This window comes from Plectropomus leopardus, chromosome 5 (assembly GCF_026936395.1).
Source record: "Plectropomus leopardus strain MGB_pleo_1.0 chromosome 5, ASM2693639v1, whole genome shotgun sequence".
Classification (NCBI taxonomy): Eukaryota; Metazoa; Chordata; class Actinopteri; order Perciformes; family Serranidae; genus Plectropomus; species Plectropomus leopardus.
This window is the reverse complement of record NC_142180.1, coordinates 25759656-25874842: the sequence shown is the minus strand read 5'-3', so window position 1 is coordinate 25874842 and position 115187 is coordinate 25759656. Positions and strand designations below refer to the sequence as shown.

The 115187-nt window shown below is 38.8% G+C and overlaps 7 protein-coding genes across 13 annotated transcripts; 4 read left to right on the top strand and 3 right to left on the bottom strand.

Annotated features, from left to right (window-relative positions):
* Positions 1–8206: 8206 nt before the first annotated feature.
* On the top strand, positions 8207–43582 carry rxrgb (retinoid X receptor, gamma b). 3 transcript variants are annotated; one of them, XM_088077820.1, is made up of 10 exons: positions 8207–8366; positions 30124–30353; positions 34781–34925; positions 36755–36946; positions 37225–37385; positions 39044–39173; positions 39991–40123; positions 41162–41253; positions 41511–41616; positions 43033–43582. In XM_088077820.1, exons 1-10 carry the CDS (start codon positions 8336–8338, stop codon positions 43178–43180), a joined length of 1368 nt encoding a protein of 455 aa, XP_087933946.1. In that variant the 5' UTR covers positions 8207–8335; the 3' UTR covers positions 43181–43582. The 3 variants fall into 3 exon arrangements, with proteins under 3 accessions (XP_087933946.1, XP_087933944.1, XP_087933945.1); XM_088077818.1 differs by lacking the exon at positions 8207–8366 and adding an exon at positions 15483–15651; XM_088077819.1 differs by lacking the exon at positions 8207–8366 and adding an exon at positions 15494–15651 and having other exon boundaries at positions 36755–36934.
* A 2798-nt stretch (positions 43583–46380) lies between these two features.
* Positions 46381–58462, top strand: lmx1a (LIM homeobox transcription factor 1, alpha). Of its 2 annotated transcripts, none has more exons than XM_088077821.1 (9): positions 46381–46609; positions 46718–46751; positions 47127–47307; positions 53165–53385; positions 54324–54499; positions 54944–55021; positions 55442–55526; positions 56142–56315; positions 57312–58462. In XM_088077821.1, exons 2-9 carry the CDS (start codon positions 46724–46726, stop codon positions 57452–57454), a joined length of 1086 nt encoding a protein of 361 aa, XP_087933947.1. In that variant the 5' UTR covers positions 46381–46609; positions 46718–46723; the 3' UTR covers positions 57455–58462. The 2 variants fall into 2 exon arrangements, with proteins under 2 accessions (XP_087933947.1, XP_042340023.2); XM_042484089.2 differs by having other exon boundaries at positions 46382–46609; positions 46715–46751.
* Positions 58463–60552: 2090 nt separating this feature from the next.
* selp (selectin P) lies at positions 60553–66367 on the bottom strand. The gene is made up of 15 exons (XM_042513963.2): positions 66270–66367; positions 66111–66186; positions 65618–66004; positions 65420–65527; positions 65137–65322; positions 64852–65043; positions 64167–64352; positions 63888–64073; positions 63588–63770; positions 63300–63485; positions 62943–63128; positions 62261–62449; positions 61974–62162; positions 61340–61459; positions 60553–61229 (listed from the first exon to the last, which is right to left on the bottom strand). The coding sequence occupies exons 1-15, from the start codon at positions 66270–66272 to the stop codon at positions 61159–61161; spliced, it is 2448 nt and encodes an 815-aa protein (XP_042369897.2). The 5' UTR covers positions 66273–66367; the 3' UTR covers positions 60553–61158.
* Positions 66368–66506: 139 nt separating this feature from the next.
* On the bottom strand, positions 66507–71515 carry sell (selectin L). The gene is made up of 8 exons (XM_042481494.2): positions 71294–71515; positions 71149–71207; positions 70628–71026; positions 70437–70541; positions 68542–68721; positions 68221–68310; positions 68103–68124; positions 66507–67724 (listed from the first exon to the last, which is right to left on the bottom strand). The coding sequence occupies exons 2-8, from the start codon at positions 71174–71176 to the stop codon at positions 67679–67681; spliced, it is 870 nt and encodes a 289-aa protein (XP_042337428.2). The 5' UTR covers positions 71177–71207; positions 71294–71515; the 3' UTR covers positions 66507–67678.
* Positions 71516–73918: 2403 nt separating this feature from the next.
* sele (selectin E) lies at positions 73919–78195 on the bottom strand. Its single transcript, XM_088077817.1, has 12 exons — positions 78065–78195; positions 77864–77936; positions 77333–77737; positions 77047–77151; positions 76767–76958; positions 76431–76622; positions 75754–75942; positions 75465–75650; positions 75141–75347; positions 74831–75010; positions 74591–74723; positions 73919–74484 (listed from the first exon to the last, which is right to left on the bottom strand). The coding sequence occupies exons 1-12, from the start codon at positions 78065–78067 to the stop codon at positions 74421–74423; spliced, it is 1929 nt and encodes a 642-aa protein (XP_087933943.1). The 5' UTR covers positions 78068–78195; the 3' UTR covers positions 73919–74420.
* Positions 78196–81311: 3116 nt separating this feature from the next.
* Positions 81312–84722, top strand: LOC121941185 (14 kDa phosphohistidine phosphatase). Of its 3 annotated transcripts, XR_015776642.1 has the most exons (4): positions 81316–81555; positions 81901–82025; positions 82898–83040; positions 83145–83239. XR_015776642.1 is itself a non-coding variant. In XM_088077816.1 (3 exons), exons 1-3 carry the CDS (start codon positions 81342–81344, stop codon positions 84281–84283), a joined length of 390 nt encoding a protein of 129 aa, XP_087933942.1. In that variant the 5' UTR covers positions 81312–81341; the 3' UTR covers positions 84284–84722. The 3 variants fall into 3 exon arrangements, 2 of the variants coding, with proteins under 2 accessions (XP_087933942.1, XP_042339850.1); XM_088077816.1 differs by lacking the exons at positions 82898–83040; positions 83145–83239 and adding an exon at positions 84233–84722 and having other exon boundaries at positions 81312–81555; XM_042483916.2 differs by lacking the exon at positions 83145–83239 and having other exon boundaries at positions 81317–81555; positions 82898–83112.
* A 3814-nt stretch (positions 84723–88536) lies between these two features.
* firrm (fignl1 interacting regulator of recombination and mitosis) lies at positions 88537–103659 on the top strand. 2 transcript variants are annotated; one of them, XM_088077815.1, is made up of 25 exons: positions 88537–88717; positions 89004–89090; positions 89492–89531; positions 89640–89728; positions 90330–90434; positions 90626–90766; positions 91516–91678; positions 91792–91876; positions 92011–92149; positions 92967–93056; positions 93176–93240; positions 93338–93486; positions 93799–93928; positions 94341–94527; positions 96470–96552; positions 96776–96827; positions 97415–97504; positions 98498–98683; positions 100324–100443; positions 100537–100632; positions 100715–100828; positions 101505–101609; positions 101706–101786; positions 101866–102012; positions 103272–103659. In XM_088077815.1, exons 1-25 carry the CDS (start codon positions 88715–88717, stop codon positions 103479–103481), a joined length of 2757 nt encoding a protein of 918 aa, XP_087933941.1. In that variant the 5' UTR covers positions 88537–88714; the 3' UTR covers positions 103482–103659. The 2 variants fall into 2 exon arrangements, with proteins under 2 accessions (XP_087933941.1, XP_087933940.1); XM_088077814.1 differs by having other exon boundaries at positions 88962–89090.
* The last annotated feature ends 11528 nt before the right edge of the window (positions 103660–115187 follow it).

Genomic DNA, 115187 nt, shown 5'->3' with positions numbered 1-115187 from the left:
ACACATTTTTAGTGTAACCTTCTTAATAAACTACATTTTTTCCAAATTAATTTAAAATGCTAGTCAGCCTGGGAAAGATCGTTAAGCAGTCTGCCGTCCTATCAGGACCACACTCACTGCAAGAACAGATGGGTCAGTGTCAACCATAACTGTGGTTGGAGTTGATGTGGATTTGATGGATGGATGCTTCCATGGAGCTTATGCACCGCTGACGTGTCAATTCTGGTGTGAATTGTACTTTAGTGTCACGACAGGGAGTGCAAGCATCTGGCTTTGAACCCCTTTAAGCCCGTAGAGAGCCTGTTTGAGGACAAAGCCTGGTTCAAATGAAATTTAGGTTATCCATCATAACTCTGGTATGAGTAGGTAAGTGGATAAAGTTTATTTATGTAGCACTAATACATTTTTTATTACAAAATTAGGTTTAAAAAAACAGAAAGATAAAAGAGAGATGAGAGCACCACTTTGATATAAATTAGAATTTCTATAATAATTTTTACAGGAAGATAAATATAAAATGCATATAAAATAAACTAGAATAAAAATAAAATAGAATAAAACTTACAAATTAGGCACTAGTTAGAAAGACGTAGTTGTTTATGAAGCAGGAAGGGTCTATTAAAAGACATTTCGTGTGTTTACATGTACTTTAATAACCTGTTTATGATCAGGTTTTTGGAGTAGCCCGTTTATGTGTTTGAGCATGTAAACACCATATTCCATTTATGAGAAACCCGAATGTCCTAGCTGTAGTGCTGTGAAAGAAACCTGGATGTATATGTGGACTATAAATAAACTGATTTCTTTGTGTTCATGTGAACCCTATATCTCAAATGTAATCATAGCCGGGATAAGCTCATAAATTATTATTCATGTCCATGTAATCACACTCAATATGGAGTCGCATTATGTAGGATCCAGTTTTTGATTTTTCTTTTTTCCACATAAAAGTTAGGAAATCTCTACTGCTATTCTGTGTAAATTAGGGGCAATATTGACTACTGGAGTACCGTTCTAATTCAGGCGATTTCATGCGACAGTTGTCAAAACAACCTATAAAAAGAACGTCTGTTTTGTCACATATGGTGTTTGTCCTGATAGGCTGTAGCTGTATCATTTGAATCAGCACATGCAAATGTCAGTGCATCTATAATTTGATCCAGCTCCACGAGTGCCTGCTGTGCCAAATGTTTTTGAACTGCTGTAACTGACTGTCACAGATGTAGGCCCTGCATGTTGTGTATATACTGTCCACATGGAAAACACAGTAATAGTAGGCCTATATCACACACTTGAAGAAAAGAACAAAACTATGCTATGTCAGCATCCTGTTGGATGCATTTCCAAAAGCAGCTTCTTATCTTGCTTTGTCAATCTGTAAACATGTCACAATCTCATCAGAACGACATGTATGTTATCTCTGAGACAGAATAAGCATTCTCTCACATCCTCTACAACTTTGTTTGTGACTTTTAAATGGCATGCGCGCAGCAGTAAGTGACATGGTGTGCTAAAAACCAGTGGCTGGGTTTAATCCTTCATGGGCATTTCAGGTCGGAGTGAGATTAACCTGAGGTGGTCTGGCTGATTCCCTGCTGGATTGCTTCAACGCCATTCTGCAAGAACAAGCCCCCGTCTGTATTAACTTATTACAGCAAGGTAAAGACTAATAAAGAGGTCAGCCATCTGCCTGGAGTCCGCGCTGCACCTATAACATAAACCTAATCAACTAATGTAAGCTATCTTGTTTCATGAATCACAGGGGAGTCCGGTGTAACGTTTATATGCTCTGTGACAGTGTGACTACGCGCTTTGTCCAAATCCAAGGTTGTTTTACACCTCAAAGTCAAAGTGTCAAACATTTCTTACGGTCTTAAAAATATAAGCCGTGTGTGTGGCTTTATCACATGATGGTAATGATAATGCACCCGTGTCAGATTGGAGTGATGTGATAATGGCATGGACGATGTCTTTAGTCTTTGGGCAGGTCTCGGCTCATCATATTGATTGTGTGTAAAGCCCCTCAGACTCAGATGCGGACAGCAGATTAACAGGTTAACCTGATTTGTTGGCAGAACGGTTTAACAGACACATTTTGTAAAATGGAGTGGAGGCTGTGGTCACATTGTTGTCCAAGCTTTTGTCTGAAGTTCATTTTTTTGACATGCATTGGTTGCTTAGTACTACTTCGTTATGTGGGTATCAAAAACAGGTGCTCTTTGGATCCAAAGACATATGAGGCCAAAAATGGAAGGAGAGGTTACACCTGTAATTTGCTTTGTCAGCAAGTCATAGCCAAAAAAATACCAAAGCATACTGCTTTATAGAAGTTAAAAAGACTTTTATAAATAGGCTTAGAGCAGTGAAAAGGTGCCCCCCAAGCATTTTGTAATTCACAATGAAAATAAATTGATTCAAAGTGGGGATTTTTGTACTTTTAATGGGAATACAGTGCCAGAGTGCATTTTCAAAAGCATCAAAATAGAGCTTTTTTCTACAAGAAAGTGCCGGGGAGAAACTTGAATGTACTCAAATTCTAAAGACGTCTCTGCATACACTATAACTATATATATATATATATATATATGTATACTCAGCAGCCTACTTCTCAAACACATGCAATTTTTCAAAAAAACCCCAAACACATTAGTATTAGTATTAAATTGTAAGGTCATAGCAAGAATGCATGTGTTTGGAAAGTACTGACAATACGACTGGATAACTGAAAAGTTGGTAAATGGATGTTTTGGTTGAGTTTTGCTGTTGTTAAACATCGCCTCCAATCAATCAATAAACCAATATCATCACTGTTCTCCATGGAAGCATGCAAAATAATGATTATCTCATGAATTCAAGGTAAGCACGACTCGCTGATTTACAATCATTTAGTATTCCTTTTAGGTGGTATTTACATGAAAATGATAGGGGAACGATGCTACAATGGATTGTACCATTTAAAAGATTTCATTTAAAAACGATTATCATGTTGTGACAAACAAAAACGCAGCCAGCATATAGTTTTATATCATGTTATTAAGATATATTGTGTAGCTCTACATAGGATGTTTCTTCATTGATCAGTTAGAACAAAACAAGATCATCCAATTTGAACCCAACTTAAGCACTCAGAGTTTGGGCGGCTTTTTGTATCTTGTTAGCTGTAGTCACGATGGCTACAGATGATAAAACTTTACCTGCACATAAGAGAGCCAAGATTGTAATGAGATTAAACAGCATACCGAATCCACTTAGCATACACACAAACCTGCCTTTGCCCACAAGTTCTTCCACTACAATTAACAGGTAATGTCTGTGTGGCTGTAAGTTACATTGGGAATTGGTTTGCAGGATATAGAGCAGCAACTGTCAACTAACTTTAATTAAAACAATGTGAATGAGTAACAGTCAGGTCATGGCAGTTTACACTAAACTCATGGATGGATTAACATAAAATGCTCATGCATCATAGTAATCACCATTTTTGTGATTTTGATTTCTGAGAAACTGTATTTTGTTTTGTGTGTCTGTAATTTAGATTCTTGGCCTCTTTGGAAAGAGCAGGTTATTTTCAGTGGTGTAAAGTAACAAAGTAATAATACTTTGTTACAGTACTTACGTTTTTTTTTTTTATCTCTACATGAGTTTTTATATTTTTATATTTTATATTTTATATTTTTTAGTTTTTATATTCCATAAAATTCTGACTGCTAATGTTTTATCAACAAAATTTACTTGTACTTCTTCTTAAATGCACAATGTAAAAATAAACTATTTGTTTTAACTTAAAAAAGTTCGTGTCTAGGCTGCCTTCAATTTTTTAACTTACTGAATTTTATAAGACAAGGTTATTCATTACAAAATCACTTCAACTTGTATTCTTAAATTCAGTCAACTTAAAATTTTAAGGAAGCCCAGACACTAACTTTCTTTAGGTTAAAATATGTATTTTATTTTTACAGTACATTTAATCATAATCATATAATCACAGCTACTTACTTTGAGTCAAGTAATATTCTAATATTTGACTTTAACTTCCACCAAAGTCATTTTCAGGGGAAAAAAAAATATCTATACTTTACTCAAATATAGCTTTCAGGTACTTCATCCACCACTGGTAACTGTACGTAAATAAAAAGAAAACTTCAAACCAAGACACTGCTGGCACAAACAATGACCAAAGACAAAAAGCCCCAAGCTGGTGATCAGACAATGCCAACCTAATTAAGCAAAAAAAAAAAAGGAGGAGAAACAAAAAGTAGTTGGTGTTATTTATGTGACAGAGAGCTTTTAATTAGTGTTTACCACCAAACAAATTCATGTAAGTTTGGCAGAGGCCCGTTTCTGTGTCGAGGGCCTGTTTTCAATCAAGTGCTCCTTATCTACAACATGTTTTTTCCTGCAGAGAAACTGAAACAGAGTTCATCTGTCATTGTCGATGTTGAAATAAGGTCTGGATATTTGTTTTGTGCAATTATGCGCTGGTGTTTTCATGAAATACTTAGCATAGTTGACATGCATCAAGTCCTTTCCTCCCATGTAGCCGCACAAGGCAGAAGACTCTGTTGGTGAACCGCGAGCCCAGCAGTGAAAAAGAGCCAGAGAGGTGGTTCCTCTAAGCAAAGAGAACCCCCTTTGCAAAAGGCTGTTCGAGCTACATTTCATCTTTTGTGTCCCAGATTGATGACCTATGAGATGGATGATGTTCTGTAGTGCTGTGTGGCATTGTCTTATCCCCGCTGACACAAAGAGGGGGAACACTTATCATCTCAGCCTTATGTATGGAGCAGGGGGCAGGGGTTGTCAGAATTGTGAAGAGGGTCCAGGAGGGCGGGGGGTAGCGGGGTCCCCCCCTTCTCGATAAAGCGTGGTGGAGATAGGCTAATGACAGCAGAGGCAGATGGAGAGAGCCGTCTCCCATGACGACGCAGCCAGAACCTCCATCCCGAAGCCAGAGGAGGACGGATACAGAAAGGGAAGGAGGGAAATAGGGGAAGAGGCCAAAAAGCGAGAGAAGGAGTGGAAAAAGATTTGGACTGTGTGTGTTGGATGCCAATCCATGTGATTATGTTCTTTGTGTAAATGCATGTGAAGTGTTGTTCAAAGGTGGCTTTAGTAGAGAGGTGGTTTGTTGCTCAGGTTTATGTTAACCTTTTAGCCACACAGTGACTTACTAGCAGGTGTCCCAGGTTTGTTGTGCTTAGTTTAGGATTAGGCTTCAGAACATTGTTTGGTGGGAATGGTGGTGTGAATACAAAGGGATTAGTGCAAAGGGTTGCTCCATTAACTGTGTGTGTGTGTGTGTGTGTGTGTGTGTGTGTGTGTGTGTGTGTGTGTGTGTGTGTGTGTGTGGGAGGGTGGGTGGAGGGCCCTGAAGTTGATGGATGAATAGCCAGCAAAATAAAACATTTTTGCTCCAATTAGAAGAAAAAAACAATATGATATTGTACTACTACTACTAATAATAGAGCATAAGTAAATGAAAAATAATAAACAGAAACAGCACTTCAAACCAAAAGCTCTGATTCACTGCTCTTCAAAATAAAGTGGGTTTTTTGCAGTTTTGACACACTCACAAGTCACTTGCTGTGCAGTCAGAACCCTAACCCACTTTTGGACCGCAATCCACCAGTTGGGAACCACCTCTTTCCAGGACAAGATGAAATAGTGTACACCATCAAAATAAAACCAACAATAAAAGCAATAAAAACTGATAAAACTCCACTGAAAATAGGGAAAAACCAGAAAAGAACAGTGTAATAAAAAATGAAATAAAATTAATTAAAGAGGGATAGAGACTATAGCCTACAATAGATTATGGAATAAAAATAAGTACAAAATAAAAGGGTCCTTTTCGACAAACACTCCAAACATTGTGAAGTGACTTATAGAAATCTTTTTTTTAAAGACAATAAACTGTTAAAATTTCCATTCAAAAATTTAAAAAAGCTACTATTGATGAAAAGAGAAAAACACACATTTCCTCAGTTCCCACGTTCCTCTCCAAATGCACTGCAGAGGGGGAAAAAAGGCCCTACCAAAATCATCTCAATGCCTTGAACCATGTGCCACCATTAGGGACACACAAAGAGAGATCTGACAAATGACCATTTTAATGTCCCTCTTTGACTTTAATGAATTTATACGTTATCTGGCCCCTAATGGAGGCTGCGGTGGAGGGGCTGGCGCAAGGCCATAACAAATGAAAAGCTCTGATTAGTGTAGAATGAGCAGAGAAAAAATGCCATTCATCTTGGTTAGCATCCTCCTGTGCTCTTTTATGGGTCGCTGTTACAAGGACGCTGGAGCCGGGGGTGCTTGTCCCATTAGCGGGGCAGCCCAAAGGGCCCGCTGAGTGGTCAGCGGCCCGGCGTTGACGGAGCGTCTGCCCGCTCCGCAGTTCAAGACTGTGAATGCCTCAGTGCGGCTTGACTCCTGAATAACCTTCTGAGGTACCGGGAGCTTCACCCCTGCATGACCCCGCACTCTGAACAGGGGCGTGGGGGGACTCCGGGGGGTACCCAGACCAGGACTCACACCAGTATTAGGTAAACAGTGGAGAGATCCCCTCAGAGGAGGACGACAGGAGATTAAAAACAGTGTTTCACATTTGAAATTAGAAGCATGAAGTCATAGATTTAATAAAATTTAGTATTAAAATGCAGACAATAACACAGATTGACAATGATAGTTTAGTATCTGAAAAGCAGATTATTTGATAAAGTGAGGGACTGTTCCTTATTTATGAGAGGGAAGGTGGGGTTGCAAAATAGGGAAAGGACTTTAAATCATATTTTAAGCACTGGGGAGGGAATTATGTCTCCCTACTGAGTTAAAGACATTATTTAAACATCATCTCTAAATTTTAGCTCGGTTACAGGCCAAGATTTATTCACTACATAGAGCCCAATTTTAGACAATATTTTAAAATAATCATTAGATATATTAAAAATACATAAACAAATGTAAATACCCTAATTAACAAAAGTACTGCACACTTCCATGTATACTTTTTTTTTGTTTTTTGTTTTTTTTTTTGTCATATTCACCTTTTTATGTGTTTTTATGTCATATATACAGACTTTGTTTACATTTTCTCTTTAGGCTAAGACTAGACCTCTACTAAACTTTCACTTTTCAACCTTGAATACCGGAAATCTAAATGTTTAAAGACAAATAAAACTCAACGTTTAAGTATAATAGACATTTAGCCCATTACACGTCTTTTCAAAGTGAAATCGTTCAGTGGGTCGATTGGGCGTAGAAGAGGGACATTTAAGTTTAAATTGTTGTATTTTTTTTATTGATTTTGATTATACTTAGAGCCCCCAAACCCACAAGTGGGTTTGAAAGCCATGTTTTCATTAAAAGTATATCCAAAATTACAACATTTATCATAGCAATAAACTGTAAAATATGATTACAAATGGTGAAGGAAAGGTAATTTCCCCTGTGCGCTTAGCAAAGTTTGAGGGAAAATATTTGTAGTTCCAGGGAGGGTCATGATATAAAAAACACAGCTCCATCCCAGCCACCCATCTATGCTGATAAATAACACCCTAAACAAGAAATCACAATAAAATCCCTAAACAAGAAATCACAATAAAATAAAATAAAATAAAATAAAACTGTTTTTCATATCTACTGTGAGGGTTCAAGAACAGAGGGATGTCATATGTTGTAAAGCCCTTCCAGTCTATTTATGATTTGTGATTTTGAACTTTATGATTGGGCTACAATAAACTTCATTAATCTGTAAAAGCACTTTGGGTTGCCTTTTGGGTATAACATGCTATATAAATAAATTTACCTTGCCTTGCCTAGACAATAAATTTTAAATAAATGTAAATAGTGTGGTCTGTTAAAAGGGGGTCATCACAATATGCTTGTTGAAATTATCAAAACTGCTCAAAATACTCACAACAGAACCTTATTTAATCGTAAATCTCTTGGCATATATGTTTACATTTCCTCATTAGACTTGCTGTAGTTGTTTTTAAAGGAGATTTTTCAGATTATGTTGGAGGGGGGGGGGAAGGCTGCATTCAAAAGCACCACCGTCTATTTTGCCCTTGTTGTCGTAATTCTGGGAAGCAACATTTTACTGTGGAAATATTGCAACACGGTGTCACTGCAGGAGAGATGTTTCGTCACGATCGTGTTGGAGCTTGATATCGACCACTCTTGTCATTGGGAGAAGCCCTGTTTGGCCGCCCCCCCCCCCCTCGCTGGGCCCCGTGTAGAGCCGCCTTGCAGAGTTGAGTCGGGCTGGGAGAGGAATGCGTTGGGATGCGGAGCAGCACTGACTGGAGGAAATCGACGCAACAACTCGCACAGTATGGACAGTAATGATCCGTATTTACACCTCAGTAAGTACCCCTCAACGATTTATTATGAGCCCGGTGTGCGTGCTGTGTTTCTCGCAAAGCTGCTGCATTTTGTGAGGACTTGAGAGAGTGCGTTTGTTTCATGGCGTCTTCTCTCACAAACCGTGAGCTGTGCGCGAAAGCGTTCGCGGACTTTAACCACCGACTCTCGTCTGTGGGACCGGTTTTTGTGCTTCTCTCTTTCTGCTAACAATCGTTTCGGGCAACTGTGCCAAATAAAAAACGAAAGCTGCGACCAATTCAAAAGTCAGGTGATCGTGGTTGTGCCGGTCAGGCAAGGTCAGAGGTTGGCACTTTAATTGCGCTTATGTAATTTATGGCGCTTGTCGCGCGTCTCTTGCTAAACTGTTTGAGACAGAAACACAATTTATTGGTCTGGGATGACCGTCAGATCCACAGGAAAAAAATGCACGAAACTGCCGTGAGGAATGGCGGATCTGTGCTGATAAACAAACTTGTACTTTGTGGTAAAAAAAAAACGAGTGCAAGACGCGCCCAGGTCAGAGCTGTGGCTTATATGCAGCTGAATGACAGCATGATGCGATTTTGCCCAGTAAAGCTCATATCTGACTTTGCCCTTGAACCAGCTGATGCCGTTTTTCTTTTCTGTGTTTTTTGTGACAGCCCAAAATTCACAAGGAAATATGACTCCAGTGTGGAGTTTGCAACATGTGGGATACACGCTGTGCATATCCTACTTACAGTGTGCCAAATAACTGTCTGTTTTTGTTCCTTCTTTAGATTATAAAGTCTATCTGGAGTGAGAGTCTGAGGCTATTTGAGCCTCACTGAGTCACACACTATATGCATCATTTATCATGTGATGTTTTTTTTTCTCTCTCCCTGAAAGATACACTCATTGTCAAACCCCACTGCAGCAGACATGTGCCATGTGCTTCTTTTAAACCACTTCTTCTGAATAATAATAGTGTGGCGTTAAAAGGAAACAAATAAAACCCCAGTCTTTGAAGACAGAACTGTGCAACCCCTTTATGTTATCACAGATATCTCGGCACCATTTTGAAGGGGCTGAAAATTGTTTCCATAATGAATGTGGCTCCCAGGGGACTGAGAAAGACATCTGGATGGAAGAGCATGTAGAGGGAAGCCCACAGCGTACAGAGGAGCAGTCCCTCTGGGCTGCAGAGCCTTTCTTGTCTGTCTTTAAAGTCTCTGATCAGACAGTAGTGGCAGCTCAAGATTTATGCACATTAGGGCAGCAGCAGAACAGTGCATTAACTGTGCAGATGTGATACTGATCCTTATTTAAGTAGGCCTAAATATGAATTATTTGTGCTTTGACTGATGTTACTGTCTGGCTACGGTGATATAAAACTGTCTTTTTTTCTGTTATTATTTGGAGCATTTCACTTTCACACCTAATTTGCAATTTTGGTTGTAATTGATACATTTCTGATTTAACTCTTTGAAATCTGAGCACATTGGTCAGATTTCTTCTGAAAACATTGGAAGGAGGCAATGAGCAACAAAAGAGGACCCTTCGACCCCAAAAATGAGCAAGAAATTAGTAAAAAGTACAAGAAAATTATTTGAAAATTTGTGGGGGGAAAAAAGGTTAAAAAGCATGTAAAAAGTGCTTAAAAATCTCATACTTCTATAAAATAATTTTAAATATGTAATTATGATAATTAGCCATAAGTACAGTTTACCTATACATTTTCCCCTAGCTTTTTAAAAATTATTTTCTAAATCTCTACTTTTTTGCTAATTGTGGAATATTTATTATCAAGTTTTTCATTGCCTTTTTCCATGTTTTTTTATTTTTATTTTTTTATAGAAATTGCACCAATTTTTCCCAGGGTTTAAAGTTTAAATACTTGTGAAATGTGTCTGAAAGCAGCACAAGAAAAGTGATGTCACTCCAAGTTTCAAATGAGTAAATTCCCGGTGTATTTCAGTGTTTAGAGAACTGATTCGAAGGTACACAGAGTTAAAAATGTTTCATGTTAAGGAATCTGATCAGTCTTGGTTTCAGTGGAGAGTTTTGTTGTCCCATTATGGTCCTACAGTAATGCAGCTTTCCCAGCCTGCAATGACTCGTAATTTTAGTTAAATGCTGAATATTTGTCATTTTTGAATCAGCAATAAAAGTGCTGGTAGTGAAATAGCATCAGTTGAACCTAATGAGGACACTCCTTATCTTTTAGTGCATTTACATGAAAAAAGTTAAAGCCACCAAGCTGTTTTAAAAGCCACAACCACTGAGAGAGCATTTCCAAGGAGGAACTGTCCTTGTTTTGTCTGTGTGTTTGCACACAACCATGATTTATGATGTATTTTTGCATCAACAGCCCACACACGAAAACATTCATGAAAACAGGGCCATAATCCAGACTCACTCCTTGAATGGGAGGCGATCACTTGAAAATGAATCTGTCATTAAGTCAAAAAACAGTCTGATGATTTTGCTTTTCAGCTCTTCCCAGACATGTTATGTTTCAGCAGGTTTGATGACACAGGCCAGCCCCTGAGCTTAAAGTAGAATCAGCATTTTTTCACTCCCAGCACTTCAGCATTTTTTTTTAAATTTTCCATCAGTGGAAGTGATTCTAAACGCGCTGACGACCCACTCGCTACTTTTGACAGTGAGAACCTATTTAGTTTGCAGATCTGGGAAGTCATGGCAGAGAGAAGAATGGGACGAGAGAGTGAAGGGAGCAAAATAAAGGGGAAGTGCATGTGTGTGTGTGTGTGTGTGTGTGGAGGGGTAGGAGAGAGAGGTCACCCTAGTTGATGTGAACTCTCATCACTTGCCAGGGGTCACCACACTCAGAGGCAGAGAAGGACACACACTACAGGTCACACACTCACGCCTCAACTTCACAGCTGCAAATATACAGCGCTTCTGTATGCATAGCTTATTGCAGCAAAATGTGACCGTGATATCATGTGACATAAAGAATGTGGGTGGTACAATTTGACTGTGAAGTGCCGGCAGTATTAAACCGGCTCTCTAACGGCAGATCCCAGCACAGAGCATTCCCCCACCCACTCCTGCAGAGTTAAATAAACCACACAGGTAGAGAGGCGTGGCTTTCTGCAGGTATTTGCTCAAGAATTCTGTAGCTTGAGACCTCATGTTGCCTCAATGCAGACGCATGCATTAGCACACAATGCACACAATGAGTTTATTCCCAGGCGCTTTTGATTGAGTGTGTGTATTTATGTGTCAGTGTAAAAGAGGCTGCTTGTCTTGACTGTGTGTGTGTGTGTGTGTGTGTGTGTGAGAGTGGGTGCTAATTGTGAGAACAGGATGAGGGAAGAGAAGGGGCGTAAGGAGGCCATTCTCTGGGCTAATTGCCAGTAATTAGTCATTAGTGAAGAAGGTCAAAGCCTTGATTTAATTCCAGCTTTAATCAAGCAGAGAACCTTGAAAGGCCCACGGGCTGCGGCGGACGGTGTTAGGTTATGAGATGTACGAAGCTATTTCTTCGCTAATTATGCAGTAACAACATACATGTCACACATGGACGCACATCAAACTCTAATTTTCCACGCATATCCCTCTGATCTAAAAGCGTCTCCTCGTTTTTTGCCTTTAATTAATTCATCAATCGCAAAGGCATAGCAGCCAAATATATGGCAATGTTTTACATCAAGTGTTGAATAAATTACCGTCTCAGTGTAGAGAAAATGTGACTATTTTCATGTGTACACACATGGAGCAATAGCTGTTGATGTGTGTCTAAAACCAAAATGATTCCCAGTCGTCACCACCAGAGTGTTTTAAAGGGAAACAGTCTTGGTTGCCCATTAACAGATTAAGTGCATAGGCAGTGGTGGAGGAACTATTCAGAACATTAGATTTTAAACACACAATAATTAAAAGTCCTGCATTCAAGCAAAGCAAATGTATTAGCAACAAAACATAAAGTTTAAAAGCAATCATTATGTAGACTCAGCCTAGTCAGCAGAAGAAAATGTGGAAAATATAAGTTTCTGCAAACCACAAATATGTTACAATTGCATGTTTCATATGTATGTCAATGTTTTTAATGTTACAAATTATAAGAAGTCTGCCTAGTTGCAGACAAACTAACAACAAAGCTGGTTGTGATTGAGCAAATCATGCTGTGTTTCCAGCAGTATTTAGACACCAATCACGGATGTTGTTCAGGAGCCCATTGCTGTGTTTTGAGCTGCTTTTTAAGTACAACAAGCAGTTGTAGAGACGTCACTGCTTTCTAGGGTTGTTCCCCGAAACTGGGTATTTTAAGCCAAAACATGGCGGTTTTTCTTACCGTAACTTACGATTCTTTGTTGTGACTAAACTTAACCACATGAACCTCAGCATAGTTGAAATGTAAAATTTCAACATACCTGCTACACACAAATGTAACACGCTCATGGTTAGCAGAAACATCATATAGGAACTCCTTTGCCACATAATAACGTGCAAATGTAACCTATGTGATAGTACCAAATTCAGGGACATGTGGACATGCAGTCTCTGTGAAAGCACTGAAACAAGCCTCCACTGATTTTTTTTTTTTTTTTGCTTTCAGTTTAATAACCAAATTATTCAGCCCATTTTAATGGCAGTGGAAATAAAAGTTGGAAACAAAACCTTTAATCCAGGCTTTTTTGAGGGCCCCCCCCCTCCCACTTTTCCCCCAGCTCGATGTCCCTGTATGTACTGTGATTTTCCACAACATCCTTTGATATAGATAATGCTGAAACGATGAATCACTTAATGAATAGGTCAATCAATAGAATGTTAACACTTATTCTTACTGGGTAATCATTTCATTCATGAAGAATAAACACCAGGCAGTCTCCGATTGGCGTGTAGGCTGCGCAATTAGTCACTTTATCATATGGTAATCAGCAGATCAATCAACGAGGAAAACAATAGTTTATTGATAATGTATACACAAAGTCGGTCCCAAAACAAGTATGATGAAAAAGTCTAAGCACTGCAGCACTCATCAGCATTACAAATAAGAATGGGGCTGATGAGGGGAGATTTATGACTCAGTCGCTTCGACTGACCAGGCAAACAGTTCTTCATGGCGCTCTGTGCCGAGCAACAGGTAACAGCTAAGAACATTATGTCTCATTAAACCTCTCCATTGAGAGACATGAAGAACACCTCGCTTGGCTATTTTGAATGATCTGAGTGCCATTTAATGCCTGCTCCTCATACCCAGACACATCGATACAACACAAAAGCGCACGTAGCTGTTTGGGCGAAAAAAACAACATATTTTTCTGGTATTTTCTGCTATGCGCTCATCTCTTTTTGGACTGCCTTTTCATACAGATGTCCACTCAGCTGAGTTTGCTACATGAAAATGTTTTCAAAAATCCCTCCTGGAAACAAGAGTAGGACATAAAGAGAAAAGTGTCCTCTCGAGACAAGTTTAGAGCTGCAAACTGCTTTTGCTTTTCTGTTTTTTCCGTAGACAAGTATGCAAGACGCTGATGACAAAATATCAATTAGTAAATCCAAGAGTGTACCATGAATTTAAAGTTGTCATTTATCCTTCTCACATCTTCATAGTCTGTGATACACCCATGAATGCTAATTATGGCTCTCAGGGTTAATTTGGCATGTTTTATGTGGGCCACGACACGCTATTCTAACACAGCATGCATTTTAGAAGGACTGTATTATTTTAGCTTCTTCCTGTGGGATTTGTTAAGTCTGGTAAAGAGGCAGAAAGTGTCTCTTGTCTTTCTCCGTCTTGCCCTCATCTGTGTCGGCCTGTTGAGGCTCTTGCCAGGTTACTGTCACTGACGGGATCTGGTTACCGGTGGCTCTCCTTCAAGTACTGTATAGACATTCGATCCAGCCTCGTGCAGGTGCACCGCACAAGAAAACTCTGTTGAGTCATGTAAGTAAAATAGATGCACACATGTTGGCGAGGGCTTCTCAAGTTTTTAGTGCTGTCTTTCAGTGTCTGCTTCCAGAGCTTGAAGGGTAGAATAGGGTGCACACTTGATAGGATGGCAGGATAGATTAAAAGCAGCAGCTGCAGACTAAAATCAGTGCCAATTTCACATTTATTGGCAGGGGCTATTTTCTGGTGATAATGATATGACATACTTCCACGGCCAAGAATGCTTGCTGCCTCTGACAATGTTGAACAAACTGAACTCCTGCTTTTTGCGGGTTGATTTTACAAAAAAAAAAAACCATTTTATTGCTGTTTTTAAAGCTTGGTCTGATACACAGAGTCTTAAAACAGTCAGACTGAAGATTGAATCCATCCCTGCTTGGGTTTTGTTTTAGTTTATTTAGGTTCCCTTCAGGTTTGTCATGTATTGTTCTTCACTGCCTTTAAGGTATATTTTTGGCCTGTGTTTGCATCTGGATTTTCACTTTGCTGCGTGTTTGCTCGGCCATCTGAGAGCACTGAAACAGACAATTCCTGACTTCCTGGAATGCTATAACACTTGTTAAACACACAAACATACTAACAATGCTCAAGTAGCCTACTCCACATGCCGTAACCATGCTGGCACAGTTATTTCTTTGCATTAAGGGCAATTATAGCTGTTTAAGGGGAGACAGAAGCAAGTATTCTTTCACCTCTGGCCACGTGTTGTCACTTCCTTTCTCAACACTCACATCCCATTTATTCCACCTACACATTAGACAGAAAGTCTGTGACTAATACTCAGCAAAAGGGAAGAAGATGAGGGGAAAAAATGTCACTGACACGTAAAAGCCTCTACAGGAACATCAGTGCCGTACTGTCTTCCCATGCTCTCCAGTCTTGCTCCCTTTTAAGAGGGAGTAATCGGAAACTTGTGGTTGTACTGTACTCTGAAGTGTGACCCCCTTCACATTGACCACCCTCCCTCCTCATGCTAGACACGCTGTTCTGCGACTACAACAGGTGTCTCTGTGCAGTTTTAGCAACGCTGAGAGAGAGGCCAGTGAGTGGGCGGTAGAAGAGCTGATTTGTGCAGCAGTCGGTCAGTAAACAGTTCCTGTGGGATTGATCTCTGTGGAAGGATAATCTGGGTAATCCTATAACCGGCGCCGGTGGACTCCTCCTCTTTTGCTCTACACTGACGCCCCGCCCCTTTTCCACATCAACCCGTCTGTCCCCGTTCTGTCCTGAAAAGTGCTTGGTGTCCGGAGCGTTCATATCATTTTTTTTTAGTTGTCACCGAGCCAACACCTGAGTGACTGGCGTCCTGCCAGCGCCACACTTGCACCCGAAAGGCATGTGGCACCCCATGGCATCACCTGCAACTGGAGGCAGCCCTGGAAGGGAGATAGGTTATGGCCACTGTGAGTAGCTGAGTTCTGTTTTGCCTGCCTGTGAGTGTGTGTGTGTGTGTGTGTGTGTGTGTTTGTGGTTGGATCAGATGAGGATGTATGTGGTGGAGGATGCTGACTGTCTGCACCGCTGTTGTGATTTTCTACAGAAGCGGAGCTCAAACACTAAAAGCGAGCGCTGCACAGATGCACTACGGTAAAGCCTCTAATCCCTGTGCACTCTTTGAACAAGTTATTTTGAATTTCTTTCGGCAGTTGAACTTCTTTGTATTTGGGGTTTCCCATATGGATTATATATGATCCTCACTGTGATACAGTTCTCCCACTGTTTTGGACTGTATTCTGTTAGGGAATTGCATCTTTCAGATACAGATTTCACCCTCCAACAGCTCAGTTCCTGCTTTTAAAATCATTGGATCATTTTAACCCATTATGACAGGTACAAGGCTTTGCTGCTGCTTGTGACTCACTTGAGGTCTCAGATGTGGTCAGCGGGGATGCCACTCAACTTCAAATGACGCTTCCAGCTCTCATTGCCTTGTCCTTCACTATCAGTTTATCTTTCAACACTTGTCCCTCCCTATTAGCCCCATCCATTCTGCTTTTCTCTCTCTCTGTCTGTTGTCTGTCACATTGCATCCCTCCATCAACGACCACTCTGATGAGGGTTTTTTTCTCGCTTTTCCTCCTTCCTGTGTTTACAGAAGTGTGGGAGGTGTTGACCTGGGCACACCTCCATAATACTGTAATCAGCCTATTAGCTGCTGCACTGTGTGTATATGTAATGTTTTGATACTACATTTGTTTCTCCAGTGTCCTTGAGAAGAAGCATGTGATGCTCCTGTTTACAGCTGTAGTTCCTCTTCACTGACAGCCTTGAAGATGTTCATTCATGCTCCAGCTCTGGTTTGATGAAAGGGTAGAGAATAGCAGACAAACACTGCAGTTTTCCAGCATCTGATTTTGATCCTGGAGTACAAAAATGCAAATCCACCTGTACTACATGTACACGGTTTCTACATTTTCTGTTCAGCTCTCTCCATTAAGAGCAAGGGAGCTGTAATTATAACCTTAATGCTCATGTGGTCTCGACAATAATTCAGATGTTAAAATAGATTGAAAGGGTACATCTGAGCTTTTTCTGAGTCATAGAAATCATTCATAAAAAACTGATCCATGGTATAACAAGAGTAAAGCACATACTGCTTTACTCTGTGCCCACGCGATCATTACCTATGTTTCTGAGGCCTTCAGCTATGCCAGCGTCATCGGCCTGTGAGACGATTCCACCACTTTGGTCCAGACCGAAATATCTCACCAACTATTGGATGTTATGCTGCTATGACAGTATGTGTAGACATTCACAATCTGCTCAGAATGAATCCTGATAACTTTGACTTTTCCTCCAGTGGCACCATCAGGTCCACTGGTTTATTGATTTATGACCAAAAACCTGCAACTCCAATGACATTCCCACCAGCCTCAGGCTGTACTTTGTGTTATATCTGCCAAGCATCTACATGTTAGCATTGTCTTTATGAGTATATTAGAACAGACTTTAGCATTTAGCTTAAAGTGACACTGTGCCAAAGTGCAGACTCACAGAGCTTCTAGTGTGGCTGCAGAATCAAGGGCTGGGAGATATGGAGAGAACTGAATTTCATGATATTTTTGACCAAATACCTTGATATCCATACTGCAACAATTTGGTAGAATTGACAACTGGTGTTTTTTAAAAAATCGAACACAATATCTAGTCTCATATCACGATATCGATAAATTATCGATATATAGCCAGCTATACTGCAGACTATATAAGCCTTGTAGACACCTTAATCTAAAGCCAGGTTTGCACCCAAATGTAACACAAAGTTAAAATATAAGTTATAACTAATAATTCCTGATTTCATACTGCTTTGCAAATATTAAGAGTAGGTTCAGCGTGATAGACAGCACCAGTCAAACCTTAAACGATGAAAATCAATGCAGAAAACATGATGGACTGTTGCATTTGTGTTTGGTTTATTAATTTATTTGAAGATGGTAACAGTTTCCTCAGCGCTTCTTGCACATTAGCATTTATAAGACCGCACTTTATCATTTTTATCAACACATCTTTTCCACCTCAGCAAAGCATAAAAAACTATTTACCTCTAGTAACCTGGTAGAGTGTGCGCCCCATATATGCTCAGGCCTGTGCAGTGGCCTGGGTCTGATCTGTGGCCCTTTGCTGCATGTCACCCCCCCCCCCTCTCTCCCACTTTTCCCTATCTCTCTACAGATCAATAAAGGCACAAATATGCCCCAAACTTAAAAACAAAAAGCTGTTTGGCTTTATACCTACTCTGATTTTTCTAGGCACACATTGAAAGCATGAAAACAGGTCAATGGAAAAGGACTTGTCAGGTTGTTTTCATGTCATCTCCAGAACTTTTTACTTTTTAAATCGTTGTCTATGCTGAACATATTTTCTTTCCCAGTTCTTCATGTCATTACTCCAGAGTTAACTGTAGCGAGTATGCTGGTTGTGTAGTGTGGCTGTCTGTCTAGGATCATGTCACAAATGCAGAGGTCAGGTTGCCTGGGTCACTCTCACTTGGTCACAGCATGAGCTGAGTGGGTTAGTGTGCATTGTTTGTGTGTATTTGTATGTTGATGACACACACCCCTCTCTCCACAGCCCCCTGAAACAGCTTGAGAATACTTCTAGGAACTCATTTGAGTGTCCTCATCAGACAGATGCTCCAGTTTGCACTGGACCTCTCGGTGCACCTATTTGTTTGTTTTCCAGGACTGTGAGGTCAGCCTGTTCTGTCTGCACAGGCAGACTTGTGTTAGCTCTTGTTATTTAAGTTCCAAACTTTTTTATCGTTAACATAACAGTCTTTATCTTGTTCCTGTCTCAGCCCTGGCCTCCTCATCGATCCTTTGCATCTGTGTCAAAAGTAAGACTGCGTGTGACTGAGTGTGTTAGAGGACACAGCAGCAACAATCTACATATGGAGCAAAAAAAAAACCACTATGATCTGTGCTTTATGTTCATTTGCAGACCTTTTCTTTTATTTGTTTGAAGCTATAATAGAGGGAATCTACAGAGCGATGGAGGATAGCTAAAAGGGAGCTCATTTTTCTTCTTTTCAGGGAAAGTGTGTGTGAGTTCATTAGAGAGTTCACTGCAGGGCAGAATTTAGGGTCAGAGAAGTTCACCAGCTCAAGTGCTTGTGTTGTCACAGCCGTATGCCTTAATGGAAAAAACATTTTTCTATTAAAGTTTGTCACAAGAGAGGCAGCATCTGTTTTTTAAACAAAGTTCAACTTATGTTGCGAGCTATATTTATTTTGGCTGTTAAAGAATAATTTCCTATTATTTTGTAGAGAAGTGACAAATAGGAACAACAGTTCCTGAAATTGGTCCACTATTGAGCAAGAGCGCTGCAGCTGGCAGTCATGAAACAAGCTTCAATGTAACCACTTGGGGCATTTGTGCATCAGCAATTTATGTCCACTCAAGCGCTTGTTTTGTTTCTCTTGTGTGTTTAAGTGTCTCACAACATTATGGGAAGGATCATGACAGAGATAGCTCTTGTGTTAAACAGTAAAATCCTTTCTTTTATAACCCGAAACAGCCCTAAAAACGCCTTTGCCAGAACTACCAGACCCCATTTAAATAAACAGTAGTTTAAGCTTTTAGAGAGCCAGCATATTATCACCTCAAACTGGGTGATGTAAGGTTTTTTTCAACCAATCAGTTGGTGACTATTTTAACAGTGGAAAGACAAACGAAGATGGCTTTAATGAGTTTTATATTGTTTCTGTTGACTTTGAATGAAGTGTGTTTTATGATTATTAAATTACTGTTTATTTAAAAGGAGTTTGGTGAGTTTGACGATAGCCATTTTGGGGCTGTTTTGCTCTATCTCTGTAGGCTCCTTATCATAAGGTTGTCAGACACTTAGACAATCTGAGCTGTCAGGGTAAAAAACAAGTACTTTGAGTGGATGTAAATTGCACAAATCGCCAGAGTGGTTACTGCAGCACATTTCAGGGCTGCCAGCTGCAATGGTCTCTCTAATACTTGACCATTTAAAAAAAATGTTGTTCCCAATAGTCACTTATAAAATGTCAGAAAATAGTATCCAGGTTAAAAAAGATACCCTATAGAAGCAGTCAGAAATTGGATCAGGTGTCTTTTAAGCAGTTTTGGACATTCTGCTGTTGGAGAATATAATAATTTTCTTTCACCAATGTCCATTGCTATTTCCTCAATCACAGCAGAAAAAAATCAGGCGCTTTTCTCAATCGATGATCTAATGTTCTCAGCCAGGCGGAGAGATTAGGTGTGTTTGGTGGTGGGATCATGTGAGCGTTAGGCAGGGATGCTGTTTTGGAGCGGGACGATGCCCTCCCCCAATCGTCCCTACTATCTATCCATCCATCCATCTATTGCTCCCTTCTTTCATATCTGGCTCTATCCCTCTCTCTGTCCCCTCCTCCTCGGCCTCCCACCTTCTTGACAGCTGGCCCGCTGAGCTGCAGATACTTACCCGGGGATAAGAGGATTTACTGACACAATTGATCAGACATCAACCTCATTTAGCACAGAAATGAATGTTTAAAGGGTGGTGATTTTGTGCCAGTGTGCATGGAAGATTTTTTTTTCCTCTTTTAATGTGAAAGATGACGCATGTGTGCATGTGTGTGTGCGTGCGCGGCTGATGCTCATGAGCTGGATTGGCAGTGAAGAGATTTCTTAATTACATGTCCGCTGTATCTAATGAGCTCCGCCGGCTGTCGGTCTGATTACTTTAGGTTGTGTTCTGCTCTCTGTCACTTGGTCACTGTCAGCCTCAAATATGAGAACGAGAGCATGCGCTTGTACTACACACGCACACACCCAAACATGACACGTGCAGACACATAAACAGGCATTAAACAGATCGATGCACACGCTGAGGATCTGTCTTCATGTGGGCTAATCTGATAGATATTGAGGCTTGTTTTGTTGTTCAGGAGTTGATCTGCACACACCCCCCACCCCCATATACACTCTGAGTGCTGGTCTGCTCTCCAGACAGGAGATATTATTAGCTAGTGGGCCATGGGCTTATTGAATTACCACACAGTTGAGTGCGCTGTCCAGCCCCTACCCAGTAATTAACAGTAAGGGATTTAGAGGGTTTGTGGTCTGTGATGTTTCTTTAAACCTGTTGATCATCACATCAGTGTGATATATTTGTGGTTTTGGCTGTCCTTGTCCACAAATGTGTGAATAAAATGCGTTTGACCTACACAAATGATCATCTACAGCATACAGCAGCTGTTTGATGGTGGTGATGATGTCTCATTGATCCTCTATGTGCAGGAAATTTGAAATAGTTTCCACTGGAGCTGTTTCAGATTATTTGCTTTTACTTTGCAAAAAAAATGCATATACCGTTTTGAGCACATTATTAAAATTCTCCTAACAGGAGCTATTTGGTGTATGGATTTGTTTTTAGATATTTCTAGTGATTTGTTTTTTTAGTGTTATATGCAGTTCACCAGAGCTGCTCAATGTATGTGAAAGATTCAAATGATCAGTCGGAGACCCCTCCCCTCAGTTGACTGAGATTCTTCAAGTCAAGCAGGTTTTTTTAATGTCAGTCAGTGAGCAGTTTACTTTCGGTTCCCACATTTTGCTGTAAAGTGAGCGCTCCTGCTGTGGACTTGGAACAAGTGTGAGATTGAGTGAGATGGAGGCAGCTGCCTTTGTGCGGTTAGGCTCCGAGATAACGTTATCTTCCTTTTGTTTAGAAGTGGCGAATTTACAGCTAACAGCAACTTAGCACCATACAGTCTCTGGCTTTTGTTCAGTTGCGCTGGCAAAAAAAAAAGTGCAAACTTTTGATCCGTTTTTCAGATAGTCAGCACGCATTTACTCGGAGGGCTAACTTGGCTTGTAGACTAAACTATACGAGCATCACTGTCACTCTCAATGTCCTGCAGAGCCCCATTCAAACTCTAAATGAAAAAGAACGTAGAAATAGTCAAATATTTGTACTGAATCACCAAATCTGATTCAACTGACAGCACCAGTTGACATAGATTTTTTTATTTCAAAATCAGTTCAATTGTAAATTGTTTTACTCACATTTTTACTGTTTGCTTTCCAATATTTGAGGAAGCAGTATAAAATCTGAATTTCCTAACCCCAATCCAAATTTCTTGCATTGTCTGACCAACAGTCCCCCCCACCACCACCATTAAATTAATTTACAATGATATAAACCAGAAAAAACAGTAAATATTAATACAGGAGAAGCTAGAGACAGAGAATGATTTGCAGTTTTACTTAAGAGTTGACTTACAATCAATACATTTTAGTTCAAGATTATTTTCTGAAATTCAACTTCGACAAGTCAATTAATCTACCATATTTTAGCACTAGCTTGCTGTATATAGTATCTGTATGCAGTATCTTACACTTCCTTTTTGTCCAGCACTGTATGTGGGGGCATTATGTCCTTGTACCATGTGTCAGTGTACCAGTCTGTGAAAGACCATATATATCCAGTATATATCATATATCCAGATATAAATACTACACTAATGTCACCATGACAAATTTCTGTTTCGGTTGCATGCATATATATATATATATATATATATATACATATATATATACAAAGTAGCTAGAATGGTTTCATATTAAGACATCTAATCAAACTAAGTAGCTAGTAGTTTAGTCCAGAGGTCAACACATAAAAGGTATTTTAATATTCTAATGTTTTATAAAAATAGTATTTGTTACTTACAATTTATGATCACAACTGTAATTTTATCTTCCATCCCTAATTCAAATCAAACTTTGACAGTCGGCGGTTTCAGAGTCATCATGTTAGTGGCTTGTGATTCACTTTGTAGGTTGTGCGCCCCCCTCGGTGCAGCCGTTTCTGAGAATGATCAGTGTGACTGTGGGCTTCTGCAGATAGGAACTTTTTTGAACTTGGTTCAGGAGTTTGGCAACAGGCGACCTTTGATTTGCGACGCCAGCGGTCAAAGGTGCCCTTCACTGCTCTGTCTGTTTGTTTGCTCTCAAATAGATGCTTGTGTTGTTGCAGCACTGTATGAGTTTAAACAGAGACGGATGGGAGCTGAATTTGTATGAAATCTGCCATTTTTGTTTGTAATTCTTTAGGCTGCAACCTCCCAGCGTTTGCTAATGTACCTTCCTCTGTTGTGCAGCGTGTGATCGGCCTCCTCCCAGAGGCTTCTTTGTGTAGAGGTGATTTACATAGAATAGGGATGGAACAGCCGGTTGAGGTGGGTCAATCGAGGATAGGCCCCTTTGAGCCGCTCTGGGCCGCTTTATGTTTCCTCCACTGAACATGTTGGCCTCCTTACACACGCACACACACAGTCTCTTTACAAGGCATGCTCTACTCACCGTTCACTCTGTTTTAGGCATCCCACCAGCTGACTGGACATGTGCTTTTGTGCTCTCCTGTGTGCTACAGAGACTCAGGCTTGGACTGTGGATGCACGAAAGTGTTGGCACGTCATCAGTAGCAGATGAAAGCTTAAAAATCGAATGAAATATTGGCATCGATCTGATATGAACATTTCTACAGATGTATCGAGCCGATAAGATAACGCTTTAATTATGCTATGATTTGATTTATCGAAATACAATTAGCACATTTAACGAGCTCTGTCAGCCCAAAGTGGGGAGGGCTGGGAGGTGAGCTTATCATCTTCCTACTGCCAACACTGGGTGAAACTGAGACTAAGAAGTCCCCACTGAGAGGTTAAATGTGTTTTTGGGGTGGACTGATATGTGGAACAAGAGACTGGAACATGCGTAGTCAGCATGCTTGCTTGTCTGTGTGGTCAAAAAACTTGGCATCTGTATTGGGAGATGCCGATCCTTACGGACATGGATGGATGATGACATTTGTGTCCAGCTGACTAAAGTGGACCCTTGCAGAGCCGTGCTCAGGTGTTAACAAGGAATTGGCCATCATGGCTGGGCCGCGCTGCATGCATTAGCAGCATGTAACGGCTACCTCACTGAACTGCTGTGGCTGGCACGCTTGCGGTGTTCACACAGGCAGTGTTGGTGCTGCGGCGCTGCTTAAACTACTTTATTTCCATAAGTAACAGCGGATACGGCACTAATCTAATATATGGAGCCGTGCAGCCGCTGTTTTGTCCGCAACATAGTCATACAAATATTTCACAATAAAAAGCCTTGTGTTAACAACTGAAGGACCTGTTTTGACAGAAATTATGTCAGAGGGCTTTTATTCTGAAAAAGAAACACGGAAGGTTGAGTAAAACAGAAACATTTGTATTTCTTCAGGTCTGTGACAGATAGAGACTTTGAAACTGTAGTGACAGGTGGTATAATGTCAATATCAAAAGTATCAAAAGACCGCTTTCACATTTTTTTTTTGTGTGTTGCTGAAAACTGAGCGTGCAATGCAGACAAAAACAGTGAGACTCAAAAATCTTCAGATGTATTGTAGCTAAGCAGCAGCCGCGCCGTACCTAAACAGTGCTATTCACGCTGGCGGCTGCTCTAATCTGTTAACATGGGTTCTGACATATACAATAAAAAATATCCACGACACACATGTGGCATGTTGCTTACATTGTGTATGCATGTATGTATGCTTACATGTATGCTTACATACACACAGGCAGTTTGGCCCGGGCATTATAGTCTTATTTGAAAATGTTGCATAAAAGTAAATTTGCTGTGTTTTACATGTATCCTAGGTTGAAGTTTCTTTTTTTGCCAAATGAATGTGTACATTTAAATGCAAACAACAAATCCTCACATTTGATAAGTAGGAACCAAAGAATATTGAAAAATTTTAATGGTGTCAATAAATGTTTTTAAAATAACCAATTAATTCGCTTTTCACCTCTGTATTGATTTCAGTCTTTTTGTCTGTTACTAGCTGCATAAAATAAATGTATATTTGTGCACATTTTAGCCCTCTGATCACCTCCAAATCCTGCACCTGGACATTTTGTGCAAATGTGTGCATTATTGATAAGAAACTGTGATTTTTGGGTTGTGGTTTGAACTAGTGCCTTTCTTGTTTGTCCTGATTTCAAGCTTGTGTGAGAGTGAAAAAAAGTCAAGAGGCATTGCAGTACAAAAGGCAAGAACATAGTTTAAGCATTGCTCCAAGTTTTGAGTTGAAAGTGGTACTTGTCTATACCACCAGTCTGTCCTCGTACTGTGTCAGAGCTCTCTATTTAACAACCTTTATCTTGTCATCTGCCTCACGTCTGGCCTGGGCAGTCGGAACACTTGTTGTGGTCTCGATGTCTGCAGGAGCATGTCGGCAAATTGTTGGCTGGAATGACGATAGCCCCGTTACTATATCTCCTACTCAGCACTTCTAGAATAGAATAGATCTTTACGAGTCCCCAAAGGGAATTTGTCATGCACATAAAGAGAGGGGTCAGTGCACAAAATCAGACACAGTACATGCTGTACGGTCCTCATCCATTACATAAGCTTGTTATTTAGATGAATCAGAACTCCAAAAAGCTGAAATACACTATGCCATTGTAAAATTTAAATCCAGGTAGCATTTGCAGCCAGTAGCATACAGTTTAAAGATGTTGGTGCTTTTTAAAATTGTGCTTTACTGCAATGTGTATCCAGTCAGCTGTGGGACAGAGAGAGGCCCCAATACATATTTGCCTGCCCGGGTTCACTCATGGAGGGCTGGAGAAAGTGGGCGAATGAGAGAGGGGGTGGAGGCTATAGTCTCAGTGCTAAACAGGAAGTTGCACAACATCTGTTCCTTGGCATACAGAGAGAGAGTGAATGGCCAGCTGTGTGTTTTACAGTGTGTCCTCATGTTAAAAAAAGAGCGGCATCCAGGCTGACAATGTGACATTCCTCTCTGTTTCCCAATTCCTTGGAATCTGAAAGCAACTGTCTCGCATTACTCAAACTTTCCATTTCTTTAATGTCCAGTGGAGGAGAAACTCATGTTAATGGCCAGAGGTTAAGCATCAGAGCAACATTTCAAAACTATTGCAAAGTATTTAGCAAGTAGTTCTGTTTAACTTTCAAAAAGCCTGCAAACCAAATTCAGCTTTAGCCCACCTGACAGGCAGAAACAATCCAAACACGATATGTGAGCATAAGCAATTATTCCTTAGAATTAGACACATCCTTGTAGACATAGAAGATGTCCATGTGACAGAAACTGCCTGTGGGTGAGTAGATCTTTGAGGTCTTTTTTATGAATTTTATCCCACAGCGTTAACGTTTCCCTCAGGTCATATGAGATCCTTATTTGTATGTTCTATATGAAGAAACAGCTTCAAAGTGATATCAGAAACAGGAATGACAAGATGAGATGTCTGAAATGCAAATACATGATCAAATGCAAACTGTAAAAGAGAGAGTCACAAGAGGTGAAAAGAAATTTGCATCCTATATATACTCATCCTCCAGCCCATGGTACATGTTGCAATACAGGAATAATACATTTAAATTTGTACAGTTTTTTTTCCAAAATTGTCATGGTGACATTTGTTACATTTGTATCACATCAGCATTTCTAAAGTGATGTGGAATATGAGCTTACTTTGTTGGCAGGAGCTGGAGGGGATGATGGATGGCGTGACTTCTGGGCGACATGTCTGCCAGGCTGCAGACCACTGCTCAAGAACAACAAACAACAAAATCAGTCGCTAACAAGTGTGTTTCCAAAGGCTTTTTGGTCATCAGACATGGGTGTTTTTAGCGACCCATTGCTGTTTTTTCAATGGGGATAGCACTACAAAAAGCAGTTGTTTTTTTACGGAGACATCACTGCAGTTTCTGCCAGGATTGCGTCACAAAAAGCAAATGTTTTGCTGCTTCCTGCACAAAAAAAGCACACGTTCCTTACGGAGAAATCCCTGATTTCCTGCCGGGATATGCCACGAATAGAAGTTGCTTTTTACCAAGACATAGGCCGATTGTGTTAAAGCCCAAACACGATCTTTTCCTAACAATAACCAAGTGTTTTTGTGTCTAAGATGAACAACGTGTTCACCATACCATTATTAAAACATAAAGTTTCCATCACGCGTGTTAATCGTAGGAAATCTCATGATAAGAAAGCTACGTTCAGCCCAATAAAAAACACTGTACCTGATGATATGAGTTTTGGCTAAGCAGAAACAGAAAGGAAAGGACTCACTGTTGCAAGGTCGCTGATCATTGTCTTTACCAGTTAAAATTTTGAAACTGTGAAACGTGGCAAAATCAATTGAAGCTACATCTCAAAACCAGGAGAACTAGTTTTGCGGGATAATGCTCATTACATGACTGAATCATCAGGGCTGAGATATGGAGTCTTACAGAGCCTATGCAAAACATGGTAAGTGTAATGATGAGTAGAGCTTGGGTTGAAAATTAGTGAAAAAGACCTTTGATTCAACCCAGTCGTCAAAAAAAATGTTGGCATTGTGCGTTGTTACATTTGCATGTATCATAACAATTCTAAAGTGATTTATTAAACACGCTGAATTTATCATTGTGAGGTGGAGGGGACGGTGGATGGTGTGTCACCTAGGCAAGATGGCTGCTAAACCAACAAACAATGAAACCAGTTGTGTTTGAGCGGTTGAGTCATCGCTGTGTGTTCATCAGCTTTTTAGGCTTCAAATGTGAGTGTTTTGTAGCAACCTGTCTGTGCTTTTACCACTGGAATACTGCCACAAAAGGCACTTTTTCAGCAGGGATTGTACCCCCAAAACTGGGTATTTTGTGCCAAAACATGATCTTTTCCTAACCATAACTGAGTGTTTTTTTTGTGCCTAAACCACATCATTGTTGAAACATTAAGTTCGAATGCGTAGTTTCAACGGATCCGATATATAATAATGTGTAAATGTAATGTATTCATGGTTTGCAGAAATGTACATTGCTAACATTTTATTCTGGTGATTGGGTTTAATTAGTGATCATAACATAAATCAAGCATGTAAAAGTGAGTCTTCAGAGAGAGATTAAAGGTCTTTTTCTAAATCTTGCGTCCATGCAGAGCTGGAACATCGTAAATTCTTCAGAGCAATACAAATAGGGAACCTCTCTATGCATTTGAGGTCAAATGATCGGAGTAGCTCAGAGACAGAAATATTGTCACATTATTTACACATTTATCTTTTTCTCTGATTTGTTGGCTCATTTTTGAGACAAAACAAGTTCCCTTTTTTTTGACCGTGAGTAGCAACAGTGAACCTCCACTAATATAAAATAGATTTTCTCAGGGCAAGGGAGAGCATTTATTGTTGAAAAGAGACTTCCTGACAAATTGAACTGTCATACAGAATCATCTTTGCAAAAGGGTTTATTTTTTTAATGTTATCACCACTACGATGGATTGGGTGTTTCCATAGATTTTTCTACATAAAAATGATCACTGGGTACTGTGTTGAGCATTATGGTAAAAGAACAAAAATCATCTTGTTTGCATCTTTTGAGAAACCAAAACACAGGTGCTGTTCATTGCATGGCATGTTACCATTCCACACACAAACATAAGAAATTTGACATTTAACTAAGACCAGTGGCATTGTGCCCAGTATCTCACTGTGTTTGTGTATGTGTGTGTGTGTGTGTGCGTGTGCGCGCACGTAAAGTTGGGTAGAGTAGTGGTGCAGTAACACACAAGCAGAAGCTTTTGATTTTCTGAGCTTTCAGATTAGTCCAAATGTGCGTATGGTGGCATGTCACTTTTCATTAGGAACATTTTGCTCCGTTTTATTAATTTTTTTGAGTCACGTTAGCCCAGAGAGGTACTGCATACTGCATCTGTCTGTTACAAAACGAGCTGTGACAGGCTGTGGCATTTGTATCCGGGGTACAATGTGTATGCTACATGTTGGTGCTTTCATGTACGTACTGTATGTGTATGTTGGTATTTGTATTATGTGTTGATGATAAAGGAATGTCCTCACAGCTACAACGCACGCATGAACCTACACACCACGCCCTGTTACTCAGTTGATTGACAGCTTTTCTAAGTAGGTCATCTATGTAAATGCCAGCCTGTCAGTTTACATCAATGGATGCACAGCAAAGTCAGCACACTGGTTTCACTCCGTCTATCTGTTTTTATGCAACACTGACTGCATAAGATATATTGCCCAGTTGGTCAACAATATATCCTCAGATTCTCAGGCTTGTTTAATTCAATTATATGGCCTTATTTTAAAGTGTGATTATGTGTTTTTATTCTTGCAGCATCTTAAAGCTGCTATAATCAATATTGTTACATTACATGTGGATTAAATTAAATGAAAACTATGTGTAATCTGGGTTTTGTATAGTGCAACACTGGGTTTGCATGCGCCATGGTTAGCTATGGTGGGGGACATGGGATAGGAATCATGTGAGGCTCGTTAGACGATATGTATAGCTCAGTTATGGAATCTGTTACTTGATATGGATGAAAGTATATTGACAAGGCAAATATTTATCTGGGATAAATAACTTATTGGTTCTTGGTCTATAGATAGATGGTTTTGAAATCTCGGTTTAGTGAGGCTTTTTTAGTAATGCAAAGATCAATCATGGTGTGTTTAGAGAATCTGTGTAACCCAAGGACAAAGGGAAATGGGCTGATGATATATGGACTAAACCAATATATTTTTATGATGATAAAAACTGAAATATGGTACAGGGAATTATGTTGTATACAAGTTGTCTATGTGCTCAGCTGAGATCTGGTATTGTACCTCTATGTGTTCAAACTGGAAGGTATGTTAGTCTAGAAGAAAAGCCGATATGTCCAATAATGTAGATTGGGTTCTTTTTAGTTTTCTACTGTCCTTTTCATTGTGAATGGAACAAAATTTAGTTGCATGTTTTGCACATCCTTTGTACATGCAAGGCCAGAATATGTGAGATGTTGGTATTTTGTATTCCCATGTGGGATTGACCAAGTGAAAATCTTGGCATGATGCAAAAATAAAAAATGAAAGGATGAATGAATGAGTACTAAACTTCAGACTTCTGTAGTAGTAGTACCTCAGTAGTAAGTAATTACATTTGAGCAGCAGGTAAAACAGTCCATGTGTAGAGGCAGAACGCTTTGACTGAAACATAATCTCTGAACTCACCGGCTATAGTTTAATGATTATTTAGATTTGTATTCTTTTTTTAATGTATGTATTTGAATTAAATGCAGATATCTGTTTCTAGAGATTAGCTGAAATGGATGAGGAAATCTTGGCCCGGATATTCAACACATTCTCATATCAAGTCGTCAAATAACGCCACTTTCTCAGTGGACTTTTTACATATTCTTTTTAGGTATCCTCTTGTATCTGTTGGTGATGTTCCAGCTTCAGAAAACGGGATTCATTCTAGTAGATTCCTTCAGTTGTGTTTGAGTAACTAATCAAGTGGTAACTCGGTGTAAATCTTTTTATCTTGTGCCTCCCAAATCTTTTTAACACGTTTTTTCTCTCATTCAGACTCTACAGGGCCAATGACCCACACCCACCCGCCTCCAATGGGTGGCATGGGCGGGCACCCGTCAGTCATCAGCACCTCCAGGCACTTACCGTCCCCCATGTCCACCTTGGGCTCGCCAATGAACGGCCTCGCCTCCCCCTACCCCGTCATCACATCTTCCCTGGGCTCACCTTCTATATCCTTGCCGTCCACGCCCAACATGAACTTTGGACCGCTCGGCAGTCCACAGGTGAGAAAATATGTGGGTGTTTTGATGGTCATCAGATAGCTATGAGCATTATCTTCAAGGCCACTTTTCAGATGGACTTCAGTTTCAACTTGACTTTAAAGAAAAAACCTTTATGTTCAAATAATATTTGCATTCTAGTTGTAAAACAAATGCATGCCTTTTCAAAGCTACCTCCTCAGTCAGTGAAACTTGCACAGTATTCAGACATTTCCAAAACATCAAACAAGGTGGTTTGAAGACTTCATGTGTTTAAACTCCAGAGTCCTCAACACCGACCTTTCACTCATTCCTCCTAAGCCTCTCAGCTTCCACCAAGGTTCATATTCTTTCAAATTACTACATTTGGCAAGCCCCAGCCGCTTTAAACTATCATGTTCTTTGGTCGATCATGTGCTTCTCATTTTTGGAATCTCCAACAGCAGACCGGAGGTTGAAGGTTAGGCATATCCAATGTGTTTGGCTGGCATACCTTGGCTTTCCTCTCGCTCTCCTACCCTTCTACTGACCTTTAAACTTCTCGCCCTAAAGGTCATCCCTGAGTTCTGTGTTTCTGCTGTCATGCGAGGGGACTTAAGACGCAGTCCGTCTATTAGCCCTTTAATGGATTACTGGCAGAAGGGAGAAGGAGAAAAGAGCAGCTCCCATTTTCTTTTGATTTCTTCGCTCCTCTTCAACATTTTTCTTCCCTTGTCACTTTTCTCTGCTGCCTTTTATAGTTCCATCTCTATTATATAACACCTGAGTTGTTCATGATCCTAACACAGCTCCTTTCACTATGAGGTTCATTTTTTAGATTGAATAAATGATACACCCATAAGACTGACCTTTTTACTGTCTGATACAAAGGACTACAAGAGCAAAGGCTAATGGAGCTGCTTTCTTTAAGTGGTCTCTTGAATAAACTACATACCCCACCAGGCTCAGCGCTTTGATGATCGGCCACAGTACAGAAACACTCATAGAGTGCTTCAAAGGCTGCATTCAGGCCAGTGCTGCAGGGCACTGCAGACAGTGAGATACATTGGTTCAATCACAATATGGATCTTTGCCTTTAGGGACAGCTGATGATACAATACGGCGGAACCGTCTTTTCACTGCTTGCCAACAGCCAGTGACCGAGCGTCCATCAGGTCATTGTGTCATGTAACATCTCGCACTATTTTCCCGGGTGACCTGAAGTTCATTAGTGGTGCCGGTCTGACAGAAGCATAAACAAATTCAATAGAGAGGTGAAGCCCTTCCTCTTCCAATAGACCAAAAAAAAAAAAGACGAATTATTTTTATATCCCATTCAAATTGTGCCACGAATCACACATATGATGATTGTCAATTTATAAGATGAATTTGTAAGTTGAGAAAATCATAGTTTGTCCTAAGACATTACACTGACTTTGTATTCAGGGGCTGGCTGGATAAAGTCTGATTTACCTGATTCAGACATTTGCGTTCCCCCATAAAGTTCCTCTGGGTAATATCTACATAATTTTAAGTTTGCAGTGCATGTGTGAAAGGGGCTATTATGTAGTTTGACCCATAGTGAAAATTAGGTGTTTTCTATTTTTCAAGTAATAATATGATTATTTTAATGCTGATTTTCATTGTAAACAAGCCTTTAAAAGAAGCAACAAAAAAAAAGACGATTTAAACTCAGATTTAATATTCAGTTATGTCTTACCATTTTGTATGTGGCAACGTTTTCATTATTGGTTTCATTATTTAATCAGTGTATTCATTGATCATTTGGTCCATAAAATGTCAAAAAAAGTTTTTAAAAAATGCCAATTACAATTTCCCAAAGGCTACGCTGACATATCCATACTGCCTGTTTTATCTGACCAACAATATAAAAAACCAAAGGCATTTAGTTAAATATCATGGAACAGTGGCAACGCTTGTCTGGCACATTAGAAGGCCCAAGTAAACCTTATATGTACGATGCAGTGTGGTCTTCATACCATGTGTTGTATAAAGAATGTATGATGCATCAATAATCCATATACAGCGCTTGTAGCTCTTTTCTGCAGCAGTATGAAAGCGACATGTCTGAACAACTGTTTGAATGCACCACAGGAGTTATTTTTTCAATCCATGCATGTGTAAAATTATTTATTTGTGTGGATTCTGTTGAATGGTGCACTGAAAAGAAATAGCTGCCCACTATTGACTCTTATAAGCAAGTACGCAGGGGGCTCAATGCTCATTCAAGTGTGACTGCCTCCCTTTGGGGCATCTGCAGCAGGAGAAGGTGGCTGTGCTGCAGAGAACTGATGAGCTCAAGGAAAACTGAATGACAGAATAAAAAAACATATCTGCTATAAGGTCACAGGCCTGAGTTCAGTCTGCCATTAGAGGATTTTCAGAAGAGAGTGCACATCGTGAATAAGTGATAGGAAGAGCCTGAGGTGACTGTTGGATGTCCTATATGCATCAAATATATAGGACAGAAAGGCATGTGTAGGTCAGTCTTGTTGTCTCTACTTGGAGTGCAGATGTTTGCAACAACTAAACAAACAAAAATACTCAGCACAGATATGATCCCTCCTGGTGTAGAGAAAAAAAAGGCAGTAGAGGTCAAAGGGCACAAATATGATAAGAGGCAAAGGAGAGATATGAAGAAGAAAGCTGGACTTGCTGCTCAGTCCAGAATAGACCTGTCATGATAATTACGTTATCAACTTATCATACGATATATGGTCATGACCTCGATATTGGCCGTTGTGTTTTCATGCGTGTTTGTTTACATAAGGATGTCGCAAACATTTATCCAACATGATGCAAAAATAAAGAGCAGGGATTTCCTGACCATTAGCTTTGGGAGCAGTAGTTTTTCCCTCCACTCTTGCCTACCTGCACAAGTCTGAAGAAAAATAAAACAACACCACAAAGACGACACAGCGTAGCTTACCGATAGATTGCAGCTGCACTTTTTGAGTGCAAGAGGCCCAGTGTTGATAGTCATTAGCTATCATGTTAGCCCCCGTGTCATGAAATGTGTTCCCTTGTCAAATAGTGTTTCCCTCCTGTTAATGCGTAGTGTTCGCCTCGGTGGTTAGGGTTAGGGATAAGGCTTTGGTTCTGGTTTAAGAAGGAAGAAACACATATCAACGAGGAACGAGCAGGTCTTCTTCCACTGAGAATGCAAGGTTGTTCTACAGAAGCCCGGCATGGACAAATAAAATACTGGTTCTAGATGGGGCCACTGTCTTCACGTCGGCCACTGTGGTTCTCCTACACCCTTCAAGGTTCAGAAGGTGTGTTCAAGCCTACACACCGGACCTTTAATCACACTTGATTATGATATTAGTGGCATAAAATGGTCTACAAATGATAATATCCTTTATTCCCAATTATTTTTGGGATAATGTCTTGTCCAATGAAAGTATTTATTGTGACGGGCCTAGCGCCGAACACGTTTCAATCCACCATTTAAGAGATTTCATGGGAGTCCTTGAGGTCAGATACGTAATGTTTCAATGTCTCATGGCCTCAGAGTTATTTTAATTAAGGTGTGAATTGTTGTGGACCCACGTGGATACTCAGTTCATGGCCAATGGGCCAAATCTGGGCTGTGATAGCGTGCAGAGCGGCCCAAAGACCACTTTCTAATTCACGATGAAAATAAAGTGATTAATACGTGGAAGTTTTTTGTGCTTTGAATGTAAATCAGTGCCAAAAACCATCAGACAGAGGTGATTTCGATTAAAAAAAAAAAAAGTACCAGGAATCCCCAGACTCCACGATAGTCCAGACTGATCCCCAGATGTCTTGAAATCCTAGAAACGCCACTGCATACACCTGAGCTGCACGGCCTCTTAATCATTCTATCTGATAAATATCATTAATGTTTGCTTATTAACTGGCCTCTGGCCTCCCGTAATCTTACAAAATTGCCCCCCAGGCAGAGCAGTTTAAGTATCCCTGCAATGAGTTGAGGATTAATCAAAACAGCATTTTGAAGTGGTAAAAGAAATTGTTTGTGGATCAAAACTTAAAAAGCTTGCAATACATTTCAAAATCGAAGTCATTCTCAGAGGTGAGGAGACCCTACATAAGAGTGCCCTCTGCTGTTTACATGTGAGAACTGCACTTTCTGCACACGTGACTCCGTTCATATGCCTCTCCCTGTCAACAAACACTAGAAAACCTGTATGACGAGCGTCAGACAAAAGCCCCAGCCCCACCCACGAGTCAAACATGTGATCTCACCCTGCACTTTCACAATAAAGTGTGTGGGTGGGGAGAAGAAAAAAATAGTATGGGTGAGCGGAAGACAAGATGAGAAAATAGAGGAAGGGGGAGTGTGTCATGAGACAGCCTTTCAATGTTCACTCTTGCTTCCCCTCTGCTTCCTCCTCTGCTCTGCAAAGTTCTTTTGTGGCCAGCTCAGCTTCATCTCTCTCTGTCTTCTGTCTTCCTGTCATCCTCAGATGAACTCCATGAACAGTGTTAGCAGCTCGGAGGACATCAAGCCTCCACCAGGCCTACAGAACCTGGGAAACATCAACTACCAGTGTACAAGCCCTGGGGGAATGTCAAAGCACATCTGCTCCATTTGCGGGGACCGCTCCTCAGGTAATGTTTGAGGGTGAGGGGGGGGTGGGTGGGGGATGGGCAAACAAACCCAGCACAAACATCGCCTTCCAGATAACTCAAGGAAAGATAACAAAGACAGATTGAAGGTTACTTCTTAGGCATTATGTCAGGTTTATTTGTGCAATGTTGATTTGCTCTTAGATCATTTTAACATGTAAAACTCAGTTGTTGCACCTGAAACCAGAAAGCACCATGGAGATGTTAGAAAGTTTAAAAAGAGAATGCAGGAAAGCAAATGGGAAAAAAGTAATCTTATGATTCTTTACAACATCTTTAAAGAGAGGCCTTGTATTAACAATTCTGAAATAAAATAAAGCTAGCGAGCCTTTTTATCTCACATCAACATGACTGTGCCATGTTTACCACTGCTGAGAGGCTAACTAATCCATCAACACACTTAGCCCCTGACTTCCTGTCACTAAATTAGGGAACAGAGTGGCCATAAATTCCTCCATGTCAATCAGTAGAAGCAAATCGCTGCTACAACTGCGCAGAAACAACTGAGCTAGATTGTCAACGTTCAGTGCTTTCAATACTTTAACTCTGGAGGATTTAGTGAGGCGTCTTAATTCATCCACCTGCTGTTAGGATACACTGCCAACCAGCTTTTTCAGCAGTGTTTTCAGTTGCTTGGAAATGGATGCACCTACAGTTGTCAATGGTTCACTCCTCTCAGGCATTTCTTTCATTTTTTTTAATACAGATTTCTTTTTTTTTGCCACATTCAAGGGGAGACAACCGGCACAGGTTGACAGATTTCAATCTAGCTTCAGACCTCACCACAGCACTGATAAACATTCAAGACATTAATGTGAATTCTGATTCAGGTAGAAGATCAGATCTCAGAGCAGCCTTTGATAAAGTGTGGATGTGATTCTCTGGTACAGTTGAATCAGATCATATCTCAGAGGTGAGGGCTTTGTTATTGCCATGACATGTGGAGTCCCCCTGGGTTCATTTTTGGGCTGCTGATATTTTACTTGAACATGCGCCCTCGGTAAAATCATACATGACAATAATGTTAACTTTCGCAGTTGCACTATAACTCTATTTCTGTTTGATCTCTGTTTGTGTTTTATTTGATTTTATGTATTTAAATCTTAGCAAAATGTGGTCCCTATGCCTGTGGGCAATTGTGCACCATCAATTTACATCCACTAAAAGTGCTTGTTTTTGCAGCTGGAAGGCTCAGGTTATTATTAATATTATTGTGAAGACATGAATTATTATATAATAATAATAAATAAATAAATAAAATAATTATTTTTTTACTGTCTTACAATAGTAATGCCGTAAATGCAGCTTAGTGTTAACTAAAATATTGTCAGTTTCATTGCTGAATATCTAGCTCATTTGGACCATGTGGAAAAGCTGCCAAGGTTTTTGAACAAGACTTCTCCTTAAGTGAGATTTGGTTATGTACAGAAGCAAACAGACTGGCTCAAGTAATGGGTAAAGAAAAACATTGAAATTTTCTGTAGTGTCCTTTCCAAAATGTTTTTAGATGCTTATGATAACAATCTGAGCCCGTCAGTGGCAAAAACAAGGAGTTTTGGTGGACATAAATTGACTCTGCACAATTGCCCCTATTGATTTTACTGCAGCTTGCGTCACTGCTGTCTTTCTCAGTACTGGACCAATTTTATCTATTTTTTTGTCTCCATTACTCACTTAGACACAAAAACTTGGTAAAAATAGGTTCCATGTAAAAAAACACAGAAATTTTCCTTTAATCTTTTAATCACTAAAAGATTGAGGCACGTTGTTGGGTCAAAGCAGTACTGATGTTGTGGATTCTGTTTCCACAGGAAAACACTATGGTGTGTACAGCTGCGAGGGATGCAAAGGCTTCTTCAAGAGGACCGTCCGTAAAGATCTTACCTACACTTGTCGAGACAGCAAGGAGTGCCTGATTGACAAGCGCCAGCGAAACCGCTGTCAATACTGTCGCTACCAGAAGTGCCTGGCCATGGGCATGAAGAGAGAAGGTGTGTGTGCAGGTGTGATATTTTTAAGGACCAGTCTGGATATGAACTGTAGTTTGTGTTCTTGGTTATTTTAATCATTTAAAATGTATGTTGTGGGGATAAGCATAGTTCAGTCTTCTTTATTGTGAGCCTTTGTTGCTCACCTTTGTTCTATGTGATAATAAACTGAAAATCTTCAGGTTTTGGATTGTTCGTTTTGAAAAAGAGCCTTTTTGATACCATCAGTTTGGGCTTTAGGAACATGTGAAAGCATGGGGTGTTTGACCTGAAATATTTGTATGTGTGTGCAGCGGTGCAGGAAGAGCGGCAGCGTGGAAGGGAGCGGGGGGAAAACGAGGTGGAGTCTACCAGCAGTTTCAATGAGGAAATGCCCGTGGACAAGATCCTGGACGCTGAGCTGGCTGTGGAGCCCAAAACAGAGACGTACAGCGACGGCAGCCCCAGCAACTCAGTAAGAATCCCACACACCGAGCAATGTTTTAGCCATACCCATGAATTATGGATTAGTTTTTATCATGAGGTGCTGAGGTAGTCACCTAACGGAGGGAGAAACCACTGGATGGTGAAAAATGTGCTGCTTTATGATGTTGGCCTGATCAGTGTTGGTACCCGGCTAAAGAAAGAAGCTCTCTGTTAATTTTAAGATGAATAAAAGAATATGATCGGCCCAGAGCCAAATTACATCCAGGATAAAACTTCTAAACACTGATGCAGCAGATCCATAAACTGCTAAATTTAATTTTTTTCAGTCTCTGGTGTTCCTCCACCAGTGAATCGAGCTCATGATAGCCACTCGTAAGTCTTTCTTTTATAACTATGCAGTATATATTGCAGTATTTGACTTGGGGAATCGTATAAAAGTCAGAGGTCAGTAAATAATCAGTGAAGTAGACACAGTTACCAAATTATTGGGTAGACCTGTGCTATCTCATGCAATCCATTACATTAGCTCGACAATAAATAACAACACCCAAGCTCATAATATGAAACTTTGGTGCCAGAGTGTCTAAAAAACAATTGCTACATATACCTGCACAAAATATTGTGGTTTTTTGCATTCATTCTGAAAAAGACAGTATTCCTACTAAGCTGTTTCCATGGTGAATAAAAATGAATATTCCACCGATATACCTATTTACATGCAGCTGTGTAATAGTGCCCTAACATATTGTTTATCAATTGTAAATATGGACAAGTGGAAAGGCTGGTGCTGCTTGGGACATTTTGCTTCTGTGCATTAAAATGGGATTTCTTCCAATTTTACCACCGGTAGCAGACTTGTTGGAGTGTGTGAACTATGGGTCGACAGATTATCGGACGGGCCAATTATTGGGGCCAAAATTTGTCATTTTGCCGATTATCTGTATAAGCATTTTAATTTGATGATCGCCGATAAAATTCATTTATTAAAAAGTGCAAAGAAAGTGTCAGCATGGGAGGAACTTTTACTTTATAAAACCATAGGGAACTATTTTTATTTATTAATTTTTTATTTAAATTTTCACCAGACAAAAAGTTGCATTTAAACAAAGTCTAGTGTGTAGTTTATTATATTCCAAATTCCAAGTATTTACAGAAAGAGTTTCATTTTTATTATAAATTCTTATCAGTTCCAAATATCGGTTATCGGTCTCATCAACTACTAATAATCGGTATTGGCCCTGAAAATCGGTCGAACCTTAGTGTGAACATTGCCTCCCTCTTTCATCTCTATAACTGCCCTCTTGAAAAGTTCGGTTTTTGTACATTTGTGCATATCCAAAAATAATGTTGATATCCAGCTTTCCTAATGTTTAAAAGTAGGTGCCATATTCCTAATAGGACCTAATTAGGAATATCCAAACAGAATTTGCTGTTTCCATGACCCGTAAAAACCTGGAAAAATAGTGAAATACTAGCGTGCATGTAAACACTGTGGTCCTTTTTGAGGCTGTAATTGTGTTGTATATAAGCCTCACACGTTTTGAGAGGAAATTGATGGTTTACACTGCACCCAAAAATAGCCACAGCTGCACCTGCTCGCAAACTGCTGTTAGACACGTTTAGATGTCACTGAAGGAGCTCAGTTATTGATTTGTTTTTGCATTCTTCCTCCGTGTTCCTCTCCAGACCAACGACCCTGTCACCAATATCTGCCAGGCAGCAGACAAGCAGCTCTTCACCTTGGTGGAGTGGGCCAAAAGGATCCCGCACTTCTCCGAACTCCCCCTCGACGACCAGGTCATCCTACTACGAGCAGGTAGACACACACGACATGAATGTAGCAGATATATGCACATTTACTACTACTATTTTCAGACTAGTTGTATTGTTTTATTACTATTACCATTATTATACTGTTTTTTATTTTCATTATTTATCATGTTTTATTATGATGGTAATAATAATAATAATATTGTTATTGTTATTATTATTATTATTACTATTTTTCTTTCACTTATTTACTTAATTGTTTACTATTAATTTTTATTATTTGTTTCTGTTGTGATGTAATGTTATGTTGTCTTGGACCCAGGAAGACTAGCTTGTCCCCTAGGTGTCAGCTAATGGGGATCCTTATAATAAACAATCAACAAACACAGCAATATGTGCATGGAGGACATGCAGGGCATTAAAACAAAACAACAAAAAAGACCCACACTCACATACACACTTCCCAACAACAGTAAACGGGCCTTTTTACGAGCTGTTGTCCTCATGGTGGTGTCATTCATCCCCAGACAGGCAGTCTATTTGAGTCTTTTACATTTGCTCAATACATTCTTGCCATCTAGTTTAATGGAGCAGTGAAACCAAATATAACTGGACTATTTGCCAAGTCCCAGCAGTGCGGTTTGCAGCCACACCAGCGCTGACCTCTGCTGGTGAGACATTTCACACACAGACCTGAATGAGGAAGAAGACACACGGCAGACCTGATAATGATCCTTGAATGTTTATCAAAACAGGGGAAGGCTGATAAATTACATAAATTACTTCATATAGCATTTACACAAATCTATGAAGGAGTCAAAGGGAGGGAATGACCGGATAAGTTGTTTGTTTTGTGCATCCAGGCTGGAACGAGCTTCTTATCGCCTCATTCTCGCATCGCTCAGTCACGGTAAAAGACGGCATCTTGTTGGCGACGGGGCTCCACGTCCACAGAAGCAGCGCCCACAGTGCTGGAGTGGGCTCCATCTTTGATAGGTAGGAAGCATTTAAAGATGAGGCAAGAGTTACTGTTCTGTCCTGTTGTTCACCAAGGAGCCTCAGAGAAATATTCAGCGAGAAGGTAATAAATAAAGAAAAATCTAAAATATGAAATAATGTAGTAATGAGATAGTTTTATCATTCGCTTTGTGACTTTAGAACTAGCAGTTACTGCTATCTACTACGACGGAGGTGAAAATGCAAGTGAGTGGTGAGGGGTTGGTATAACTCAACCCAATCAAACCACTGCGGATATATTACAGTTATACTGTGGTCTGAGGTTGGAAAACTTTTACCAAACATCAATAAAGGCTACTTTCATTTCCTTCATACTGCAGTTTGGTTGTGTAACTTAAAGGAATACTTTGTCGGTTTCCAACCAGCTTTGTATCCTAAGAGTTTGTGTAAATGAACTACACTCCTTCCATCTTGCCAGGGCCCAGATCTGCCTGTTATTTAATGGATTTTCGCTGGCTCAGGCAAAGCATTTTTGTGTGGCCGCCACTGCAGACACATAAGAGTATAGAAGCGGATCAAGAGAGGACCATCTCTCTCAAATGATAAAACCAAGCAGTGCTGATCAAATATTGACCAAGATTATGTTACTGTGTCTCCTATTTCTCACATACTTTAGTGCATTTTTTAGCTGTAGATCATTTGTAACTATCCAGCTGTCAAATCTTTTCCCGGGGTCAAAAGGGCAAGCTGGTGTATAGGTTCCGTGTGACGCAGTGCATTCTGGTAGTTGTAGATTTCCTACTTCTTGTGTAAAAGCAAGTGCCAAAGTCCTCTGTTTGCTTTTTTCACGTAGCACCAGTTTCAAAAGTATTCGCATATTATCATTGCATAGACGGCCCAGTTTTATGAAAAGATCATCTTTTCAGCAGTAAAATACTTCTTTAAGTTAAATAACACTTGAAAAATATTAAATAAGAAATGGAGGCATAACATATATACATATATATATACAAATATAGTTTTTGCTTCATTAGCTATCATTGTCAAACCTCTTTAATGTTATTCGATCTCCTGCAGAGTCCTGACAGAGCTGGTATCCAAAATGAAAGATATGCAGATGGATAAGACAGAGCTCGGCTGCCTGCGAGCCATCGTCCTCTTCAACCCAGGTCAGCTCGGCCTCCTGTCACTGTTCACTTACACACAACGTGCTAGAAAGAAACAACACCTTAGATGAGAAGCTTATCTGCATTTTAATTTACTCTCAAATGTGGTTGATTTTTTGTGCATTTCACAGAAAATAATTCTGTACGCGGAGAGACTTCCCATGTATTTTTACCAGCTAAAACACTTTGGCTTTGAGATATTGTGGACTCAGTGTTTTATTAGAGTAACGTGTTGCGTGGCTGTATGTGTTTGTTTTCAGATGCAAAAGGTCTTTCAAACCCACCAGAGGTCGAGGGGCTGAGGGAAAAAGTTTACGCCTCATTGGAATCATACACGAAACAGAAATACCCCGACCAGCCTGGCAGGTAGGAAACGCATTACAGTACAGTATCAGTATCAATCAATATCAAACACTGCTGTTTAATTGCTGCTTTGACTTATACGTAGCAACAAAGATTACTTTACATTACCACACAGCTCTTAAACACTTGCTAAAGCATTAGATTTAAAAGGACGGTATTGGTACTGCTTATAGGAAATGATTGCAATTGATTACTTTAATTTACATTTAATAAGATCAATGGATGATGTGGAAAAAAAGCCCACAATGTCAGTACTTCAGCTGTGGACACTTAGAATTGTAACCGATAACACAAAAAATAAATAAACTAAAAATTACCAAATTTAACTAATTAATTTTCCTAAGCAGGGGCATTGATGACAAATTCTACATTAAAAGAAGAATTTTTGAATTCAAGATTTCACTTAAAATATAAAACATTAGCAATAAAAAAAACCACTTAAACATATCAATTAAAAGTACTACTGTTAAACTACACATCATCAAATGTAAGCAGGATTTTCAAGTGTAGGTGGGGCTAGATCTAACAAAATGCACTATTTGATAATACACTAAAGAGAAGCTTATGATATATTATGTGTTTTTGAGTGGTTTGACAAAGTGACGGCTGGTGTCACATAAATGTGGTTGTGTGATATTTCCAGTTGAAATAAAGTGCAATCACAAAACTGAGTGTGAAATCTGATAAAATTACAATAAAATACCTTCATACCTTCCCGACATTTCACAGGGCATATGGCGGTATGTATTTAAGAAGAAAATTTGTAAAAGTCATGCTACTGGTTATAGAATTCACTGTAGCGTGTGTCATTGTCCAGACTACAGTGTTGTTTTAATCTGCAATTAGACTACTTAGATAAGTCTTGCTGGGTATAAATAGTTATCGTCCATAGATTAATGAACTGGAATTAAATGCCCTGTTTTGCTAGATGAGACTTGTTGCTGCAGCAGAAACGACACATCAGCTGAACGGAGATGATTTGTTCAATAAAATGTCGTTGATGATAAACTTTGTAGTTGGAAGAAGTCATCCCAAGATAAAGTTATATTTGGCAATGCTCCCCAATTGGTGCATTTAAAAAAAAAATAATTCTTGGCCGGTAATGTTATCCCCACCTTTCTCAGCTCAGCTGTCTTGTTCACCAGTATAGACTTATCTCTGGTGGTGCCTGCTGTGCGCTATTCCACCTCAATACAGCATCTCCTTATCATTTTAATAAAAAGAGGACCATCTGTATTTTTGACGGTAATATAAATCATATCTGCAGGATTTCCTAATACCCTGATGTACCGTAATACCTTGATACCGCCCAAGTCTAGTTAACAAAACTGTGATTTACTACATAATAGAAAATGATGATCGCATCAGTTTGTGTGTCAGTAATCGGCTCTTTCTTCTTCTTTCCATCCCTTTCTACAGGTTTGCTAAGCTGCTGCTCCGCCTGCCTGCCCTGCGCTCCATCGGCCTCAAGTGTCTGGAGCATCTGTTCTTCTTCAAGCTGATCGGGGACACGCCTATTGACACCTTCCTGATGGAGATGCTGGAGGCGCCGCATCAGATCACATGACACCAGTCCCCCCCATCCCCCTGTATATACTCCCACATTGTCAGCGATATGAAGACGGAATTTAAAAAGACTTGATTCAAATTGTAAAACAGCTTATTTTGTACCAAGCAAAACATTGTAATTAAAAATTTAAAAAAACGTATTTTGAGGTCATGGGGAGGGTGGAGTCTTGGGACGGAGGACGGAGTACATTGTCAAAATGAATTCTAATAGAATTGTTAACAGATTTATTTTGTAAATAGATAATTTCAGGTGTCCATTTTAAAAGCAACCCAATGCAATTTGAAAAAGAATCATATTTTATTCAAAGAGGAATTGTATAAAAACAGAAACCATCCATGCATTTCTAAAACACATTTGAGAATTCTTACAGAATAAAGTTATTTAAAATTTTATCGGAAATGTGTTGTTTCTGTGGTCTCTTTTTTTCAGTATGTCTTACAGACGATTATAAAACTGCATCACAGTTAGAGTCAAATGGATTTTGGTTTTTGAAGCCAGTGCAAATCCAATTTATTTTTTATTTGATTATTTGACTAGAGAAACAACGCTGAAGGCTGTTGCTAAGAATATGCAAAGAATACCATCCTGTGAAAAAATTCTGTTACAAGCAAAAGTAAGCAAGTATAATAAGGAAATGTACCTAAAGTATTGAAATTAAATAATCAACTACTGAAACCGCATACAATGCAGAAAATCTTTAAAAAGTAAAAAACAAAAAAAATCAAATTTATTTTTAAAAAATAAAAAAAACACCCCCAAAACTCAACATTATTTTTTTTTAAAAAAAATAGAAGCACTCAACAAACTCTTGATTAATTAAAAAACATCCCCAAACAAACAAAAATTATTGAAAAGGAAATTACACACCCAAGACTCAAAGGTATAGAAAATGCCAAACATATATATATATATATATATTTTAAATGTAGGCCGTGAAAGTCTTTTATTTGAAAAGTAACTAAAGCTGTCAGATGAATGTGTAATTTAGTATGTAGTTGAGTAGTGTAAAGTGGCATGAAAATAAAATACAAACGTAAACTACAAGTACCTCAAATTTGTACCTCAGTACAATACTTGAGTAAATGTACTTAGTTACATCCCACCATTGCTTCCGGTAGTTGTAATGGCGCGTGGGGGGCGTGGTTTCCCGTGGTTTACCTGTGCATTCACCGGCGTGGCAACGCTAACACAAAAGGGTGAGTTTGGCTCCGATATTTTCTTTTGACCGTCACGTTGAGCACGGAAATATGACTAGTTTCACCTCGTTTTGAGTTAGTTTTTCCAGTTTCCAGTCTTGTGTTCGATAAACCACCATAAAACCTCTGGACTGGAGCATTCATTTATTGGAATAAGTCACAGTCACGAGTCCTCTTAGCGTCTAAACGGCCTGTTCATCGTTAGTTGTTGCTGAGGGTTAGAGCTCCCTAAGGCAGGAGGCTCTGCGACTTGTACAACCCTTTCAAACCTGAGCAAACTGACTTTATTTGTCACAAAAAAATGAAAAAGAAATGGCCCAAAAATAAGCAAGAAATTACAAATTACAAGAAAATTACCCGAAATTAGCACAAAAAACAAAATTTTAACAACAAGAACAATGGATAATAATATATATAATATATATATAGCCTGGAAAAGTGATTATAATTTACTAATTATCTAGTATTTTCTATTTTAGAGATATTTAATTCAATTTTTACAATGTTTTTGACAGAAATCAAACCAATATGCTCACGTTTTAGAGGTTTACACGTTTGTGAGGGGCGTCTTAACACAGCATGTCGATCCAGGTTTCAAAGGGTTAATGGATGGCAAAGAAAATGGTTAATACATTGTGAAAACATTTCTGAATCACAAATATTGTGTATATATATGTATGTATGTATGTATGTATGTATGTATGTATATATAATTTCTATTTTTTTTGACTGACTGCATAGGACTTTTTTATGATGATATTCTGGATGAAATAATTTGTCCTTTCTTTATATTTCCAGCCATTGGCCACCAGATGGCGTCCACGGAGTGTAAACACCTCCACACAGACGCATCTTTATAGCATGTTTGATATTCCTCTATCATTCTCCTCGTGGTTCCAGTCTATCAGAGCTGCAGGGGCCTCTGCAGGCCTCAACGTCAGAAACACCTTTACTCCTCATTATTAATATCTGCATAGCATAAAGATTGGTCACATATTGTAAAATTGAATGAAAATTTGAAAAATAATAAAACAACAATATATAGAATATAATTGAACCAGACTGATAAATTGAGCTGGCCATTACATGAAATATCAATATATTGGATATCGGTCTCAGTGCATACTTTGGCAAATAAGAAACAAGACTGTAAAACAAATAGATAGGCTATGTTTGAGGTATTATAGAAACATGCTTGCAAATTATGTGTGGAAAAGATTTGTGTTTATTCACATAGATCACAATAAAAGTAGCAACTTCTTTCCATCACTCCCATTTGAATTATAGTGATTCAGACATTAAAAAATGCCAAAAGAAAACTCAAATATGTAATGGTATTTTTTCAGCTTTAAGTATCAATATTGTATCAGCCTCAAAAATCATTCAAAATAATCATACATCCAGCTCTAAGATCAGATTTGATAGCCTTTATTGATCCACACATTGTGGAAATTCACTTGTTAAAGTGGATTATATTAAAAGAAGGACAATACAAAATGCAGAAAAAATATAGAAAATGGGAACATAAATATTAAAATATGAATTTAACAAATATCAACATGTACCAGCATGTTGTGTTGTTCTTCCTCTTCCTTTTTAATACTATTTTTATTATCATTTTTATTTATTTTTGTTTACTACCTGGAATTAAGTTTGTTAAATCTATCTATCTATCTATCTATCTATCTATCTATCTATCTATCTATCTATCTATCTATCTATCTATCTATCTATCTATCTATCTATCCTTGAAAACCCTTCAAAGTATGACCTTTCAACCTGCACTTTACTTCCTGAGCACTATATGCATTATTGCTTTCTAATGAAAAACAAAACGATCCTCTCACGTGAGTCTCTGGTAACTTTGTGGCATCCAATGTGGAGAGAGAGAGAGAGAGAGACAGAGACAGAGAAAGAGACAGAGGGAGGGGGAGAGAGAGGTAACCGGCACCTGCACATGGAAGAAGTCTCTCTCTCTCTCTCTCTCTCTCCCTCTCTCTCTCTCTCTCTCTCTTTCCCGTTCACTCCTAATAGGATAATTGATAGAAAGCCTAAATAGTCAATAACGGCGGAGTGGAAGAGGTCTGAGGAGAAACTTTGATGCGCTGCTTTTTGCTCCGAGCAGCAAGTTGCAGCAGCAGGAGGACTGTGAGCTCCGGAGATGCTCTGAGGAGAAGAGCTGAGGAGTTTAACAATACTTTTATACCGTCTGGAAGCTCGCACTTTACAGGTATGTATTTCTCAAACTATCATTATTACAATGTTATTTTGCATGAGTGATTTTCCTCCGATTAACCTACAATTAAAAATATGTTTTATTAAAATGTTTCCTCAGAAGACTGCAATGGTGGATCGACCGGCATTATGCTTAGGTGGGTAAAATTTGACGACAATAATAATTAAGTGTCATACAGCGTTAGTTTGTGATATTTAAATGTAAAATAATACATTTTTGCGTGAATAATTTGTGGTGTTTGATTTTTACAACTAGTTTTTTGGGCATCAAACAAACGCAATAATTTGGTCAATTTAAGCAGCTGTCAAAAATTATTTTAAAACTGACGTTGCAATATATAAAATTGACTTTTTAATGAACAAAAACTTGGTTTAAATAAGTTTTCTCGCATTATAACGAGGAGAAGTTGCATTTAAATGGCCCCTCCATCAAACTTAGTTCAGCTTTATTTGCCAATATTTCCTGCTGATTGAAAAAGTGTCCTAATTAAAGGCTTTCCCTATCGTCGCAGATACGGATCAGAGGGCAGTGTGTGCCGGATGCCACCGACTGATCAGAGACAGATTCCTGCTCAGAGTCACTGACGGCCTCTGGCATGAGGAGTGTGTGCGGTGCGCAGCGTGCGGGGACGCGCTCAGGAACTCCTGCTTTCTGCGGGACCGCAAACTTTACTGCAAGCGGGACTATGCAGAGTGAGTGCTGATCCAGCTCTTCATTATCGTTTGATTCTGTCCTGATGTCACAGCTGAAATCATAAAACACTGAAGCATACAGAACTTTTCCACCACGTGAGAGGCTCATTTTCAGCTTTGCCCAAGTAAATTTAAAGAGAAGAAATACCATTTTATTTAAGTAAAACAAATGACGAGAAACAGTTTTTTATACCAAAGTCATTTTGTTTTTGAGTCATTGCAAGAAGGCATTTTAATTCAATGACAGAAATATTTTAATATATAGCATACATTTATTTTTTTATTATAGTATGTGATGGACATTTCTGGTAAAATTAATATAATAGGCTGAAATAATCACATTTTAGCTGCTTCTCATTTCCGGTTTAAATACACGATTGTTGATGAAGAGTAAGTGAAAGTAAGTTTTTTTCTTTCTGCTATCAGGAAATTTATCTTTGGCACCTGAATATGTGTTGTCAATATACTACTATTTTATCATAGTCCATGTTATGGGAAAAAAACATCTCATGTTATTTTACTACTGTAATGCACTTTTGTGTTCTTATGGGATGTTTCATTTGATTTTGTTTCATTTTTCCCTTTTTATTTTATTTTTTGGCCCACAGTCCAAAAATTGCTTTGTTATTAAGTCAGTTTTGACAACGGAACCCTTGTCCACATCTGACCTTGACTAATAACGTGTGTGTGTGTGTGTGTGTGTGTGTGTGTGTGTGTGTGTGTGTGTGTGTGTGTGTGTGTGTGTGTGTGTGTTTGAGTGTGTGTGAGAGAGAGAGAGAGAGAGAAAGAGTGCAGAAACAAGTGATTTATTTTTCTAATAGGCCCATTTCTACTCTTTACTTACTTGGTTTTGTGTACTATGGGTACATTTTACAGTTTATGGCAACAGCACTGTGTTACGTGTGTGTGTTTGTGTGCACACATTGTTGTGTTTGTGCATATATGGTGTAAGCTGCCTTGCTCAGGACTTGGCACAGTACACTAAGAGAACAAGGTGACTGCAGAAGGAATGGGTGGCGAGGGAGCTGGAATGTGAGAACACTATTGCATAGTGTACATCCACACACACACACACACACACACACACACACACACACAAAACAACACGGTCACACCTTCACACACACATACAGCACGCACACAACCAGGGGTAGAGCTCAACTGACACATTGTCAAAATGTGTTAAAATTTCGAGGCCCATTGGCGTGGCAACTGCAAGCTGGGGACAACATATGGTCTCGTCGATGAGGCGGTTCCCCCCTCTAAAAACTCCCACCATCATCACCCATCGCTCCCTCCTACCCACCCACTGCCTCATCCCCTCATTCTTCCTCCAAAACACCTAAACAAGAGCCAAGGCAAAAAATGCACACCTTAACAGGCAGCAGCTCGCATTATTTCTGAACGATTTAGTGATGGTCGTTCTGCCAAACAGGCAGGGAAACAAGAAATGTTACACTTGCTGGTCCAAAATGCTCCCCACCATCATGTTTCCAGTCAACTAGATCACAGCGGAGTGGTGTTAGAGGCTTGTGTACATATGTGTGCAGGAAATTTGATTGTGGAACATTTAAAATATGCCATTTTTCCGCACATATGTAACATTTTAACTGGCATTTTAATGACTAAATAGATTCATGTAAAAGCAAACAATTCAAAAAGCTTTAGGCGTGATTAGTGGAGATCAAAGCACCTGGCTGAAAGCACAGAGAAAAAGAGCAGGACTGAGAGGTAATTAGGAGAGTAGAGCCATATGTCAGAAGGTCTGGTGCATCCTGACAAGAGAGACGGTGAGGATGGTGTGAACTTATTTTGGGGGACAGTGCGCTCCATGAGCCCTGGCGTTATGTGCCGCGGCATCTGGAAAGCTCTGCTCACAGCAGCCCCAGTGTCGAGCAATGGGACAACGCCCAGCCGACCGTGAGATATCTGACCTGACCAATTAGCAGGAGGCCGGGTGCCAGAGCTCTGCCTCTGAGGTCTCACGTCTCCACCTCCCTGCTCATCCTGTCTGGGGTTATGACATCAACACATGAGCGCCACTTTTGTCCACGATAAGGGTTTTTAAAAGTGTGCCAGTGTTTCTCTCGCAGTGCGAAATGTGTTCCGCTCCCTCCCATTTTTGGATCAGGACTACTGTGAAGCCGGCTCATAAGTGACGATTATTCCATACTGTGACAACATTTGTCTCTTACCACATGCTGCATCTTCTGTCTGAATCTCGCTTTGTTTTTCCTTTTGCTCATGTGGCAAATCAATGCCAGCCAGGCCTGTTGGCCTTTACATGGCAGCTAAGAAACAATATTGCCAGTATTTGAGCAAAGTAGTTTATATTTTGTTATTCCTCTTCTCTCCAAATGTTTGCTTTTATTACTATGCCCAACAGGCTGTACATAAACAACCATAATTTGTGATTTTTTTTTCGTATGACAAGATTAATGTATAGATTTATGCCAGACCAAGCAAAGGTATCACATTTAAGCAAACTTAAACACAGTGTTCAGGAAATTTAGATATGATGAATAATACAGTGGATTGATCAAGATGATATCACATCAAACCCTCCGTCCAGTTTGTCGTTTTACCAAACATCTCTATGCAAGACAAAATGAGAGTGCAGCTCAGCTATCAATCAACTGAACACAAACACTTTAACGGCAAAACCGAGTCTCTGAGCCCACAAACCAAGTGCAAGTCAAAATAGTAAAAACAATGAACCAACAGTCACATGAAGTTGTTCAGTGTCTAATTTTTGAAAGAAAAACTTTTTCTAAAAAATGATCAAACAATAATTTTCCAGCCCCCTGCAGCATCTCTAAGGACTCCCTAGGGGTCACTGACCCCCTGTTGAAGATCCATGATTTAGAGAATCAATAACTGGGAGAATACATTTTGTAACCAAATATGTTTAGCATTACGATGTCCTGAAATAGAACTGTTTTAATTTTTTTGATTTTTATTTTCTTCTTCTTTACAAGTTCAAATGGTGTTTAAGTCTGAACTTAAGTCTGATAAAAGACCAACTGACCTTATTGTTTGTGTCTTAAGCAATATATTGGCAATACTCAGGATGGGACTCTGACATATAACAGATAACCACTGGGGCTTTTCTAAACCTCAGTAATGATTAGTTTATCTTTTGACCATCATGGTGAATTATTTCAAATGTGTTAATATTTTTTGTATGATTCCATATTTAAAAAAATCTTAAAAATAATTAAAAACGTAAAAAAAATCAGTATTCAATAATAGTAATAATAATCAGAAATAATAGTAATAATAGTAACACAAAATTGGAAGACTGACAAAGATATTGTTAATAAATATTCCTGAAATTATTATAATGTAATCCATCAAGTTTCTAGCTTGTTTGTCTGACCTATAGTAGTCACACAGGACACACAATACACACAACAGACTGTACTGTAATTTAATGCAGCAGTATGCAAATTCCTGTCCAACAATGTGATGTTTAGGTTGCTCAGATTGTCAGGAGATTTAGATTGGCTAAACGGTTCAGTGGACGGGCGGACTGGACAGCAGATTGGTCGTCAGATCAGCGGTGTGACTGGCGGTGCACTTGACCCGCAGATGTGTATCTGATACACAGCCTCCACTGGTGTGTGTGTGTGTGTTGAGCAAAGGATCCAGGTTAACCTGATCCAGAAACAGGATCTGCATGTCCACTAGACCAGCAGTCTGTCTGCCAAAGGTCAACGCTGAAGTCAAGGCAAGAACAATGAGAGAGGGGGGCTTTACTCTGGAGGAAATGTATGTGTGTGAGTGTGTTTGTGTGTGTACATTTTGGCCAAACACTCATACAGTGCTTCTGCCTTGAGAGTAGCTGGCCATGTCTGTGTGGAGGAGCGCAGGATTTTGCTGACTTCTCTCTCCGTAATGATCTTGTCACTAATTGCCATGTCTAAATCCAGCGTGACTGAGTGTTCCCGCTCTCCTGGCAGGGCCTCTGGGCCAATCATGTCAACGGAAACTCTAAAATATTAAACACCTCGAGCTGCTCCATAAGTATTGGAGGTACTTTTACCTTTGCATTAACAACGCTTACTGTAACAATACTGGGTACGATGGGACCAACTGGACGAGACGCATAATGGAAAAGCGATTCTCGAAACATGAATGATCTCACAACATTAATGCCCGCAGTTTCTTCTTGGCTGACATCTAGCATTAGCATCACACTGACACATTAAATCAAGTGCTTTGCTGTATCACAGAAACCCAGAAACATTCCGGGTATTTCCTCCGACACACTTCCTTTGAAGATGTTTCGTAGATGCATCTTGTTGCCCCAGGAATGCACATACCACAGACGGTATGTTGGCCATATTAAAGTGCATACCATTGAGGCCGCGGGGCAGACGACTCGGATGGGTCAAGCAGCCCGACTGACCCTCTCGAGCTGCTGGGAATGGGCTTTAGCGTTTCCCTAGCGACCCCACAGCAACAGTGGGGGTCCTAAAAATGTTTGTCCTCAGGATGTTGCAGCTTTAGACCTTTTGACAGGGACGTCTCAACCTGGTGTTTGCTCTAAGTTTAGTCTGAGGTTTTGTTTGTTTGTAAATATTGTGCTGCATTTCTTTTTTACATATTAATTAAAACCAGAGGTGTAGATTTCATCCCTGTTAATATTTAGAATATATGCAATTGTACCCCCCAAGAAAAACATGAAAGTAGCAGGGGGGTTATTTTGACAACATTTAAGACATTTAAACCATCATTTCATATAAAAAAGGCATATATTGGTGCAGTAAAATTCACCAGAATGCAGAAAAAACAACTGTTTAATGCTCAATTTTTTTTTCAGAGGACCCCAAACCCAATGTTTCAGAAATCCCCCCATTACTCCTTGAGTGTTGACATACAGAAAGTGTAGATTGAAGTGGTGTCCCCTCAGTGATAAATACGTCATTACAGCCCCGCTAAAAATCGAAATTCATTATGCTTTTTGGAAATTTGTTGACACTTTTTATCTTTGGAATAACCTTTAATCCTCCTAGTAATTGTAATGACTGTAAAGTAGCAAAAAGAAAATACGGTTCTCAGCTTGATTCAGTGATACATGTCGACTCTCCTTATGGACCTCATGAAGTATTTTCATGTGAAAACAAAAACATGGAGAAAAAAAAAAAAGCTGTCACTTTCTCATGCCTCTGCGCTGACTGGTCTGGTGACCCAGTCAGGTCTGGAGACAAACGCCAGCTCCAGAATGATGACGCATCATCCTGCGTGACAGACCCAAAATGCCGCGGTGCCAGCCAGCGGACAATGGTCCTGCTGCTTGGGGGCTGGCTCTGTCTTTGTCCCGCTCTGGTTAAGCAGACTTAGGGATAATTCCGCGGATAATTCATAGGACCGGCGGCTCAGCCTCTCCCACCGGGACATCTGATTCCCCCCCTCTGCCTGGAGCCATGGCCTGCCGAGAGCTTTTCTCCTGCCTCCCCAGGAGCACAGCCTCGGACAAGGCAGCCGGAGCCACGGCAACAGTCTCTGAGGCTAAGCCCACCAGTCCTGGTTGCCAGGCGCTAAGATGCACACCCGCCACGCTAAGGGTATGTGTCTGAGTGGTCGGGGCAGGAGGAGGAGGAGGAGAGGGGACAAGTCAGGTTGGCAGTTGTTTTGAGTGACAGCTCGACTCAGCAACATTCCCCAAGTCAACCAAGCATTTTTTTTCTCATGGTGTCCCCCTCTTCTTGAGGTGTGAGGGGTCCTCAAGTGTCTCAGCTTATACTCCAGGCAGCCAAACAAAAGCACTCCTCTCTGTTATTTACTGAGCTCTCACAATTTCTCTCTATTTTCTCCCCTGTGTTACACCCCCACTCTTCTATACTTTCTCCAGTCTGTTTGCAGTGCGTTGTGGAGGCTGTGCGGAGGCCATCTCTCCCGCAGAACTGGTGATGCGTGCAGGGGCCGCTGTGTTCCACCTGCGCTGCTTCACCTGCAGCGTTTGTTCCTGCCGCCTGCAGACTGGAGACCACTGTGTCCTCAGGGAGGGACAGCTACTGTGTGCCAGAGAGGACTACCACCAGTGTGCGGCCAGCCCAACCTCCTCCGAAACAGGTACATGCTGTGTACAGCGTGTGTGTGTGTGTGTGTGTGTGTGTGTGTGTGTGTGTGTGTGTGTGTGTGTGTGTGTGTGTGTGTGTGTGTGTGTGTGTGTGTGTGTGTGTTTGTACATATACACTAATAACTTGCTCAAAAGTAACCCAGTGCAATACTGGGTTAGAAAGGACATAATAATGAGTTGTTTTATTTTTATATTACTGTATGATTATTTTCCCAAACTGAGGTATGATTACAAACTATTATTATCTACTTTCTACCTATTTCTTAGGTGTCAGTATTTGTTACTGATGATGCTGTAGTCACACAAGGGACACTTCCTTCTCAGTATTTAAAATGTGCCTTTATCCATCCCAATAAAATAGCAACAGTAGACTGTTATTTTGACAAAATTAGACATAGTCACGTGAATTGATGCGGAAAAGGTACACATTTGTGCAAAAAAGAAATCACCATAATGTAGGAAATAAAGTGTTTGACGCTCAAAAATTTCTTACAGAATATATTATATATATTATGTTTTAAACATATTTTTAATATTCAAAGATATTACTAAAAGTCCAACTTTTTCATCTACTTGCTGAGTGACACAAGCGGTCCAACCACAAATTGAAGCAGAAATGCAAAAAAGTGGTTACATTGAATAATTTAGCCAACATTCTTAATCAATAAATAACTGTATGCAAATAATAGATTGAACTTCTTAGATTTATGCCAGAAATTTTCTTTGTTTAAATCTGTATCTCAACATTTCTCTCCTTTTGTGTGAATGCTTTGCTTCTATTTTTCTTTTTTCTTTTCTTTTATGTATTTAATTTTTTAGTGATTGTTATTTATAAGTACAAATGAAAACCAGAGAGTACAACAATAGTGCATACCTTATGCGACACATCAAGCAATGAATACCTTTCGTTTCAATCATGTCTGCCCATTAGGTAAAAGTGAAGATGAAGAAGAAGAGGAGGAGGAATCTGGGAGGGTTACAGGCAGACGAGTCAGATCAGAAGATCTGGAAAACAAACGACCCAAAAGGCCACGCACTATTCTGACCACTCAGCAGAGACGTACCTTTAAAGCTTCCTTTGAGGTCTCATCCAAGCCTTGCCGAAAGGTAAAGTGTAAATTCTGTGTTCACCCACTAGTCTAAAAGTACTGTAGATAGAAGTCCATGCCTCAATCCATATGTTCTATTCCTGATATAAAGCAGGCTTTGTTGCATAATGTAGTTACTAAAAAAAGACAAATTATACTGTTGTTTACTGTCAACATTCTTTTTATTTCTAATAAAAACTGCCGAGATTTTGCCCTCATTATTTGGATATTTAAAGCCAAAATGTGATCTTTTCCAAACTGTAACCAAGTGTTTTTTGACCCCCAAAGTAAATGTCATAAATGCTTTGTCCTATCCTCTTTGTTTGAGATGGATTAGTGTAGGGATACAGACTTCATGTAACCTTCAAGTAACCTCTTCTCTGTTTCTGTTTTTCATTTTTTACCCTCTCTTTCTCTCTCTCTCTCTCTCTCTCTCTCTCCTTCCCCTGAATCTAAATCCAAGGTAAGGGAGACCTTGGCAGCAGAGACTGGTCTGAGCGTCCGGGTTGTGCAGGTCTGGTTCCAGAACCAAAGAGCCAAAGTAATACAAAGTGCACACACACACCCACACCCACACCCACACATACACACACACACACACACACACACACACACACACACACACACACACACACATATGCCCGACTAATAAAAGGACTCTTTCTGCACCCTGTTTGTATGCCAGAGTGGAAATCAGCCTGGTTATCTCTTCATACAGGAAACTGATGACATCTCACTGCGAGATCACTGTAGATTAAATCCCATATTTCCTCACAAAGTGGACTCGTGTCGTTTCCCTCCTCCACTGAAAGATGTCCTTTACCTCTCTGTTAATACTTTGCAATTGAATGAACACACCCATACGCCTGGGTGGCAGAGAGAGACTGTGTTGGAGTGAGGAAAAATGTTGTGCACTGTAGGCCTGGATGTGAGAGTCATGTCTGCTGATGTGTGTTTTAAGATGAAGAAACTGGCCCGGAGACAGCAGCAGCAGCAGGAGCAGCAGCAGACTCAGGAGCAGCGAGAGCACCCGTCACATCACACAGGTATAATACTGCTGGAAAATCTGAATCAGAAACACTTAATTGATTACTGGGAGAAAACTGTGGTTTGTTACTCTGATGCCAAGCATTGATAATTATAAAAAGAAAAACTAAGTACAAGCACAAAGTATGTAAAAATATAAAACAGACATAAAGTAGTAATATAAACAATTTCAACACTAGTAAGTAAAATATTTTTATTTTTATTTATTATTTTTATTCTTGGTGTATTTAAAAACTATAAAACTATGTCTTATGCTACAATAAAAGTGTGAGACTAGTAAATTAGAAATATAAGATGTGCTTAATTACTGCCATGTAATATAATATTATATCCTAAAGATAAAGTGAGAAACTGAATTTTAAAGACAGAGAATACTAAAATATTTTTCAATATTTTGTAGAAGTGCAAGTGAGTTTTGAGTATCTTTTAGCAGACAAAATTAAGTAATCATATTACATTAAGCTGGATACCAGACCTGACAGAAATATATGTGTGAGTTTTGAAAGCCACAAAGTCAGTTAATAGAGCTCTAACATGGAGGCAGCACAGGGCTCCAAAGCTCAATATAACAGACAGCAGAAAACACTTTCTACTGTGTCTCCTGTGTCACACAGCGCCCTCCTGTGGCGGTCTGACCTCTGAGCTGGAGCACCTGGGCTCCTCGTATACACACATTCAGCAGCAGCAGATGGGACTCACCACACTGGAGCAGCAGGACTACGACACGGACCCCTTCAGACAGGGCCTGACCCCACCTCAGATGCCAGGGGATCACATGCACCCCTACGGTAAAGACCTCAGCGCTGTCAAACAACGATGGAGAAATACAGCTGTTATGATGAGTAGGATTGCCATAATTTTTGGCAAAATAAAACTAGAATTTTATTTATTTATTTTATTATTTAAAATGTGCAGAAGTTGGATATAAGTTAGGGTCAAAGTTATCTTTAATATTGTGGCAATGTTGCCTGGGGCACCTCTTTTCCTTTTTAAGTATGTGACCAGCTGAAACATTTAATTGGAAAAATTATAACTGGATATTAGGGCAAAATGGTAACTGATGTTTACAAATGTGTTTAAAATGTAGGTTATATTGATAAGAGGTCAGCAAATTTCCGAAACATGTACTTGCATGTGAACAGTCTCTTCGTTACTGTTGACTTGGGATTCTATTTGTGTTAGTTAGTTAGTTTGTGTGTTTGTTTGTTTGTTCCACTTTGCAACAAGTTCTTGTCCGATTTTCTCTGAATTATGTCAGATGTAACAATATATTGAGGTGGACACAATGTGGAAAAGAAAAAACAAAATTACATCTTACAGTACAATGAAATGAAATAAAATCCCCAGACAAAGACTTGAATCAACACCTTTCTTTAACATTATATATTCTTTACAAAGGTAGCATTTTTTGCAGGGATTTTGTATTGGATTCTATTACATTCTCAATTGCCCAGTTGATATTTGTCATTCCCCCTGAATGGTACAAATAATTCCTTTTAATAAGTCCTTTACAACATATGTTAGTGAAATTGTATTGCTCTTCCATAAAGCTGGGTCAAAAAAATGGTCAAAATTGGTAAAGCATCCTAATGTTCAATCCTTTCATCTTACATTTCTTATAGTTAACTGCACTCTGATGATATTACCAGGATTATATTTTCAAACTTTAAAAAACTCCATCCAGATCCACAGAGGACATTATACAACAAAAGAGAAATTGATCTTCACAAAAAAAAATTGGTTCTACTTTACAAAAGTAAATACTGTTGTTGTTTCTCTTTTAGGTTTTAAGGGTCTGTTCAGTGACATGGACAGAGACCCTCTGTGTCGTGTGGCTGACAGCGATTGCCTGTCGTTGGGTGACTCCTCTCTGCTCACCCCTATTGACCGCCTCTACTCCATGCAGGACTCTTACTTCACCTCCTGAGGGTGGAGATTTGACTCAGTGAGAAGCGGTGCGTGTCCCTCTCTCTGCATCGCTCTCTGGTCTCATCATTTATCTCATCTGCGCAACCCAATGGCCAGAACAAATGTTGGTGTTGTACATTTCTGCAAACTATGGAAATGTTACATTTCATGTGTAATGAATACGTTGACATTCTTTATGTTTCTTTGTATTGTAATTATATGTTGTGGTAACAATGTGGTTAACATGTGTTAAGATCTAGGCACAAAAACCATTTGGTTAAGAAGAGGAAAATGTGTTTTGGCTTAATATACTCGGTTTGTTCTCTACAAACACGTCTGGAAATGTCCCGAACTCTTGTTAAAAAATGCTCACTTTTGTCGCTACAAACAAGGCTGGAAATGTCCTGAACATCATCAAAAATACCTGCTTCTGTTGCTTCAAGCAGGGCTGGTAATGTCCCGAACTCGAGTTTAAAAACACTCATGTTTGTCACTATAAACATGGCTGGAAACGTCCCAATATCAAGTTTAAAAAAGACCACCTTTTTTGGTCTTGAATGTTTTCTGCTGCTGTCTGCTGCTGTCTGCTGCTTGGCAGCTGTCTCGCCAAGGTGTCAAGCCATGCATCTGCCTTTTGATGAGAAATACAGCTCATAAACATGTAGTCTGAACTACTTTGTACATACGAAATATACAAATGTAACATATCTTTGGTTTGAAGAAATATACAATTCCAACAACTCTGGCAACTGGACGCGTGTGTACCGTGCACAAGACAATTGAAGAATTGGTCACCACCAAGGGGACATGGGTACACTGTGATACCATGCAATATACCATGTGCACGTGCATATATACATGATTACACTACTGCCTCTTATGCTTTACAATCCCACTGTATGACACAGGCTCCTGTGTATGCACGATACTGTCGGACCTCTCTCACTATGTTTGAATGTTAGATTATGAGATCATAACTGCATCTACTAATGTAAATAGCTGTTTGGGTGTGTATTTGTATTTATTCTCACACTGTGTGTATGCTGTTCATCTCGAATGAATCAATGATTAATAAATAATGGTTATGATACAGTGAATATTCAGGTTAGAGTGTAGTGAAACGCAGGCTGATTTTTATGAAGATGGGGCATTCATGCTGAGGGTTAGAGCTGGGTCAGTCCATCCTCGGTGCTTATCAGTCCAATCTAGGTGACAGGTCAGCGAGGCATCTTCCCCTGGCTGTTGGGTGGATCATCAGATTGTGAAATGCTGGGCTATGACAGCTGTATGGGTCAGTGGCAGGTAAGCATCACATCCACGCCGCCATCATCAACGCTCACATTGTGCTCCTCACGGTCAAAGGCCCTAGCTGCATTTTTCTGCCTTTTCCTTCCTCCAGTCATAGAGGACGGGCGGGGAGAGGGGGACCACCCAGGCACTGTGCCCAGCTGGAATGCACCAATCCTGGGGAAGGAGGTTGAGAAAACCCAGGGCGGGGGCTCTAGACAACGGAGGGGCTGAAAGCTGTGTCAGGGGAGAATGCCCAGGGTGACACAGAGATATGAAGCCCCACTGTATGGAGTGCCTCCTTGCCCCAGCCGTGAACCCTCTCCTGGACCCATCTCATATTCCCCACTATGAAATCAGACCTTGCAGAGCAGAGAGCGCAAGTCAATGGTCAGGAACAATCTAACTGTCTGTCACCGTGGTATGCCACTGCCAACCAGAGCTAAAGAAGTGTGCAGCAGAGTATACCGAGTGTGTGTTTCTTTGAGTCTGCCTTTGTATCTGTGTCTGTATCTGCTCTAAGTGTCTGCTGGCATGTGTGCATGAGGAACAACACTCTTTGTTGTAAAGTATCATAATGTACTTCCTTGTATCTGTAGAGGCAGATGAAGGGAGAGAAGCCAGACTTAAATATCAGGGAAGGAAGCCAAGGTGGTCACCTGCAGGGCTTTTTCCCTTCCTGTGTGCGAGCCCGTGCGCAGTTGGCACACATATATGGTTGCCAGCAGCCGTGGGTGGGATGAGAAAAATAATCAAACCGTGATCATACGGTCACAGCAGGTAGCAATAACCTCATTATTATTCTGACGGTAGCCAAACAGTTTCCTGTCGACAGTGTGGTTATTTATTGCACCCTTCATGCCAGCCACAGGCCACAAACCCTCTGTCTTTTAACCGTTATAATTGGCTTCACGCTGTTGCAGCGCCAAGACAGATGCACACGCTTTGCTGAAGATACTTCATTGGCCATTTCCAGCACAAGACTGGAGGTCTACTGTTGGCACAGATACACAGGGACAATTCTATACAACAAATGTAGCCATACATTGCAAACTCCATGATTGTAATGTACGTTTTAAAGGTATGTACCCTTTAAAATGTGAAGAATTAAGAATTGTATTGTTTTTTTGTTGTTTTTTTTTTTCAGAAAAACAGGAAGAAGTTACAGGTTAAGAGTTACAAGAGAATTGCCCAGAACTGAGCAAAACAAGAAAAGAAAAATGTTTTGTTTTTTTTTTTTAAAAAAAAAGTTTTGAATGTGTGTAACAGGCATCTTAATGCAGCACAAGAAAACTGATGTCATTTCAGGTTTCAAATGGTTAATTCATACAATAGATTCAAGCTTAAATTGGTTAATTTAAAATGTCTATCATCCCTAATATGTACAATTTTCAACACCGTGTGAGTCTCAGTACAAGCCATTAAATTCAACATACTGTGTATTTGGATAGTGGATTGCCCCTCAGTGTGGGATCAGTGCCCAGTGTGACACATTGAGCTGAGGCTGATAATAGATCACCTCCTCCCCACTCACTAACAGGAGCTTTCTGGCCACTAAATGTGCTAAACTGACACTTTGTGGCAGTTTGGTAATCTTAAGGGGTTTCTGCCACTTCCCCGCTTGACCCCACAGTATTAGTTTCTATGGAGGGGGTCAAATGTGGGTAAACCAAGCTACTTGGGAGGGCACCAACAAGACACTTTGGCTCAACCAAATGACACTGGACGTGGACAAAGAATGCCAATACTGATCATATGCTTAATGTACCATACTGGGTGAGTCAGTTGATAAAATGAAATAAAATAAAAAAATAAACTGTACCATTTAAGAATTGTTGATAATTTATTGACAATCGAGCAATATACAAGCAGGGTACAGAGCAAAGCTGCATGCAAGCTTAAATGTGTTTTTTTTTATGACAAAGGGTTAAGGTTTCTTCACAAAATTTGCACGATTATCTACATTTTAAGGATTATCTGAGTGGAACTGGAAAATTGAGGTAAAAGGAATACTTAACCCACAAAAAGACAATTTTAGATCAGTTCATGATGCAGTGTTACCTTGACTCTAAACATTTAAAACTAAACTAAGAGTGAAACTTCCTTTTTTTAGTAAAATGTTGGGTCGTACTAAGCATGTAAATGGATAAATAGCATTTGAATTATTTTACTGTACGAGTTTGTACATTGATGTTTCTATTTAACATAGTCCCCAGTCAATCAGTGAATGTTCGCAGTCTTCCTGGTATGCAAGAAAAACAAAGTTTTCCTCAATGATTCAACATAACACAGCATGAAGAATTGATTTACAAATTATCATTTTGTTTGTGAAGTATTCCTTTGAATGTGACGATCAATAATATTTACTAACAAGCTTCATAGAACAATAGTAAGCATTAGGCTGCAATCTTGATTTGAAATGATTTGTTACAAAAATCAGGTCTCAAACTCAAATACTGGATTTTCTCTCTCCCCCCACGCTGGTGTATAAGACGTGCTCTGTTTTCCTGCAAAAATCAGAAATAAGGATTAAAGATTCACTGTGAGTGCTACAACATGATGTATGTGTAAAACTGTAAAGCATCTTAACATAACATAGCATAACAGTAGGTCTTACTTCTTTTCTTAAATCCCATTATAACCAACAAAGCCAGGCCAATCAGGATAAGTGGCAAGACAATGTAGGTTGCTCCTGCACTCGTAGACAGCAGCATTGCAGTCCCCACTGGCATATTTTCTACAGGAACACATAAAGATCATAGTCGGTACTTTTTTTTTTTATTGTTTTTATCTTCACTGTATGTTTCTTGATCAGTCAGTCCACCACTTTGGCCCAAGTGTAGGATTTAGGAGCATTCTTCAAAGAAATATCCTGGAAATGAGAATCCTGTTTTTGTTAGAATGAGATGTTCATCTTTATACGGGGAACGGGTTGTCCTCTGCAGAATCAGACATATTGTTCTACATTAGCCAAGGATGAGCAAACCAAGCACTGGCTCGAAAGGGCCATTTGTATTTTGTGGTAGTTCTCCTACAAGCTAGGCACACACAGGAGAGGTTTCAGTTCTGCAACCTCACTGCAAAGTGCCTTAATATCCTATCAAGTATCAGGTATTTGGTTTAATCCAAATTTCTGCAAAACTGATGACATCCCCATCAGGCTCAGTTGTAGTTTGTGTTTTGTACTAACTTGGTATAAAACATTATACCTGCCCAGTTTCAGCATGTTACCATACTGAAAATCAGCTTACCTGCACAGTTAGGCAGGCTGCCATTCCAAATGCCACTGGAGGAGCAAGACATCACCTCTGTGCCATTCAGGGACAATCCCTCTCCACAGGTGAACAGGCACTGGGAGCCAAAGCTGAAGTTCCCCATAGGATGGGAGCAGTTCATAGCCAGAGATAAAGGCAAGGCACTAATGGCCTCACATTGTACCGCTGAGATGTGGAGAGAACAGAAAATGTAGTCACTGACATTGGATCAGCTGTTTGAATACCAGAGCAGCAAGTATGTTCATGTTACTGTGAGCTCTCACGGTTGCAGGTGGGCAGATCTTGACTCCAGAGGCCTGAGGAGTTACATGTCATAGTTGGTGTTTTTCTCAGCCAGAAGCCCTCATTACATTCAAAGTCACAGTGGGAGCTGTAGCTGAAAGGGGAGTAAGGATGGCTGCAGTTCATCCTCCCATGTTTTGGAGCCTTGGCCAGTAGGGGGCATGGCTGCGCTGCAGGTAGAAGTGAATAAAAATATATGACAGTCAGCTTCAGACCAAATAACCCTCATCTAGGCCCCTAAAGACCTTACCATTGATTCAACACATGACAAGATAGCGATACAGCTGGTGTGTTGTGCTATAAATTAATGCATTTTGTTATTCACATTTCCTCTTGTTTTGGATCACTTTACTCACTAGCCTCACCCTGATTACTTTCACCTGTCCCTCACTAGTCTTGCCTGCAGTTTACTCTCCTGTTTTCACTCCCCAAATTAGTGTTTCCCTACCTATACCTGCCAACTTCCTTTGTTTTTTCAGTTTGTGTTCATCTTCTGTCTGCAACTGGGTCCAATCCTGTGACTTGCACTTCATAATGTTACAGATGAAGGATATTCTAGAGCTTTATAAGGTAGAGTGGTGTTGAAACACCTCCTAAACCATGAAATTATGAGCTCTTATGTTTATTATAACCAACTGATAATGATACAGAGATTGTTTTTACCCAAACAACGTGGCATGTCTGCGCTCCATGTGCCCAGAGAGGTGCACTCTGTGTCAGACATCCCATTCAGGAGAAAACCTTCCTCACACGCTGACTTGCACTGTGATCCAAAACTGAACTCCTCATGGGGATTAGAGCAGACTAAGGAGCCATGAGAGGGAGAGTTCAGGGTGGGACATCTCTTAGCTGCAGGGGAAAAAGGAGAACTCAATATATTCAAGAGCTTTACAGTCAAGCTACCTAGACCATTAAATTAAAGATTTAATGACATTAAATTACACACTGGGCCTCTAAACTAAGAACTCCCCTGATGAGAGATCATGATACAGAGATTTATACTTTCTTCTTTGTTTTTACCAAAGCAATGAGGGACGTCTGTGCTCCATGTGCCTAGAGAGGTGCACTCTGTGTCAGCCGTCCCATTCAAAAGAAAACCCTCCTCGCATGTTGACTTGCACCGAGATCTAAAACTGAACTCTTCATGGGTATCGGAGCAGACCAAGGAGCCATGAGAAGGAGAGCTCAGAGTGGGACATCTCTTAGCTGGAAGGTAAACATGTTGAAGGAAAATGAGATATGTTAGAGTTTTATGTGGTAACAAGAAAGAAATTACAGATCATGATGCAAACATTATTAATTATTAACCCAAGCATTGTGGTATGTCTAAACTCCAAATGCCCAGAGAGGTGCACTCAGTGCTGGCTGCACCATTCAGCAGAAAGCCCTCTTCACAGGTTGTTGTGCACAGAGAACCAAAACTGAAGGAACCATTTGGGTCAGAACAGTTAAGGGAGCCATGAAGAGGATTTAATGGCTTACACCTCTTAGCTAGAAAAAATACAGAGACAAAAAAGACCAATTACAAAAAACGAAAAAAAAAAAAACAAACTCAAAACAAGCCAACTTTAAACTTATGAAAACAGACTTAAAAATTCATGGTCATACCCCGGCAAACAGGAGGTGCATGACTCCAGTTGCCCTGTGCAGAACATTTCGTCATGTTTGTGCCAATCATATCAAATCCTATTTCACACTGCAGTGTGCATGTTGAGCCAAAGCTGTGTGCTCCGAGAGGGTCCTGACATTGCATGGAGGCATGAGGTGGAGCCTTTAAACTGCTGCACTTTACCACTACAGAGGAAGAAACACTATCACTCATCAGAGTAGTATACAAATGTATCTGTTTTCAGGAAGTTTGTGTTAGGCATAATTTCTGTGACCCACCTGTGCATGTAGGTGAAGGGTTGCTCCATTGTCCTGAGGCCAGACAAGTGAATGTGTTGTCTCCGGTCAGGTAGCGGCCTTCCTGGCAGGTGAAGTTACACCGTGAGCCAAAGGAGAAGGGCTGCACAGTGTCCACACATGTCACGTTGCCCGTGACAGGGAAGAAAATGGGGGAGCACTTTTTGACTGTGGTGGGATGTAGATATAAATCACACAGTCAGTCCACTCAATGGAAATCAATGTACTTACAGAAATGTGTCAGTCTAAATGGCTGTGCATTATGACTCTGCTTTTATAAACATAGCATGAACATGACATAATGCTGACATAATTTACAGTCAAAGGAAACAGCAACTTCCAAACCACATTAAATTACAATGTTGTTTTCCCAATGCTGACACAAATGACTGTGAAGTTAAGTGTTAACAATTGTGACCTCAGTCCTATCTGACATGCAGTCTGGACAGGATGTGACTGCGCATTTTGGCCAGTTGAGAATTAATGAAAGGTGGCCATCAGTCTATCAACAGGGGTCAAGTATTACAAGAAAGGAAGTCACATACAAAGTGGCAATCGCAAAGAATTTCATAAAAAGTATTCAGATGGGAAACTTAATCAGGGTTAAGCTGGTTTAAAACATGATTGCGCCAAATTTTGCATTCAAAGTTAATGACAATCACTTTACTTGTACATGTTGGGACACTGGCTGTCCACTGGCCGGTGTGGTCACAGCGAATATGGTCCGCTCCACTGTGTTCATAGCCTTCATTACAATTGACCTCACAGGTGGAGTTGTAGCTGTAAGGTGCAACAGGGTGGCTGCAGTTCAGAATACCACCGCTGATGTAGGTGTGGTTCAGGACTGGACACTGTCTGACTGAGATAGGCAGTGAGAAATATTTTCCGTTTAACATTGACATCTGAAATAACAATTGTTTTTTAATTTGTTGATATCTAGTTGTTTTTATACCTTGACACAGAGGGACAGGGTGGTCCCAGAGTCCACTAGCTTGGCATAGCAGTTGGGGCACGCCTACTAGCTGAAAGCCAAGTTCACAGTGGAAATGGCAGGAAGAGTTGAAATGATTGGACCCATAAGGATGGAAACAGTTGTGAAAACCTTGTTCTGGATCCAGCAAAGGTTTGCATGCAATTGCTGAAAAGAAAACATATTAAATGTATTATTTAAGCAATCGCAGAACAAAAACCCTACACACGGTACATTTACATATACCATAACAATGTTTGCTCACCCTCATCACAACGTGAGCCCTGGAAACCAGGATGGCACTGGCAGGTATAGTTCCCAATGGTCTCAATGCAGTCTGCATTGGCACTGCAGGAATCCTGTGCACAAGAGACTACAAATACACAGGGAGATATCTCACATGTGGTAATAAGCCTACATGAGTCAGTAAATGTGTCCATTAAACAAAATTAAGTGTGTTTACCATTGTAGCAGATGATTCCCTTCTTCTTGCGACAGTTCTCGTTGTTCCACTTGGCTGTGTCCATCTCCCTCTTAATGTAAATCTCCACACAGTCCTGACCCACTATGTTATCTGGCTCCTCTGGGGCCCAGTTCTGAAGCCCTTTAGGCAACTTCTCATCAGTTTCTACCCAGACCCATTCTCCAGCCTTTTTGCCTATGCCTATCCAGTAATATTTTGGGCTAAATGGCAGCAGGTTGTTGATGAAGTCACTCTCCTCCTGGTTCCGAATGGGCACTATGTCTTTGAAGTGCTGCTGGCACCACTGGCGGGCTTCGAGCCATCTGCGGTTTGGACTGGTGTTGTAACTGTAGGTCCATGCATGTGCTCCTCCTCTGCTGCTCAGGTCTAAGATTGGTTTAAAAACATGATGATGAGATAAAATTGAACAGGTGAAGTGAGAAGAGACAGGAATCTGAAAGAGTTCGGTGCCTGTGAGATTATGAACACCTACCTTGTGTAAATACAATGAATACAGCTGTCAGCACCATGTGATGCAGTTTTTGTCTGTCGACTGATTCTGGAAACATCTGACATAAAAAAAGATGTTTTTCTTACAGTTGCATATTAGAGTGAATGTACAAAACTTGCACTGATATTTCACAGGTCTTACCATTTCATCTGTCTTCAGTCACTCAGTCTAGTTGTTTCTTCCACTTTGCTGACAATCAATGGCAAAGTGGCATTAATTGTCCATCAGGGAATGAGTCAATGACCAGTTTTGCAATATGTCTTTTGCGGTAACTTCCTTTCAGGAAGGATACTACCATATACCACCCATAACTCTGTGGGAACTCAAACACACAGACCCAGACACACAGGCATTCACTCATACTCATCAAAACCTAACTTAAAAACTTTTAAATTCATTTTAATTATATTTAGATGACACAGAAATACAACTCCACCAATGTTATTAGATGCATGTCTTGAGTGTATGTGCGCATGATATAATTATAAACCATATAAAAAAAGTTGACAAAAACAAAAAAAAGAAATTGGTGCTGGACAAGAGATAATACAAGAGAGGAAAAAATTAAGTCTGCACAGTGGATTATACTCCCATAAATATTCAGTTCAATCACCACAGAGGTGATGATTTGAGCTGCATGCTCTACCTCAGAAAAATTATGAAATGTCACCTCGGTACCACCTTGGTAATTGAATTAAATATCTATGGGAGCACAATCCAGTGTGCAGACTTTGTTTTTTTTTCCTCTATTAATTAACCATCACAAACCAGTAGAGGGACCCACTCATTATTTTGCAAATCACAATTAAGTCTCATGTCTCATGTCAAGTCCGAAGTCAAGACTGAAGTCAAGTCCCAGTGTCTTTAGCTTTCAGTTTTTAGTCCTAAACGATTAAATCCTAATGCTCTCTTAACCAAATGTAAAGCCATTTTAACAACAGAGCAATAAAATATTAAACTTACAAAAAAACAAACAAACAAAATATATTTTATTTGTTAAAATAAGTGTGACTAAACCTAATAAAAAAAAAACGTATTGACATCACACTTCCATATAGCACTATTAACCAGTAACAAGGCAGAATGGATTTTGTATGTTTTTGTCATGTTTTGTTGTATCTTCTATCACTTTAGGGGGAAAAAAGTCTGACATTCTCTTTTCAAAGTGACTTTAGGGGTAGGTATTATGTTTTCGAGTCAAGTGGCTCAAATCAAAGTTGCAAGCCTTTTTTAATTTTGTCAAGTCAAGTCAAAAGTCATGAAATTTGTGACTTTAGTCTGGCTCAAGCCCAAGTCATATGACTCAAGTCCACACCTGTGTCACATACACAGACACACAAAGGCTACATACTTTATATTCATTCATATATACAAATAAAGCTTTAACATAGGGTATATTGGACAAAACACTTAGATAACTAGTTATCCTGGCATGCAACATGTGCAGCCTGTTAGATTTATTTACTAGCAATCTACTAAAATATAACTAACTGCATTTGCGTCATTAAAGATATATTTTAATAAGACATAAATGAGGTCCAAGTTGTCTGTCATCCCTGTGCCTCACTGCATGAATTTGTCACGTCTTCAGGCTGCCTGTAAAGGACAAATAAGGCAAGGCAAGTTTATTTATACAGCACACTTCTGCAACAAGATAATTCAAAAGGCTTTACATAAAATGTCAAAAGCACTGAGGCAAAGAGCAAAAGAGACAATTATAAAAGGACATTTAAATACAATTACGACATCATTAAATAGCTAAAGAACATAAAATAAAAACAAGCTTAAATATACTAAATCAAAGACACTTCTAGGATTATTTACAGAAATTAATCACAGTTACAGTGAAATAAACATGTTAACATTTTAGGTAACAGAAGCAAGGAACTGCAGCATTTGAGTTAATCAAGTTTTAGATATTGAATGTGCAGAAATGGGTGGAGTTGCTTTGCAAAAGTACATTTCAACACTTACCTTACTTGGGCAAGTTTCTTTCCTGTGAGAAATTAACAGACAAAAGCAGATCACTATTGAGGTCTGTTGCAATAACATGCATCTTTGTTTCGATGAAGTGCGATTGAGAAACACTGACTTTTTCTGCGTTTCATCCAGCAGAAACATAGGCAGCAGAGGGCTGAGAGGGCTCCACACCCAGTAACAGCAAACAGGGCCTGTTTATAGTCTGAGAAAAATAAGATACAGTCATCTTCATTCCAATTCAAACAGTATTTGACAGTGATATTTATTTCTTTTTTTTAAAATAAATTATTACTACAACTACTGCTACTGCTGCCTGCAGGATTCATTAGAAGCAGATTCACCTTTACACAAAAAAAAGGCCAGCCTTGGTTTTGGTGTATTTATTATTTTTTAAAATACATTTTTAAGCTTTTACATAACTTCAAATATTTACTTGCACAAAAAGGTCTTGGGCCACTCCAGACTCCGGTGACCCCACAGGTGACAGCCGGCGAGCCTGTCATCAGGAAGCCTGGGTAGCATTTAAACTGGCAGGTTGAGTTGAATGTCAGGTTTCCTCCGGAGCAGCTAAGGTATCCGTTATCAGGCTGAGGCAGAGCAGGACATTCCACAGCTGGGGGACCAACACAGGTTAAAGTTCACCAGGAGTTATGTAACTGTGTTGTGTTAATTTTCTTCTGTGAAAAGTATTTGTAGGGCACAAACATGCTGATGCAAGTATTTTGAAGAGTTTTTGAATGCTAGTTTCAGCCTAACCTTGGGAAACAGAGGAAACAGATGCAGGGACTTGTGATCATCATAAAAGATTCTGTCATAAAATTCAGTTTATGTTCAAAAGAAGCGCCGTCTGAGACGGTGAACAATACAGAGGCTAAGAATGGGATGGTGAAAAGTTCACACATCAGAATGTGAATAATGAGACTTCAGTATACTACACCCGACTGTATTTGCATTCTTCTGGAGCTGTGTTTGTTTCCACCTCATGAATTTTAGTCCAATGTCCACTCTCTTTAAGATCTTTTTTTTTTATTTATTTATTGGTCTCAACCAACTTCTTAAGGGAAATATTTGTCTTTTTAGCATTAACTGCTCCACTGTGCTAAGCAATCGACCCCAATATTGTCTGTTTGTTATATAGGGCTGGTTAGGTAGTGTCCAATCGGGTTTTTTGAGATCCCTGTTGTGGTCGAGAACGGGCTAACGGTGAGAGTGAACCAAATCAGTTAAGGTGCAAAGTGGAAAATTAACACTTTGAGCTGAAAGACACTATAAAGGTGTACAGTGCTGAGGGGAACTGCAGAGTAGGGTGATAGTGGACAGCTTGCTAAACTCAAACCCTGAAAGCTGTTGTCCAGTCATAGCTTGTCACATTGTTGTGCCTTGAGGCCCAGACACACTAAACCGATTTAAAAAAAACTGGCAATGAAGGCTGACGGTTGCAATACCTCATGCCACCTGGGTTTTAGACAAAACTTTGCACCTGAACACACTGCAGAGACTACAACAAAAGGCTATCTAGCAAATGCTCTGCTCTTGAGTGAGAGAAAATAACTCTCCATACCAGCAGGGGGCGGTAGTCTGTATTCATCATTTAAAAAAAAGAAACTGGAAGGCCATCAGAATGGAGTATAATTTTCATGCACTTGCAAACAATAACACAATAACACAATAACACTATATATATACAATAACACAAACAGACAAACAGACAGACAGTTCACAAACTGTGAACTGTCTCTGCAAAAGAGCTCCATGGCTAAAAATATCCAACACTGATTCAGCATTCTGAATTGGCTAAAAGAAAAATGTAGACAAGGGCTGACTTAGTGACGACGGTGGGGGGCACCCTGCAAAAACTAGGGTGACAGATGGTTAGCAGTGGCTTAGCATTTACCGATTGCAGACCGTTGGCTTGGTGTGCCAGGGCTCTTTAAAAACTGACCAAAATAAACTAAATGAATGGTTTTAAATGTGCTACCCTTATGCAGTTTGCAGAATATGGATGTGAACAACAGCAAACAAAAACTTTCAGTGTACATATAGGCCCATGACAATTTTTTAAAGATAGATTTGGAAAGGGGGGCGCCTGGTGGCACAGTGGATAGAGCGGTGCCCCATATACAGACGTTGTATCCTCGCCTCAGTGGTTGCAGGTTTCGATTCTAGCCCCCCCCTTTCACGCTTAAATTGTCCTGTCCATTAAAGGCAATAAAAGCCCAAGAAGATAGATTTGGAAAAAAAATTCCACCTGTCCTTTAAATAAACATCATCCACTGTAAAAAAAAAAAATGGAGACTTTTTTTTAATTTAAGAGAGCTAACTCCTCACCTGTTTGGCACCTGTCTCCCTCATAGCCAGGATCACAGAGGCAGGTTATGTTGTTTATGGTCTCCTGGCATCTTCCTCTGCCACATATTGTTGCATTACATTGTGCTGTTAAAGAAAAAATGCAATACTAAAACAATCTCATCCACTTCTAAATCTGTAACAACCCTCAAAACCAATCAGCTTTTACATACCTTTATAACAAACAGCAGTTTTCCGATTGGCACATTTCTCATCATTCCACTTCCCTCGGTTTGGTCCTTGGTTCACGTAGATCTCCACACAGAACTCTGTGCTGTGGTTGTTGTTGGGCTCGTTTGCTGCCCATGACTGCTCACCAATCCATGTGCTGTTATTCCCAATCCATGTCCAAGGTTCATTCATGTGGTTTTTAGTGATTCCAATCCAGTAATATGGACTCTTGGTTTTATTTGGCAGCATGGAGACCAGAAAGTCATTCTCAAACTGGTTTTGGATGACCACCATGTCTGTGTAAGTGGTCTGGCACCACTGTCGGGCCGCGGCCCAGTTCATTATCTTCTTATCTGAGTGATGATATGTCCAGCCCAAGACAATCTCAGTCAAGGAGCAACCTAATGCACAATTTGAAAGACAAACATTAAGGACAGTTCTCTTGTCATTAGATGTGAAAGAGTTTATGCACAATGTTATCTTACAATGGACATTTTTCTCTTGCCTTAAAAATAATACTCACTGAGGAGGAGGGCTAATATCCAAATCATTTTCAGTTAGTGACCTATAAACTCCTGCTGTCTGTCCAAAGAAAAAATGATTTAAAGGTCAAGAATATTGATGAAAACAATAATGAAAAATACCTGAATTAGAACTTGCGTACTTACCCAGAGTTGGTATTTTAAAATGAGAATGATATAGTTTCTAAACTGTTTGAAGTAAACTTCCCACTTAAGTTGAATCCCTGTTTTCTAATTGAATCAAATATGAAACCTTACACCACAGCAGTAAAGTAAGTGAATGTTAGTTTGCTGCGAGAAGTAACCAGTGTCCGGCTTTTATATTTCTCTTCTGCAATTCGGTACAACATTATCATAGAATAGCTGGATGTTTACTTTCCAGAGTGAATGCATGTGATGAATGAATGGCTGACTTAATGACCTGTTATACCTGAACAGGCCTTTTGGGAAATTACCCTTGTTTCTGGTAAATGTGGGATTGGCAATGCATGAAATTGGAACACAAACAATACAAAAATGTTTCACATGATAGGTAAGCCCAAGGTCACAGTTGAATCTTGGAGCCAACACACAGTAATATTTCCCCCAAAGAGAAATTAAAATCTTTCACCATCTTGCAACTAAAGCTACAGTTGATGGCTTTTATGAAAATGAAATAAATATATATAATAATAAAAACTATAATAAAACTAATTTATGTTATTATAATGACTAAAATATGTTTCTAAAAATATTAACAGCTGTGTTAGAGACTGAGAAGATTCTCAATGGCTGTTTCTATTGATTTGAGGTAATAGTTATAGTAGATAGTAATAGTTGTTTTTTTTTTTTGCAGGCTGAGACAGAAGTTAGCATCACCCTGGTTCCTTCATTAAAGAAAATATGGGATTTTCTCATTGGATTTTGGATTATGACATAAAATAAGATTTGTGTCAAATAAAAGTTAATAATACTTATGCATTTGGTTCAGCAAGATTATCTTCACAAATGAACAATACTTTTCTGATTTTTGAAGCCTAAATGAATTTGCCAGCAGTAAAACATTAGACTATAAGCAAACTACACTGTTGCATGATGAGTCCTGTAAAAACTGGTTAACACAAGCTTAAGAGACTTTCACGTTTTGTTCTGTGATATAGAATATGTTATTACGACCCCCACTCATAAATTTTACACAGACCTTATTTTAGGGATCTAACCAAAAACCCAGTTTTCCAGTTTTAGGACATATTCATTAGGACTCACTGCAGCACTTGTGAGAAATTCAAAGGGGCAGAGGAACAAGATTTTTCACAGATTAAACATCTCCTTTAGTGCTGCGTGAATATAGTGACAGTTTCAGCAAATATGACAAAAAGTTATTTTTTATAAAAGTGACCAATAAAGCTTTAACTGCGTGTTCTTGGTCACTTTGGCTGTTTCGCTTAGGGGAAGTATTCCTTTGCTTAGAAAACAAATTGATTATTTCAAATAATTTTAGTTTTGAAATATTAAAAAGAAACTCTTGCTTACTGTAAATAGCAACATGGAATAAAGCCTTTACATTGTAACTAGAAAAAGTGCTTTTTCAGTACAGTAATTGAGTTTTTCGTGACAATGCTTCTCTGCACCTTAATATGCTGTTCAAGTGTTTAGCAACAACAAATTACAGAGAAACACAGTGTCCACACTGTCAGATGCTCTGTCAGTATGACGGAAGAGAACAGAACTATTTCTGCTGAAGTGCTGACACATATAGCACTGATTATGGTAAAACAAACAATGATGACTATCTGTAAAACAGATTACGGCAGCAACATAGCTTTTTCTAGCTTCCATCTCAGTGTTATTCAACTATTCATCTCTGTCCTGTCCTTTGTAATAGAGGTGAGAGAAACAGGCAAGAGGTCTGCACTGTATACAGAAAAGGTTCTTCCTGGACCTCTGTAAAAACACATGATGTCCTGCAACGTCAGGATAAATGCCACTTCTGAAAGTGTGGGAACATGTTGGTTGGCTCTTGGCCCATGAAAAATATGATAGATGCACCATTGTAAAGTAATTAGTTTAACAAAAGTAGCTGAGCTTGCAAGCTTAATAGAAGGGGCACAAAAATGGGATGTTAAAGTCAGTAGGATTAGTAATGTAGGGGGTGCATGTATGATTAGTGTGGTGTGGAAATGAGGTAGAGCGTGTAAAATAAGCAAAAGGCAACCAAGGATAAACTATAGCTCATACATCATCAATGAAGGTGAGAGTAAATGAGTAGCAGACAGAGGTGTAGTGGAGGGTATACACAGGTATATACATCTATTTTTCTGACTGTTTACAGTATACCTGCCTATAAACTAAAACCTGTTGGAATATAGGGGTGAGTATTCCCAGTACATCCAGAACACATCCACCTTACCAAGATTACCTACCAAATTTTGGTTTGTGTCACAGCTGATTGGGTACCCCTCTAACCTGCCTACATAACAGGAGAAAACCTCCCTTAATACCTCAAAGCCTTTTGTACACCGTTTCACAGCATATCGAGGAAACATGTCATTCAATTTGGAAACCGTAGCAAAACTTTGCACATTGTTTTGAGACTGAACATGCCCCAGGCCATCATACAGACACCACTGAATAATAGCAAGGGTTGCAACAGTTGTGTGTGGAGTCAATGGCTGAACCTTTGTATCATTCAATGAGTGTAGGGACACAAATGACTTTTTTTTCCCCTATTGTTTTTAAACTGACATCCATTCATGATGCTGAAAGATGTATTAAAAAAAATCCAAGAGCAAGTCAGTTTCACCTTTTATTATGTATTAAAAAACATGAATTTGAACATACAGAAACATGAATGAGCATTTAAAATACAACAGCCACAGGGTAAATAAATAGTACATAAATACTGAAATTAACATAGTGATATTATTCACAGCTTTGCAATTATATGGCAATCCACCCGCAATGTTATATAACATTTACAGTAACATGAATAAAGCCACATTTCCAGCATGTTCATAAACCTGTAGAACAATGTGTTCAATATAAAACTCCCCTTGGGAGGAAATACATGTGACAACATGACACAACATGACAAAGCAAATCATGACACTGAAGAAAACATAATATAAAAATCAAATGGTCTGAACACATTTCTTCTCACCATTAATAGCTCTGACATATTGAACAGATCTTATACTAATTAGAATTATTCATATATTCACATTACTAAGACTGACTCACACACAGTTATGTTAGAGATAAATGCAAGTGTCCTTAGTTGTTAAATATATGTGCTCTAAATGAGGCTGTCAATGCTGTTTTTGTAGAAGACCTGTGGAGGCTCCTCAATCTCAGAGTTGCTGTAAGAAAAGAAAGAATAAGAAGATGAGCACTGCAATTCAAAACAACTTGTTTAGTTTAAGAATAATGGATGTATGAAATACGAGAGTTGAATGCTTATCTTACCTGTTCAGCTCAAACTTGGTAGCTTTCCGCTTCAGTCGTTTCAGGATCCACAAAGCCATAGACAGAGCTGATAATGACAGAGCGCCCCCTGCTGCCGCACCGGCAGCAATGGCAGCAGTCCGAGGTTTGGGAGCTGTGGAAACATAACCAAGTTAATAATTTGACCTTTTACACTCAATCGTGTATTATATTTCTGGTATTGGATTACATTTTCTTCTGTTTGTTCCCTCTCTGTTTTACCTTGGCACATTGGTGTCTCTCCAGTCCAATTGCCATGGCGATCACAGGTCAGCACCTCATGTCCGTGTAGTGAGTAATCTTGATTGCATGTGAAGAAGCACTGTGAGTTGAACACCGATTCACTGTCTGAGCAGTTGATGTGTCCGTTTTCAGGAGCCTCAAGCAATGGGCATCTGACTGCTGTGGGAGAACACGGCAACAATATAGAGGTTAACCAGTATATATTGATAATGGAGATCTCATTTTAGTGACACCAACCAGTGCATGCAAATTAATATGACAAACTGTACAATTTGGTATGTGTGTATACCTGTGCAGTTTGGTGGTGTGGAGGTCCACTGGCCAGGATTTGCACACTCCATGCTGAGTGCACCCTGCAGCTCGTGGCCTTCATCGCAGTTGAAAGTGCATACCATACCAAGTGGATGGGGGGTCACGGTAGAAGCAGGTGAAGACAGAGAAGGGCTGCAGCTAATCTGGACACTTGTTGGGATCTCGGGAACAGGACATCCTCTTGCTAAAAAGACAAAAATAAAGATGGTGAGATGTCATGAAATAGCACAAAATCAGTGTACAAAGACTGTGAAAAAGCTTTGTAGTAGGCACAGATTTATGTGAATATATGCTACCATACCTTTGCAGGTGGGTATGGGGTCACTCCACTGTCCGTCCCCAGAGCACTGAGCTGTTTGCACTCCCTGCAGTTCAAAGCCTGCCTCACAGCTGAAGCTGCAGGTGGAGTCTGGCCTCAGGTCGGTCAAAGGTTGGCTGCACTCGGGAATGAGGTGAGCTTCTCCCCCTGGATTCTTGCAAGTGATGGCTAACAAGAAAAGATAAAAAGGTATATTTAGTATGTTTGTCACAAAGGCAAAAAACAAAAAAAATTCCTCTTTGAAGGCTGTTGGATTAAATTTAACCCTCACCTTCACAGCGAGGCATCCTTTCGCTCCACTCAGCCGCTGATGTGCATGTCATCATGCTCGGTCCCACCAGGTTGTAGCGAGTGACACAGCTGAAACTGCAGGTGTTTCCGTAACTAAACCTAGTGTCTGCATCATCTCCACAGCTGACAACACCATTGTCCAGCTCCAGTAGAGCAGGGCACTGCACAGCTGCAAAATAGAGAGTGAACAAAAGGTCAACAGTAGCCTTTTTATGGAGCGACATCACTTTTCCTTGTGCTGCTTTCAGAATCCTTTCACAACTACTTAAACTTTTTAAATTCTGAGAAAATCAAGTAAAGTGGTTTCTCTCAACAACATGGGGAAAGGCAATGAGCAATTTGGTAATAAATGTTTCACGCGTTGCAAAAATTAGAAGATTTAGAAAATCATGTTTAAAAAGCAAGGGGGAAAAAAGCTAGGAAAAAAATACATTTATAAATATTACATAATTACATATATAAAATCATTGCCCATATTGTTAAAATTTCTACTTAAAAAATGTTGAACTCATTTTCAGGGTTTTTTTGTGCTTAAAAAAAATCTTAAATACATCATATATCTTTTCACTCATATTAACAAGTCTAAATACAAAATGGTATGGATATAATCAATACTTTAAAATATTGCAAGCTAAAAACATTCAAATGTGGGCGTACCAACACAAGTGGGCTGTGAGGCATTCCAAAATCCTGACCCTTCACATAGCAGAGTGTTGGACGGGGAATCAGCGAGAACATAGCCCTCATCACAGGTAAAAACACAGGTGGACTGGTAGCTGGAGGGGCCCAGAGGATCAGAGCAATTCATGGATCCTCTTGCTGGACTTGACAGTTCTGGACACTGGACCACTGTGGGCGACAGGACCGTCAAAAACACATTACAGCAGGCTCCATCACTGTGATAATAACATCCTGTTGCTCTGATATGATACCTTGATATCACTGGTCAATGTCATGCCACTTTAATGAGTTTTGTTGCTGTGTTATACTCACATTCACATGTAGGAGGCTGCTCTGACCACTGTGTGGAGGCAGTGCATGTCAGGGGTCTTGACATATTCAGCTTGTATCCTTCCTCGCAGGAGTACTGGCACGAGGAGTCATAGGAGAAGTCTCCATACTTGTGAGTGCAATTTACACTTCCTTTATCAGGAACGGTCACCTCCTCTTTGTTACACTTAACAACTGCCAAAAAAGGAAGGAAGACACGATAAGATATCAGCTCCAGGCTGTAAGTGACTTAATGTAAACTTTTAAAATAGTGTTTTCTTACCGTGCTCACATCTCTCTCCATAAAAGCCCTCAAAGCAATCACACTTGTGGCTGTTGATGGTTTCTACACAGTCTCCATGGAGGCATGAGTCGTTCTTACAGGCAGCTGGGGGGGAAAAAAGTGGTACTTTTATGTAGCTTGCATAGAATAAAACCATTTCTCTGAGCTTTTATTTTTATAAATACAATCAATAAATAAGTTAAGGAAGCCAAAAAGGTAGATTCCATAATAATAAACAAAATAAAAAATAAAATAAAATGAAATAATAAAATAAGATGTTGCTCACCTGTGTAGCACAGAGCAGTCTTCAACTTCCCGCACCTCTCGTCGTTCCATTTGCCTGCCTGTGCATTTCTTTTTATGTACATCTCCACACAATCCTCATTCACCCCTGCACTCCTTCCATTCTTGCCATTGTTTGGTTCGCCAATCGCCCAGTTGGTTGCTTCTGCTGTCAGAGTCTTGTTGGTTCCCACCCAGGTCCAGACATTTTTGACCTTGCGGATCCCGATCCAGTAGTAGGTGGATTTCTTGGGCAGCCAGCTGTTGAGATGCTCAATCTCCTCCTGGTTCTGGATGGCCACCATGTCTGTGTAGCTCTCCTGGCACCAGTCTCTAGCTTGCTGCCAGTTCATGGTGGAGTTAGAGTAGAAGTAGGACCAGCAGTCTACACTTGTCCACATACACAGCACTGAGGATGGAGGACACGGGTTAGATTGAAATGTTATAAGGATGGATTTTAAAAAAGTAATACATAAAAGAAAAGTGAAGGTGAAAGTTGGATACGAAAGATTTTATCTGCATTAGATTTACGTACTTGAGCAAAGAAAGGTCAAGCTGATCCATGATGTCTTAGATCCACGGGTTTGAAGTAATCCAAGGCAGGACTTCTGTTAAAATTAGGCAAACAAAAAGGTCAGTTAAAAATTAATTCATACCATAAATGCATCACTGGCCACAAACAGGCACTGAATGAGAGTTGCACTAAAGAGAACTGTACTAAATTGTCTACACTCACCATTTTAACAAGTATGTGTGGTAACCCTCAGAAGACTCTTAGTATTTCTTCAGTCTCAGCTCTTTTGATGATGAGATGATTCTGAGTTGGATGTGTTGAGGGGCTGGCTTTTATATTCATCGGTGCGATCCACCGAAGGTCTCATCCCAAGTTTTTTTCGGTGGAAATCCCCAACCCCCCCACTCCACCCCTCTATCCCACCTAAGCGCTTGGGAACTTTCCCTTCTGCTACTCCCTCCTTTCTTTCGTCCCTTTCCTTCCTTTAGAAGGGAAAGTTTGATAATAGTAGTGCTTTTGTTATTAGTATCTCTATTAGTGCCACTGGAAAGTAAGGATATATACCCAAGTAGTGAATAAAATAACAATTTGGAGGACGTTGTACTTTACATGAGTATTATATTCTACTTTACACTTCTAGTACACAATATTTCAGAGGGAGATAGTGTACTTTTTTCTTTTTTACACTACATATTTGACTTCTATAGGTTTTTTAAAATATCTTTAATATTTTAATTTTCATCCAAAACATAGGATGACCTTATAAAGTACAATGTATTGCTTACATTTGTACCACTTTTTAAGATGTATACAATATGTATATGTATAATAATATGTGTATGTATATATATATATATATATATATATATATAAATATATATGTATATATACATATAGTTAAAAGCTCCAGCTCAACCAGTTGCAATATTTAAAATGTTGTTTTCTTTAATGATAACAACAATAATTAATAATAAACTTTATTAAGGACACAGAAAAAAGTCCATAGTGGTCGGTAGTGAAAATGGTCCTATGTACAAGTACAAAAATACAACAGATACAATAAATACGAAAAGAAAAAAAAACCCCAGGAAAAACAGGAAACAAACAACAATACATTGTGTAAGTTCATATTAAAATAAGGCAAAAATCAAAGTATCGCTAACAGTTCGAAAACTAAAATAATATACAAAAACACAATAATTGTACACAGTGAAATGGGACATTCTACTTTTTATTTTTTTAAAACATTTTTTTTTTGTTTAACAAGACACAGCCAAAATTGCTACTGCCAAAGCCAACAAACTCCTTTTAAATAAACAGTACTTTTAATCTCATAAAGCCTAAAAAAACAAAGTAAAACTCCCAAAACCATCCTGATTCATCGGTTGACTGTTCCCCAACTCCACTTTGCTTTAAAAAACTTGTCTAAAATGACACAAATATACTGATAAGTACCAATGTGCCCAAAAACCTTGGTGAATTAGCATACCCATACTATAGCAAAGAAAAAGTAAATAGCATAAAGAAAGCAATACATTTCCTGGGGAAAGCCCAAAAACACACACAGAAGACAAAAGGCTACTATAAAGGAAATTCAGTTTTGGAAGTGATGAATTCCTATGAGCTGATAAGACAGATGGAGAGAGATTTAGAGTGCTGAAAATATTCCCGCTGTTTCCTTTTATTTGAATATCCAGCTTTAAATATTTGCCACCAAATGAAAACAAAGAAAATGTAAGCTTCATGATGATTAATTCCACTCAAAACCTACTGGCAGCAGCACTACATGTGCCAACAGACAATGCACTTACTGGAACATGCTTTTCACATTGAAAAGATGCCAAAGGATGCGCTCATCAAAAGAAAGAGAGTTAAAAAAAAAACAAAAACCCCAATGCAATGGTGGCAAACAAACATTTTACGGGTATTTTTCATGGGTGTCCAGAGACGGGAAATGTGTGGTGTGAGAGCAGAGGCGCCTGCAGGCTGCCTGTGTTTCCAGAAGTGACAGTTCATTTCCTTCCTCTCTGATCTGAGGCACTGGATAGTAGCCACTGTTGCTTGACACCTCTTAACCTCCATCCCTTCCACTGAAAAATAATATACAATGCCTAATTAACTCATACAGAATAAAGCCCAAGGGAGAAAGTCAGTTTCACCTTTGATAAGAAAATCCTAAACGGATATAGATTTGTGCTCTGATCACCACAGATCTATTCTTGCAAATAATCATGCATTAAAAAAATTGGTTAATGTGAATATGACCATAACTGTGACTTTAATAGTACTGTTAGACTGCATACCAGTTACCAAATATCACAAAAAATCAAAACTTCTATTTACCGTCACTGTCCTGTTTGATGTGATAAAGCAAGAGATGAAAGGTTTGTGACTGTTACAAGTGTTTTTGGCTCCATATTAAAGGCTGCACGATGGGTTACTTGTTTAAGAGGCCATCTGATATCTAGAGGGTCAAGCATCTGTGGCAAAAATATCTATCCTGCTGTCTGATTAAGTAGTCCTGAACCAACAGCTACATCCCTACTAGCTTAGATAGTGGCCTCTGACCTTCCTGATAGACACCAGCGGAAAATCTTCTCTGGTTAAAGGAAATAAAAAAACAATCAAATGGATAAAAGTCCTAAGCTTGCTCACATTAGGGGTGACCTTAGGGTCTGAGGCCTGCAGAATCTAATATCTTTTAAATCACTTCTTAAAAGTAATCGGTTAAAAAGCCCTTTATTAATTTTAGCAGATTTACTTGTTAATTCATTTTGTACATTTAATTGTTAATTCATTTTGGCACATTGTTTAATATAAACATATTTTATTTGATGATCATTGTTATTTTACATTGTTTTTATCTTACATCATCATTGGTTATTATATGTATGTATGTTTTGTATGTTTCTATTTTAATTGTTTGATTTTATTTGCCTCAGTGCAATCTTCAGGGATGTTGGTTGCCAGCTTTGCATTTCTATTTCATCAGTGGTAATTATCTTTACTGTTGGGGTTACTTTTCTTTGAGTTTCTTAAAACTGTCTGATGTTATTTGCCCAAATCCTATATTTAAAAAAAAGCATGTTAAACCACGTAGAGGGCTTTATAGCTTTGTTTTTAAAAAGTGCTTTTTTAGATAAAGTGTAAAATAAAGTTTATTATTAGATGTATTTTTGATCTCTTCTCTTTGCTATAAACTGGGTTGGTACCATAGACTGCACATAAAGATCTTTATATACAATCGATGGTTGGTACAAGAGCCCTTTAAGCCCTTTATTCTAGTGCACTAGCTGCTACATATAAGCTACAGTACACTGACAACATTATTTTTTTTTAGTTTTAAGGGCTTTTAAATTCAAACAGTTCCCCTAGTTGCCATATGGGGTCGCCAGTTTGCATTACCATGTACAGTTATGCCGACAGTTTGCAGGTGGACTGTCTCTTTAAGACAGGAAATAGTCCCAGTCCAAATAAAGCCATATGTAAGAACAGCACTATGTTGTCGGTCGTCGGTAGACCTCTTGGCAGTCTGAGGGTTTCCGGTGCTCTGACTAAAGCCACAGTCGCTATGGCAGACGCTCTGGCTAAAATCCCCGTTGTAGAGATTGATCCAGAGGGAACCTTTAAGTACATTCTGGTCAGAGTGAAAGTGAAAGATGGCGATGTGCATAAAGACATAGTCCGAGGCACAAAAAGTGCAGAGTATCACAGTAAGTTGATTACTGCCATTTGCTGCAGAGGAGCGCCAAGTGCGTCAGTTTAACTCGTGATAACGTGCAAACCGCGACCTGTATTGTTGCTGCAGAATGAGCTATTTTACTTGACTCATGTAGTGTCGTGCACACTGAAAACGTGCAGCGTGCATTAAAAACTGAACAGACAGATGCAATGCTTTCCAAATTTAATATGCGTATTTCAAATACTCAAGGCACCAATTATAGATTAGATGTGAGACTAATGACAATAACATGCTGAAAATATGTTGCTTATTTGACTTCCCTGTGGCTAAACCAGATTGTATGTTTTTATTAATGGATTTTCTTAATTATTTGCAGATCATATATTTGAGAAAGTCAGTCCAGCCATGGAGGCCTTGGGGATGGAGAGTAAATGCCTCGGAGGAGGGAAGATTGAGCACAACAGCCAAGAGAAAAAACTAAGGGTGTTTGGAGAATCAACTGTGAGTTCATTTGACTGGAAATGCATTTAAAGGAGCAGTGTGTAGGATTAAGTGATCTTGCGGTGAGGATTGCAGATTCCAGCCAGCTAAAACTTTGCTCCTTTGCCAAGTATGACCTCAAGGTCAGGGTTCATTGTTAAGGAGGTTTTTTTTCCGGCAGCCAAATTATCCGCGGAGGTTTCTCTCTCTCCAAAACAAACCGTCCTGCTAATTTAAAATAAGTAAAAACACTGAACAAAGCAGTTTCAGATAACAAATCAGTGTTTGTATTACATTGTTGTCACATTGCAAATGACCTGCTAGCCCAGCACATGCTTACATGTGCTCAGCTTTTTTGTCTGCTAACTTAAGATCCAGACTTTCAGGAGGATTTTAGTGTGAGGTGAATTACCCGCAGAGGTCCCTTCCTCTCTAAATAAAACAAACCAGGCGATGAAAATTGATAAAAGCATTGAATGAAGCAGTTTCACGTTAAAAATCAGTGTTTTTCCAGAGCCGTTCGACTTGTTGTGTAGGGGCTGCTAACTGCAGTGGTCTACACAAAAACTTTAATGGCCCTATCCAGAGCCAGCATCTGGTTTTAGGCTACTGTAGAAATGCGACGGTGCAACATGGCAAACTTTGTGGAGGAGGACCCGCTTCATATATAGATATAAACAGGGCATTCCAAGGTAATGAAAACACAAGAATCTTTATTTTAAAGTAATAATACACTAAAGAAAACATACTTATATTCCATTTCTGACAATATATCCTGCTAAATCCTACACACTGGACCTTTAAAAGCTGAATAAAATACTATTAATATACTACTACATATACTTAGTAATGTTTGAATGTAAAAATAAACATTATTTCTCAATAATTTCCAGGCATTTGGGAAAGCAGACCATTCTGTGTCTGCAGAGAAGCTGAAGAGTGCCTATGGCGACTATGAAGTCACCTGGTCTGACGACAAAAAATAGATTGAACCTGGGTCTCTATTCAATTATCTGCCGTTATTGATAGTTCCAATGTAAGAATCTTGTACTAATCGATCCCTCTGTACAACCATCATTTAATTCAAATACATCATTCTGCATTTAAACCGACTCCTAAAAAAGTGTTTTTTTATTGCAGGTTTTATCATTTTCATCCAGCAAAAATGTGAAGGATGTGGTATAAATTCTGCCAACATCATTACCCTTATAAATAGAATGATTCTTTCCACTTACTATTTTTTTGGCTTTGCGTCCGATTAACTTCATCAGAATAGAAGGCCTGGTGCCAAGCGTGAAGTCCACACAGGAAGGGGTGAGCCAGCCTTAGTCACTAACACATCCTTTTACGCTGAGGGAAAGTTTAAAACACCAGATACAGATAAGAGGGCTTCCATTGCGATATGCTTTAATTTCTGTGTAATAATAAATAATCATAACGCACTGACAATAATGGATTAAAGGCAAGGAATTGGCAAAACTTTAACAAAAACATGGTTACAGAGAGTTAAAATAGCCTGAGCCTAGGAGCATGTAAACAACTATACACACATTTCAGCAAACAACTGTTCCCTTCTCTTTCTTCTGCCTCCTCATTTAGCAAATATATACCATAAAAGAATAAGATGAACATTGTGTCCCAAATCAATACTGATTTTGAGCAGCTTTTTAGTTAGTTCTTTTTTTCACACCAGAATAGTGACTAAATAAAATATATTTGAAGCAGACACATGCATATGGAACACAGTGTATAAATACGGTGCAGCACAATGCACAACGAAAAGTAATTTGTTACTTATAGTTGGAAATATTTAAATTGTGTGTTGTTACAGCTCAAAAAAATCTTTTAAAATACATTTTGATATTTGTTCAGTGAGTTTAAGTCTAATTTGACATTCCAGAGTAACAGTTTGGTTGACAACCAATGTTACACTTTTTTTTTTACTAACAGCAGAAACTGTATTTTGACGGTTCGTATGTAGTATGGATTTGGGACCCTGAGTCTGCAGCCACAGCAGGTTCACCATATTATTATGTTTGCAGGCTTACATGTACCTATTAGCAGGAAACACAGGACAACTGAGACTGATGGGAATGTCATTAGTTCCCCCAGTGGGCTTTGGGACTGATTTTGAGACCCTTTTATTATTTTTTTAAAGCTCTTAATGGTCTTGGTTGTAGTTATTCATCAGATCTGCTTTTATCTTATGAGCCCTCTCGTACCCTCAGGTCTTCTGGCAGTGGACTTTTAAGGGTCCAAAGAACCGAAACTCACTGTGAGGCATCTTTTCATTACTAAGGACTACATCTGTGGAACAGCCTGCCTGAAGACCCGAGGGCAGCAGAGGGGGGTGATTTTTTAAGTGCAAACTCAGGACCTAACTTCTTTAGTTTGGCTTTTATTTGAACTTTACCTATTTATGTATTGACTATTAATTTATACATGTAGTCTGTTTTATTAATTTACCAGAGTGTATATTATTTTATTTTTAAATTTTTTTAAATTCATTTATAATTTTTTAAAATTTGTATCTAGTATTATTTGTTCTCTTAAACTTTTCTTTACCTTTTATCTCCTATTTAGAGTATTTTATTTTATTTATTTAACTTATTGTTTGTTTGTTTATTTATTTATTTATTTATTTATTTATTGTCTTTTATTTAAAGGTTTTTACCCTGCCTCTGGTATTTCCTCAGTTATGGTAGCATACCCTCACTTCCTGGTTTTAATGAGGTCTTTTATTTTAGTGCTCTAATTAATTACAATCTTTAATTAAAGTCTTGCTTTCTAACCCATGTGCTTGTGTACTTGTGCGTGCGTGTATGTGTGTGTGTGTGTGTGTGTGTGTGTGTGTGTGTGTATGGGTGGGTGTTGCGGGCTTCTGTTTTACTCTATAAGGCACTTAGCGTTACAGTTTTGCTTGTATGAAAAGTGCGATACAACTAAAGCTTTGTTGGTTGATTGATAGTTCTACAGGTTATGATCCAGTCCCTGATTAGTGATGGGCAAATATGAATGAAAAAATCTTTTTGAATGACTCTTTTTAGTGCCTGATATGTACTTGGTTAGCCTGTCAAACGTCCGAGTGCTCACGAGTCCCTGACTTTTGCCTTTCACTCCCTCACTGTTATTAATGTAGTGCAGCAATAGCACTGAATGACTCAGTGAGGACCAATTACATCGGACTTGAGATGCATGGACATGTCTGACAGATGGTCGTTCCAACGACTTCTGTTTGTTTGTGAGTTTTAAGTTGTAATGCATTGAGGAGAAGTTTTGTGAGATGGGCTGCTATAGCAGACTTGGTAGAGATTGCAGAGAAACTGAGATATTTTTCAAAAAAACATCAAAACTCAGAAGGTTTAATACATTAACATGTATCAGCTTGAAAGAACTGATACTGTGAAATGTCTGCCCATCACTAATGCTGATGGCACTAGAGAAAAACTTAAAACTCACCCTTGGGGAAAAAAAAAATCTGAAACAAATTTCATTGTAGTCCATCGAACTGTTGAGACTCTTCAGTGGAAACCACAAGTGGAACGTCATGTGATCACCAAAGTCATTATTCATGTGGAAAGTAGTTCAGATATTTCACAGAATAAGAGGCTTGCTTTTGGTACCAGGGGAACTGTTAGGTGATCACTAAAGGATTAATCCTCTGGGGATCTTGAATGTTGCACAAAATTGTATAGCAATGCATCTGATAGTTGCAGTATTTTAGTAGACTCTAAAATGCAAAGAAAGAAAGCAAGAAAAAAGGATTTTCCTATATGTTGGACAATGATCATTATTTGAGTACAATCCAAAGGTAGGAATCAGAAAGCAAAAGTTTCCCTCTGTATTGTCAACAAGTGATCAAATTTGCTGTTCAGAGGGGTTTTCATTTTGTGTTGTAAAGCTAGGACTAAACTAAAAAATGTTACCTTTATTCCCCTGGATTTCACTTTCATATTCCAAGAATGCATCCTTTTCCTCTGGGGTTTTCCCACGAGGTTGTCCGTGGTTGCAAAAGTACATGTCCAGCAGGGAAGCATATTCATGCCGTTGCTGTCTTTTTTTTGCTCGTGACTCACCATGAATCTGGTGAGTTCAAAGAGAACATTTGTAGGAAGAGTGGTGTGTAACTCTAAAATAACTAAATTAGCTGCTGTCCACTCATCCCAAAGGGCTCCATTCACCTTGGCCCTTACCAGCAGACGCAGACACTGATACTCAATGCATTCTGCCCCTGTGACCTCAAAAACAGAAAAACAAAAAGGCATATTCCTTCCGTTTTCCATCCTGAACCTGAAGACAGTTTCCTGCAGACTGATAACCTTTCCATTATCTAAAAACAGGGAGGTCAGCACAGGAGGGAGAGGTATTAAACTGCAAAGACACAGCCCTTTTCTTGGAAAATGCAAATGTTACAGTCAGGCCCTAATGAGATTTCACTCGAAACAATCAGCTTCACGACGAAACTGGAATCAGTCTGATTAGTCATGTAACGGTTAAAAGGTCAAATTCTGTAATCTATTTGGAGGTTTTGCCGTAGTCTTTGTAATCTCACAGAATATAACCTAGAAAATAATATTTTCTTAATTTGTTCCAAGTTATTTTATTTATATAGTATGCTGTGTTTGGTTTTTGCATTATGTTAACTTTGTTCACATATTCAAATGAAAATCTGTCTACTTATTCAGGAGCTTTCGGGGTGATAGATTTATTTTAACCTCAGATTTCTTCCAAATTTGTCTCTCACCAAAAGCACATACACTCTCACACAGAGCGAGTGAGACATTCACAATGAATAGCTGTTTATGAAAATACATTTACAATTGAAGAAGACAGACATCTGTGGACTGTGTCAGTGTAGCAGAGTACGTGGAAGTGAATTTTTTCTTTTTTAATTTCATCCTGCAGTAGCCAAATTACTGCACTCTACAGAGTTTTTACCAATACAGCTTTTTTTATGTTGACACGACAGTAATGAGTCTCAACATACTCAATCTGATTGATAGCCCCTTTGATCAACCAGATTCTTTGGGGAAATGATTTTTTTCATAGTGTAAGTACATAGTAAGCAGTATCCTAATAAACTGCATGTGAGGAGAGATAAACATCAGCATGGAGTCCTATTTCCTGACTAGAAGTAAGTTGCTTCCTGCAGTGGCAGCCACCAACACCTCAGGCTGTCGGGAAACAAAGCTGCAGCAAAAGCCTGCTGGTGTACTTGCTTGCTTCAGATCTTATCAGTGAAACAATGGCTCACCAGACACTGATTTTATGGAGTCAATAAAGTCAGAGCCAAGAGAAATTCCAGACTCATATAGGACAAATATCATCATTTCCTGAACGGTTTTAAGTGAAATCTAAAACAGTTAAAATACAAATGAAAGTATAATTATTATTAATAAAAAAACCTTATGACCTTCATATTTACATAGTTGTTGATTAGAAATATATTAAAGTGTAAATGGTAATATTTATCTATGCATCATTTTATTGCTAAAACAGAGTTTCTCACTCAGTCATGATGGATAAGCAGTGTGGAGAATTAACGTAATGTAATTTAAATAAAACATTATTTGGATTACAGTTAATAACATCAATGTCAGACTAATAGATCTATTCTAATTGCATTTGGTTATTTATGCCATTTTATATATTTATTAATTAAGCCCAACCTTCACTTTAAACTTTTGTTAAATTTAAAGAAAACATTTAAAACATTGATTTTAATTGTGTGCCTATTTCTTTGTTATTCTTGAATATACTGCAGGAATGAGATTAACTATCACCTATCACAAGTATGCTTAACATGGTATCCATAACATGGGTCTGATTCAGTCACAGTGTTTTAGTGTTTCAAACCCAGATTTATGAAGACTCATCATCCAAAGTTTATTATAGAGTTCAACATTAGTATAAATTAAGTCTTAAGTCTCTAAGTTCTTACTGATAATGAATGCATCATACAGGTTATGCGAAATGCTTTGACAGCAGTTCCACTTTGCTAAGGGTAGATTTGCTCTCGCAAACACGCTGGAGAGACGATGTCTCTCAGCTGGCCTGGGAACGCCTCGGGATCCCCCGGGAAGAGCTGGACGAAGTGGCCGGAGAGAGGGAAGTCTGTACTTCCCTGCTTAGGCTGCTGCCCCCGCGACCAGACTCCGGATATTGAATGGGACATATAGGACAACAAATATTACCTTTAAACAAGTACGCAAAAAACGTAAAAAAAAACAAACCCGAAAATATAAATTATATTTATATCCATATTTTTATTTATTCTCATATTTGTAGCGTTCGTACGTATTTAAGTCGTCACTTCATACCAAACGTGTATTAATTTATATTTAACCCTTTCATTTGATCCAGAGCCCTTTAAGTCTATTCTACTCTGTTTACAGTCTATTCTAGTGCACTAATGTGATCCTCATAGCGTCACAGTGATGGTTGTTATTTTCAACGCTTTGCACTCTGTGAGGTCTCCTATTGGTTAAAAACTTTGGAGTTTATCATTTCAACCAATCAGAGCGAACACGGATGTGTCGCTCTGCTAATGACATCACATCCGATTCAAACAGCAGCGCGCGGACTGTCTCCATTCTTCACCGTGTAAATTACACAATGTAGTGGTTTAAAAAACTCAATGGCGACGTTAAAAGCAACAAACGCGTAGATGTGACTTTATTTTCCTGAACAGAAGATACAGCCGGTCATTTATGGTAAGACGCTGTACACATGATCCTTACTAACTTTAACTACCGTGCTAAAGTGAAACGCTAGCGTTAGCAAAACATACAACACAGCAAACATAAGCTAACGTGAGTCACGGTCCTCAAACAGGAAACTAATTGCCAACAACATCAGCTTTTTAGAAGAAAGTACTGAAAGGTTTCGTAATAAACTGAGTCACTTTGAGTGACTCACACGGTGATATTGTTGTGAAACTGTTTGTCGTTTGGACAGTCGTCCTGAACTCCCCCGGTGACTGTTGTCATCATGTCCCAGACCAACATCTCTCTCCTGGACGAGGTTGTGCAGTGGAGTCAGGAAACCTGCCGCCAGAACCTCAAGTCTGTCCTCCCAAAACTCACCATATCCTGTCAAATGCCACTCAGCTTCATTCTTGTGATATTTTGAGTAACGGCGCCACTCTAACGGCGTTTGTGAGGGGTGTGGAGTGATGTAGCAACAGGTCCCATAAAGTTTTGAAATCCTCTGAAGACTGGAATTAGGTCTGAAGATTAAAATGCATGGAATTTAACTGTTTAATTTCTACTGAATCATTGAGCACCCATATCTTCAAACTCTCTCAAGATGATAATGTTTCAAAGATGTTAAATATTTTCTGGATAAAGCTGGACACACGTTTATGTTTTACTGATGCTTTGTCATCATATTTTATTCCCTGTTATTGCAAGCTTGCCATGCTATTTGTCAGGTTTAAACAGTGGAAGTGAATTTGCCGTTTTGTGGTTTTCCTTGACTGTTTGCACTCTTTGCATAATAGCTCTGAGAGCTGGGACGATCATATACGTAAGTTTATTCATTGCACAATTTATAATTATAAAATACTCAGTTTGTGCCTGAAAAACTATTTATGATCAAAGTATGAAGTGTCTTAAAAACAGAACACCCCTACAGGTATACTGAAGATCATTACAGACATGTTCCTCCCTCATATTGGTTTGTCTGAGCTGGAAGATGAATGTTTCTCCAAGATCTTACCAAAGGTAAACATGGTCAAATGCATCTTGTCTTGAGGGCTGTGGGTCCTGGGAAAAAAAAAAGCTTAAACTTAAGGCCATTAAATGTCTTGAATAGCATTACACTTTGTTTTTGGAACAGCCAATATAACAGTACAGAATGACATTTTTTGAAGAAAGAGAGAATTCCTTATTTGCAATAAACTTTATAAATCACACAAGACCCCCCTCAGGCAGAGTCCTGTGGACCAAAGTGTTGTGTGCTTAATAAAGTTTATTGCAAGTAATAGGACATTGTGTGTACATTCTTTTTTCCTTACCTGTGGATTGTTTACTCCTATGCACTTGTCTACAAGTATTTGATGGTGTGCGTGAGCCTCCACATTTTATGATGACATTTTTTAAAACTCTTTTTGCGGCCTGTTGATATCCTGAATCTGTTTTTATTCAGACAGTTGGTTTTCTGCAAAATTGATCACCCTGAGTCTTGTGAAGTATTTCTTGTGATTGTACAATTTGTTGATAGAAGTATAATTTTTGTGTCTTGTATATGGTTGGATTATTTATATATTCTTTTAAAAGTATATTGACTGGTCTGTGTGAATGTTTCTGTCATAAATGTCTGCAGGCAGCGACGATGTTTGACGGCATGATGAAAGAAATCTTGGACCAAGTTAGAGAGCTGTCCAGTCAAAACACTGAACTGTGTGCCTTACTAAGGAACATTTTGCAGGTACTGTTATAACTAACTTAGTTGTTCTTTGCAAGGCTGTGTATTTAAGAAAGGTAGAATTAGTACCTTACACGTTTATGGCATGTATGATACTTTTTTTGTAAAAAAATAAAAATAAATAACAACTTGTCATTTCATGCCTGAAACATCTCATGCCCTACATTTTGACAAGCTACTGCTTTCTATTTCAGGCAATGATGCAGATAATTGACGCATTGTCCACTTGCGTGCGGCACATCAGCACATTTGAGGAAGCTCCTGACTTGGATGCCATCCGCTCGTTACCAACTTGCATCCTGAAAGTCCTGAGGGAAACCTTTCAGCACTGCAAGGTTTGTCTTTTTACTTCAGCAATGCTTGTAAAATCTTTAGTTAATTTTATCTCTGTGGAAAGCTCAGTCCCAATTTGTACAGCAAGTTTTTTATTATTTTAAACTAAGCTGTGCGGTAATTACTATAATCATGGCTGAATTTCTTTGATATGAATTTGTAGCATTATTATTATTTAAGTAAAAATAGTGATTTTGTTAATAGTACTAAGAGGTCATTTTAAAGATTTGTGATAAAGCTATGTTATGATATTAAATTTAATGATAAATTAAATGAGTGGTTTGGCTAACAAAACATACTGCAAACTTAGATCTAACCTGAAGTGGTGCCAAATTTATTTATACATAGGGCTCATTATTTCCTTTTTTTAACAAAAAAGTACAACATTTTAGTTTTCATTTTGACTATTTAAAACTGGGTAAAAATTGGATCAATAAACAAATAAATGGTACCAAAGTTCGAGTGCTGCCGGACTTTTAAAAATACCATTTGCAGCATACATGCACCTCAAGAGAATCAACCAGTCATTTGCACTTTCCTCATTATCCTCTTGTTATTATAGTGTTTTAGTACCAAAAGTATTATCTGAGTTGTCAACAACTCAAGAGGACCTCATTAATTAGAGGCTACTGTGATAAGTATCTAATCGCAGCAGGAAACACGGCCACTTTAGGATGCAAGTGAACATAATGACCGGCCCCAATGAGGGATGAAAATGATGAGTGTAAGTATACTTGCATTTTGTCCTCAGGAGAGTGAGGTGGTTTACTGTGGCCGTCTGTCCCTGGTGGCTGACCTGCTTCAGGGACTCTTCAAAGAGGCTTACGCCCTCCAGAAAGGTCTGTTGGATCTGCTGGACCGGCTCTCCCTCGACAGCAGTGCCTCCGAGGAAGAGGTTTCTGACATTGTTACAGGTGTGTGTTTCTGTATGTATTTCTCTCTTGTCAGCTGCAACACGCTTAGTTATTAGCCCTTGTGTTGTTGTGCTTGTATACCTTAAATGCAAGTTATTTTTCATTTTCCTCAGTGATTCACAGCCTGCTGGATATCTGCTCTATTATCTCCAACCTGGACATAGCACTGCATGCAAACACATGGAAATTCCTCATCAAGTCAGTACAGCAAACTGTCATGTTGACACTTGTGTTTTTATGTCTGTCATACTAGATAAATCTTTTTTTAAAAAAATTGAATAGATAATTTGTACACCGAGTGACTATTTTGAATTGTTATTACTTCTGTTCAGACAGAGTCTGAAGTACCAGTCACTGGTGGAGGAACATCTGCATCACGGTAACATCAGCAACAGCCTGTGTGACAACTTGTTGGCCTCCTTCCACCACTGTGTGGAGCTGGCCGAACAGATTAAACACACTGGTCTTCAGGTAGGAAAGATCTGATTGTTAGTTTAAAAAGAAAGATGGAGCAAGTATTATTCATAGCTTTTGGTAGCTTTTTATTATTATTGATTTGACTATTGAATGAGTGTTTATTGCTACTCTTCACCTTTCTTTCTCTTTATAATTTATAAATGTCCAGTGTGTAGATGTAGGGGAACAAACTTGCAGAAATTGAATATAATACAGGAAGTATGCTTTCATTAGTTTATAATCACTTGAAAAAAAATGGCAGTGTTTTTGTGACCTTAGAATGAGCTGTTTATAGAAGTATAGGGAGCAGGTTTTTACCAGTTTTTATCACCCGATTTGTTTGTTTTGGAGAGGAAGAGACCTCTGAGGATATTCAGCTCATGGTTAAAACCTCCCGAACAATAAACACAGAAGTAATCCAAACCTGGAGAAGTTTCAGCTGGTTGCAATCTGCAATCCTCACAACTAGATGTCACTTAATCTCCCTGAATCTGTCACACTGGACATCTAACTTTTCTATCTTCCAAATTTTTAAAGAAAAATTTTAGTGTTGGAGATTTAAGAGAATAAACCTTTTGTTCTTTAGCATCTATTTGTGTTCACTAGAGAGTTAGTGTATGCCCAACATAAAAAAAAGAAATTATTGAAGCCTAAGTACAGCGCAGTCCTTATACATATACTAGAGTTACTGCAATTGTAGGTATTTATGTGTGGATTTTTTTTCCTTTTTTGCTTCCCTTTGTTGTGGAAAAAAGTGACATATGCGTTTATCCAGGTTGACTTGATCTTTGTCACATTTTTTATTAATGATCTTGTGTCTCTTTTTTTAAAGGAGGCAACACAAAGCCCAGAATACAAGCTGTTCCAGAAAACTGCAAAGATGTGCAGATTTTTTGCCAACACTTTGGTTCATTACATAAAGGTACTATCTTCTTGACCTCCTCTTCACTCTAAAAACCTTGTGCTGCGTTTTTTTCCGTCGCTATTTCTGAATACAAAGCAGCTCAACTTAATCCCTATTGTCCTTTACCCTTTGAACAGGAATTCAAATTTTTTCTGGCAAAGTATTGTAGCTGCTTTCACCAACTCTACCTCCAGGTCATCAGGTATGTGCAGCTCTAAGAAGCAGGTTCAGACAGAAAGTTATCCTTTGAGTTGATGATTATTGAGTAGTTGAAAATTGTGCATTCTGATGTCTTTCAGTAAGTTCCCTCCCAGCTTGTGTGCTCCAACACTGCCCTCAGCTCTGTCTGAGGAGCTGAATGCAGCAGCTCTGGTTCCCATGGATGCCTTCCTGCTCCAGCTGCTGCCTTTAAGGCCCTTTGCTGAAGTTGTCCTCCAGCAGGAACCAGGTGAGTTCAAAGCATGTCCTCAGTTTTCTTTTTCCACAGATATCAACCACCTTTGCAGTGGAGACAATGTTTTTAACATGAATGCTGACAGTGTAATTTATTCTTTATTTCGTACTCTTGTTCCCAGTGTTGGCATATTACCCACTCAAAACTTGTTAACATTAGTGGTTGGAATACTTCAGTCCTACTTTTCCTCTACAATACAGTAAAATAGATCAGCATCTGCACAGTCCAGTGTTTTGCATCAGTGTATCACTAATGTAATGTATAGTTGGACACAGGAGTCTCATGTATTGCCTCTGTTCTCTGCAGGCTTGTGTCCTGAACATGAACTTCCTCAGTGTCTCTTACTGGTGAGCGTCCTGGGTCAGCTCACCTCCCAACCAGAGGAGGTACTACGGCTTTGGTACAACGGTAGCCAGTTTTCTGAGGAAACACCCAGGTAATCAGTAGGGGTTTAGTTGTCACCAACTGAAGTAATTGTGTACCATTCGGAGCTTTAATGCAGAGACCAGCAGATAACTTTGGAACTGGTTGTCAGGCTGCCAGCCCAAGTTGGCAGGTATACATGAAGAAAATATTGCTTTTTGATGTTGTGCACTATTCAGCAGTAATAGAACCCAAAGACACGACAGCTTTGCAAAAGAAACTGGTGATTTTGGACTTTATGACTTAGTAGTAGTCATCAATGTTAATATTCATAAAGTGAGACTTTGAAGAGCATGTACAAATCTATTTATGCATCAATTAGTACTCCTAAAACGATTATACTATTCGTTATATTATTTAAGCTAATGTGTGGAAACACATATTTCTAAAATGCTTGTGCTTTTTTTCACACCCTCTGTTTCCAGACTTCCTCTCTATCAGGCCTTGTTCACTAGTTTCAGGCGATGCTATACTGAGCGTCAGGTGCCGGTACTGTTGCCAGGGGTGATGATGAAGGGTCAGGCCCAGGTCCAGGTCACCCTACACAACCACATCTGTGTGCAACTCTGTGCCAATGTGGCTGCACTTTCCCCAGTGTACTTCCCCGTGCTGGTGAGCTCTGCACACATTACCACATACATTATATCATGAGCAGCATGTAGAAGTCATTTGACACTGTTCTGCTTACAATGTTTATTGACATACATACATGAGCTGTTTTCTGAAATGATCTTTATCTATCAAACATATAACACAACAGGAGTTTGTGTGTGTCAGATGTGTTCCCACTTACTGGAAATATTAATTTGGTTTAGGTGAGGGGTGCTGCCTGAGTAGAGTGATGACACTAATTACACTGCAGTCCTGTAGCTGCGTCATAATTTAGTCTTAAACAAGAGTTTCTTGCCGTTCCTGTATCTAGTTTGACTCTTTCGGCTTAGGCTCTTAGCAAAGTAGGCCTCTGAATCTCCTTATCTCTCCAGTTAGATATGTTTGTTTCTGTCTTCATTCCGATTTACTTTCTTTAACTTCTGATGTTTATTTTCTTCTGGTTTTGTGCAAGCTGACCTAGATTTGTACTAAAGAGATGACAGGATAAAGTTTGTTTTTATATTGTTATTATTATTTTTTTGTGCAAATAAACTTATTCGGACATTTGCGTTCTCACATACAGCTCCTTCAGGTAATGTCTAGACAGTTTCAAGTGTGTAGTGCATGTGTGAACAGGGCTATAGACAGACATGCATATAACAATGTTTTATCATGTATGTTCTGTCATCTATGTTCATGTACTTGCCCATGTCTCCTCTATTTTGCACAAATATCAAGCGTTTGCCCAGGCTTTTCCATAGTAGAAACTAGGAATTAAAATTCAGTTTGACAAAACAGAATGAGCAGAGGGGAGCGATTGAGAAAGCGAAACTAAACTAAATGTGAAACCAGACGGTTTTTATCTGAAGGCATCTCATGTCCTGCAATTGTGTTTTGATTAGTAGGAAGTAGCACGCAGGCCACCTTTGTGGTGCAGGGAATCTTTTTCGCTGTACATCATATTTTCCAACAAAAAAGTAAATTCAAAGTCAAAGATGTTTGATCTGAACAGGATTTCTATGTGGGCTGACCTCACAGAGGGGTTAACAATGCATCTTCAGGGTACGTCTTCAATAATTTGTCGTTAGTCTCTCTTGGACCACATCTGACCTCAAACCCATCTGCAAATGGGTTCTTGCCATAAGTTTGACTTGATCAGTTTGAGTTATTTTACTAATTGATTTTTTTTCTTGGTCAAAGGTGTTTTAGGAGGAGCTACTGATATTTCGGAAAATGATAACAGCCAGTATTGGTTTATTGATACTGTAAATCTATACTCTCCTCCTCCATGTCTGCCCAAATAATGCTATCTTGGAAGGCGTCTGGATTCATGAGAATCACAAGATCACACAAGAATCCCAACCTGATTTGCTATATAACCTGCCCTGAATAGCTCCCGCAATAGATATAGTATTGCCAAATACTATATTTATACCATCATGTCGCCCAACCCTAATTAACATTTATAGGCTGAATGTTATCATTATTTAATGTAATTCAAATTTATTATAATTGTGTTTTATGTTTTTATTTACTTCTTACTTCTATCAAAATTAACAAGAAAAAAAATAGACATAAAACAATCTGTCAAATCTTACAGCAGATACAACTTGAGAGATTCTTGTCTTGAATGTTTGTTATGTTATTATTTTAAAAAATGAATACTGGCCATTGTTAGATTTTGTGATTGTAATTTTTTTTCTCTAAACATCCGCATCAAAAATGAAATATTAGCAGGCCTCTAGTTTTGAGTCATCTGTTTAATTTAGATATCTAACTACATTGTTGTGATTAGCTGTGTTCTGGTGCCGGATTTCCCATCATTTAACACAAGCTATTCTTTCACTTTCATTTTCTCTGCTTCTGCTGATTTTTTTTAAAAATCTTGTTTTCTTTAGTTTCAACCCTGTTTTCACTGTTTCTCTGTTTTGCTGAATTCCCCTCTCTTTTATCTCTTTTCCAGGAGCGTTGTTTGGTTAATGCTGTACTGCAGACTGATACTCAAACAACTCTACTGGCAACAGATGTGTGGTGTTTTACAGCACGGTGAGAGTGTGTTCACATGTATCAGTCGCATTTTTAAAAAAATGTACACCATGCAGCTGTATTTTGATCAGGACAAACTTTTTAGCACAATATGGGTCATTCTACTATATCTTAAACCTTCATTACAGACTGTGTTTCACCACAGTCTTTTTGTAAGCATTTTTTGCGCATTTTTTCTATACTATTTTGAATCCAAAGCTGATTTTATCTTCTTTGTTTACAGGTATGGGACAGCAGAGCTTTGTCTACATCATGTCGTCCTTGTTGCTCAGCTGGTGGGTAGAGACCAGAAAGCACACAATACCTTTAGAGAATATATTTTGTAATCTTGTTTTAATTTATTTTGAAAGAGTGGTCACAGCAAATGGCACTTAAAAAACATCATGAGATACAACTTATACATATGTCCAGTAGACCTTCATATTGTAGACTTGCTATATTTTTCGGACATAGTTCAGAAGATCTGTGACATCTTAGCGCTCACCATCTTGACACCACAAGGTCACAGATGTGCCTCCATGTCTGTGACCTCTTCCTGAACACTTTCTAAAATAACTCTAAATCCTTTTAATCTCTCTCTGTAGGATTATAGGTTAGTATGGGGTCCTTCCTGTTTTCTGTGGCACCCCAGCAGAGGTGACAATTGGTGTTGTTGGACCTCGGGACACCTTTTCATATCTTGTTACGTCATTATGTCATCAGATTAAGCTGGATCCCACTTGTTTCCATACACAGTCACCTCCCTCAGTTCTTCACTTTTCCTCTATCCTGATGCCCTGGTGATTTTTACTCCTCCTGTGCCTTCACACTGACACTCACACTGTTCCTCACCTCCTCTCTGCTTCTCTCGTTTCTCCCCTAGGTGAAAGCCTGCACCACTGAGTGTTACCAGTCGGTCCACCTGGGCCTGCTGCTCAAACGCATGGTTTTCCTCATGACGCCAAACCACCAGGTCAGAAACGCTGGAAACTGAAGGGAACATTTTTACAAACTCACAAAGTTCTCCTTAGAGTGTCAACTTGCATCCAATCATTCTGACTTATAATTATTACTGTTAACAGTTTGATAATTGAAAATCACTCCAAAACAGAGTACTACCATCACATTGGACAGCTCAGTAAATACTTGTGAACATGACAATTTCAAATAAGACAAAAGATAAAGAAAACTTTGGAAAAGTGACTAATAATGAAAAGTATACTTTTCTAAGTACTTTTGTAATGCAGCTATTTGACTTGAATCTAACAAGTATGCAGTACAAACAAAGAAGTGTATAATTTGAATTTCATTTTGTTTGCCATAAAAGTTGTTTTTTCTTTAACACAAATAGAGACACTCAGAATTGAGTTCTGAAAATGCCTGTTTGGGGTCCATTATTATTATTATTATTATTATTATTATTATTATTATTATTATTATTATTATTATTATTATTGTTTTTAACAAGCTCCAAAATTAAAGTGGTATTAAGTTAAGTTTTTATTTTGTGATGACCCTTAACATTTACGGGCAATGGGCCTCACATTTATATTGTGTCACAAAAAATATCAAAATTTGGATTTGGATTTCATGTACATGTGGAGATTTTTAAAAATATTTTATATACATAAAGGCGGTACTAGGAATTAACAAAGTAGATGGTGTTTAGCTGGGTTGGGATCTCATTTGCATAAGCCACAGCATACGATTCATGATTATTTTTGATGTTGATCGAACCATTCATTGACCCTTCAAAGGCTGCACAGCATCAGCTGCATTTGTTGATTTCTCCACACATTTACTCTGTCTTACTCCTTTAAATTCACCACTACCATCCCCCAGAAAACTACCAGTCTAGAGTCAAGGTTTCTGTTTTTTAATAATGCTTATTTATTTTTATCTGTATAATAATAAAGTTGAACTTGACAAGATTATAACCCCCGATATCATTGTTTTGATTCTCCAGATGGAGCTGGTGGCGCGTTTCCCGCCCTCTGATGCGGAAAACCTTCCAGTGTGGCGACATGTCCTTCTCAGAGCTCTTTCACGTGATGCCTGTCACCGTGTAGAGACAGACATCATCAGCCTTACTCAGAAAGCTGTGACTGACTGGCAGAATGGAGGGTACAAACTAGGACAAGTGGACAAAGTGGTGAGGACAACCTTGGATATGGGCTGCAGTGCCAGTGTAATTAAAATGAATCTTCTAACAAAACTCTCACAGAATTTATGCAGTACTATCCAAGTCTCATTTGTCCAGTAATATGTACCCTACGTCCCTAACAGACCACCCTTCCTGACAGGGAACTCAGCTGAAAGTGAAACTTAGAGATGCCATCGTAGCCAGACTCCATTGACAAAAAAAGGTAATTTTACCTGACTGAATGCAAGAGCTGCTGGTCTACCGCTGCCTCGATCAATTAGTTTGTATGTGTTCTCATGTGATTTGAGTGTTTTAATAGGTTAGTTTGGCTCCACCAAAATCACACAACAACACAAACTACTGATCAAGCCAGCATTAGACCAGCAGCATACCAGCAGCTCACAAGTTCAGCCAGGTAAAATATTTGTTTCCCTAAATGGAGTCTGGCTTTAAAGAGAGCATAGATACGTTTCAATTTAAGTTCAGTTCTCTTTGGGAAGATCTGAGTATACAACTGGATAAATAAGACTTGGATAATACCGCACAAGTTATATGAGAGTTTATAAAGAAATACTGTATTTTGATACAGTTTTGCTGTTGTTAAAAGCAGACCCCTATGACTTCAGTTCATCACGAATTTGTCAGATTTTGTTCTGTTTTTAACTCCACATTTCATGAATAAGTGGGGGCTAAATGTCTGCTTTGCGCTCAAGTGAAGACGCCATAGGGCTGCAAAGATACAAGCAATTCCATTTGTAAAGTGATCAAGTGGAAAAGATTACTATTTATTTATGTAACTCTGTGGAGATGTTATACGAAATTGTGAGATCCGTGTAAAGAGTGTTAATGTCCATTTATGGTCCATTTTATCCCATGACGGTAGCCAGGAAAATGTAATGACTGTGCAGGGAGATAAAAGGGGCAGAACAAACATCAAGGCCAAGCCTGACGCATAATTTATGTTTTTGTGCACTTAGGAGAGAATGGATATTAACAACAAGTGATACTAAAAGTAAGATAAGCCTGTTCCCGTTGAAAACAGATGGCATAGATAAGACCATTAGTGACCTTTCTCCTTTGTTTGACTAAATTCCAGTGTTTATTGAAATGAGAACCAAAAAAACTCAAAGTCTTGCAGGCCATACTAGTCTCTTGTTCTTTTGACATTGCATGGATTTTTTTAAGATTTCAGTGTTGACAGCATATTTAACAATTTACAACACTAATCATTTTTTTTAATGTCAGATTGAGAAATATAGCTGTCAAAATCATATCAACTCAACTTGACTCCACCATTTGCAATGTAGAGATGGTTTAGATCATTAAAATATAGGTAGAAATTTGTCCGATATTTGTTAGTTGTGTTGGTTTTAGGATATGACATTTTGTGAAATGTACTTGATTTTTATTTTGTCTTGATACAGCCATGGCCTGTCCTTCCATTCAGCTTCAATGATAAAAACAATCTTGTGCGTCAGGGTGTTTTACAGTGTATTTTACAGTCATGTTTTCCAGCTGATATCACTTAAATTTTTGCCAGAGCGATTTATTCAAGCCAGAAAACACAATGCCAGGAAACAGGGTGGGGGAAAACTGACATGAAAAATATTCACAAATGTTTGTTTTTAAAAAGTTCCCCCTGTCTCCAGAATACAGTGCTATCAGCCCTCCTAGCGGTGGTTCGAGGGCAATCATTACCTGAGGAACAGTGTGTGTTGTCTTCAATGAGGATAATCACACAGCTCTGGTTACGAATGAGTCCGGATCAGGTGAGAACCAAATACACAAGAACACACACATAAACACAAAACAGGTGTGTTTTAAAAGCATAACTATTAACCTTGTAATGTGTCACACTGCAGGTGCAGGTGCACCTGGTGCTCCAGCGCACTCTGCAGCTGCTCCTGTCAATATCAGCCATTTTAGTGAAAAACATTGAACCTCAAGTCATTTGTCAGGTATGCTGTCAGTCACATCAAACATCTGCTTAATGAAGAAAACGTCTGCTGACATTTGCGCGTGTGTGTGTGTCCGTCCCAGGCTCTGCTGTGTGTGGATACTCTAGTGTCTCAGAAGTGTGCAGATCAGCTGCTGCTGGCTGCTCTGGAGTTCCTCTCCTCCCTGGGAAAGATCTTTGTCCCGCATGACAGCCAGGTAATGATGACCAGATGAATACGAATGAGGCCTTTGCCTTTTAGTTCCTTGCACCAAGGTCACTCAAGGACAAATATTCTATTGTTATTCTCACTGGAGGTTTCTCTAAACATCTTTGACCCTGCAAGACTCAAGACTGATTCAATGTGTTAAAAAAACAACAAAAAAAACTGGTTGAAGACAATTACAATTTAATCTGCTGTTTAAATTGTAATCTTCCCATTAACAAAACCATTGGTTTGACAGCAGGCTTGAGGTACTTGGGTTATTTTTCTGCTTTTTAACAGTGAAGTAGATGGTTGTGGATTAAGCTGTTTCATCCTTGAAAATTAAAAAGGATTGTCTGAATTTGACTGCCCCTATAAGTGCAAACCCTGTTACCAATCATTTCTGGTAACCAATGTAGTTGGTTTTCTCTTTTTCCTTTATTCATGAAGTTACCAATAATAGATTTGTGTTTTCAAGTATGAAGTTCAAAACATCTCTTTGGGTTCTTGCATCTTAAGATGTGCATTTGTCTTTTTTTTTTTTTTTTTACATTATATAAACTAAAGGAATCATTTGTTCAGAAATTATCATTCAGTATAGATACATTTGAATTTGCTGAAATACTGAAAACCACTACGTAAATATATTATGTATGATTTTCTTTTACACCAACTTTTTTGTTCCTCAGAATCAAATTTTGCCAAGACTGAGTAGCCTGTTTGGAGTCCTGTTAGCTGACAGATCCTGGCTGCTACATCAGCACGCTGTGGAGGCCTTTTCTCAGTTTGCAGAGGTACAGCAGGCACTCAAAAGCTGCTTTTAATGTTTCAGATGTTATCCTACTGTTTATACCTTGTCAATGACCTCAAATGTCATTTTGGTATTCAAGATTACAAACCACGAAGAGGTAATTTCCCAGAGTTTGTCTGTAGAAGAGACCAAGACAAAAGTGGTGAACTACCTTAGCAAGGTAAGGAGACGCTAACATTTTGGGATGAAGATCATCCTTAGATGGAGATTGATGTAAACAAGTCTACGTTTTGTTGCAGACTGTTAATGGACAGGAAGATGCAGAGTCACGACTACAGAGGCTCAAGCTGGAGATGGCAGTTATTCAGCAACACAATGAGAGGCTGGAGGACCGCAAAGAAAATGCTACCAACAAACTGGCTGCTGAAGTTGTTGCAAATTTAGAGGTCAGTATCATTATTAAGTGATATCAAAACTGCACTCACAGTCTTCCTGAATACGCATGACCACACAGTGTGTCCAAATCATCCTGGCCGGTATGACAGTAATCATAATATAATAATATTACATGTTATATTGGACTGGACATGTGAAAAGAGGGGACAGTATGTATGAAGTATATGGCTTTCAGTAGGGTAGCAATTTGCACTGACATTTTGGTTAAACCTCACTTCTGGTGACTTCCATGGCCCAGATACAGTACAAACATTATATTTTTTATAAATACATTTATAATGAACACATTTATATTGTTAATATATTATATTAATACATTTTATAATTACATTTTGTTTGTGAGATACTTGGTTCCCAATACAACGTTCCTACAGCTTAAGGCAAGTTAGATTTAAGACTTGAGACTTTTGTAATGCCTTATGGCCTTTTTTTTTTGGACATCATATTATTCTATGTCCATTGTAATTTTTTTTCAACGACATACTATTCTATGACATTTTATCATAATTTTCAACAACATACTATACTAAGACATTTTTTCATGGTTTTTGACAACATGTTATACTATGACACTTCATCATTTTTATCAACGACATACTGTACTTTGTAACTTTGCCTTTTTCCATTTTTTGAATGTCATATTATAATTATTTTCATTTTTTTGACAACATACTATTCTATGATGTTTAATCATAATTTTTTACTTACATAGTATACTATGACATCTTTTTCTGATTTTTGATGACATATTATAATAGAACATTTTTTCATGATTTTGGATGACATACAACACTATGGCCTTTTCATAATTTTTTGACAGCATACTATACTGTGAAATTTTGTCATGATTTTTGACAAGATACTATACTATGACTATTTTTCATGATATTTGATAACCTACCTCATTATGGTCTTTTTTCAAGATTTTAACGACCCACTATACTATAAAGTTTATTCATGATTTTAGAAGCTACTGTACTATCAGTTTTGGTCTTGATTTTTGACAACAGATTGTAGTATGATGTCATGGGATTTTTGACTACATATTTCCCCCTTTTTTTTGTTTTTTTTACAACTTTTGACGTCATATAATACTTTTTTTCATTTTTTACGGCTTCATATCATATCATCATCTCTGGCATTTTGTCATGATTGTTAATGCCAAACTATATTTATATTATTTTCATGATTTTTGATGGTCCATTTGTGGCTACTGTTTGTACTGCATATAATTTTCCCTCCCTTTCAGCCATGTCCAAAGAGAGCTCGGCAGGAGACCGGTGCAGAGGAGGAGTATAGCCGCTACATCCAGACAGCTGAGAGTGCTTTGAGAGCCCTTCGGGATCTCATCGAAGGTACTGCTGAAACTACTGCACCACCTCCACAGTGGCTGGGATCCAGACTACAGGAGCTCCAGACACTCATATCCCACATCAGTACAGCCAGACACACAACCTAGCTGATTTATTTACTTCATGTATTGACAAACTATTTCACCACAGTCTGGACCTCTAAAAGTCTGTGTACCTTTTGCTGCCGCCGCCGCTGCTGCTGAACGGTTTCTCTTGAGTTTTTATACCTGTCTGTTCAGTTTTGATTTATATTATTGTTTATTAAACTTGTTTGAATACAAAGAATTTTAAATTTGATTTTATTTAGCACTAGCTGAGTTATCAAAATTGTGCCATAACAAATTCCTGTGTCCCCTAGTACCCCTATCGTTTATAGGCTTCTCCTGGCTTCTTGGGTTGTCGAAGTCAAAGTCAAGTACTTGATTTCATTTGTCAAAACAAAACAGAGTCATATCTGATACGGTAAAATCTTTACTTCAGGGTTCCAGAAACCATAGGAATAGGTTATAAAAAGGCCAGCATTATTGTTTTTACTGCATCATGCTGTTAAACAAAAACCGGAGCCACTTTGAGCTCATTAACTGTCTCTGAAACTCTGCATCGTAAGGATTTAAATTTTCCAGTTGTCAAGTCTTATTGCCTGTTCAATCATTAAGAACACACAACAAAGGAATTTTTAAAGATCATTTATATAGATGAGTAAGATTGTGTATGTGCGACCATAGTACAATACAAGGTTCAAGGTATCTTAATTGTCATTTTTCTTAAATGTAGTTTAAGAAGAAATGAACATTTAAAGGTGATCCTAAATCCTGCGACATCTTTTGGCATTGAAAGAGCAGTTGAGTAGTCTCACAGCCTTGGGAAAGAAGCTGCTCCATGGTCTGGTGGTTCTGCAGCGGATACTTTTTCCAGATGGCAACAGGGTGAACAGACTGGCTGGGGTGGCTGCTGTCTTTCAGTATCCTTTGGGCTCTGCAGATACCTCACTTCACCGAGGTCACTGATGCTCTGGAGATGGGAAGCAGTGATGTTCTGGGCACCTTTAATCACCTGTTGGTGCACAAACCATACCACTTAGAAATGTTTCCAGTCAGTATGCTTTCTGTCGCTCCTCTGTAGACGTTAACCAGGATCTTGCTGTAGAATTTACCCTTCCTAAGTTTCTGTAGAAAGTAGAGCCTTTCCTGTGCTTTTTAACCTGGGTGGTGATGTGCGATGACCAAGATAGGTTATCGGTTACAGTAATTCAAAGGAACCTATAGCTGTTCACCTACTCCACCTCAGCTCCACTGATGTAGACTGGAGTGTGTGTCTTTGCCTCCGTCTTTCTAAAATCTTAAAACAACCAGCTCCTTGTTTTTTTATGGGACCCTTATTAAAAGCTCTAGGCCCCCTATCAAAAGCTTATGTTCTCCTTATGTCTGGGAGTGCATCATGGGTATAACAGTGTGAACAGGAGTAAACGACAAAGTAAATCTGTTGTAATTTAGAAACTCCCCACCCCACAACCTCAGAGACACCAACCAGCTGTCTAACCCACAGAGCCAACCCTCCTGACACATTCTTATAGCTAATCCAACTGACAGACTGTTTTCAGTGTTGTTTTCCTTCTATATTTATGACAGCTGCTTGTAAAATTCACCTGTCCAGGTTGAGATTTGAACTAATGATCTCATGTTCTGCAGGCAAGCCTCTAACTAACTGAGCTAAACCTTCAGACATTTCAACAGTGTTTTAAGTTGGACTTCAGACTCTATTCTAGGAAGTGGCCTGTAGATTTTTGTTTTGATATGAATTCATTCATTCATTTACATGAAGTTTTCATGGTTTGGTCTACAAAAAATATACTCCAAGATGACATGGAATGTATGTGCCCACTAAATGGCACTGGAGGCAGTGTCATCTAGTGGGCGCTGAAAGTACTACATCATGTGAAATAGCATTCTATGCTACGGCATGTCTTGGCAAGCTATTTTCTTCTGTTTTGAGGTGTTTTAAGCTGTTTTTGGGACGTGCCATATTTTTACATTTTTACCCCTGCTATAGCCTTGCCTTTTCGGTCATTTTTTGGACATGCTTTATTATGGTGTTTTTGGACCTCTTTGCAACATTCTATGCTATGGAGTGTCTTGGCACGCTATTTCATGCTGTTATAAGGTGTTTTAAGCTGTTTAAGGGATGTGCCATATTTGAACATTTTTAGCCTTATTATAATCTTGCCTTTTCGATCATTTTTTCGAGAATGTTTATTATAGTGTTTTTGGACGTTTTTGAAACGTTCAATGCTATGGCATGTCTTGGCATGCCCTTTTCTGCTGTTTTGCAGTGCTTTAAGCTGTTTCAGGGACATGCCATATTTTAACATGTTTAGACTTGCCTTTTTGATCATTTTTGGACATGCTTTATTATGTGGGATGTTTTTGAAACCTTCTATGCTATGATATGTCTTGGCATGCTATTTTATACTGTTTTAAGGTGTTTCAAGCTGTTTTTGGGACGTGCCATATTTTGAAATATTTAGCCTTACTATAGCCTTGCCTTTTCAGTCATTTTTGGACATGCTTTAGTTTGGTGTTTTTGGATGTTTTTGCAACATTCTATGCTAGTCAACACAACCTCAGAGACACCAACCAGCTGTCTAACCCACAGAGCCAAACCTCCTGACACATTCTTATAGCTAATCCAACTGACAGACTGTTTTCAGTGTTGTTTTCCTTCTATATTTATGACAGCTGCTTGTAAAATTCACCTGTCCAGGGTGAGATTTGAACTAATGATGTCATGTTCTGCAGGCAAGCCTCTAACCAACTGAGCTAAACCTTCAGACATTTCAACAGTGTTTTACGTTGCACTTCAGACTCTACTCTAGGAAGTGGCTTGTAGATTCTTGTTTTGATATGAATTCATTCATTCATTTACATGAAGTTTCATGGTTTGGTCTACAAAAGATATACTCCAAGATGACATGGAATGTAGGAACCCATTAAATGGCACTGGAGGCAGTGTCATCTAGTGGGCGCTGAAAGTACTACATCATGTGAAATAACGTACGCTACGGCATGTCTTGGCAAGCTATTTTCTACTGTTTTGAGGTGTTTTAATCTGTTTTTCGGACATGCCATATTTTGACATTTTTAGCCTTACTATAATCTTGCCTTTTTAATAATTTTTTCGAGAATGTTTATTATGATGTTTTGGACGTTTTTGAAACATTCTATGCTATGGCATATCTTGACACACTCTTTTCAGCTGTTTTGAGATGTTTTAAGCTGTTTGTGGAATGTGCCATGTTTTGACATTTTTAGCTTTACTGTAGCCTTGCATTTTCGTTCATTTTTTGGGTGTTTTGTTATGGTGTTTTTGGAGTATTTTGCAACATTGTATGCTATGGCATGTCTTGGCACACTTTTTTATGCTGTTTTGAAGTGTTATAAACTTTTTTTAGGACGTGTCATATTTTGACATTTTTAGCCTTACTATAGCCTTGCCTTTTTGTTCATTTTTTGGAAATGCTTTATTATGGTTATTTGGGACATTTTATCAACATTCTCTGCTATGGCGTGTCTTGGCATGCTATTTTATGCTGTGTTGATGTGTTTTACCCTGTTTGGTGGCATGTCATATTTTGACATTTGCAGCCTAACTATAGCCATGCCTTTTGATTCAATTTTTTGGACATGCTTTGTTATGGTGTTTTTTGAGTTTTGTGCAACATTGTCTGCTATGGCGTAGCTTGGCATGCTATTTTATGCTGTTTTAAGGTGTTTTCAGCTGTTTTTGGAACGTGCCATATTTTGACATTTTTAGCCTTTTCCTTTTTCAACATGCTCTATTATGGTGTTTTTGGACATTTTTTGAAACATTCTCTGCTATGGCATGTCTTGGCATGCTATTTTATGCTATGTTGACGTGTTTTAACCTGTTTGGTGGCGTGTCATATTGTGACATTTGCAGCAGCCTTACTATAGCCTTGCCTTTTCGGTCATTTTTTGGATGTTTTATTCTGGTGTTTTTTTTAGTTTTGTGCAACATTTTATGCTATGGCGCAGCTTGGCATGCTATTTCATGCTGTTTTGAGTTGTTTTTAGCTATTTTTGGGACATGCCATATTTTGAAATTTTTAGCCTTCCTATAGTCTTGCCTTTTTGGTCATTTTTTCAACATGCTTTATTATGTTGATTTTGGACGTTTTTGCAACATTGTATGCTATGGCGTAGCTTGGCACGCGATTTCATGCTGTTTTAAGTTGTTTTTAGCTGTTTTTGGGACGTGCCATATTTTGACATTTTCAGCCTTACTATAGCCTTGCCTTTTCAGTCATTTTTTCAACATGCTTTATTATGTCAATTTTGGACGTTTTTGCAACATTGTATGCTATGGTGTGTCTTGGCACGCTATTTCATGCTGTTTTGAGTTGTTTTTAGCTGTTTTTGGGATGTGCCATATTTTGACATTTTTAGCCTTACTATAGCCTTGCCTTTTTGGTCATTTTTTCAACATGCTTTATTATGTGGTTTTTGGTCGTTTTTGCAACATTGTATGCTATGGTGTATCTTGGCACGCTATTTCATGCTGTTTTAAGTTGTTTTCAGCTGTTTTTGAGACATGCCATATTTTGACATTTTTAGCCTTACTATAGCCTTGCCTTTTTGGTATTTTTTTCAATATGTTTTATTTTGTGGTTTTTGGTCGTTTTTGCAACATTGTATGCTATGGTGTATCTTGGCACGCTATTTCATGCTGTTTTAAGTTGTTTTCAGCTGTTTTTGGGACGTGCCATATTTTGATATTTTTAGCCTTACTATAGCCTTGCCTTTTTGGTCATTTTTTTCAACATGCTTTATTATGTGGTTTTTGGATGTTTTTGCAACATTGTATGATATGGCGTATCTTGGCACGCTATTTCATGCTGTTTTGAGTTGTTTTCAGCTGTTTTTGGGACGTGCCATATTTTGACATTTTTAGCCTTACTATAGCCTTGCCTTTTTGGTCATTTTTTCAACATGCTTTATTTTGTGGTTTTTTGGACGTTTTTGCAACATTGTCTGCTATGGCGTAGCTTGGCACGCTATTTTATGCTGTTTTGAGTTGTTTTTAGCAATTTTTGGGACATTCCATATCTTGACATTTTTAGCCTTACTATAGCCTTGCTTTTTCAGTCATTTTTTCAACATGCTTTATTATGTGGTTTTTGGACGTTTTTGCAACATTGTCTGCTATCGCGTAGCTTGGCACGCTATTTTATGCTGTTTTAAGGTGTTTTCAGTTGTTTTTGGGACGTGCCATATTTTGACATTTTTAGCCTTACTATAGCCTTGCCTTTTTGGTCATTTTTTCAACATGCTTTATAATGTGGTTTTTGGACGTTTTTGCAACATTGTATGCTATGGTATATCCTGGCACGCTATTTCATGCTGTTTTAAGTTGTTTTCAGCTGTTTTTGGGACATGCCATATTTTGACATTTTTAGCCTTACTATAGCCTTGCCTTTTTTGGTCATTTTTTCAATATGTTTTATAATGTGGTTTTTGGATGTTTTTGCAACATTGTCTGCTATCGCGTAGCTTGGCACGCTATTTTATGCTGTTTTAAGGTGTTTTCAGTTGTTTTTGGGACGTGCCATATTTTGACATTTGCAGCCTTACTATAGCCTTGCCTTTTCGGTCATTTTTTGGATGTTTTATTCTGGTGTTTTTTTGAGTTTTGTGCAACATTGTATGCTATGGCGTAGCTCGGCATGCTATTTCATGCTGTTTTAAGTTGTTTTCAGTTGTTTTTGGGACGTGCCATATTTTGATATTTTCAGCCTTACTATAGCCTTGCCTTTTTGGTCATTTTTTCAACATGCTTTATTATGTGGTTTTTGGACGTTTTTGCAACATTGTATGCTATGGCGTAGCTTGGCACGCTATTTCATGCTGTTTTGAGTTGTTTTTAGCTGTTTTTGGGACATTCCATATCTTGACATTTTTAGCCTTACTATAGCCTTGCCTTTTTAGTCATTTTTTCAACATGCTTCATAATGTGGTTTTTGGACGTTTTTGCAACATTGTGTGATATGGCGTATCTTGGCACACTATTTCATGCTGTTTTGAGTTGTTTTTAGCAATTTTTGGGACATTCCATATCTTGACATTTTTAGCCTTACTATAGCCTTGCCTTTTTGGTCATTTTTTCAACATGCTTTATTATGTGGTTTTTTGGACGTTTTTGCAACATTGTATGCTATGGCGTAGCTTGGCAGGCTATTTTATGCTGTTTTGAGTTGTTTTTAGCAATTTTTGGGACATTCCATATCTTGACATTTTTAGCCTTACTATAGCCTTGCTTTTTCAGTCATTTTTTCAACATGCTTTATTATGTGGTTTTTGGACGTTTTTGCAATATTGTCTGCTATCGCGTAGCTTGGCACGCTATTTTATGCTGTTTTAAAGTGTTTTCAGTTGTTTTTGGGACGTGCCATATTTTGACATTTTTAGCCTTACTATAGCCTTGCCTTTTTGGTCATTTTTTCAACATGCTTTTTTTTGTGGTTTTTGGACGTTTTTGCAAAATTGTCTGCTATGGCATAGCTTGGCACGCTATTTCATGCTGTTTTGAGTTGTTTTTAGCTGTTTTTGGGACATGCCATATTTTGACATTTTTAGCCTTACTATAGCCTTGCCTTTTTGGTCATTTTTTCAACATGCTTTATTATGTGGTTTTTGGTCGTTTTTGCAACATTGTATGCTATGGCGTATCTTGGCACGCTATTTTATGCTGTTTTAAGTTGTTTTCAGTTATTTTTGGGACATGCCATGTTTTGACATTTTTTGCCTTACTATAGCCTTGCCTTTTTGGTCATTTTTTCAACATGCTTTATTATGTCGATTTTGGACGTTTTTGCAACATTGTACGCTATGGTGTGTCTTGGCACTGTATTTTATACTGTTTTGAGGTGTTTTCAGTTGTTTTTGGGACGTGCCATATTTTGACATTTTTAGCCTTACTATAGCCTTGCCTTTTCTAGTCATTTTTTCAACATGCTTTATTATGTGGTTTTTTGACGTTTTTGCAACATTGTCTGCTGTGGCATAGCTTGGCACGCTATTTCATGCTGTTTTGAGTTGTTTTTAGCTGTTTTTGGGACATGCCATATTTTGACATTTTTAGCCTTACTATAGCCTTGCCTTTTTGGTCATTTTTTCAACATGCTTTATTATGTCGATTTTGGACGTTTTTGCAACATTGTATGCTATGGCGTATCTTGGCACTGTATTTTATACTGTTTTAAGGTGTTTTCAGTTGTTTTTGGGACATGCCATATTTTGACATTTTTAGCCTTACTATAGCCTTGCCTTTTTGGTCATTTTTTCAACATGCTTTATTATGTGGTTTTTGGACGTTTTTGCAACATTGTATGCTATGGCGTAGCTTGGCACGCTATTTCATGCTGTTTTGAGTTGTTTTTACCTGTTTTTGGGACGTGCCATATTTTGACATTTTTAGCCTTACTATAGCCTTGCCTTTTTGGTATTTTTTTCAATATGTTTTATTTTGTGGTTTTTGGACGTTTTTGCAACATTGTATGCTATGGCATAGCTTGGCACACTATTTTTTGCTGTTTTAAGTTGTTTTCAGTTGTTTTTGGGACGTGCCATATTTTGATATTTTCAGCCTTACTATAGCCTTGCCTTTTTGGTCATTTTTTCAACATGCTTTATTATGTGGTTTTTGGACGTTTTTGCAACATTGTATGCTATGGCGTAGCTTGGCACGCTATTTCATGCTGTTTTGAGTTGTTTTTAGCTGTTTTTGGGACATGCCATATTTTGACATTTTTAGCCTTACTATAGCCTTGCCTTTTTGGTCATTTTTTCAACATGCTTTTTTATGTGGTTTTTGGTCGTTTTTGCAACATTGTATGCTATGGCGTATCTTGGCACACTATTTTATGCTGTTTTAAGCTGTTTTCAGTTATTTTTGGGACGTGCCATATTTTGACATTTTTTGCCTTACTATAGCCTTGCCTTTTTGGTCATTTTTTCAACATGCTTTATTATGTCGATTTTGGACGTTTTTGCAACATTGTATGCTATGGCGTATCTTGGCACTGTATTTTATACTGTTTTAAGGTGTTTTCAGTTGTTTTTGGGACGTGCCATATTTTGACATTTTTAGCCTTACTATAGCCTTGCCTTTTTGGTCATTTTTTCAACATGCTTTATTATGTGGTTTTTGGACGTTTTTGCAACATTGTATGCTATGGCGTAGCTTGGCACGCTATTTCATGCTGTTTTGAGTTGTTTTTAGCTGTTTTTGGGACGTGCCATATTTTGACATTTTTAGCCTTACTATAGCCTTGCCTTTTTGGTCATTTTTTCAACATGCTTTATTATGTGGTTTTTTGACGTTTTTGCAACATTGTCTGCTATGGCATAGCTTGGCACACTATTTTATGCTGTTTTAAGTTGTTTTCAGTTGTTTTTGGGACGTGCCATATTTTGATATTTTCAGCCTTACTATAGCCTTGCCTTTTTGGTCATTTTTTCAACATGCTTTTTTTTGTGGTTTTTGGACGTTTTTGCAACATTGTATGCTATGGCTTATCTTGGCACGCTATTTTATGCTGTTTTAAGGTGTTTTCAGTTGTTTTTGGGACATGCCATATTTTGACATTTTTAGCCTTACTATAGCCTTGCCTTTTTGGTCATTTTTTCAACATGCTTTATTATGTGGTTTTTGGACGTTTTTGCAACATTGTATGCTATGGCGTAGCTTGGCACACTATTTCATGCTGTTTTGAGTTGTTTTTACCTGTTTTTGGGACGTGCCATATTTTGACATTTTTAGCCTTACTATAGCCTTGCCTTTTTGGTAATTTTTTCAACATGCTTTATTATGTGGTTTTTTGACGTTTTTGCAACATTGTCTGCTATGGCATAGCTTGGCATGCTATTTTATGCTGTTGTAAGGTGTTTTCAGTTGTTTTTGGGACGTGCCATATTTTGATATTTTCAGCCTTACTATAGCCTTGCCATTTTGGTCATTTTTTCAACATGCTTTTTTTTGTGGTTTTTGGACGTTTTTGCAAAATTGTCTGTTATGCGCTGTCTCTGCACGCTATTTCATGCTGTTTTGAGTTGTTTTTACCTGTTTTAGGGACATGCCATATTTTGACATTTTCAGCCTTACTATAGCCTTGCCTTTTCGGTAATTTTTTCAACATGCTTTTTTATGTGCTTTTTGGACGTTTTTGCAACATTGCATGCAATAGCATGTCTTGGTACGCTATTTTATGCTGTTTTAAGCTGTTTTCAGTTGTTTTTGGGACATGCCATATTTTGACATTTTTAGCCTTACTATAGCCTTGCCTTTTTGGTCATTTTTTCAACATGCTTTATTATGTGGTTTTTGGACGTTTTTGCAACATTGTATGCTATGGCGTAGCTTGGCACGCTATTTTATGCTGTTTAAAGGTGTTTTCAGTTGTTTTTGGGACGTGCCAAATTTTGACATTTTTGGCCTTACTATAGCCTTGCCTTTTTGGTCATTTTTTCAACATGCTTTATTTTGTGTTTTTTGGTCATTTTTGCAACATTGTATGCTATGGCGTATCTTGGCACGCTATTTTATGCTGTTTAAAGGTGTTTTCAGTTGTTTTTGGGACGTGCCATATTTTGACATTTTTGGCCTTACTATAGCCTTGCCTTTTTGGTCATTTTTTCAACATGCTTTTTTATGTGGTTTTTGGTCGTTTTTGCAACATTGTATGCTATGGCGTATCTTGGCACTGTATTTTATGCTGTTTTAAGGTGTTTTCAGTTGTTTTTGGGACATGCCATATTTTGACATTTTTAGCCTTACTATAGCCTTGCCTTTTTGGTCATTTTTTCAACATGCTTTATTATGTGGTTTTTGGACGTTTTTGCAACATTGTATGCTATGGCGTAGCTTGGCACGCTATTTTATGCTGTTTAAAGGTGTTTTCAGTTGTTTTTGGGACGTGCCAAATTTTGACATTTTTGGCCTTACTATAGCCTTGCCTTTTTGGTCATTTTTTCAACATGCTTTTTTATGTGGTTTTTGGTCGTTTTTGCAACATTGTATGCTATGGCGTATCTTGGCACTGTATTTTATGCTGTTTTAAGGTGTTTTCAGTTGTTTTTGGGACATGCCATATTTTGACATTTTTAGCCTTACTATAGCCTTGCCTTTTTGGTAATTTTTTCAACATGCTTTATTTTGTGTTTTTTGGTCATTTTTGCAACATTGTATGCTATGGCGTATCTTGGCACGCTATTTTATGCTGTTTAAAGGTGTTTTCAGTTGTTTTTGGGACGTGCCATATTTTGACATTTTTGGCCTTACTATAGCCTTGCCTTTTTGGTCATTTTTTCAACATGCTTTTTTATGTGGTTTTTGGTCGTTTTTGCAACATTGTATGCTATGGCGTATCTTGGCACTGTATTTTATGCTGTTTTAAGGTGTTTTCAGTTGTTTTTGGGACATGCCATATTTTGACATTTTTAGCCTTACTATAGCCTTGCCTTTTTGGTCATTTTTTCAACATGCTTTATTATGTGGTTTTTGGACGTTTTTGCAACATTGTATGCTATGGCGTAGCTTGGCACGCTATTTTATGCTGTTTAAAGGTGTTTTCAGTTGTTTTTGGGACGTGCCAAATTTTGACATTTTTGGCCTTACTATAGCCTTGCCTTTTTGGTAATTTTTTCAACATGCTTTATTTTGTGTTTTTTGGTCATTTTTGCAACATTGTATGCTATGGCGTATCTTGGCACGCTATTTTATGCTGTTTAAAGGTGTTTTCAGTTGTTTTTGGGACATGCCATATTTTGACATTTTTGGCCTTACTATAGCCTTGCCTTTTTGGTCATTTTTTCAACATGCTTTTTTATGTGGTTTTTGGTCGTTTTTGCAACATTGTATGCTATGGCGTATCTTGGCACTGTATTTTATGCTGTTTTAAGGTGTTTTCAGTTGTTTTTGGGACATGCCATATTTTGACATTTTTAGCCTTACTATAGCCTTGCCTTTTTGGTCATTTTTTCAACATGCTTTATTATGTGGTTTTTGGACGTTTTTGCAACATTGTATGCTATGGCGTATCTTGGCACGCTATTTTATGCTGTTTTAAGGTGTTTTCAGTTGTTTTTGGGACGTGCCAAAATTTGACATTTTTGGCCTTACTATAGCCTTGCCTTTTTGGTCATTTTTTCAACATGCTTTTTTATGTGGTTTTTGGTCGTTTTTGCAACATTGTATGCTATGGCGTATCTTGGCACTGTATTTTATGCTGTTTTAAGGTGTTTTCAGTTGTTTTTGGGACATGCCATATTTTGACATTTTTAGCCTTACTATAGCCTTGCCTTTTTGGTCATTTTTTCAACATGCTTTATTTTGTGTTTTTTGGTCATTTTTGCAACATTGTATGCTATGGCGTATCTTGGCACGCTATTTTATGCTGTTTAAAGGTGTTTTCAGTTGTTTTTGGGACGTGCCATATTTTGACATTTTTAGCCTTACTATAGCCTTGCCTTTTTGGTCATTTTTTCAACATGCTTTTTTATGTGGTTTTTGGTCGTTTTTGCAACATTGTATGCTATGGCGTATCTTGGCACTGTATTTTATGCTGTTTTAAGGTGTTTTCAGTTGTTTTTGGGACATGCCATATTTTGACATTTTTAGCCTTACTATAGCCTTGCCTTTTTGGTCATTTTTTCAACATGCTTTATTATGTGGTTTTTGGACGTTTTTGCAACATTGTATGCTATGGCGTAGCTTGGCACGCTATTTCATGCTGTTTTGAG

Coding starts and splice junctions, on each gene's coding strand:
- selp (XM_042513963.2), bottom strand. Junction 63,129..63,299: donor AGACGTCCCTCATTGCTTTG/GTAAAAACAAAG, acceptor TTTCCCCTGCAG/CTAAGAGATGTCCCACCCTG. Junction 61,460..61,973: donor CAGCCTGCCTAACTGTGCAG/GTAAGCTGATTT, acceptor GTGTTCCTGTAG/AAAATATGCCAGTGGGGACT.
- LOC121941185 (XM_042483916.2), top strand. CDS start 81,342: ATGTTGTCGGTCGTCGGTAGACCTCTTGGCAGTCTGAGGGTTTCCGGT. Junction 81,556..81,900: donor AAAAAGTGCAGAGTATCACA/GTAAGTTGATTA, acceptor AATTATTTGCAG/ATCATATATTTGAGAAAGTC. Junction 82,026..82,897: donor GGGTGTTTGGAGAATCAACT/GTGAGTTCATTT, acceptor AATAATTTCCAG/GCATTTGGGAAAGCAGACCA.
- rxrgb (XM_088077818.1), top strand. CDS start 15,585: ATGTGGCACCCCATGGCATCACCTGCAACTGGAGGCAGCCCTGGAAGG. Junction 34,926..36,754: donor TTGCGGGGACCGCTCCTCAG/GTAATGTTTGAG, acceptor CTGTTTCCACAG/GAAAACACTATGGTGTGTAC. Junction 40,124..41,161: donor GTGGGCTCCATCTTTGATAG/GTAGGAAGCATT, acceptor GATCTCCTGCAG/AGTCCTGACAGAGCTGGTAT.
- sele (XM_088077817.1), bottom strand. Junction 77,152..77,332: donor GACTGCTCTGTGCTACACAG/GTGAGCAACATC, acceptor TTTCCCCCCCAG/CTGCCTGTAAGAACGACTCA. Junction 75,651..75,753: donor AAGGATGCCTCGCTGTGAAG/GTGAGGGTTAAA, acceptor TTTTCTTGTTAG/CCATCACTTGCAAGAATCCA.
- sell (XM_042481494.2), bottom strand. CDS start 71,176: ATGATTTGGATATTAGCCCTCCTCCTCA. Junction 68,125..68,220: donor CTGGATGAAACGCAGAAAAA/GTCAGTGTTTCT, acceptor AATTTCTCACAG/GAAAGAAACTTGCCCAAGTA. Junction 67,725..68,102: donor AAGAAACTTGCCCAAGTAAG/GTAAGTGTTGAA, acceptor TGTCCTTTACAG/GCAGCCTGAAGACGTGACAA.
- lmx1a (XM_088077821.1), top strand. CDS start 46,724: ATGGTGGATCGACCGGCATTATGCTTAG. Junction 46,752..47,126: donor TCGACCGGCATTATGCTTAG/GTGGGTAAAATT, acceptor CTATCGTCGCAG/ATACGGATCAGAGGGCAGTG. Junction 55,022..55,441: donor TCCAGAACCAAAGAGCCAAA/GTAATACAAAGT, acceptor GTGTGTTTTAAG/ATGAAGAAACTGGCCCGGAG.
- firrm (XM_088077814.1), top strand. CDS start 88,995: ATGTCCCAGACCAACATCTCTCTCCTGGACGAGGTTGTGCAGTGGAGT. Junction 91,679..91,791: donor GGTTTCTGACATTGTTACAG/GTGTGTGTTTCT, acceptor CATTTTCCTCAG/TGATTCACAGCCTGCTGGAT. Junction 97,505..98,497: donor TCATGACGCCAAACCACCAG/GTCAGAAACGCT, acceptor TTGATTCTCCAG/ATGGAGCTGGTGGCGCGTTT.